This window comes from Patagioenas fasciata, chromosome 1 (genome assembly GCF_037038585.1).
Source record: "Patagioenas fasciata isolate bPatFas1 chromosome 1, bPatFas1.hap1, whole genome shotgun sequence".
NCBI classification, from domain to species: domain Eukaryota; kingdom Metazoa; phylum Chordata; class Aves; order Columbiformes; family Columbidae; genus Patagioenas; species Patagioenas fasciata.
Genome location: NC_092520.1, coordinates 149,426,764 through 149,552,934, shown reverse-complemented (window position 1 = coordinate 149,552,934; position 126,171 = coordinate 149,426,764). Strand labels below are relative to the sequence as shown.

Sequence of the window (126,171 nt, the reverse complement as noted above, 5' to 3'; positions counted from 1 at the left end):
GAAAATTTCAATCATAGTTCATCACAATTAATCTCAGCCAGTCACAGACGTGTCATCTTTCCTTGTCCTGTAATTGCAAGCACTAGTATGGCTGAACTTTTCTATTCCACTTTCACCTATATTTATAAACCAGGAGATAAAGGAAACCACTCCTTATATACATATATGTCCTTTGAGAGTGACATCTGTGTTGAAAGCAGATGTTAACTTCTGATCTTTGTGGCAATGACTTTACCAAAAACCTGCTTATGCCTGTGCACCCAGGTCACATAACCTCTCTCCCCTTAAACGCAGACTCAGAGTTGTGCAGGTGGGTGATGTGCAAAGAAGTCAGTTCTTGAGTGAGGCCTTAAAACCATGGGAGACACCAATCTTTTCAGCTTTATTGGGGCAGCTCAGGTCTGAGGTAGAGCAAATCAGCGTAGGGCAACAAAGATGATGAAGGGAGTGGAGCATCTCCTTATGAGGAAAGGCTGAGGGAGCTGGGTCTCTTTAGCTTGGAGAAGAGGAGACTTACGGGTGACCTCATTCATGTTTACAGATATATAAAGGGTGAGTGTCACGAGGATGGAGCCAGGCTCAGTGACAACCAATGATAGGACAAGGGGTAATGGGTACAAACTGGAACACAAAAGGTTCCACTTAAATTTGAGAAGAAACTTCTTCTCAGTGAGGGTGACAGAGCACTGGAACAGGCTGCCCAGGGGGGTTGTGGAGTCTCCTTCCCTGGAGACATTCAAAACCTGCCTGGACACATTCCTGTGTAACCTCATCTAGGTGTTCCTGCTCTGGCAGGGGCATTGGACTAGATTATCCTTCAAGGTCCCTTCCAATCCCTAACATTCTGTGATTCTGTGAAATCAGTGTCAAAAGTCATTTTTTTAAACTCTTGGCCAAAGAACTCAGTTGCTGGGAGAGCTGTTCAAAGGGTTGTACCGTCCAGGTCGTTCCTCCAGAGGAGTGGAAAAGGAAGGGTCCAGAAAACAAAGTCCCTTCCCTGGTGGCTGAGGAAATCCCTACATCTTCAATTCTTTTTTGCTGGGTTTTTAGTTGCAGCATATCTCTGGCTTTTGGCCTTGTCTGTGGCAGGTGCAGAACATCACTCCAGGTGTTGCAGCAGGGGCTACCCACACATGGGCTGCTCATAATAATAATATTTGATGAGATTTAACCATTTGCTCAGTTTTCTGCCAGTGACCTTCCCCTTAGCTTTCCTTCCTTCTCTGCTTCTTTCTGTTCTCTTACCTCACTGCTTTCCCACTACCATCTGTCCAGTGGAAATTATCTACCTCAGCTTGCTTCTCCCTGCTTTTTTTGCTTCCACTGCTGTCAAATTACAGCTCTCCCCACCTTCTCTTCTCCTTTCTATTCTTTCCTCATTTCTCCATGTCTATATTATTACCAGCCTCACTTCCCTGCTTCTCTCATGCATTCCACTTCCAGCCTTATTATTTATTCCTGCGTGCCCATGGCTCAGGAACTTGCTGGGCGCACTCTCAACCCTCTGCCTGCTGAAAGCTGGAGCTCAGGACCCCATGGAGGAGCTCAGATGTTTGCAGGATCTGGTCCCTAAAAACTATCTTCTGTCACAATATCAAAATTATAATGATGTTACAGCTATCTTCTCTTCTTTGCACCAGAAAGCACTGTGCCAAGCAATGCTCTTTCTTAGTATTACTAGAAGAGGCATTTCAAGCCATATTCCACAAGTCTCTGCAGTCTGTGCCTGTTCTGAAAGATTTTATGGCCTTTCCTAGCAGTTTTATTTCTGCCACAAATGTTTGGTTCTGCAAAGTCTGGTATTCATCAACTTGCAGGGAAGAATTTGCCCTTAGTCAACCTCTGCCTGTTTGACTGATCCCCTTCTCCAGCATTTAAAACTTGTTCTATCCAAGGAAGAACCTTCCCACCTCCATTGCATGTGGGATTTTCATCTAGTGAGAAGGGAGGGATGGGTATGGCCCCTTGAGCTCACCCCACACCTCAGCAATGTCACCATGGGCAGGTCCAGTGATGCAGCCATATCCGTGTGTCGACTTTGTGACTTTGGGCTTTGGCCACCAGCTGAAAGGCACGTGCTGTGCTCAGTACCAGTGACTCCTGTGTAAGAGCTGCTTTTGTTCTGCTCCTGTGGTGTGTCGCTTCTGGTGACCACCCTTCTGCTTCCCCACTCCTTTTGGCTCCCCCAGCAGAGAGGATACGTGTATGTCCAGGGGGTGGCATGGCCCCTCTCCCCTGTGCTGTGGTTCAGAAGGAGATTACATTCCCCTGTGCTCACCTACAGGGCTTCTGCCTTTTTTTCTGCCCCCAGTACCTGCCAGCATCTCCCTCCCACCACAGGCAGCCGCTTGAAATAATCCTCCTTGAAACCTCTTAATTCTAAGGAGCTATTTAGGGAGCTGTGCTCAAATCCCTCTGAAATCCTCTTTTTCCTGAGGGCTCCGAAAAATAAAATAAATGCCACTGCCCCCACCCTCTGCTGCAGCAGGGATGCAATGGGAAAGGCAGAATTGCCACTGCTGCTCAAGTGCTGCTTCCCCTGGAGATGCGGATGTGATCCTCTCCTGTGGGAGAGGGGAGCTCTTTCTGCTGCTGTTCTCCCAGATGTGCTCCAACAGCTGGCAGCTGGTCATACAAACACATGTGCAACGTCCACAACATGATTCCGATGCCGTGCAGCACCGTAAGGCTTCAGCTAGCCCACCACCGCTTGTAGTCTCTCCAAAACTCTATTAAATGATGTGTTGGGTGCATTTGTACTGTGTCTTGGGGGGTATACTGAAAGTCAGCATGATCCTGGGTGAGCAACTTGTCCTTATCCCTCTCCTATCCCAGGCAGATTCTCTCTGGATTGAGGGGCCCTAGTTGCACTTGGTGGTGATGGCCAAACGGAGGGGGGACCTGTGCCACTAAGGGGCATGTCCACAGTGGTTTGGCTTGTGTTGAGGGCTACCAGCCCATGCATGGTGATAGGGCTGGCACCAAGCACACTGCCAGCTTTCCTCAGGAGCTGAGCACATTGAACATGGTGCTCAGCTTTGGGTGCCAATAGTGGCACTGGAGGCCACATAGTGTGCCCATACAGCATGGTTTTCCTCTCCTGATGTCTGATCCTGTCTCTGTACAACTCCAGCTACTGGTCAGATTCTACATGAGGAACACAGGGGCAGGAAGAAGAAGCCTGGAAACTCTGAAACCTACCCATGACACCTGGGAGATAGCTCTTAAAAATGAGTGCAAAGACCATTCTGATCACTGACATCTAAGGGATGTATCAGATGTTTTCCTCTCCCCCACTGATAGTCCTCCACTGCCTTGATGGAGGGGAACAAGGGCACTGTGAAAGCAAAAGCCACAGCACTATACACCTCATGCATTTTCATAGCTTTCCTCCACTTTCTGCATCTTTAATAGTATGTTAAAGTGGTGCTTGTGGTCAGAGGTTCAGACAGGTGTTGGACCTGCTCAGAGCTGCGTGGTGGTAGGGACATTACCACCCTGGCCCTCACGGTTTGTTCACCCCGGCAGGAGGACTCCCTGGGTCTGGTGTCCCCCTCTGCAGCAAGTCAGGTGCCCTTTCCAGTGTAGGTCTCCATGTGTCCCTTCCTGTGCCCCAGTGGCAAGTATTTGGAGGGGTGCCTGGGGGAGTGTTGCAGACTTTCCCCCAGCTTTAGTACTTGCCCTGGCACATCCCAAGGGGGCTGGGAGCAGCTGTTAACCACTGGATAAAAGTTTTTGAGTGCCAGGGCTGTGCCCATTGGGGAGCCCAGATGATGGCCACTGGGACAGAGGCCCAGGGAGTGGCAGGGGACAGGGGTGGCACCCAGTGTCACCACAGCAGCACTGGTTGAGGTAGCACTGCCAAGGGCAGTGTGGGGCTCCTGCCAAGCATGCGTCCATCATCCCCAGGGTGCTGTCAGCCGGGAAGTGTCCATGTCTGGAGACGCTCAAGAGAGGTTAGTGCTGATACCTGATGGCTGTGACACTGATGGAGATGCTTCCTGACAGCCTGGCATGATGCTGCTGCACTGCCAAGAAAGCAGTGCCAAACTTCATCGGTGCCCCAGGGACCAGCCACAGCCCCTCAGCTCACTGCAGCCTGGCCACAGGGACAAAGCCATGGCCCCTTGCAGGGTGGCACCTGTCCCCACTGCAGCCCCTGGGGACCAGCAGCCCTCACTTCCATGGCTGCAGCCCTGTGTGGAGCAGATGTGCAGAGGTTCATGCTGGCCACATTCATGCACCACAGGAGATTCTTCCAGGGGACCCTGGGGTGGGTCTGGGTGTTTCTGCTTCCGGATGAGGAAACTCAGCCCAGCAGAAGGGGTATGTCCATGTCACTGCTGTAATGACAACAGAGGGGGGACCAGCCTCAGAGGGCCCCTTGGCCACAGCGCAGGGCAGGCAATCTGCCTGGGGGCACTCCTGCCCAGACGGCACATCTCTTGTGAGCCCAGGGAATGCCAGCAGAGAGGGCATGTCTACCCTGCTGGATGTTTTTCTCCCTTTGAAGGCTGCGTGGCTTAGAGAAGCCTCTTGGCTGGTTTGTGTTGAATCATGCTATTCAGGTAAACACAAATAATCCCTCAATGACCCCATAAAGAAAAGCACCCGTGAGTTTTGGGCTGACGCTGCTGACCTGGCCTTAGACAAAACCTCAAAAGTCCAGATATGAGGTTCTTCAGTGTAAACCCAGCTCTTGCTGTCACCCTGGAGCATGCTGCCTCCCGTCTGCTCAATAGCTCCAAGGCTGTGTGTGCTGTCTTGGAGGCACATCAGCCCCTGGGCTGGCCCTGGGGGACAAGGAACAGGACACAGGAGCATCCGTGCCTTGTGCCTCAGCACTCGGGCAATGCTAGAGCCTGCCATGCTCCCTGCCCATCCCCAAGAAGCCCATGTGCCTTTTGGCCATAGCTCACCCTTGTCTGCGGGTTGAACCCGGCTGCCTGCCACCCCCTTGTCTGCCTATCCCTCTCACACCAGAGCCGACTGACATGTCTGTAAAAATAACTCCTTGGTGGGAACGGAGAGAAGACACAGAGAGGGACCAGCGCTCTTGGTGGGAGGGGGACAACATCTCGCTCTGCCTCTCCCTGCCTTCTGATGGTGCCCTGATGTCCCAGCCACCAGAAGCTCTGGATTGCTGCCTGCCCGGCCCATGGCACGAACGCTTTGATCTGTTTCTGAAGCACATTTGGTCCTGCAAGAAGGAGACTAAGAGCACTGGCATATCTGTCCCCTCTCTGCACTTACTGCAGGAGAAGGGATTAGGAATTATAATCTAAGATTCTTATTTTAAAGCAGCTTTTCAGCTCTGTGAGGGGAACCTCAGTGTGATGCTCCGAGGGGAGGTGGGTGACAGAGCAGCAGTCACAGCCCCAGCCACAGTAGGCACTCGGGCAGCAGCAACCAAGGCTCAGCAATGCCCTCCAGGCTCCAGCAGCGGTTGTGTGAGGTGACACTTTGGCAGGGAGGAGGGTGGGAGGTGGTGGGGGGCTCTGCAGCCCAGGGTCATGTCCCATGGCTGGACACCTGCCTTGGCACCTTGGTGTGTGTCTGAGTGCTGGGTAGGTGCCACTGCTGGGCCGAGTCAATGGATTTTTAGGGGTTTCTGCACGCTTTGAGAAGGAAGAGGGGTCTCTTTGGGGATGGAGGGTGAGCCTGTATTAGCCATCACCGTTTAAATGGGAGTGAGCTGGGTGAGTGTCATAGCCGCAGTGAGAAGTGTGCAGCAGCACGGTCCCTTGGCAGTGTCCCAGGCACTGCCTGGTGGGGTATCACATGCATCCAGCCCCACAGGGGCTGCCCCCATCCCTGGCAGCACCACGACCCCCAGGACAATCTGCTAGCTCTGGGGAGCCCTCTGCAGAGCCCTGGCATCTGAGAGACATCAGCTGTCCGTCCCCCATGGCAGCATCTGCTCCTGGGATGCCATGTGCCAAATTGCACCAGCTCAAAGTGTCCTGTGGCCCCTTGCTGCCAGCAGCATCTGCCCTCGTGAGGCAACGTGATGTTTCTTACTTTGAACCTTTTCCCCCTGCTCCTTCCTCCCACTGCATTCATGGCAGACCTGTGTAAAATGTTAGCAAACTACTGTTTGGTTTTTTTTCCCTGGCATTTCTGGCACCTTTCCCTCTGTTAATTATTATAGCAGTGCCTCCTCTAGAGCAAGCTGACAGATGGCTGGGGTTTTATCTTGAACAAGCTATTTAATAAAGGTTCCCATTTTTCCTGTGCACTTTTTTTTTCCTGGCCGCTTGTTCTGAGCTGCTAGATGGGTTGTCCTTTTGACGGGAGATGCCAGAAGATGTGAGCTGAGGCTGAAGGCTGAGGTCACATCCCAGGGGATGGGTATTTTTCTTTCACTGTAGAAAGGGAAAATAATTCTGCCCAGGTTCATATGTCCCTAACTGAGCAATACTCTCCCTCTCTTCAAAAAGACATGATGGAGAACTGGTCCCCATGGGGAGGTGAGAGGGGCTGAGTCCAATGCTGGCTCCTATGAGGCGGATCCTAAGTGCACAGAAAGCCGATCTAAGTGCTGAAACCAGCATGCTGCCCGCTCTCTGGCTCACGCTGCCATCAGCTGCATGGCTTTGCTGTGGTCCACTGGGTACAAAGCAGGTAATTCCTTCTGCAGGCAGAGAGTCACAGGCTGTGACTGGGAAGATGAGGGAGAACTAAGGTGGCAGGGACTGACCAGCCAGTAAATGGGACTGAAAGCTCAGATTCAGAAAGCTCAGTCTGGGATTTCCCCCCACTGTTGCTGACTCCTGGGCCCTGATGGGGATGTACAAGGTTCTAAACCCTTCTGGACATGCTCCAGGAGCAAGGAGAAAGCTTCCGTTTGCACAATAGCAAAGACCAGGGAAATGAAAGGAGGCCTTGGGCACCAGTAGCTTTATGGCAATGCATCAGTGGAGACAGGAGCACCGGGCAGCTGGTGTGGCCAGGCTCACTTCAGTGACTATCTTCCCTGTTTTTAGCAGCCTTTCTCTGTACTTTGGTATTCCTAAAGAGTTTTCAAAGCCAAGTGTCCTGGGGAGTCAGTACCCTTAGCACTGATCTGTTTGGCAATGCCTGCTCCAGGAAGAGGGTTCACGGGTGTCTGGGTTCCCTGCACGGCAGGGCTGCGGCACCACTCACTGTTTTGTTTTCCCACACCTTTATTTCCCCCTGCCTAGGAAGCTGAAGAGGGTTTTGGCGGCTTTTCTTGCCTTTTGCTTGGATAGTTACAGCAGTTGTAACATCAGCTACCCCAGGTCACTCCTGTTTCTGCCAGGGTTGCTTGTCCTGGCAGTGAAAAAGCCCCGCTCGAAGCATCACAGGAGGGCTGATGTCCAACTAGCTGCTGTCAGAGCCCGGCTGGCAGCCCCCTGCACTACACTCATTGTTGGCATGGTCTGCCTGCATGGGGCTCAGCTGTTTCAGGCTGATCCAGAGCCAGCACAGAGATATCTACTGAGAATATATGGATTTGTGTTTTCCTACAGGGAACATTTTGTCCTCCTTCTCCTGTGCTGCCCAAATACTTTGCTCCAAGTTTTTTTTAGGGAATACAATGAACAGCTCTTTTCAAAAAAGGGAGGATGGGGGAAGTGTCACAGGCAGTGGTGGGATGCAGGAGGGTGCAGAGGCAGCTGTGGCAGGCAGAGGGTACTGGCAGCAAGAGGTGGCCATGACAGGGGTGAGCATCCCTGTAGGGGTGAGCATCCCCCTAGGGATAAAAGAAGATCCTACCCTACATTCTTGAGAACAATCCCAGTTCATGGACTGTACAGATCAAGGCAGAAAACACAGCTCCTCAGCCAGCTTTTAACCTCAGTTGCACTTATTAGCTGCAGGAAAGATGCTTCAAGACCAGCCAGGTGTGACAGAGCTCCTAAACTGGTTAAATCCCACAGCCCTGCTCACCCATGATCCTCATCCTTGTGACACCTTGTGACACACTTTTATTAGGTGCACTATGTGCACAACTCCGGGTTGCCAGACTCAGGGTCTGGGCAGTGTCTTGCAGAGGGACACATCTCCCCCAGCAGCTGGTGATGACGGGAAAGCTGAACCTGTAGGGGACAGTGGAGCCCATTTCTGTGATCAGCTGTGCCCCAGGCACCCCTGAGGCACCAACACAATTTTTACAGAGTCCTCCAGTTGAGGTGGAAAGGGGTACATCACACCCTGCACACAACAGTGACATTGCAGGCACTGCCCCCTTGCTGTCCCCCATCAGGGACAGTGACATGTCAGCTTCAGGTTTGCAATAACCTTGCTGCCACCACACTGCTCCTCAGGGACTTTACTCTTTATTTTGGTTTTGGGATGCGTATCTGACCCCAAGGACAAGGCCCATGAAGTGGGAGACAGCAGGAGGTGTAGTGCTGAGTTCTGCAGCAAGTCTTCCGCATCATGCTTGACAGGGGGAGGGTGGAACCCACTTCCAGCAAAGCACTTGAGAGATGTGCTTAATCTAAAGTCCATCTTAAAAGTTTCAGAGAAAAACTGGATCTCAAAAACTTTCTGTGGAAAAGAGCAGCATATTTTGATCAACTCTGAATGCACTATATATATGTTATTGCACATTATGCATACTGTATAGATATAACAGTTTACAAATGCAAGACAGTGGTGGTATATGCTTTTTGGATTATCATCTCTTTGTACCAGCATTAGCTTTATGTGTCTACATAGTATTCATCCCGAAGGGACCTGCCATCTTCCAATTAACAATATTATCTGCACATCGGAGCAAGTTAGGAGTATTTCACATGTAGACAATCTGTTTTTATTGCTTTCATCTTTACAGCCATGTGCGTGATCTAAACATCAGGCAGAAACTTCTCCAATAACCTCCTATTTCAAAACATCTTAGAAAATGACTGTTTGGGATGGGCTGATTTATAATATATCTGTGGCACACAAAAACATGAACGCAAGCCTCTGATTCCCTGGGAAACTTCCTGTCTGTGTCTCAGAGGGATTTCTGTCCTCCCAAGTGTTTCAGCGTGAGCCTGGGGACTTAAGGGGCTCTTTGAAGCCAGCAAAGAATTTGCAACCTATAGACAGGGCTTTTTAGCAGGTGCAATCTGAACACAGCATCTGTTTGGCTCAGCTGCAAAGATGCAGGTTGCCTTCCCCCACCCATCCCAGGGCAGAGCTACTCTGTGTGCACGTGTGTCTCTGATTGTCTTTCTCATCCCTGTGCATAACTTCGCAAAGGTCAGTTTCATTAACCTTAGGGTTATGGTTTGTGTAAATATGTGTGTGTAGGGTTATGGTTTGTGTAAATATGTGTATCTGATTTGCATGGGAAATGTCTTTTTCCTTACGTGTCTCCTGTCCAAATTTAACCAAGCCTGGGCCTATGTAGTTTGCGATATGTGCTGCAATGGCAAGTGCAGCCAGCACAGCTGTGCTGCTCAGGCAGTGCGTGGCTGCATAGGCCTTTTTGCACAGCATGTTCAGCTGGGTGGACAGTCGAGGTGCCTACATATTATCTGCCATATAGCCCTATACGTTGGCAGATGGTGTGTGCATTAACACACGGTATGTGCTGATGTCTCTGAGTGCATGAGTTTCTCCCTGGCCAGCTGGCGCCCAACACATGCGTTGGCACATGCGGTTTGCGGAGCTGCTCTCCTTGCCGCAGGGCGCACACGCGGCAGCGTGCGCTTTGCGTGGATGTGTGACCTCCTTCCCAGGGGCGCAGAGCTACACGGACGTGAGCAGAGGGCTCGGGGCTGGCTCTGCTGTGTGCCAGCAAGATGTAAAGCAAGGAGCTGCAGTGCAGAAGGGCTTTGCCTCCCCCCACCCGCTCCATCCCCCTTTTCCTCTCTGCCTCACTGCAGGGGTGAATTTCACATTGAGTTGCCATCTCTTGGACAAGATTATTTCTTCCTGGTTTCCTCTGGATTTGTCCTCAGAGAGTCTGAGCCCTGAGCTGCCTCCTGCTGCATCTGATGAAGAATCAGTGGCAGCGGCAGCGGCAGCTGTCCCCGAGGCCAGCGGGAAGCCAGGATGCTCCGCGGTTTCTGGGAGCCAACCCTTGGTGTGTGTCCCTGTGTCTGCACACACCGATGGAGCCCAGGGGACATGGGGATGAGGGGAAAGCTGAGGCAAAGAAGACATTAGCGCACAAGTGACATATCTCAATATAATTTCTAAAACTCTATTAATCGAACAGATAAAATACCTCTGGTCTATTTTTTGTTATTTTGTTACAAAATATTAGCCATTTGGACTCTTCGCTAGGTGTGACCACACCGCTTTTCCCCACTGAAGCTTTTCTTGGTGATATTTACAGCAGGAAACAAGTACAGACAGACAGGTGCTTTCAAAAGCCTACACACAGGTAACATTTCTGTTGTTAGGTTGTTTGTTTGTTTGTTTGCAAAAGACACATTCAGATGGGGTTGTGAGTAGTGCTGAAGAGGTGGGTGACTTCAAAGCTGCTGTCCCAGGCATGGCTGGGAAAGAGAGGGCAGGACAAGGACAGTTCTAGCTCACAAAACACGGCCGGCAATCCCTGGAGCCTACACTAGCACAGTGAGGCGGCTGGTGGAGCGGGAGACGGGGGAGCTTGCTCAGCAACTCGCATTTCAAAGCAGAGACTGTGCCAAACAGCAGCTTCCTTGATTTAGGGCTTGTATTCATTTTGGAAACCTCACAAACACATGCAGATAGCTGCAGGTTGAGCCTTCTGAAAAACATGTAACAACACTCAAACTCTTATAGCTCAGAGGCCCTCAAATACTTCCAAATCTGGTGGTATATTCTTCTTGAAGAAGTGTGAGTATTGATGAAATTCTGGTTGTGGACCATACTCACACCTTTCAACTACAGGGAGGAAAGGAAACATGAACAGTTGGATGATTTGAAGAACTAAGTGTTGCCACCACAGTGGCCCAGATTATGGCATTAAAAGTACTACAGCAGCGAACAAACACTGCATTAAACACGAGCTGTTTGCCCGAAGCTTGATTCTCCCGTCATATTTTTCCATCCCTTTGCTACTGGTATAAACAGATTAATCTCACTGGACCTGCACCAGAATGAGCAAGAGAGAATCAGGCCAGAGCTTGACAGTTTGTGTGATGCAGCTCTCAGGAACACCTTGCTCTCTGCCACCTTCCAGCAGAGCCACCTTTTGTTTGGCCACTGAGTACCTAATACTCACTGCAGAATGCTCTTTACTGGGTTTCTCTTTTCTCTCTCCCCCTTATCCTTTTTTAATATAGAAAGATACGAATTTGGCAGCAAAAACTCACTGGTTTATTTGGGTCAGTCTAACCTTTGCAGCAGCTTCCTGCCTGATCCCACCACCTGGAAAATTGTGCTAGGTTCACAATCAGAATCACCGCTGCAAGAGCTGGTGATGTTTCTTTGGGCTGGTCCCTCTGGGCCAGTTGTGGTACAGATTTTATCCTTCATTAAAGTTGTCGCTGACACACTCCTTCTAGCCTGCACCTTGTCAGCCGTCAGTCTGTGTGCAAGGGTGTCTGTTCACAGTACTACTGCTACACTGAGTCTGTGTGTCTTGCTTGCATGAGGGAGGGCTGCGGAAGCAGACAACACAATAGATCAGATGAGGTGTAGACATGCTTTAAAGTGCTTGTCATCCTTCGAGACCAACCTTCAAAGGAAAAAAAACCAAAACCAACCCAACATATTTTGAAGTGAAGTCTGAAGGGTTCAGCTACACAGTAGAATTTAGAGCAACTTGTTCCACGACAACCTGGAATAGAGTGTTTAGGTGTCTCTCCAGCTAAACCTGACAGAAGATGTTGCGGCCATCAGGTCAGAAGACAGCAAGGGTTGTCTATGTTTGCTTCTCTGTCCAAAGCTCAAGGCCAGCAGTAGCCTTTGCAATGTCAGGTAAAAGGAGCCAACTTGCCCTGAGAGACTGCTGCAGGTACCCTGGCACTTCAGATAACGTGCTTCCATCCTTCATCCAGCAAGAAGAAGGAAGCTTCCTTATTTCTTCTTTATATTCTTGTAAATCTCCCAATCAATTATTAAAGCAGCAAACCTCTCTTGTAGGAACTTCATAGACATTGTTATAAATATTTTATCTAAAAAATTATTTCATCAAGTACCTTAAGGTTTTCGTTGTTGTCACTTTGTGTTAAATGTCAAGTAAAATCTAATTTATTTATTTTAACACACACACAGAGACTTTCAGCAGCTCACTGCACTCTGGGAAAAAAACACAAACAAGGACTGCCATTCCTCTCAGACACTGAAGTAACAGCTGAGACAGGAGAGCAGTGCCAGTGCCTCCTGGATACCATCACTCTTACTGCAGCAGTGAGTGCAAATAAAATGGCAGCCACTTGCTACATTGGTTGGACAATGGCAGATGCCACACAAATGCCATCTCAGGAAGCTATGGGCAGGTTGGATGAGAGCCCAGCTGCTGTGAGCCAGTGGGGTGTCACCTTGGAGGGAGATAGCAGCAGATCAGGCCAGCTGTGCCTCACAGCTGGCTGGAGGGTGAGCCCTGGCTGGGGGTGAGGACCTCTCCCCAGGCCCAGCTTTGAGGTGTGCAGCATCCTCACTGCCCTGGGGGGCTGGCTAGAAGAAAGCTTCTCTGGTCTGGAGGGAGTCTGGGCTTCCCTTGAGGGCTTTCTAGCAATCCTTTCTGTCTTCCACAGTCCTCTCTGAGGCTGTGCCTGTTGGCTCATGGTCAGTACATCTCCATTGCGTATAAAAGTGGCAGCCTAGTGCCCTGCTCCAGAGAGATAAGCAAACAATTTAGACCTGTTGGCACACCTGGGTACTTGGGTCAGGCTCAGAAATAAGGGGACCTGGAAGTGAGCAGGCTCCAGCCCTGGAGGGTTTCACCCCAGCCCCTGCCTGCTTCCCTAACCCCAGCTAGGCTTATGCCCAGGGCAAATCTGTGAACTCTTTCATCTGAACACTTCAGCAGAGCCAGCAGACATCCCAAAAGCACCGAGGGGAGCTAGTCCCTGATGCACTGTGGGTTTTGTCACTGGCAACAGCCCCCAGAGATGAGCATACTAGCATAATCTCTAAGGAAATTGCTCTGTGGCTTTTACCTCACAAGGTAAAAACGAGTTTCCTGCATCTTCCTTCACTGCCTCTTTCCCTGACATTTTCCACATCCCCACAACTGCCAACAGCTTCTGCCACTCCTCATCCAACAGCTGTGTCATCAGCACCCAGTGCTCATGTCTCAGTCTTGTACGGGAAGATAATTTCTTTCCCTCTTAAAATAAAATAAAAATAAAGACCCTAAAAGGCATTCTGTCCTATTTTAAAATCCTAAAGTTGATCTTCTTAAGCCTCGAAGAGAGATAGAGCGAGACCAAAGCCTTTAAGCTAATTAATACCTTCCCCTCCCTACTGCTCAAAGAGATTTTTTTTTCTAAAAATACATCCATAGTCCATTTTTAATGCTGTCTTCCTTCACATCAATGTCCCCAATAAAGCAGAGGAGCTGAGCTGTCTTCTCTATCTCAGGATCTTCCCCTCCCCTCACTTTGAAGCTGGGACAGGGAGGGAGAGAAGAGGCCCTGGAGTCTGGGATCTGGGCAGCTGTTCTATAGGAAGGGCTGATGGAGATAACAGTATAGCAAGGCAAGAGATACAGATGGGACACAGACTTCACATGGGTGGTCTCCAAAAAGCCCCTTCTGTCTAACACAGGAGGAAGAGCCCAAGTGAAGGGATCATCCATGCCAGAAGGTGAACATAACACTTGGTTTTGCTTTCAGAATATAAAAAACAGGTGGGCAGGAAACACAAAACCAGCTTGAAGGAGGACAGCAGAGGTGCATTTGTTTTTATGCTAGAGAAGACAATCTTTGTGTGTGTGTGTGTGTGTGTGTGTGTTGAGGTGGGAGGGCACTTCTTGGTGCCATCTCTTTGGAAAAGTACTTATTCCAGGAAGATTCCTGTGCTCAATCCTTCCCTTCTGCTCCCTCAGAACTGCTTGGTGTTTCCTTTAGTAAGCATGCGCCGTACATACGCTACCATACAGGTGTATTTACATGTGATGAGGTCTGCCAGATCTCAGCAGAGGTCTCTGGTACAACGCTCCAATATAACAACAGAAAGAGTTTTGGTGTTCAGAGTGAGGCCATCTTTGCATTGCAGTGCAGCTCAGGACAGTCTCTCCTTCTCTTGAGCTCTCTTCCACTCATGCACTCCTTCACTTGGAACTGGCTGCTGCAAGGAGATAGTATCTGAAGAGCGATGAGGAGAAAGCATGGCCCGCAGCACAAGTTCTCAGCTCTAGCTTAGCAGGCAGCAGCAGCGGTGGGAGGGAGAACTCCACCCCCGGGAGTGCCCCAAGGTCGGTCCTTGGCACGGGTGAGTCTGTTTCTCTCCAAGGCTGGCGAAGTTTTGAGGTGGGTACAAACCTATGGCCAGGTAAATGCAAGGCAGGGAAGGAGGCTGAGGAGTAGCAAACGGAAGACACGGTGCCTATAAGCAGCAGGTCATCAAGCCTCTCAGGAACAGGGCAGCGAAGTGCTACACGGGGATGGCACGAGCACAGGAGGCCAGCAGGGCTGGCAGGGTGTGAGGATGTGTGAGCATGTAGGCTGGCGGTTTCTACAGATGGCTCCTCACAATTAGCATCATCTTGAGGGGAGACAGGGTAAGAGTTAGGTCTGTCAGCTTTTTTTTTTCTTTTCTTCTTCTTTTACTAAAAAATAATTCACAAACTAGATCTCTGTAGGCAGAAAGGGTCCCCGGGAGGTCGTGGGGAAGGGAAGCAGGGAAGTCTGTGCTGTTTTGGTGCTGGTGGTGTGGCTACACGAGGCTGCGTGAGCCACTGGAGTACCTGCGCCTCTGAAGCAGGGAGCTGGGGGGACAATACTGGTGGGGGTGGTTGTAGGGGGGTGGTGGAGGTGGGAGGGGAGGCTGATGGACCAGCTTCATGGGGGTCCCGGAGAGCCCACTGCCCACACCGCGCCAGGGCGTGGAGGTGCAGGAATCGGAGGTGACGTAGCGTGTCAGAGTCTGGTTGAGGGCCGGCTCCATTCGAGCGAGGCACGGCTTGTCCAAGACAATGACTTTGACAATCTGCTGGCACTGTACAAGTGTCCCCGCCGAGGCGGGGTGCGAGGGCACCAGTGCTGTCTCCAGCCGCTCCCGTGGCATGTTAAGACGCATGCTGGGCTGCATTCCACTCTCGGGCCCCAGGGCGGAGTTGTGCTGGTACGTTTGAAGCCTGTTGTGAATTGACACCTAGTTTAGAAACAGTCAAAGAAGCATTAAATGTTACAAGACTTTTCCCATCTGCTGCTACTGGCTGCCCTGAACCCGCGCCACCAGCCGGCCTCATGTGCATTAAACCCACACCCCCCCAAAAAAAAAAAACAGAAAGGGAACAACCCCTGGCTGCACAGTCCCCCATAATGGTCCCATCATCCCCATCTAGGCCTAAGTGCCCCTGTCCTTTCCATCATGTAAAAGGTAACAGGGCCGGTGTCCCCAAATGCAGAGCAACTTTGATTATCCAAATGGCACAGAGAACGCAAGTCAACTCTACAAGTGGAGGCATCCGTGAATTCTCATGGTAATGAACAGACCTGGGAGGTCATGCCCTTGTCCCCACCAGCAAAAAGGAGAGGGGAACCAGACAGCAAGGTTTCAGATAATCGAGGTTGTATGTTTCAGCAAAATGACAGTAGCTGAATCTGAGATAGAGAGAGACAGAGAGACTCAAGCCTTTCCCAGCTCCCTGCCTCTCTGAGTAGGAAGGAAAAACAGTACAAAGGAAAAACCAGAAATCTGATATACTCTAGCAAAAGGCAGCTCCCTCTGATCCGTTTGATGGTTTGTCAGTGAAAGGCAATGATTTAAAAAAAAAAAAAAAAAAAAAAAAAAGAAAGAAAAAATGCTTGTCTAGCTCATACAATGATAAAAGAAATTCGTGATGAAATGGCAGCAGATTAGATAATCTCAAAGAAATGGAAATGCTCCTCTGCTGGCAGAATATTACTTGGGCAGCTGAAAGGGGGAAGGGAAGCAGGAGGTCATCAGGGTCCCCACAGAGAGATGCTGATAATGGAGTCAAATAAGGGAGCTCACTGAGTCCAGTTTGAAAAGGAGGAGCTGGCCTGGACTGGAGGTCCCTAGTGGGGAAGCACAGCAGGAAAATGGTGCTTCCCAAATGGTGGATGAAGTTACAGCTCCTCCCGGCATGGACATGAGCTGATGGAGACCCCAAAGTTGCCAGCTCAAAACAGAATGTCGGTCAAGTGACGAACCCTGGGTAGGAAACAAATGCTTGCGGACTGGCATGGTGCTTCCAGATAAGCAGGGGTACAGATGGGCAGATGGGATAGTGGGGGTGCCCTGATGGTCTGGCATGTTGGGCAGCAGTGCCAGCAAGTGGGAAGGAGGAGCGGTGGAGTGGCCAAGCTTCCCACCATGCTGGAACAAGGACGAGCTGTCTGCCCCTGCTCAAGCATGGAGGTTGCTCAGGCTCACTGCACAGCAGGACGTAGTATTGTGTCGATATTTATTCAGGCAGTGGGACATCCCCTAGGAAAAACTGGTTGCTGGGCCTCAAAGCGCTAATGGTGTTAGGATACATGGAAGCCATTCTCTCCTCCCAACAAGAATAGCAAATTGGCTGGGAGAGGCACCTTCCCCAGGAAAAGGGTGTCTGTAGGGAAGTGGGGTGCTCTTCAGGGAAAAGAAGCAGTACCCACTTCCCACAGAGAAGATGAACTCTTCAAAGTAAATATACTATGACAAGAGGGGAAGGAACTATCCTGAAAAAGGGCAAATTCAGGGCAATGGAGATATTCCAGACAGGGAGAGAGTAGGAAGTAGTAGATAAGATTTTCAGTGTGAAGATCACATTTTCCTGTTTCCCCACAGGCAGTGGGAGTATGGGTGTCTGTGAAGAAACAGGCAACCCACTGGATGCTAGACATCCCTGCAAAGACAGATGTATACGGGACAGCCAAGCTCCCTACCTAGGAAGGTGAAGCTCCAGGGAAAATCTCTGGTATAGAAAGGCCATGCTCAATCCCCTTCAAGGGGAGATGGAGAGACAGAGCTGCAGAGATTTTGCAGGAAAGCTGGGCTGCAGAGAACTTGCATGTGATGCTGCATGGAGTTAGCATGTCAGGAAAGTCTATAGTGGGGTTCTCAGTCTCCCCGTAAGCAGTGGCGTGGGTTAGTCTACAGCGTTTGGGAGCTTGGTCCATGAGGGATGTTACAGTTATAAAAACGGATTGAAAATGCTTTGAAGTTTAGTTTGGATTTGAAAGTTGTATTACCCGTCCTAGCAGTAACTTTTAATTGTATCTCTGGAAATTGGTAAAATTGTCAGTCTGGCTGGGGAGGCATTGATTAAAACCTGAGAAAAGAAACAACAGAGAATGTGAGAAGAGCTGAAGTGAGAGAAAATTACTTACCTCAGCTGCTCTGCACTCTACTTACCTCCACTGTGCTGTCTGAGACTTTCTCTCCCAAATCCTTCTTGCCTTTGAAACAAAAAAAAAGATCTCACTTAGGAGGTCTGTACCTCTAGTCAAGAGCTGGCCCTCATATTGTGGACTGGAAAGCTAAAGGGAGAGGCACAGGGCCAAACAAGACTCTCGACTGCAAGAAGAAATTCAGGCCCTCTTGAAACCTGAGAGCTGCTTAGTGGGGTAGAGGGAGGCCCCTTTGAGGTCCTATCCTTAGGTCCTGATGTCAGTGCCATTCTAGTGAGTTGGTAGTCACTCACCGCTGTACTTGATTTTTGCTGGCATGCAAGCCAAGGCATGAATGGACACAAAGCCTTTCATGCAAAGAGGCTGGTCCAAAGTATTGGTGAAGAGGCTGGAGGAAGGTGATAGTACAGTTACTGTTTTGTGTCAGTTCAGGGAATTAAAATTGGGACAGGTTCTCTAGCAGTTACCTGTACTCTACCAGTAATGTCTCTTTGCTAGACGTTACAGCTACAGACTGGGTAATGAGATTTTAACGGCTCTTCTAGGGTATTTGGAGAGTGCATATGTTCTCATATTTCCACTATTTGCCCAAGGCTAAAGGATACAAAACTGATCATTTCTTTTCGCAGTTATTCTCACAGGAATCAGTGAGAACACATTTGAAAAGGCAGCACTCCAACAGGCAAGAGAGGTTGGGTGTCCTCTTACCTGTTGGAGAACCTTGCTTAGACTGCAGTTCCATCTGGGCTCCGTTGGTCCTTAATGAGAGAGTCTTTGCCCCTTGCTGTTTCTCCAGCTCCCCTGCAAGACAAACATACAGAAGTGAATGAGGGATGGAGGGAAGGACACCAGTGTATTGAAGGAGCAACACAGGAAGTCAGCATGGAGAATTAATGCAAGAAAATGACAAGAGAGTGACAAGAAGGGAGGGAGAGAGGAACAGCCATGAAAAAAACGACAACAAAAACAGAAAATGGAGAGGACATGTGGAGAAACTTGTATATCTCCATACAACCTTCTGTGTATGACCTGCATTTATACAGAATAGGTTATTGCTGCGCAAGAGGGGACCACTGATGCTGAGCTACTTGGGCTCATCAGTTTATACGTAAAAGGCCACCAAAGGCTACAAGGACATCTAATCTGTGTAAGACAGGTCACAGAGGGACACAGTACAGACTGCTTGTTCCCTAGACATTCCTGGTGTGAAGGACAACTCTTCTAAGACTACCAGACCTGTCCTGTACTTCCCAGATATCTACAGATCGTATCTGTATAGCTAAAAGAGTATAAGATGGAGAAGAGTCTTCTGGTTTCACTATTCCAGGCCACTGTATAATACATTCTGTTTCATAAGCATCATAAGTAGTTAAGTTCTTCCATTTCTCCTGCTAGCAGGTGGTGACAGAGCCTGACTGTTTTTTCTGCCCTATCAATGAACACAAGAACAACTCTGTGCAGACTTGTGCTACTCATTCTCTTTACCGCTGTTCCTGAAGAACCCATTTCCTTTACCCTTTCTCCCTTGTAGACAAAAGCAGTGTGATGGCATTGGAGTGTGAATTGTATTAGAGGCCCTTACATTCAATTCGTATCTGCTCCAGCTCTGTCACTTCTGCTATTGATTCTTTCAGATCTTCCACAAACTTCTGCATTTCCTCAGCACCCAGAGCACAGAAGTGTAGTACCTGCTTCTTCTCTGAGCCTGAAACTGGAGTCACCAGTGTGATACCATGGGGGTAATCTGTAAAGAAGATGTTTCAAAAAAATAAAGAGGCGTTAGGCATTCTTGCTGGAGTAGTTGGCTGCTTTGGTACCTCTGCAGGATAGAGAGTTTCCAACATGAGTCCGAAGGAATGGCACACCTAGAGTTTGTCACACTGCAAACTGTGGGAACCTGCAGCCTTGCAGTCCTCCAAGGCAACAGAAGATACGCCAAGCTGCAGCAGCAAGGCAAGTGCCACCAGCACCACAGCACTGCAAAAACCAGAAAACTCCAGCACAGGTACACTTAGTGCAACATTGGCTCTGGGAACCTGAGAAAAGAGGTAGGACTGCAAAGCTCTTCTGAATAGTATATATGAGGCCAATACCACTTCTTCTGTGGGAGATACAGCAGGAGAGGCTGGCTCCTGGAGTCAAAGCCAGAAGAGCCAATAAAATCCACAGTGGCAGGACTTCTCCCCAGTCTCTATGTTCATCAGCAGAGAACATGGCAGGGGTGTTAGCACAGCATGGGTGGGGAGATGTGCTGTGCAGAGAGAATGGTAGAGAAAGATGTGGGTTGGACTCCATAATCCTTGTGGGTCCCTTTCAATCCAGGACATTTTATGATTCTATGGTTTGTAGGTCTCCACTTAGTACTGCCCAACTGGCAAAACACATGGGGATGTAAATAAAAAGGACATTTCCAGAGAGTGGAAATATCACAGCAAAAGGCCTTATGTTTTAAAGGTCAGGTTGGAGATTCAGCCAACGGAAGCAGGAGAACAAGGGTGTGCAGAAAACTTGCTATGCTTGCAACTGGACTTTCTCTACCTTTTGCTCAACGGCCAGTGGTTTCAATCACTTTTCTTTTTCCCTCTCACCTTTACCTGCATTTAATGTTTCCCCATCCTGCTTTTTCCTTCACTGCTCCTGCATCTGCCTGCCTTCCCCACCATTACCAGTCTTTACTGCTATTTGCTGCCAGCCCTCAGCTCGCCCTGTTTGTGTCCCATTCCCCTTTTCCCACCCTGTGTCTGCCTCATCTGTTCAGATCACAAGCTCTTTAGGACATCTGCTTTTCTGTTTTTGCAGGGGATACACAACAGGATGCCTTTGCCAGAAGATCTTTGGGCACTCCCAGGATAGTCACGATATCCCTGAAAGCTGATCCCAGCTCTGATGGTGCCTCCTGGGGATGCTCAGTTGTGAATGACTCTTTTGTACATACAGGGATGTGAAAGCCTCTGCCTGCTGCAGAGGGTCAGGTGTTGAGAGACTGACTCATGCTGCCCATAGGGCAGAGGGAGGATGTCAAAAACTTAGTATAGCCACAGTACTGCTACAGTCTTCTTTCCTTGCAGCATGTTGTGCAGGTGCTGACAAAAACGCCAGTGGCATCAGTCATGCTTGCCTAGGACTGCTGTGCAGCCCCTCTCCCTGTGCCAGCAGGAAGCCTGCCTGTTTCTGGAACTTCTGCACCGCACAACCAGCCTCAATCATGACACATCATGGCTCTATTCCCAGACCATCAAGGTCAGGTTGACTAGGGCTGGCCTCTCGCCATGCTTTGGTGGATGCTGTTCCAAGGGCTCTGCTTCTGTCTTGGGAAGCATTCAGCACAGCCTGGCACAGTGCAGGGAGGCAGCAGCAGCACCCGAGCCTTTATCAATGTCAAAGGTAGAGGTGGGAATTGTGACTTTAGGCATGAGGGGAGAAGGGCTAAAGCTGGCAGCACCAGTTTTGTCACCGAGGTTCTCCACACGCAGTTGGTTCCTGAGAGCTCAGTGAGATTTATCTGGGGATTGATTCCCTCATTCCTCCTCACTAGTGTTCTTTCTGCCACCATGACAAGCCAGATCCTTCAATGAACTTAAATTGGAGCTCAGACTTAGTGAGAGGTACCGGGGACCTCTTCTCAACACACTGTACCTGCACAGTCATGTCCTCAGCACCAAGCCTCAGTTTTCTCCCCTCCACTTTTAACCCTGATGGAATCCTCTTCTGATGCACACTCACACTGGGTGACACAGCCCCCTCCCTTCTTCTCTTCTTTCCTGCCAAACCCCTCCAGGCAATCAAGGAGCAATGGACTTACATTCATTCTCAAAGAGATGAAACTGCATCCCTAGCAGGCCAACTGACTTGCAAAATGTGTACGTTGAGGAGCTTTTCTTCTTGGGGCAAAGCTTGAGGATCTGTTGGAAGGAGAGAGGAATCATTGGGCAGGGTGCTGGGGAACAGTAAGGAAAGAAAAATGCGAACTGCTCAAAGCAAAAAAGCTTTCTGGAAGCTCTGTTACTTGTACATGGGAGTAACACTTAATGACTGACAGGCTCTTCTACCAGAAAGCAGCCTGGCATGCTGCACTTGTGAAATTCTCTATGCATAGCCCTGGAGCCCACTCAGCCCTCTGTCCCCCAGGGGTGCTGGCTTTTTGATGCCCACATGTCTGACTTTGCAATGGTGATTCTGTTCACCAACAGCCAGATCAAAAGGCAAAGGAAAGCCTGTCAGAAATACCTTAGAGCTGGGAACAAGAGCATATATGAATGCTATGCTGTCCTTGCTCCCTCAGCACTGATTCTCATGGACCGGATTTATCCCATGGAGTAGAGGGATAGCAAGGACCAGAACCTTTCCTCAGGTTCACAATTGTACAAATGGCTGCAGAGGAATAGGTGGGGAAAGCTTTCTTGTCCTCTGCTCCTACAAAAGGGTTTGGTTTTAGCCTTACATTTTCAACATCCACAGTTTCATTTTGCTATTAAATTCAGTAGAACTTCCATCTTGTTTGGCATCCTTGCAGTCTCAGCGTACCTTTGCTCACTCTGGTGCAAGTTTCCTGGGGCAGTACACTTTTAAAAGTACTATGTACATTTAGGGCTCCAGTAATACCTACTCTCCTACAGCCATTGCAATGTTAGAAGGCAGTGGTTTAAAAGAGTCTAGCAGGAAAGATTTAAAGTGCATGGGAGGGCTCTGTCTACTATAGTACAAACAGACAAAGAAATGAACCTCCCTTTCATGAAATGAACCTCCCTGCTGGCAAAGGCATGAGAGAGAGCAGTGACATTGCTTGAATGGCTGCGTGATGTGACAGCTTGTTTTTTCAAGGGTTAGAGGAGTTTTAGATTTGGTAGGTTTTTAACAGTGAAGGATCCAGAGATCTGTCTTACAATATTGATGGACCAGGAAATGGCCTGTCCTTAGCACAGTGGGGAAATGGATCTTGTGGACTGTTTTAGATTTCTTCATAGAAATCAGGGCAAGTTTTATCACTGCAGTGCCTAATTACCAGAACACACTCACCACCAGCAGGTCATTGAAGAGAAAAACTTCCCTCTGGTGAGCTGCCTGCTTCTGCACTTTGTTCACATCAGTCACTTCGTACAAGCGGCTGCAGCAGACCAGTCGGCGATGGGGCACAGACAGAACCTGCAAGACCCACAAGAGCATGCAGGGGCTGAGGGAGGTGCCTATGTGGGTCTACCCCACCCTCAGCCAGCACAACCCTGCTGGGTGACAGTACCACAAGTCAATTCTGCCCACTCTGCCCACTCAAATCATCTTCTCACCAGCAGTCCCCAGCATCACTTTTCCTGTTGGTGCAATAGTAGAGAGAGCTATGTCTTTGTGATCTGGATAAATCAGAGGAGCATGACAGGCTATAGGCAACCCTCTTGCTCACACATCCTCTCTTCATATACCTCTGGCTTTCAGTCACTGCTGGATATCTGCAGGTATCCTAGGCCTTGAGAAATTATTCTGCTGATTTTGGGTGAACAGTATGTATATTTTTCCCTTACAGATTGGTTACTGCTAAAGAAGCTGTCTCTGCATTTGAGGGTCTCTTAACCACACCAGTCCTTAGGGAACTCATTAGAGATAGATGGGTTAAACTGTCTTCTATCAGTTTGCCTTCTGCTTCCTACACCCTCACAAGGCCTGAAAGTTTGAAACACTGCAGGGCTACTGCTGGAGCATTTGCAGGCAGGACCTGCATGGTAGGCAGGACCTGCAAAGAGGTTCTGGGGCAAACAATTACCATGCCAGATACTGTAAACTCTGGCCAAGGACACCACCCAAAATTAGGAAAGAATGAGACAGCAAGGAAAAAGGTGTTTCAAGAAAAAGGAGTCAATTCATCAAGACAAGCAAGGAAAGTATTACAGAAGAGGAGTAGGTGCACAGAGGAGGAAGGCAGAAAAGAGGGCCAGTGAGGGAGGTGGGGGTAGGAGGGGTGAATGTGTGCCCGCGGGGTTATGGGTGCTCACCGTTTTCATTCCAACTATGGACTTCTCCACTTTAGTGACATAAGTCACGTGGTCCTCATTGGATTTTAGCTCTTTCTGCTGAATCCTCTCGTAGATCCCCACCACCAGCTCCCGTGGGATGTCAGCACCATCATCCACCCCTGACAAACACAGAAAATGTTGGGCAGGCTGGGCAGGGAGAAAAGGAAAGTGAAGAACTGGTGGTCCCTGACAGGTAACTACTGCCTCCGCACAATGCAGTGATGGGAAGACTGAAGGGAAAGAGCAATAGTTTGCTTTAGGCTGTTTCCTTTCTTGCTCTGAAACACCTAATGCACCAGCGAGAGAGACTGACATCTCTAAGGCCAATGCAGAAGATTTCATTATTTCTTTGCTCTGCATGGTGGCTCCTTTCCATGTGTTCCTTAAGGTTTTATAGCCACAATTTCACACTCATATATCTTGGGCCACTTAGCAGCAACCCCTGCATTGATTTCATATCATCAAAAGTGCTAGATGTGGAGTAGATCTATGGTGAGATCCAGCTGCTCCTCCTGCCAATGCAAGCATCAGCTCTCCTGTTTGCTTGGTGGCCTCCATAATTTTCCTTCTGTCAGGTCTCCTAGGAGTAATACTTTCCTGTTACTCTGTCTGTGATATCTCTGTCTTGGCCCCGTCCCTTTCGTCTTTTACATCTCCTTAGATAACTCTCCAAATTTTGCTTTCTGACCCTTGCAGAGCCTGACAGAAAAGTTTTCTTTCACCCTTCCCTGAGCCAAACACCACAAATTAAACTGCCAGTCTTTCCTCTGAACTGAATTCCTTCAGTCATTTTATCTTCTCTGCTTTCCCTCCAGCTCCCTAGTCTGAAATGTACTACCCCGAGTGATGCAGGTGAGGAACTGCTGAGGAATGGGGAGGCATTGTTATCTCATGGCTCCCTCATCCATGCCCTTACAAATGTAGCCTGAATGCTCCATCTTTTTTCAAACACGGGTTGGTGAAGATGCTGACATGGGCATTGTCCTGCAGGTGAATCTGGAATGAACTCCCTCCCCTTGTCTGTAATGTCGTGACATTCACTTGCTCTAGTGAGTTGTGGTGTGTTACACACTGTAGGTGAGCGATCCTCATGTTCGCTGAATTCATTGTGACGTGAACTGGCAGATTTTCAGGTACCCCTAAGTGTAAGTTAACATAAAAAAGCCTTTTGATTTAGTGCTCTCAGCTGTGATACCAAAGGGGATGATGGCAGTTATCAGCCCCATTCAGTATCCCAGGAAATAACTTGAAAGAGGGTCTCAGTGTCACATCATACCAGTCTGAAGTGGATGACAAATTGGGGAAGGTGTGGGAGGCTGAGATGAAACTTTCTGAACAGTAGTCAGGACAAAGAAACCAGTCAAAGGAATCACAGAAGTTCAAAATCTAGACAGGGATTTACACTGGCAAAAATTGAGGGAGCTCCACTTAAACAGTAGATCTCCAGTAAGAGACACTTGGAAGATGGCTGACTTAGGATGACCTAGAAGTGAACATGGCTGGGAAATTAGAAAATAATTTGTCTAGACATGATGTCAAAAAGGCCAAACAATACTAAGCTGCATTAACAGATCTGAAAATAAGGAGGCGGCAGTGGTTCTATATAAGAGTATGTTGTGATCACATTTGAAAAAGTGCTTTTAGCAACCTATTACGAAGATGGGAAGGACTGACCTTGAAAAACACAAGAAAATGGATTTGGGGAACTGATGTATCAGAAATTGTGAAGAGGTAATGTATGCATGAACTCTGTCAGGCTTACAGTCACTATAAGTAATTGCAAGCAATTAAGAAGGGGAAGATTCAGCCTGAGTAGAAGGAAAATGTGTTCATATATTCAAAGCAGCAAGGAGGGGAAGGGCTTGTTTAGCACAATCCAGCAGGGTCAAAGAAGGATGGAGCTGAACAATAGGAAAATGTAATACAATGGACTGCTTCCAAGCAGTGAGATCTATTAAAAGATGAAACCATCTCTCAAGGAAAATGGCTGGTTTCTGAGAAGGCTGGACAGCTTTCTGCAGAAGACAAAGCTTAGATTTTCCCCTTCCCCAGTATCCTAGAAGACAGCTCAAAGGAACATCCATGTCTGGCTCATAGGGAGCAGCAGCAGCCCTGGAAAAAAAGCAGCTCCACTAGATTTTTGCTGCCTTTGCTTAGGTAGAATTTAGAGCAGCAAGAGGGCAAAAAAAAAATCAAAGCAGGACCCTCACCTCTCAGATTGCGAATGAAGTCCTCCAGCATCATCTTCCTGTCAGGTTTGATGTTGGGGCTGTACATGTCCGTGTTGAGGAGGATGATTGCAAAGGCCAAGATGAAGATGGTGTCTGGGTTGTGAAACTGCTGGACCACATCTGGGTTACACATGCAGTATCTCTGGCTGCAGCAGAAGGGATGCACACACTTAACATGGAACATGGGAGTCCTTTGCTCCAGGGTGGCAATGACTTTGTCACAAGTGGATCTAATTCTTCCTTTCCCTCCACTTCTCATACAAAAGAGAAGGAACTGACTGCTCTCTGAAGGCAAATTTCCCCACCAATGGCTGAAGCGGGCCACTGAAACTTCAGCCTTCTTGTCCTCGGGAACCAAAAGAGCAAGTGAGACTAGAGACGACTACTCAGGCTGGTAATGCAGGAGATGCCTACTCCAGCCTGCCTTGCGAAGGGCAAAGCACTTCTCTGGATGCACCAAGGGAGCAACCCAGCACACCTGCAAGCCCCAGTGCTACTCTTCCTGTGAGTCACCAATGAACAGGGAGTCCCTTGCTGGCAGACATGTCAGGACTGGCCTCAGTCTGTCCCTTTGTGCCCTTCATGCCAGTGAACATCTGACAAGGTCATGGCTCTGCTGTAGCAGTGGCACAGAGGACTCCGTGCTTCAGTAGCCTCTTCATGATCACTTTCTTTGGAAGGGAGGTCCCTGGCCATTCAGTTCACGGCTGCTCCATCTTTTCTGCCTTGGGCATGCTCTCTGCTTCCACCTGGTTGCAGTAGTGGGGCTGCAGGGCTCATTTTCTTACCTGAAAGCCTCAATTAGCCGCTCCACCTTCTGTGCCTCCCCCTGCACGCGGATGTGAGCCTGGAATTTCCGCAGGGCTTCGTCCAGCTCCATGCCTGAGAAGTCCATCTCGTCTACCACGCAGCTGTGGGAGGGGAGAGAGCCTTCATCAGCACGTTCTCCCGCAGATGACACCAGGCAGGCTTCTTCGCTGTGGTGCCAAGGCTCTGTCCCCACGGGAAATACCATGGGAGAGCCCCTGAGACACCACTACAGCTGCCCAGATTGTATTTAAAATGGGTGGTAATTTCAGACAAGTGATTCCTGCATTCTACAGCAGGTGAGCAATTCTTGTGCCTAGCCATATATACATATACACACCTAAATACGTGCATATGTGTATATACACCACTATATATGTATCATATAATATCATATCCATAAAATATCATACCATATACAGCATATACATTTACACATACATGTACAGAGAAAGTGTATATATATATGTATTGATATTTATCTGTATCTATATAGATACAGATATCTAGACATCTATATTGATATAGATATTTAGACACCTATATCAATACCAACATTGATATAGATCCATCTATTTCTGCCTTTCCTATCATGCAGTAATCCTTAATACATCTTCCATTCCTCCCTCTCAGCACATGCACTTGCTCACTACCCACTTGTCCATCCTCCTCTTATCTCTGTTCACTTGGCTGTTCCTGCACTTGTCCTCTCCTCACCTTCCATTCTGTCCAGTTTACATCCTCATTTGCAACCCCTGCCTTCTTCACCACTCTTCATTCCCACTCAACCACAACATTCATTATGTCTTTAAAGACCAGAGCCAACTCAGAGAAAATAGGAAATGGAAGCTGTTGCACAGAAATAACATTGCAACATCAGCTGGCTTGTAATATCACAGCTGGGTAAAACTCTGCCCATGTAATCAAACACCACAAGTCCCCAACAATTAATTCTGCCCAAAACTCTATTCATTGTGTACATTTCTACCCATTCCACACAATCTTTTCCATTTGCACCATACTTCAGTGACATGCTTCCCTGTTATCTGCTGGAAATCCTTTACCTCCTACATCTGGTTTCACTTCCCCTTTCACAGTGATGCATTGCACACTGGTAATTCCTAGCTGATTGAAATACCCAAAGAAGGGATGCCACCTCTCTTGTTTCCCAGTTTATGAAAGTCTGACCATTAGTCTCCAAAACCTATGACTGCAGGTCTTGCTGTCTGTATTGTCAAATAATCTAGTTGCTTTTAGTCTTGCTGCATTACATTTTGGTCATTTGAAATCACAACATCTTCCCCATGTGGCCTCACCATATTTGATTAGCATATTCCTACCTTTTGTGTCCAGGTCATTACTGCAAGCATTAACCAAAAGACTAGACTCAGAAAACTCTGCTCATAACCTCCCTTAGACCAGACTTCCTATTTCAGCAGAGTATGTAGGAACTAATGTCTGCATCAGCCAACTGTTTCCACCATTTATGATTCCTCTGCTAATTATCTCTCTTCCACTCTCAACTAATAATTTCTCATGTCAAATGCTTTGTTGAAGTCTAGAATTACCTTCTGTATGTCCCTTGTCTAGAAAACCAGTTATTTTAACAAAGAAAGGCATTGAATTAATCTGCTCTCCACTGGCTTTGGTATGTACCATTTACCTTCCTATCTGTCATTCTTTCCCATAAATAAATTCTCAAAGTTGACATTCTGACAGACCGAGAAATTCACGGGTGCCAAAATCACATTTTCTTTAAGCCTTCCTTTAATACAAAGTTACTAATTTGATAATCTTCAGTCATATGGTACCACCTTTACATTACAAGTGTATTAAAAATGCAAAGACTTCATATTTTCTGCTTCTATATACCTTGGATGCTAACTCTATCACCCTGTCTCCTCCAAACCTCCCCCTTTGTTTGACCCTCTGTATTGTGTTTGGTTTGCTTTCTCATATTGTAAAGGATAAACTGACCCCAAATTTAAGGTTAGGAGGAAATTTTCCCCAAGACAGGCTGTTTGGTACTGTTTGAGCAGTGGTACAGGGAAAATGGGGTGGGGGGGATTAGCTCTCTTCTGAATCCTTCAGTTTCCTAGGATTATCTGGAAATTTTAGCTCTGCTAATAAAGGGATGTACTGTCATCAGTTTCTTCTTCTTCCTTTCTACGATAAACTGGAGATGTGTCTGTAGGTCACATTTATAGTGCTGCAGTTTGCTGTAGGCTATTGAGAAGTGTTTTGTGAGCCAGGCTGTTGCATACCATATGCAGCACTCCTGGAATAAAAGTCTACTGCAAATGGGTGAGGGACAGGGTTCAAATGCTCAGCGATGTCTCTCCATTCCTCCATTCCCCTATTGATTCAAGAGTTGAGATATCATTGTTCAATTGGAGAGACACCCACAGAAGAGCTTACCAAGAGCCTTGGCTGAACACAGGGTATTCAGTATCTTCTAAGGCTGGAGTCATTACGACTACAAAATGTGGGCTCTTTCCCTGCACAAACTCCATATAATCAATATGTAGGAACAACTGGTGAGGAGCAAGGCCAGAGGATCAATGGGGCTGCTCTCATAGGAAATCTTACACGAAATCTATTTTTACTCTCCAAGAGGAAGGTTGCAGAAACACATATTGTTTCTGGCAACAGCAAAAACTTCCTCTACTGCTTCTTTCCTTTGTTATTTTTATTTTTCTCATACTTACACTCACATGTCCCTTGGGTTGACATGAAGGCATTCTGCTACTTGGAATTTATCTTTGATAGAAATAGAAGTTTTTCTCTGGTTAGTCATTATTGTGTTCACAGCTGCAACCACCTCTGCAGTTGAACTTTTGCTATTATTTTTTAATCCTTTCCAATGCGTGATGTTTCTCAGTATTGACCCCAACGATTTTGCTGTTATTGTCTGCTTCCAGACGTGTGAAAGCAGAATCCTTACACACATCAGTGAGATCTGCTAAGGTCACCCTAGTAACCCCAATCCACCAGCATTAAATCCTCTATCTTTCACTCCCTCCCTCGCGGATCAATCCTTCCCTCACACACACAGGCTGCTCTAACACATCCTCCCCTTTGTGTACAAATCGCAAATAATAAAGTCAATTCCCTTGATACAGAAATCAACAAGCCTTTATTAGGACAAGTAGGACAAGGCAGCTCTTTATAGCTCTTTTCAAACTCAAACAGGCATTGCTACATCAGTTATGCTCAGCATCTCCTTTGAGAGTTGCTTTCACAGACTGACAGATGCAGGCTTACTTTGTAAATTCTAAGACGAACTCCTGGGAGTCCCTTCCGTTCGTCTCTCAGCCCAAAGAAGGGTATCCCCATCCTGCTTCCTGAGAAAAGTTGATCGGGCAGAAAGGATGGGTTAGGAAGAAAGTTTGACTCAAGCAATGTCAGCCTGAGCTGGCATTTGATTTATCTGGCAAAGCCTGTGCCAAAGGCTTGAGGAACAGCTCCTAAAGGAGCCATCAGGAAAGGCTGCTACTTTCTGCTGCTAGACGTACAGAAAGAATAGCGGATCACAGTTGTCTGGCTTTTTGGTGAGCAAATTCGATAGAGAAAAATCAATTCAAAGAGCCTTGTACCACAGAGCTGCCATACATCTGCTCCTTTTCTAGGTGGCTACAAGTTTTGCTGCCTCACCTGACCTCAGACTCCTTTACAGATTCTGGTTAGCTTTCCAAATGCACTGTGGTACCCTGCAACACAACGTAACTTTTCTTTGTGAAACCAGAGCAAGGTATTTTCTTTCCAAGGTAGAGACCCTGGAAGATGACATAAGATATTTTGGCAAGTGTACTGTGAGAAGTACATTGATCTTGTCACCCTCCAGAGCAGCAAAGTAAAAGGCAGTGTAACCACACACGAGGGGAGAGTCTCTCCCCAGAACTGGATTTGCCAGTGGAGGAGACAAAGGTTGAGCTGAGGGCAGATAACTCTCTGCATCCAAGCAATAAACCAGCAGCTTGTGTGCATGTGCCAAAACCAGTGCTGAGTTCATTTTCCCACAAACAGCAGAATGCCTACGAGGTGCCTATTCCCGGACCACCAGGAGGCCTGACGGATAATGAAGCAGAAGCAGAGTAATCACCTTATAAAATCTCCTCCTGTTTCAACTCCTTGCTCCCCATGGATTTGCAGCAAGCCACGTTCACGGTGCATTTAGAGATGCCCAGTACCCGCAGAGATAGGACTTTGGATGTTTGGATCATGTTGCTGAAGTGAGTAGGGAAAGTGCTGACACCATGTCTCATAAATGAGATGGTGGAGTTCGAGGGCTCTTGTGCCACCTGTATACATGAGGAGCTTGGTCTGTCCTGAGGCACTTGGCAGACAGGTGAGGGGACCAAAGAGTGGGCTCCTAGTCAGATCGTTCTGCTCATCTCTTACCTCTGTGGCAGCCATGCTGCCTCTTAGGCTGCGGGGCATAGATACCCCCAAAATGGGGTGGGCATAGTGGCATCAGAGCTGCAAGGATTTAGTACAGGGCTAAGCATGGCAAAAAAAGCCTTGTGGCAAAAGGGTTGAGTGAAGGCAGGAAGCAGCTGTATCGTGTGGGGCTGGCATCTGCTTGCCCAAGCGTAATGACCTATTTTCCAGCTTTTCCACTCAGGTGACAATGCAGCAGGAGCTGGGCTGCAACTAAAAGCATCTGTAATGAACCTGCAGCCCACGCTCAGGGGGGGTGCAAGGGGGAAGGCAGCCAGGTGGAAAGTTTAAAACCACAAGGCACAACAATACTAATAAATAACATCCCTGTTCTCAGCTTCTCTAACCCTACAAGCTTTCTGAAGATGAACAAGGCTTAGGGTGGACTGCAAAGGAAGAGCTCAGCTCCTTGGGAGGAGGCTGCCCTGCATGTGTTAACTGAGGCTCACAGAAAGAAAAGCGAGTAGGACTCACTGATTCCTTGCACTGGTGGGTATGGGTGTGTGTCCCAATGCTGCCCTCCATGCCCTCCTTGTGTGAGAGTGGTCTTTACAAGAGAGACCATGGCCCATACCAGTCTTCCCTTTCTGCGGGATGCTGCCTTACATGTATTACCTGGGTTTTTTTCTGGGGCTGAGTTGCTCCTACTTGCCCTCTCAGGGCTGTTGGTAGCTCACATGGCTACTCACTTGGGCATCCATTTCTTCCTAAGCAAGAAACTGCCTAGTATACCATGCCTTGCACCAGAGCTGCTGTACAATGGGCAGAGCTGTTCCCACTCCAGGCACGTTGGCCATGGCAGGGAGGGTTCTGCCCAGCCTTCATCTTCCCCTCCAAGGAGCACTGGGAATGCTTGCCCCTCAAGGGAATATGGAAACTACCATTTCCCTGGATATCTAGGCAGGTTCAAGCTTCAGCTTTTGCAAGCCTAGCACGGGAGAGCTGCTCTTGTTCACAAGTTTGGTCTGTACCACAGCTCTGCTTGCAGCAGGAGGTCAGAACTGCCTAATACTTTCTTCCCTCTGTCCTGTTTCCATAAAATCATTATCTGTTTCTCCACAGCACAAGCTGCAGCACTGTGCTGCTCAAACTCTCCTGTAACACAAATCCCCTATTGATCCTCCTTAATGTCCTCAGTGAGCAGAGGAAAGGAGGCTAGTTTGGGATAACCTGTCAAGTTTGTTCTGCCAGTTCAAGAGGAATCTAACACTTCTTTGAGAGACAGTCTCTTTGCTGGGCTCTCAGCTCTGCGCTTACACTCCTAAGAGCAGTTTTTCTCTCCTTGACTTCCCACGAGAGAAAGAGAAGACAATACATGCTTGACAGACAGGAGAGCTGCTCACCCACAGGGAGAGTGTGTCTAACAGCAACTTACAACCTAACACTAACCAGCCCCTTATGCAGTACAATGTCTCCTCTGCATTAATCCCTGCCCCTTTCTCCCCCAACAGCATGTGCACCAGGACAGCCACTTCTGCACCTCCAAATCCCATGACCTGAACAAAAACCATCCAGTACCAGCAGCACAGCTGGCTCCATTCATTGCATCGCTCACATTATCCTGTTCATGAATGAACTATTAATGGAAGTAATTCCTGAGTCAGAAACAGGTGGAGGGGAAGAACGAACTAAAGTGAAGGGAGGTATGAATGAAGGAGAACAAAAGCAACAAATAAACACAGCATGAAGAGTGCACAAAAATAAACAATAAATCTGAGCATGTAATACAAAAGAAAGGAATGAAAAAAGGATGCAAGTATGATGATGTGTCTCATATTAAAAATATGCACTAATACGTTGGGCCTGACTTTTTCAAAGTAACAAAGTTATTTTCCTGCAGTACTTGCCAAGAATATTTGATAAAAACTACCCAGTACCAGACCAGCACTTTAATGGCCCAGGCTACCTTTTTACAGTTGTATTCCCTGGGAACATAGGACGTTCCACTTAAATATGAGAAGAAACTTCTCAGTGAGGGTAAGAGAACACTGGAACAGGCTGCCCAGGAAGGTTGTGGAGTCTCCTACTCTGGAGACATTCAAAACCCGCCTGGACACATTCCTGTGTAACCTCATCTAGGTGTTCCTGCTCCGGCAGGGGGATTGGACTAGATGATCTTTTGAGGTCCCTTCCAATCCCTAACATTCTGTGATTCTGTGACTTGTAGACATTGAAATCCTGGGGTAGGTCCCCAGCGACTCCTCCCAGCTGGCTGCATGGCAGGTTGTGGAAACAGATTCCCAGGAGAAGAGGCTGGATCTTGCTGTGGGATGCTGGATCACAGTGAGTGGTTGTTACTGTGGTAAGCTCAAAATTGATTACAGATGGGATTTATCCCCTGTAACAAAATACCTAAAAGCTAGACGTCCAGCCTAAACTAGCACATTGAGAAAAACAACACTCTTGAGGGACCTATGTCTCTTCATTGACTAAAGGAATTCATAAATTGATAGAAGACACTAAACTCAGTGGTGGTTAACAATAGATGAGATAAATCCTACTTTTAAAGATTGAAGCCTTTTCTGCTAGAGAAAATGACATACTGCATCTGCCTAAACAGACAGGCTTGAGCAGTTTAGTGTTATCAAAGCATGTGTGCCAATTATAGCCAGATAGTGTTGAAAATCCCCTGCTCCCTCCCTTGTTCCTCTGGATAGTGTGTATTATATAATTACTTGTGAGTTATCCACAAACCTTTTCCGGGTTCCAAGAAAATCAGTTAAAGGTTGAAAGATGGGGTAGAAAGATGGAAGGCAGAATCCAATTTCAGGGAATTTAGGTGCTGGGCATTCAAGTGTGGGAAGGCAAAATAGCACCCCAAACTGCTCAAGCCTCATACTGTGCCTACCCGCACTCAGCCCCCTGCACATGTACATAAGAGGCTTTCCAGCCAGAGTGTCACTTCTCTGGAGTTTTGCATTTACTAGGTGGGCAGCAAAGAGAGATCATTTTCATAGCACCAAATGCCACTGTGCCCTCCTGAGAGCTGTTGCCTGACTCCAGGAACAGGTAGTGCTTGGCTTATTAGCCAGGACAGCTCTAATACCTGTGGAAGCCAAAAGAAGTTTATGAAGTATAGACTTAGGGCTGGACTTAGAGCTGAGTCTGGAGTTTGTGACCTCGGCAGCTCTGCCCTGCCTCCAAATGCACAAGGGAGGCTGACACTTTTGCAGATGTTTTAAAAGCTGTCCTATTATTTATTCATGCAGTTGGGTTAATTCAGCCTGGCTGCAATAGAAACAATGCTTACAATACACTATTCTAACACAAGTTTTCACATCAAGCAAAAGCTAAACTAACACAGCAAGTGGCATCAATAATTGAAATGGTTTTTGGGAGGGAGAGGATGGGCCAGGAAAGCTCCAGGGCCAGGTCTGCGATGTGAAAGAGCAGAGACATCTCTCCCTGCATGCAGGCTTGCTCGCTACAGGTGGTCAGAGCCTGTCCAAGAACTACTGCCTGCTCACAGCCACCCTGCCTGGGCATTTGAGCTTGCCAAAACTAGCAGTGCTTGTTCTTCTGCCCACTTGGGCCACAAAAATGGCTGTGACATTGGGCAAACTGTGCAGAAACTACTGTAGGAGCCATCCTGTCTGTCTTGTGTTCTCCAGGGAATATCACGTACACTAACACTGGCTTGCTAAGTGTGGTAGATGTGGGGACTGTGAGACAGCCCTTGCAAAGTCCATTCTTCCAACCTGTGCCAGTGTTCCTGAGCTACCTTGATAGGAGCTGGATGGTGAATGAGAACCAGACGAGGTCTTACACAGTTCTAAAACACCAAAAGGTCTTTGAGCTGCCTCTTGCTCCCACACAAACATCTAAGAAGTTGTGACTAGCCCTTGGGCTATACTCGACTGGAAATGCCAGCACACTACACTACACTGCACTGCCAGCCGTGGGCCAGAATTTCTTCTGGAAATCCCTCATTTCCATGCATGTCACACCGCTGGGTGTGCAGCCATTGTGGAGCCAGCTCTCACAAGCAGCTGATTAAAGTTTACTTCCAAAAACCACCAACCATTACTATCCCCAAGATCAGAACTGACACATGAAGAAAGTATCTGCAGACAGTACAGCTACAACCAGTTGAACACATGTGTTTTTTCCTTCTTGTTTTAGAACATTTTGTGTATATTTTATGTCTACTTTTATCTTTGTCTTTAAGGATGACAAATCAGCAATATATTGTGAAGAGGAGATGGCAGCACGAATTGTTAGTGCAAGAACATCATCTCTTGCATGGAGAGATAAGACACAGGTTTGAACCCTGAAGACTCAATTGCTTGATACGTGTCTATGTACACACAGTCCATGCCCAAGATATGTCTATATACACACAGCCTCAACAGCTCAGTTCCCATCTTTGAGCCTTGTTTTCTACATCTGTAAACAGGATGGCAGGATCGCTCTTTCATCGGACATTTGGAGTGTTCCATTGACAGGTGCAGCGGAAATTGAGAGTAGTGAGCATGCTGGAGTAGGGCCACCTGCTTTTATGGCCCTCCTGCAACATGCAGAGACAAAAACAGGCAACCACAACATAGCAACTCCTGAGCATTGAGGCTTGGAGAAAGACACCAAGCTTTGCAATAGGAACTGTTCCCAGAAGCTGCTGACACACTTTGTGGTCACATGTGAGGCAGAAGAACAGGGTCATTTGAAGGGATGATGCCAAATTTAGGATGACAAGGAATTGCCAGCCTATTGCTATTGCAATATTTCCCTGTCTGAGCAGAGGCTATGTTTGGACTTCAGCAGAGTATCTGTCAGGGGAAGCAGTCCACACATTGCTTGCTGGAGAAAGAGGCAATTACATTTAATTGCAGCTCTCAGCATGAAGAGACTGGAGAGAACATATGTCTTGTTGCTGGCCAAATCAATATCCATACAGTATATTAAAAAAAAGAGCTGGAACAAAGGTCAGATACCAGCAACAATAAGCAGCAGCTATTGCAGCAGGAAAGAATTTTGAAATCAGGGCCCAGATTTGGCTCTTGAACTGGCATACTCCAGTCTTTCCCTAGAGTAGAAGTGGTGTGATTATTGGATTTAGGGTTTCCGTTTGGCTTGGTTCAAGAGAAACCACTGCAAAATTCAGGGGAGGTAGAGAACATTTCGGAGAGAATATAATAAAGGATACAGTGCAAAGGACTTTTTGCCTAATGGAAAGACAGCTCTCACTAAGGACTGTGCTTCTGCCCAGTAAAAGAAAGACACAGTTAAGTGCTGGTCATCCCTTGATACAGGTATCTGAATGAGCTTGTTGCCCCCTGACTGCACAGGTCACATCACCCTGCATGGCAGCCCTCGCTTTCACACTCTGGTGCAAACTCATTCTGCTTCCTCTGTTGCAGTTCTCAGAGTGAGAGAGGTGCTGTCCTGTGGTCCTGACGTCCCCTGTTTATCATACAGAGAGCTGTGTCTTCTCCTTTTCTCTCACCTGAAGTAGATCAGGACCAAGCAGGAAACAAAGGTTCATCTCAGTTCCTCAGGCCTATCTTTGCAGAAAGCCTGTCATCTTGGACAATGCTCAAAACAACAATAAGATGCTTTTCTTCCCAGCACTTCAGACCCTGCTCCTCTGACACCGGAGGCTGACAAGTTAGCAATGGTTACAACGTGGAAGGCAGAGCAACAATCAGGTGCTGAGGTACTATATGTCTCAAGTGTTCACAGGATTTTGCAGCCTTAACTGCAAGACTTGAAAGAGGAGAGAGATGTAGGCTGAGAGATGCATGGCTTGTGTGACTTGGAGAGGGTCATGGTGAAACAATTGAAGGGAAGAACCCAGCAAAGGCAGCCACTGAACAGAAGCAGGGAAGAAACCCGAGATCTTGTTCAGAAAAGGGACAGCTCAGCCCATTGGAGTTTTTTTAGTGGGGATGTTCCCCAGTGCTCTGTGACTACAGTGGTAATGAGAAACCCTTACTTAGCATGCTTCCTCACACTGGCCTCTTCATTACCACAAACAGGACCACCAGTTCCCCTCTCACTATCCCCATAGTCCAGGTGGACAATCTGAAAAGGTCACCCATCTCAAAACTGGACAGAAAGAGAAGCAGGTGTGGAGTCAGCATTCGCTGCTCCCTGCTGGTCTCACAGCAAGGAGTAAATTTTTTTCCTCCTCTGACTCTCTGTACTTCCCAGAAAGCATCAGAGGTGCTTTATCTGGATGGGGTGAGATCCCAGTCACTGAGTTTCCCAGTCACAAAACCTCCTAGCATCACTAATTTTATCACCCAATGGTGCTGAGCTCCTGTTAGATGATTTCAGGCCCTCTGAGGAGAGACTGAAGTGAAAGGGCTGCTGATATTAAGGGTGAAGCACACTGCTGGGAAATGCATTGAGAGGTGCCAGGTAGGGAGGGGGAATGGTGAAGTTCCTGCAGAATGGGGGTGGAGGGGCATGGAGGATGGGGTGCATGCTCGTACAACCAGGGATGGAGTGGGCTGGCAACTCCTTTACAATGCAAGGAGGAGGAGAAGAGGTTTCCACACTTACTCCAGGACGTCCCTGTTGAACTGCTTCTTGCTGTTGCCCAGGAACTCCCCAATCATCTGGCGGCTGAGGCCCTTCCGCTGGAGCAAGAAGTGTGCCACCCCAATGGGGGTGTCCGGGATGAAGCCTCGGGAGATCAGGAACTGGATCCCTTTGTCTGGGTTTCTGAAAGGGAAGGACAGAGACATGGTGAGTTTGCATGTGATGTCTTTGAGGCATTATTGCCTCTGGGTCACTTCACAGTTTGCAGCAATGCAGTTCTCAGTATGTGCCTGGGCTCCTAGGAGTTCATGTGTTTGGCAAGGATGGGACTTGGTGAGAGCAGGGAAAAGTGACTTGGAGGAGTGCCGCCAGTTGCTGTTGAAGACAAAAGGATGCCATGGGACCTGCTGTGTCATTTGAACAGCAGCTGCTGTCACCTGGCCATCACAAGTGTCATCCCACTGCCATGAGGGATCCTGCTGTACAGTACCAGTCTCATCAGTGACTCTCTTCTGGTATCCATCTCCTCCAGAGTCAAACACTCTTGTATTCTCTCTGTCCCAGCTTGGTTTGCTTAGGGGCCCTATGAGGACACGATTGGACTGTATGTCCCATGCAGACAGCACAGGAAATGTAAGTAGGTTCAGCTGCTCCAAATGCAACCCAAAGCCCCCCAAAGACCAAGGGTGAGGGCTGGGTACATGACTCTTTGCTTTAGGAAAGCTGGGGTTGCAGCTCCTGTAGAGAAAAACAAAGATAAAAACACGACTGTGAAAAGAGTTTGCTGCCACAGTGCATGGGCAAATGAGGCTCAAGACAGAAAGGGGGATAAACAAAGGTGGGCACTTTTTCTGTTAAAAAAACAGAAACAAAAAAAAAAAATCCAAAACAAACCAAACAAACAAAAAAAAAAATCTCTTTTTCATATATTTTTTAGTGCTCAGTGTTGAGCGACACTTTCTGCCTTCCTCACCTGAGCCTGGTGCTGGCTGCCTGAACAGAAATCCCATGCTCAGATTTGCTTATCTCTTCCTCCAGTTCCCCCACTTCCCCTACCCTTAACTGTGTTGTTCTTCCTTTCTCTATTGATTTACCTCCTCAGGCAGAAATTTCTGTGTGTGGGTGGATGAGAGCACGCACCTGGAGAATGCCTTGTCAGAGCTGGGAAAGAGCTGCGTGCTGCTCCCAGACAGAGGATTTTTCTCCCTCTGTGGCTCTGAGTCCTCTCTGAGAACAGGCATGGTGCTGAGTGGGCCTGACTGCACGGTTGTGGGAGTGATTTTCTTCAGTGTCTGTGCCTGCATACGCAGCTCTTTGGGGGGTAGTGCATGTGTCTCAACAAGCACACGTTTGTGTTTGTCTATGTCCTGTACATGCAGATTTCTCTCATGCCATATGTGTTCACCAGAGCCCGTGTGTCTGCATATTTTTTAGCAGGGTCTGTCGTGATAGGACAAGGGGTTTTAAACTAAGGGAGCGCAGATTCAGGCTAGACATGAGGAAGAATTTTTTTACATTGAGGTTGGTGAAACACTGGCCCAGGTTGCCCAGAGAGGTGGTAGATGCCCCATTCCTGGAGACATTAAAGGTCAGGCTGGACGGGGCTCTGAGCAACCTGATCTAGTTGCAGATGTCCCTGCTCATGGCAGGGGGTTGGACTAGATGACCTTTGAAGGTCCCTTCCAACCCAAACTATTCTATGATTTTAAATATTTTGGCTTTCTCCTTATGTCTCATACAAGCACACATGCTTCTATGCATCCTGGGAGTAGCTGTGAGCCTGTGTGGTGCCTGCCCCACCATACAGACAGGAATGTGCGTGTATGTGTGTGTTGTGCAGGAGGTTTTCTTCCTATATTTCAGTCTGCACCACTGAAGGGGGTCTGTCATGATGCACTGCTGCTGAGCAAATTAATGCAATGCCAGGAAGATTTTCACATTCTTTGGTTCTCTGAACTGGTGAGTGGGGAGAGGTAAAGGGGTAGCTTCTTCGTGACAGGATGCCATATTCCCATCATTAACCCAAATTCAAGGATCTTTGTCAAGGCTTAAGGAGTTAGCTTGCTTGGGCAGTTTCCTGGGGTGAGGAAAGGATAGGATGAAATCTCAGAGCACGTGAAAGCATGATATGCACAGGCACAGACTGTGACACTGTCAGGTGGTGAAGGATGTGGGTGAGCAACATATGTCTAGCTATAAGGGGATCAGCATTCAGGAGAATGGCCTGCTCCTTACAGGGGCCTCAGGCATATACAAAAAGTAGACAGGCTTGAAATAGTTCTGCTTACTCTGTAATGTCACAAAGAAAATATACTAGGCAGTGTGGCATCCCTGGGGAGAGTGGCTGGGAGAAAAACTCAGTCCATTAAATTCATGACCAGGAGAGCTTCAAGATCTGGTATTGAAAAACCCAGGCCTTCTTCAAGGAAAAGAGACAGTGCACCTTCTGTATTATCACACGGATCTCTTGGTTCACCTTTAAAGAGCACAGGCAAAGTGCTCTGCTAAGTAAAAGGTCATATGGTCAGGGCCAAAGTCAAGCTAAGCAACAGAGATTCACAAAATGCACCTCCATCTGCATACTTTGGTATTTGGCAAGGGACAGTATGGTGTTTACAGTACAAGGATGATCTCAGCTACACTGGTGTGACCCCAAAGCCACTGTACTGATTTTAGATTCCAGAGGACCTGGAAGTTGAATATGGCCAGAGCAATGCACCTCATACAGTGGCGTGGATGTGCAGATTTCAATAGAGGTGGCACATACAATGCAAGAGGATGTAGGATAAAACAGTCCAGCTGTGACAGCCCTTCTGCACTGCACAGACAAACATCCTGGCACACACTGTTCTTTCAATAACAGCAACCTTTCCTGATTTTTTCCCAGGATTCAATTTGCTCCCCACAAAATCCTGATAGCAATATAGCATCTCTGCCACTGAACACCTGCAGATGTACCCCATGTACTGCAGCATGTGGCTTTTACCCAGATGTGCAGCAGACAACTCCGCTTCCATCTCTCCTGAGCCTGGTTCCTCCTCTTTTCTTTAGTGTTGCAGGGTTGTTAAGCACAGCCAGCAAATGCTGTGGGATTCCTCACGTCCTGCTGGCTTTCCCTCTGCCCACACAGCCAGCTGCCCACACACATGGAGTTATTACAGCAGCGCTGCATAATGATGCACTCTCCGTTCCAAGGATGCCACCCCCTCACTGTGGAGCAGGGATGAGGAAAGTGCCACAGCAGCACAGCATCGACATGTTCCCAGGGGCCTGCTCAGAGCTGGAGCGCTGCTTTCTGAAAAGGCAACGCAAGGCTGACTAGAGTATGGCAGATGCTGCTGGCAACTGGAGGTTTTCAGTTCTTGGTCCAGGGAAGCGGTCAGCAAAAGAAATGTGCGCCCATGCATGCACGGCCTCAGTTCCGTGCCCTGTGGGTTGGTGCCCACACCACAAACCCCACAATGGTAAACTGGCTCCTTGTTAGAAATTGACAGGGAAACCACCAAGCAAGCAACTGCAGAAATCTGAAGGGCCTTCCCAGCCCCTTGGACGGAAGTGCACTGCAGTGTCACAAGGGGAGCCATGTGTCCCTTAGATCCCACTCAGAGAATAAAATAAAGACATCACTTCCCCAGAGCTAACAGGTCAGTTCCCTCCCTCCCTGTCCTTCAACATTTTGTCAAAAAAACAGCCTTACAGGCTACCACACATTATTTCAGCAGGTAGTTTCAAGGGAGCAGGGAAGGCCTGGCTAGGAAGTTGTGTTTCAGAGCTCCACGGTAAATCTATTCCACAGGGACCTGCAAGATGCAGTGAACTCGGGTCACTGAATGAAGGAGCATGGCAGAGCTGCTTCCTCAAAATGGTCCTGGTGCTGCTAATCTGTCACATGAATGTGTGCCAGGCAGATCGGGCGAAGAGGAGAGGCTGGGAAAAAGCATTTTCACTCCTGCTTTATCTCTGCATCAGTGCTCATGTCAACTGTGCAGGAATCAAAGGAAAACACACTTGGTGGAGGGACTCCTGCTGAGCACAGCTGAGAATACTGAAACACAGAGCAGCAGAGATGTGAGCCCCACATCCCCCTCCAGAAGTACACCTATCCCAACACAAACACCAGAACATCTGTGTGGACCTGGAACTATATCACAATCAACCTCCTCTGTGTCTGGTGCCTACCTTTGCTGGCTTGTGTTCACCAGGCAAATCACAGTGCACCCAGAGCCTGACTTTGATATATATACATGGACCCACCTGTTCACAACGTGATCTCAGAGCTTGTAAAATGTGCTCCTCAGTTCTGTAAGAGTGTCAAATTTATCTGCTTTAACATCACTTCTGTTCTGGATGTGCTCTGAGCTCAGCTCTAAGAACTTCTCGTCCAGGTTCCTGCCTCTTACAGTCCACATCCTCCATACTACCTGTATATAAATCCTGTGCATTGTCTTGTCTGTGCAAAACTTCTGCCTAGGACTGCCTAACCTTTAGTCCTTACTCTCACCAAAAGGCCCACGCTAATGTGCGACAAAACATACTTGTAGTATGGGTGTGTTAAATCCTCAGCATCTTCATCAGGGGACTCAAATGGAAACCAAGACAGCATAAGATTGGGAGTGTGATGATGGAGCAAAACCCAATACTTCTTATGGCTTGCTTTGATGAGAAAATTCTCATCAAAAGGCAATGAGAAAATCTAAAGCTCTTTATAGGAGCTCAGCTGCTTTCTGTCAATCCAAAATAGACTATACATGACCCCTCGAGTTAACCTCTTCTGACGGTAATCTCTGGACTGCCCTGCTTTTGCTTTCACACCTGCAAATTTTTCATAGAATATCAGACTCAGATGCATGAGAGACTAAGATGACTAACCCTGGTCTGTCAGGTGAAAATCTACCCAAATACCAGAAGGAAAATGACAGTCAGAGCAGTCGTATCAGGCTAGCTAAGCTCAGCTCTACCCTTGTCTCTCTCTCTTTACTTGGAAATGCTCCACATTAAGTAACCACGGCTGGGCTGTCACAGTTTAGCCCCAGCTATCAATCAAGACCACAGCAGAAGTTTGCTCACTCTCAAATGGGGGACAGAATTGAAAGGGAAGGGAGAAACTTATGGACTGAGATAAACACAGCTTAATAAAATAACGAAATAATATTTAAAAACCACTTCTACTACTAATATATATAAAATGGAAAACAGAATATAAAATGAAAGATACTCCATGCAATTCCTCACAAACTCTGTCCGCACCAAGCAGACAGACCCAGGGAGAGAGTACCCTGGTCCCAAACAGCTGATCCCAGGGGAAGAGAGAAAAAGCCAAAAATGCAGAAAGGCCCAAAGACCCACTGCAACAGCAGAACAGCAAAAGGCCAAACTAAGCAATTCCAGAACCAAACTCAACTGAAACGGAGCAGAATTTAAATGGATCTCTATCTCCCTAGCTGGAAAACCCTACTCTCCTTAAATGTGAACCATGATGTTAATGGCATGTAATATTCTCATTGATCAGTCTGGATGTCAGTCAAGGTCTGTCCCATCCATGTCCCCCTTCCCAGCTGCCTCATACCTGCAGACAGAGTGCTGAAAGAGACCTTGGCTCCCAGACAACAACTAAGATAACAGTACGTTCTTACATTCTCTTTGTTCCAGTTCCAAAACAGGGGAAAGTTACTTGAAGAAAAACATTAATTCTGTCCCAGGGTGTTATCTTCTTGTTCTCAAACTGCATCCAAACGACAGTGCTAGCTATGCAAAGAAAAGTTTCTAACTGCATGAAGAAAATTACCTCGTTTTCAATCAAACCAGCACATGGGTTTACATACCCAGCTACACTTGTTCCTTTACAACAAAGTGGAGCAGGAGCCCAGATCCCAGGCTTAGCTGGTGGATGCCAAATGGACAGCAACTGAGACTGAAGGTTTAGAATTCAGGAGACCATGTGCACTACTCATCGGGCACTTGGCTTGTTCCTCTGTTGGGCAGAAGATCATGACAGCACTTGGGGAACTTCAAGGAAAAGGCTTCTGGGCAGCCAGCCTGTGGTCTGCATTGCATACCCAGATAGTCATGCCCTTGAATATGAAAGAACTTCCCTGGAGATGGATCCGGATCAAGAGCCTACCATCACCTGTTCATGTGAGGTATGAAATAGGCTGGGAAACCCAAAAGAGGAAGAATCACTTACATATTAAAGAGGTTCAGCCCAATGCGGTAAAGACGCTTCCTCATGGTGTCTGTGGAAAGTGTGGGGGACTTGCAGCTAGCTGGGTTCTCGCAGTGGTACCTTGGGAGGCTGAGGATCATGGCCTGTAGTGCTTCTTTTGAGGACACCTCAGAGGCTGACTTGGCTGAAGTAGAAGTGCTGCTGCTGCTCAGCTGCTCTGAGTTGTCTGCATTCTCAGACTCAGAGCCTTTGCTTTGCCCTGTCTCATTGCTGGCATCAAACTGGAGCTTCTGCACTGTCATCTGCCCAGGCTCAGCACTGCTCTCTCCTGTGCCATTAGTACTGACATTCACCTCGGTGAAAGTGTGGCTGTTCTGGAGAGTGCTGGACTCAGGTAGGCTCTCTGGGGCAGCTTGTTGTTCACTGGCTTCTCCCTCCCCTTCTCCTGGGCTTTCTTCAGCCTTGCTAGCTTGAGAGAGCTCAGCCTGGGCATTGCTGCTGAGGCAGTTTGCCATGGACACCGAGGTAGACGATGAGACAGAGATGTTCTGGTTGTCAATCTGGACTGTGACATCTCGAAAAGCCATCATGAGAGTGCTGCTGCTCTTGGGTAGGGTATCTGGCAGGAGCCCTTCCTCCTTCTCCTTGTCCTGCAGCTCAGCTTCTAAGTCTTGGTTTGGCTGCATTGAGCTGGCACTGAAGGTCTCCCTTATCTGGTACGAGCCCCCATCTTGCAGGGAGCACATGGTCTTCAGGCTCCAGGTGCTGAGGGCATCATCAATAGACTTGGCCAGGGACTGAACTTGTTCTGTGAAGGAGTCCTCCAGCTCGGTCAGTGCCCCACTGATGGTGGCTGGCAAAGATGGGGACCTTACCAATGGGATGCCCACAAAGTTGTACCCCTCCACCAGGGCTTTCTCAGTGGAGAAGCTCTCTGAGTTCTGGACCCGAACTTTCCTCAGAGAGATGCGGCGTGGCATGCGGCTCTCCAGCAGTGAGTTGCGGATCTTCTCAAAGTTCTTGCTGAGCTGGTACTGCCGGAAAGCAGTCTGGATGGTGCAGGCTGCCCTGCGAGATACCAGGTGACCTCCATATTTGTGCTCTAGCATTTCAATCTGAAAGACAGACAGGAGAGGTTCATTTTTGTTAACTGACTTCTGATGGCTGTTACACCAGTTCCTACACTGATTAGTTTGCAATCATTGTCAGAAGAACTTTTAACACTGAATTAGCTTTTGCCTGCACTGATGCGCCCTTGATTTCAACAGCTGGCCCAAATCTGGGCATGGCTAGCTAAAGCACCAGCACTGTGAGTTTCCTCATAGCTGTAACATGATCATGCCCCTTCCTAGAGCAGCAGCCATACAAGCTGGAGCACGGAGGTGCCCTTCCCTTGCAGAATCACTTCTGATGGCCTTTAGGGCAAGCTCATCACTGCAAATACAGTGTTCCTGCTTGGCAGTGTTCTGGTAATGTCAAGCACCATCCCTTGTCTCAAAGTGTTACTAATGCTCCTCCCCTCTTCGGTCACCTTAGGAAATACTTTCAGGGAAAGGAGAAACCAGTCAGAAAAAGGAAAGAACAGTTAAATTTTAAATGCGTGAAATGTTGGCTTGATCATAGGAGCTAGTGATACGTATCAGCTTCCATAGAAGTTAGTGGAGGCCAGGTTTGTTCAGTATCTTCTAAAGAGAACTCTGAATCCCAAAGTGTCTTCCTTTCTGATATCTGAGTTTTTCAGGTGTCAGCCAGCAGTGAAATGAAAACTACCCAAGAAAAGAAAGACTCTCATTTTTGAAAGGTAAAAAATTCAGATTTTAAATGTTGAGACAAGATATTAAGAACAAGGAGAAGGAGGATTTACTCCTCCTTGAGCTGCTAACAACAAACACACATGTAAATACATACACACACAGCTAGGCTGTATCTCAACACGCTTCAACAAAGCAAGTATGTACGGTAATTTCTCTTCTGTAGTCTAGTATTTATACTTCCTGGTAATCCCCTCACTCTTCCTCTGCAACTGGACCTTCACTAACGTGCTACAAGAGAATGTTAGATGACTTGGTTCCAGTGAGTAACTGATGGAGGACAAGGGGGACAGTGCGAAGTTGATGGTGGATGATGTTATTGAAGAAAAATGAAGGTTGAACTCGAATTACCTTCACTGAGATTTGGGCTGAGCTATGAGCTAAACTCTACATTGTCAGCACTTCACAGGACAGACTGCAAGTGCAGACTGAAGTGTTTATATGCATCTGTGCACACATGGAAAAGCCAAAAAAAAAGGTGGAGTGCAGGACTGGGAGTGTGGGTAAAATCAGTCCTGAATTAACAGAGAATTCACTACATCATTCATGTGGTATGAGCTCATTAGCAGATCCAAAGGATGAGTTTCACTGACCGCATCCTTATCTCCAGACAGATACCACCTGCCCCTCAACATGCCTTGCTGGCCCAGTACTCACAGGATGAAGGACTGAGTTCACAGAAGATCTGAATTTAAGTGCAAACTGCCTTTTGTAGTCAAACTGAGACTAAGGCATGAGCCTCAGCTTGCAAAGTCATGTCATGTCATGCACTTCCTTCTTTTCCTTTTTTATAACATTACACAAGTTGCAGATAAAACTATCAGTAAGTGATCTAGGTACAAGTGAAAGCCTGGAATGACAGCTGTGAGAGGTGTAAATCATCCCTGGCATCTTTCCAATACTAACTTCCCTGGAAGTGGGAGAAGATGCTGTGACCTTGGGAGATGACAGAAAGAGAGGAACAACATGACCTCAGCCAGCCAGTCCCTGCACTGGTCTCCTGGCTGCGGAAATGAATACTGAAGGCCTTGCCCACTGGCACCCCGCCACATCAGGGAGCAAGAGGTCTGAGGATCCTGCTGCCTTGGGTGGGAGGCTGCCATTTCTGGAAGAGGGACACATCCTTTCATGTTTCCATTGCTGGAAAAGAAGCAAGGACCCTTTGCCTTGTGCTCAAACATAAGGTAGGCTTCTGTTTTCTGCTTGTCTAATTTAAAAAAACATTGGCCTAATTCTCGCTCTGCTGCCCTCCCAGAAAGGGTCTGCAGAACTGGTGCTGAAAATCACCCACACAATTATAATGGATTCAGGCTCATTTACCACACAACCTGACAGTAGGCTTTTGGATAAAAAAGGTGTCTGCTTATCCCCAGAGTTTGATGTGGCAGGAAAGAGGAATACAGGGACAAAAAGAGATGCTGAGTAGCAAGCAGAAGAGTTTTGCTGGGGTTCTTTGTCCTTTCTGAAATGACCATCTGAAATCTCACCATAAAATCAGCACTCCTGCCACATCACTTCAAAGTTGGCCTCCCTGGAAAGAGACTGAGTTATCCCTTGGCCCTTCCCTTCAGAAGAAAGGTTCCTACAGATAAACAAAAATTAAACAAATAACCTGCAAAAGTCCCACTCAGGCAGTTATTATCGACAACTGACCGTGTGCACTTAATGGTCTGGTTAATCAAAGTGTGGAGCTGATTGTGTTGGGAGGGAAAGAGGAACAAATGGGTGTGCCAGATACAGCTATTTGAGGGACATGATAATAGCAAAATGCAAAATAAAGCAGAAGCAAGAGCCTTATAATTATCTGAGGTTTTCAAGAAGGTGACAGCCATTCTGAAAACATGAAATTCTTAAGCTCTGATCTTATTAGAGGCCAAGACAAGATGTCATTGCTGATCTGAAGTAAAAGGCCAGTTATCTCACGCAAGGACAGTTCCCAAAAAGGCAAACGTTAATAACTACTAAGAGGAGAGATCCTTCTAAAAGTCTAAAGGAAAGATGCAAGCTGCCAGTACCTTGCAAAATCATCACCAGCTTTTTGCAGGCCATTATCTCAGTCCTCCCAAAGGGCTAAAGCATTAAGGAGCAGAATAAGATATGAAGTGAGAGTAGTCCCAACCCAGTCTGTGCTCCAGCTCATACCAGGTGTGCAGGGATGGGTTCTGCATGTGGCCCAGGGCCATCCAGCCCTGTCCAAAGCAAGGGGAGTCCTACAGTGTCTTGTGGCTGGGGTAATATGGACCAAGGACTGGTCCAAAGGATGCTTGAGAACGCTAGGAAAGGCAGAAGCAGCATTCCCATAGAGAAGTGCCCTTCCCCACTCTTGCTTGGTAGCACTGGGTCTCCGTCTCTCTCTCCTTGATGTAACCCAGCCATTTAGTGTTTGCTGATGTCTGAGACATTCACATTTGCTATCAGGTCGAGCTAACTGGCACTCCAGAGGAATTAAGGATTTCACACAGCTGTTGACCTGTTTTCTTCCCCTCGAGAAGAGGAAAGGGCATCCATTAGCACCACAGCAGTCACAGGTAATGGAGATGTATGTCTGGCTTGCCGGAGGAAACTTCTCTTCCCATTTGAGAGGCAAGAAAGGCCAGACATGGTTGGCCTTCTCTCACTCCTAATAAACCCTATGAATCACAAGTAATTGCCTACTTAAAGCTGCACTTCTCTGGGGAATGATCTGACGGCCGGTGCCAAAGGAAGGGAAAAGCAGGAGGGGGTCGGGGGGATTTCAAAGAATAATTAGCTTAATACATTTCTGGGCCTCAATATGAACACTCAATTTGAGCAATTCAGGCCTTGTGGCTGAATTAGAAATGGCTGGGAAATATCCATTGCCATGAGGGATTGCACATGAAGGGAGCTTTAACAAGGTCAGTCTAAGGCAAGCCAAAGTGCCAGGCCTGGGTATGGCCAAACATTTGAGGTGCACACCTCATGGCTTTGTTGCCCATAGGCATAAATTCACAAATCTGCCGGGAGAGAATGGGCCTAATGTTATTCTCAGTTAGTACTGTTTTTTCCCCCAAGCTGCCACTGAGCATGGTGACATGCCACCATGTTAGCAAGAAAAGAATCAGGCTCAGTGACAGAATCTGAGTCACTCAAGTCAATGCATGCATTGTAAAAAAAAAAAATTAAAAAGACATACAGAACATACATGTTCTGTGTCACTCATTCTTAATGCCTCTCGCTCCCACCAACCTTTCATAATTGAAGGACATTGCTATAGGGGTCATGTGTTAATAGGACATTTTCCTTCACACATGGGACATCTGTCGCTCTTCAGCACAGCAGAAGAGTACATACGCCTGAAAGCATGCTTCTCTCTTCTGTGATCCGCTCTGTTTTCCCAACATTATCATAGAGTCTAAACATAGGGGAACTTTGGCACTTGAGTTTCCTTTCCAGCTTTCCAGCATAGTGTACTTCTGCTCTGCGCACTGTCATCATGCTGTGTTTCATGGGACAGAGAGCAAAGTGAGCCATGACTCCCCTCACCAACCCCCTAGTATGACACTGAGCGGCAATGGCTGGTGGATGACCTGCACATCCAAGCCCTGTATCGGAGGCTGTATTATACCCTCCTTCATTACCAGCACTCAGTCCTCTCCCAAAAGCTAAATGTGACTTCACTGTGAGACTAAAAATGTCTCCTTCAACCTGTTTTTTCTTACTGTAAGTTCTACTAATGTAATATAATTTGTGCTGTGACAAGGGAACCACTGGGACAGTCTTTTGAAGGTTCTATCACCCTTATTCCTGTTTCAAGAGAACTACCTGACAAGCAAATTGACAGGAATACCTATGAAAACACATACTACAGGGCAAGACTGGAAGAATTAATACTCTTCACTCCCTGAAAATCTCCCCTTCCAGAGCTGGAGGCAATCCACTGAGGACATCCATCGGGCTGGATGAGCACACATACTTTAAGTCCCCTTTGCTGTGAGAAAAGCGGTTTCACCTATGAGATAGGCTAGGTCCCTGCAAGGTCAGTACTGCAAGGCATCAGAATTTAATGAATGAGCAGCTAACATGTCCCTCTGTCTCACATGCATCCAGGGCAGGTCTGACCTCTCCTGCAAGAACAGTGATAGGACAACATGACCTTAAAGCTTAAATAACACAGGACAGACACTCCCCTGGACAAATCAGAGCAGATCTAGGACACTGAGGAGGCTAAACACATACATAGCAGCAAGATCTGGCCCACCCTGAAGATATGCCACATTAGTTTGTGAAGCCAGTTAATTAGTATCTCTTGTTTTTTTTTTTTCCTGGTGTGAAGCAAGAATTCTGTCTGAGTTGTGTATGTAGTATTTTGAGAAAGATGGAGCTAAAGAGTCAAGGTCTCTTTTCTGCTCAGGAATTTAGTGGGCCATTGATCTGACATGTATGTTTAGGGACAGCAGTGATGCCTTGAGGGAAGTGGTAGAGAGGTGTCCCAGAAGCAGCAGCTTCTTTTGTGGGAACCTCATTAGCTAAGACCTTTCATCTGCAATAGCACAGCTCTCACTGAATTCTCCCACTGAAAGTAATCTGGACGTTTGTGCTCCTCATCTCACATACTGCAGGGTCTGCGTATCAAACAGCCTCTGGATGAGCTGCCATCCCAGGGAAAAGTCAGAAACGATTCTTTAGGTTTTGCTTTGCACATCAGCTCTCCTGGGCTGCAATCTGCAGAGATACAGGGTTGGGGTGGGGGCGCATTCCACCTCATTGCCTTTGAGTGAGGAGGCCAGCTGCTATTAGTCCCTGTCCCACTATCCCCTGCTGGTAGCCCATCAGGAGGTGCAGCTAGAGGTTGGTATGCTTCTGCTCTGGTGCTAGGCTGTAGCCTCAGGCACAGGAGGCAAGGCTTGCAAATTCAAGAACTGAATAATTTTCTCTCAGCCTGGTAAACCTGCCTGTCTCTTAGGCATCCATCACTGGATTGAAGGCAGTGATGGTAGCAATACACAAACATCACTACAGACACCACACAGGACACTCACTGAACAAACCTCACTTCCCCTGAAAGCTCATGCTTTGAAGAGGCTAATGTGGAAGTGGGCTGGGGGCCTTTCCAGTGTGATCCAAGAAAGCAAGATGGCTCTTGGAGACTTCTCCCATGAGGGAGATCTTTTGGGACAATCAGATGCTGGGAGCCCTTCAGGCACTGCACATTTGTCAGCAAGACAGCACCTCTGGATGTCACAGCTCTTGGCTGTTCACAACCCATCTCTAAGCCTATAGTCACAACTAAGTATCTGGGTCCATTTTGGACCACAGAACCCAGGCAATGAGGAGCTGAGCCCAGCAGGTTTGAGTGAAAGGGTATAGCAGTCAGAGGTGGGGAAGCTACTTCCTCCATCAGCCCCACATAGCCTGTTCAGGCAGGGCAAAAGCTCAGGGTGCACAAAAGGCTAAAGTACTTGTTGAAAGATGACCCACCGCAGTGTGAATGCAGTCCCACCCGCCCCATCCCCTTTTCCCACAGCCTGAGGAGGAAGCCTCTGTACCTGTTTATTCTTTAGGTCAAGGGAGAGCTCATAATCGGAGGCAGCTGCATGGGAACACGAGGCCGTCCCTTTGCTGCGCTGCACTCTCACTGGGGAGCCCGTGTGGTGGAGGCTCGCCTTCTGCACCAGAGGGGAACACCCCGCTGCCTGCTCTTCTTGGAGCTCCGCATGCTGGGCTTTTAGCGTCTGGGTGTCGGACCTGCCTTCCTGGCCACTCTGTCTGCCGGCCTCCTTCGGATCCTCCGTTTCACACCCGGCTTTCTTGCTTGTGGAACCGCTGGGATCGTCACTGTGAACAAAACGCAATGTTTCGCTTTTTTTATTTGTTTTTTTAATTATATTTTATTTACGATTACGTTTATTGTTGTTCACTATACTCATTCACTGAGCTGCATTTTAAATGTTTAGGTAGCCTGTGCTGTGAGGGGCGGGTCTCTCTCAGTGATGGATCAGGACTTCAGGTTGATGCAGCCAAAGCTCTGATCCCTCCCTCCCTGAGATCAGGCACCTGCGCTGCACACACTGTATGAACCAGTCCTGTGACTGCTGGAGCTGCCCAGCTGCCTCTGCTCGTGGTGCTGCAGCTGGACATGAAGGGCCAAAGAAGGTGTCAAGGCCCACAGACACCTCTCCTGCTCCCTGGAGCAGCTAGCAGCAGGCAGTCACCCCTGTGCCCTTGCTGCCTATTGCTCAGCATGTGTACCCCAGAGCCCCATCTGGCAGGAAGCCCGGATCCCAAGGATCCAGTTTCCCCTGGAGTTTCCGTCAGTCACAGCAGTAAGCGTGTGAAACCAGGGCCTGACAACAGTGCACTCTAAAACAGGTGACATGTTGCTCTGGACAGGATGGTATTAGCATGTGTCTGATTCACTGAAGTGTTGAGGAAGTCTGTCGTTAACCTCTCTTGTCAAATATTTTCAAAACCCATCTAATTTCAAAAAAGATTTTGGTATTCTGGGGGACTGTTTGAATGATGAGAGCGTTTGCTTGTTGTTACATTAGTCTCCTTCCTGTTGCTACAGCGGAATAACTTATGATTTCCAATAGCGTACAGGCCAGTCCTCGTGGACCTTGGGTTCTACTGCACTGTGTACATCAGATACAGCTTCACTGGTTTCCAGGGAATGAGCATTTAGCTCAGAGCAACATCTAGTTTGGAAATAATTACTACAGAAACAGTGCACTTAATTCCATTGAAACCATGGATGTGTACTGCCTCCCACATTTAAACACCATTAAATTATTTAATTCACTTCTGAATCATATTTCTTTCTCTTGGATTTGCTCCACATACAACCAGTTCTGCTGTCATCTAGATAACAAACCATTTTATGATTGGTGTTCATGTCAGAGCAAAATCAGGGAAATTAGATATGATTTTGTGTAGTGCCCAAATTACTTTGAAGCATTTAAGTCTCATTTTCAAAAGTGCTGTAAGCACTTAAGAGCCCAAGTCTTCTAACTGTAAATAGACTTCGCCTCCTAAGCCTCGGAGCACTTTTGCGTACTTACTAGTACTTTAAAAGGAAGTTTATTCTCTCCAATGGCAGCTTGTCTGTTCAGTAGATTTAACAATCAAATTTAGAAATATTCCCACAGTTTCTAAAAGGGCTCCACACTTGGTGAGCCAAAGACAGTACCACAACTGCAGAACTAAGAAAGACGAAGGATTTAAAGGAAGAAAGCTTCTTCTTTTATACACATGCATGTAGTCACCAGTTAGACTCAAAAAATAAATTCACAGAAGAAACCAGTCTCTTACATAAACACTATGTCACCAACTTTGTCAAAGCATTTTAAAATAATATATCTGTATCCTCATCAATCAGGAAATGCCACCATTAAAATTAGGCGTAAAACTGTCCCTTTAGGTTGTACACCTTACAAAATTTTTATGTGTTCTCTCCCTGTTGCTATATAATTGAATACTCCTTTTTCTACACCTGAAGATGTACATCTTAAGTATGTACGCATTTTTAACTCCTTCTGTTCTACATCCATACATATTTCATGAAGTATTAATAAAAGACTTTCGCCTTACAGCTCTCGCTATAGCATTTTTATTGGCAGCCTCTGTTCTACCCATTCTCATTTTAACCAGCAGAGCAGTAATTTCTATCCTCAGCTCAAGGGATGACCAGATGAACATAGATTTGATCACGTTTTCTTCGGAGTGCGTTCCGAAACCCTCACAAGTATTTCAGTGGGAACCAGACTGTGCCCTAGAAAGCAATTTCAGCTAGATGCATAAGCTGTGATTCAGCACACCACATATCCCACATTGCTCTGCTGAGTCAAGCCCACAGTGCAGTGTGCTACACAGAGTTTCTTTAGGGCAGATCAGGGCCCGAGGCAGTAGACTAGAGAGCCAGTTGACTTCCCTTGGAGCATGAATGGACTCTAAATGCCACAGCAAACATTCCCTGACATGATGCTCTTGCACATATGCACAACTCTGTTTTTCTGAGGGCCTCCACTGACTGCTCATGATAGAACGTGAAGTGTGTGCATAAGAGTTTGCAGCACGGGGGCCTGTTGTCCTGCAAGGCTGTACACCACCTCCAGTGTATGCTACCTATTTGGTTTTTTATAGCACACAGTTTAGAGTCTGAGTTGGAAATATTCATAGTGACAGGATATCCTGCATGCACTGCTCATACAGAAGAAAAAAACGCACGCTTTGTAGAATCACAGAATAACCTAGGCTGTGAGGGAAGGTTGGAGCTCTCTATTCCAAGTCCCTGCTCAAAGCAGAGCCATTTTCAAAGACAGGTAAGTTTGATTTGGGCTTCCTCCGGTCTGCTCTTGAACACCTGCAGACATGAAGATTTCTTGTTCTCTCTGGAAAGTCTTGTCAGGGTCCTTAGTGCACTAATAGACCTTAATGGCCTAAGCAGTCCCTCCAAACATCCTGCACAGTTCCCCCTTTTCAGTCCAGCCTGGAGCAGTCACTCCCTGCCCCAAGGAGACTGTAAGAGTGCTGGTCTCCAGCTCTGCCACAGCCTTTCCCTTTCCATGGCCATGGACCCACTTGATCTGGACTCTGACCTGCAGACTGACTCTCCAGCTTGACCTTGGACCTACCCACTGATGATTAGGTTGTGTCTGACCCTAGGTGCTCTCACTGGACGTGATTCTTACCCTGGCCGACGAAGCACACGGTGTTGAACCAACACAAAATGCTCAGAAGCTCAATTTAACCTCATCAGCCATCTAGGATATTCCTCAAGACAATCTTAGGCTCAAGAAGAGCCCTAAGATTGCAAGCACTAAGTGCACACATTCAGTCACAGACGTGTGAGAAGCACCACCAAGCTGAACGCTCCCACTCACAGTGCATAACTGAAGCCTCTAAAGACACTGTGCTAGGACAAGGATGCAAGCTCACCTCACGTACACGTATAACTTTGCCTTCCTCCTCCATGCATGCTCTTAGCCCAGTGGATACACCCATTCAGAATGTATTGTGCTGATGCATGGGATTTTCTGAGGATCAAAACTCGGTCAAACCAAAATCAGATTCCACTGAAGCACTCAAAAGCATTTTTTAGCTGGATGTTTTTATGCCAAATATAAACTTTGTAACCCCCTGCTGCTTTGGCTGTTGTGCTGTTCAGAAAACAACAGCAAATATTCTTGCTGAAGTGGGAATAGTTTCCACATTCTCTTTTGTAAATAAATAAATAAATTAAATATGGCTGAACCACTTTTACTTAGTGGGGAAAAAAATCTCTCTCAAAAAAGAGACAAACCTACTTCACCTTTGGGCAAAAGATCAAACCCAGGAAATTTCAGCGTCAGATGGTAAAATTCAGAGACTACAATCCATGGAAAAAAGGGGTAAAGACACAGTTTGCTTAATAGTCTGAGTGTTAACATTGCAGCCCTATGGTTCCATTTACCACCCTGTATTCACCCAGGTTTACTCCCATGTTGAACCTGTTTCTGAGGAAATGTCATGAACAGGTCTATTCTCTGTTGTCCAACAGCAGCAATGGATGAAAGCTCCATATGAGAGACAAAACACACTGCTAAAGATCAAAACTGATGCTCCAGTGAACTATTGGCTAAAGCCTTAACAATCCTGATTTTTTCACTCTGTCCTGAGTGATACAGTTGATTGGCACAGGCTTTGCTACTAAGTGAGAGCTCGGGAGCTACTGTAATCATAGCAACAAAAAACACAACAGTAAGAAAAGTAAGTAGGGCAAGCATAGACACTACAGCATGGAAGATCTCTGGAAAAAAAAGTGTTATGAAGTAAATTGTCAGGATTCACTTGGTTTCCCTCGGCCTGTGAGCAATCAGCCTCCCTGGCTATGGGATGAAGGAAGGGAATGGAACTATTGTATGTTCTGTTTCTTGGATGAGAAAATTTTTCTAACCACTTGTAATGATTAAAAGTCCCATGCAGAGTCTAAGGTGTGAATCCCAATGTCCTGGCCAAACTCCGACTAGGTTAATTTAATTCTGTATCCCAGCTTCAGCCCTCCAGTTTCAACTGTAATCAGTGTTCTTTACTTGTTGTCCTAAAGTATCATATACCACCATCTTTCACAGTCTTCACAGCTACTGTCACATGATAAATGAAGCAATTTTCTGCTCATCATGCAATCAGGTAGGGAAGGTTTGTAATGTCTTTGAATTCTGTTTGATTGGAAGTTGTAATATTAATGTAAATCGCTTGCAATCAGATAAAAAAGAAAGACTACAAATTCAGCTGTTCTGCTCTTTTTAGATGTCCCTGTGTGACTTTTATGACCCATAGCAAGTAGCTTAGTCATTATTACAAATAGATTCCATCTGCTGTAGAAAACATCTCTCATGCTTCAGGTGTCTCCTGCTACTTTTGCACAGCTGACTTGTACATGCCTGCTGCAGACAGAGACCAGTTTTGTTAGCAAAGATGATGGCTACAGACAATCTGACTCAGGGCTTATATGAAATACTATAGCTAGTCTAGCATTTCAAACCAGAAATAACAGGGTTCTGGGCTGAATCCTAGTGCTTCAAGAAAGCATGATGGTGAAAAAGCCCTTGCTGAGACAATTCAGCTGGACATTCTTAAATATTTTTGTCTAGCACAGGTAAAAGAGGTTTCTGATATTTAGCTTCTGTGTGCAGATTTCTCACAAAGGTTTTCTATAAGGAGTACTCTGAGGGAAGGATGTAGGAAGATGACACGGGAAAAATGGTATTAGGTAGAGGATTTTTTATTACTTCCTTTTCTCTCCCTTCCTGGTATTTTGGAAACCAAAAGCCCAAATCAGTGATACTAAATTGTCAAAACAGAGAATTCCATCCACCCATTCCTAGCAGTACCAACTCCCCACGTCTGTACAGAGCTGTTGTACCGTACTCTGTCCTGGGAGAGATTTGACAGCTTTTCATTTCCTACAGCATCAGGATAGTGCCCTTCCTTGCATAAGCCTCACCAGCCTCCTTGCTGCTGGAAACATAATGTTTCCAGCTTGGCAAGAATCTGCGATTTGAACTACCAGCTGTGGAGCTGAATCATGGTCATCTGTTGAACCTTGACTGTCAGGCTTAAACATTCCCATATCTGATGACTTAAGAAAGAACATGCAGCCCCTTCCCCCCAGATATTTCAAGACAGTTTCAAGCTAGACACAACACAGGACTTGGATGCTCCAGACATTACATTCCATTGCCTCACTGTCAAACACCAGAATCAGTTCACGGTCTGCGAGTAATTTTCAGAGCTCTCACAAAGATGTTTACAGGGTGGCTGAGTGACTAAATAGGACTCTAGGACCCAGAGAGCTACTCTTGTCAAGGACAGTAATGTTAGTCCTGCAAGAAATTAGAACTGAGGTTTCTCACTGACCACTCCACAGCTACACAGCTCCCATGAGGTCCAGACACAAAACTCATCTCTTTGTTCCTTCTCTCCTACGAGAAGAAAAATTATTGCAGATAAATAAGAGCAATAACAGAGTAGCAAAAATAGCAATGGCTCTTCTGGACTTAGCAGTGTAAGAAACGAGTCACTCAAGCAGAAGATGCTCAGATGCTCTGTTGACAGGTATAGTGGTTATTCTAGCTAATTGAAAAGGAGGAAGCTAAGTGTTACAAAACTAGCACAGAGGCAGATCTCACCTCCTGTTTGTGTCCTTGTGTCACTCCAGAAGAACAGCACATTGCTGTTTCCCATGTACAACTTACCAAACGCCTTCTTCATGGTATTCAAGGTCAGTGTGCAGGATTGCGACCTGTAACTAAGGTAAAGACTACGGGAACTAGTTATGAAGGACCACAAAAGTTTATTAATCCATTTCACAGAGATCCTTATGAGGATCAGTTGGTTATTGTATATATGCTGCTTTAAAGTACTGTAAGTGATTAGCATTATCATTACCATGGCCTGAGAGCCTTATGAGACTTCAAAGCTTCAGAGATGTCAGAATAAAAAACCCTTTGAAAGTAGCATATGGAGAATTAGAAGGTCACTGGCTAATGCCAAGAAAATGGAGTCCAGATCCCAAGTCTGCAAGAAGCTGTATTCCCTCTGTCTTAAGACATTCCAGGATTTTTGCTGTCCTCACTCATCTCTCTGCTCAGAAAAAAAAAATAAAAATCAATTGCTGAGTTAGCGGGGTCCAAAGTGCCTTTTCAGTTTATTTCATTTCAGTGTTCCCTGAGGACACCCAAAACATATGGTGAACGGGTTGATCAGAATTCAGTGTAAAAAAATGGCTGAGAGAAGCTTGGTAATATGGGATCTTTTCAAAGTTCCAAGATTTCTGACATACTGGGGGTCTGAGTGCAGAAGAATTGCTTCTGATTTGCTTTTGAGTTCAGGTTTTAGGGTGGCTTGGAGGCAATGCTCTCTGGGAGCATGCTGAAAATGATGGAAGGCAAAAGTCTCTCCTGCCAGAGAGGCAGGAAAACTTGGAACTTGATCTTGGCAAATCATCCTCTGCCAGCCGAGCTGCAGCTTTCACAGACAGTCTCCCCCAACACAGACAAATATAGGAACAAGATTCTGATTTTGTCTACATTCACCTAACACCTTGCAAAGCAGTGGCATCAAGCCATCTTCTCACACTAGTTTTACCCAAGAGGAATTAATGATAATTAGGCAAGCTCATTACTCATCCCAGAATATATTACTTATTTCATAAAAAGGCTGGCACATACACCTGTAAAATAGTTTTGACAGTACGGGATGGTAAATATATTGGAAATCAATTAAATTTAACATCCTTTAGCACAGACTGAACAAGGTAACATCTTTTCAACATTGCTTAAAGTGGTTTCAGTGAGTATTATTACAAAAGATATAATAATACTAGCAAATGCCTCATGTCCCACAGGGTCCAGCATGTCAAAGTCAGGGCCTCCATTTTGGATTTGGTATTTAAACATGATCCCTGCATGCTGTGTAATTTCCATATTGTTGTGTTCTTTTGCTGCAGAACAGGAGCTAAACTTTTCTGATGGGCCTCATGCCTTCCTAGTGCAAAAATGATTGTCCAGGTGTCAGTCTGGGCTGGCTGCCTGTCTGACAGCCAAGCTCTCTGTGACTAACTTCAGCCACTTGAGGACTAGGACCTCTGCTTTTTTCATGGAAACAAACAGGCTCCTTCGGAGGGTGACTTGGAACAGCAAAGGCAGCTGCCACTGAATGAGAAGTCTTTCTGGTGCAAGGCTGGCTGTGCTGGGTCACGTGGTTGTCACACAGGGGGTTTCTCCTTACAGTTCCCGGGTGACACGTCAGAATGACACTTGGACCACCTCCCCAGCCATGCTGCAGAAGCACAGGGCTCCGCTTAGGAAGGACAGCCCCTTTCTCAGCTGCCCATCACACCTTGGTGCTTGATGCCCCAAGCTGGTTCCTGTGCTGTCTCTGCTGTTTAGACTAGGAGGAGGTCCCAGAGCCTGTCACTGCAGAGGGGGTTACTTGCATCTGCGTCAAACAGGGCACCTGTGTTTATCACTGAGGTGTGAAAAGCACCAACTGGACAGTGGAGGCACAGGGGAGTCCCACTCTACAGGGTTTAATTACTTTTACTTTAACCCCAGACCTCTCTTGCCTCTGCAATGTTTAGTAAACACGACCTTTTAGAGAAGGAAAAAACAGATGGCATCCTGCATTAGTGTAACTGCCCGCTCAGCACCCCAGGAAAGAGAAACTTGGCTTCTCAGCAGCAGTCTTTCTGCCACTTCGACTCAAATCTCTTGGCTCCTCACCCCTGAGGCAGGTTTGAGCATCACCAAATTCGCTGACAAAAGCCTGCCGGTGCAATCATGCAGAAGATAGAATTTCACTGCTAAAACGAGATGAATTCAGGGCTTGGAGGCAGCAGAGCCTCTAAAAGGCAAGGAAACCTTGCATATCCCCTCAGCCCATTGCTCTTCCATTCCAGCTGCCTGTTAGCTGAGTGAGGGACACAACTCCTGGCATTTATAGACCTAGGCAAGGGCTTCTGTAGTCTTCTTTTTCCACCTGTTGTGACAGACCCTGGGTTGGACTGCACCTCTGGGTTCCTTCCTAAGGCATCAGTGTAATTGACTACCGAAGGCAGTGAGTGAGCAGCTTCACAGGAAGATCTTCTTATAACCCAGACAAATTTTGTTTCTGTTCTCAAGTGTGTCAGCTATTTCATCTCTTGTGACCCCTGAAGCCCAGTAGAAGGCCACTGCTTGTGTCAAATCAAGGAGGAGGAAGCCCTGTCCTCTTCAACATAAAGAGTAACACAGCCTTACACTACCACCCTCAATACAGACAGTCCTAATACCATTCATCAGCTTTAGGAAAGCAGATATGATCCAGATTTTAACTTTGCCAGTGTGTTCAGATCTAGAGTTTTGGGGTGGCCTATGGCTGAAGACCAAGACAGAAACAGCATGGTTTGCATTCCTTCCTCCTTTCCCCAATCCAGTGAACATCCCCACAGCCTTGTGCAGCAGGCACAAAGCTCTACTTTTCCAAGTTCTAACCTATTTTTTCACTGCTGCTTCACTCACACTCTGATCCAATTCATGTCACTTCTCTTCCCTGAGGCCTTATTCCCTTTTCTATCTTTCTTCATTCCCATGTGGAAAACAGGATGACTTAGCAGCTTACGCATTCAGTTGTGCAAGCTGAGATTACCCTAGGGCCACTTAAAATTTCTTCCCTATGAGGAATGAAAATTATTCCCATCCCTATACTTTGTACTCAGACATGGAACTTCTGAGGCAAGATCATTAAGAGAAGCAGGAGTTTGCCTTGACACAACTAACCCTATTGCATTGTTGAGCAGAATGATGGCTGGTGCTAAATGGCATTATGCCATTGAACTGCACCAAAGTTAGTGGAGGATCTAGCCCAATATGCTACATTTTAAGACAACCTGTAATATGCTTACCAGATCCAGTTGTTTTGTAACAGTACGGCACTACTTTTCGCAATACAACCTGCACTATCTATTTTTGTGCCTCTTGACCTATCACTCTCGCATTAAGTGTATTCCAGGAAATTACAGGCATTTGTTATATTTTGCCAGTCACTCCAGCAGACGTGCAAAAGAGTACCAGCAATGTGTACATGGGGTAGCCTATCCCCACCTTCCCTCTTTTCCCAAAGGATGGAGTGAGAGAGACTGAAGTCAACCCAGATACACAGGCAAAAACAGCATTTACAGGAGAGCAGCAACCTACCAGTGTGGGACATGACAAAGGTGACAAATGGCTCTAATCACTAAGCAAATACAGTTTCCCATGCGATGATGGTACAATCTATGTATGGAAAAGAACCAAGGTCCTAACCAGAGATGGTTAAAAGTTACTAGAACACACTTCCAAATGGTGTGGCCACAGTTAGGTTCCTCAGTCTCAAAAGAAAAATCACATGGAACTCAGCTCCTGTCTATGTCTTGATGTTCTTCTTCAGGATCATGTTTCCTCACAGAAGATGGTGTGGCCTCCAGCTCTTCTGCAGTTTTTGAACAGTTCAAAAATCTCCCAACTTTTTCACACTCCCCGCCCCCCTCAGCTATCTCACTGTTTGCAGAGCCCAAATACAACGGTCTGAGCTGCTGTACAGTGTGCTTCAGCCTCTCAGATTCTTCAGTTCTTCCTGAAGCATATAAAAGCCTGGCAGAGATACATGTAGAAGAATTAACACTGGAGCACAGACATGTCTTTCCAAAAGGAGAGCTTATTGTATTTGAACACAGAGCCTGCCCCATGGGGATGATCAGAAGATGAAACTACATATGAGTGAGTTAGCGTCACAGAGAACAGAAAAGACAAAAGGCCTTTGGATTGACATCATACTGCAAGAAAATCTGTAATAAAATGCCACAGCCTCATTGCTGTCACTGCCAAAGAATGCTGGCATGAACAGGATTATTCCAGCCAAGGGACCTGCTCATTTGTCTCCTGTTCATATATTCTTGCTCCCTCCAGTTTCTTCTTTTGTTTACACTATTTTTTTTACTTCCTGCATTTCCTGCTCCTTCTCTTGTGTCGTTTTCCTTCTCTGTACAGCATGTTTGTCATCCATTTTCCTTGCAGTAGAACTGTTACCTTTGTGGGGGTGAATCTGTCTGTCTTTCTTTCTCCTTGTCTCTTTTTCCATCTCTTTGCCTTATCTCTCTCTGCCTTGTAAGCCACGAACAAATGAGTGGACAGAGGGTCCACAGAAACCACCTGTCAAATTCAACAGAACACACCGTAGCATATAAAAGATCTGGAATGGCCCAGTTTTGAGGGTGGGTGCATCTTGACTGATGCAGATCTGGTCAGATGATATCAGTAGAGTATTAGAATGAATGGCAGGAGCTCCACCACAGTCCATCTGCTATTACTTTAGGAACCGTCTGTGCCCATTTTCCAGTGCTAGACATAGGCCTCTTTCCAAAGCTGTCACAACCTCTTCTTATGCATCTCTGTGGTGTTATCAGACAGAAAACACAGGATACACCAGGTGTTTATGTTGCATTCCACTGGTACCAAGAAGCTGCCATACTAGAGGCAGGGAATTCTTCACAGTGCAGGAGAGAGAACATGAGGATCATCTGCAAGCCATGAGTGAATCACTTAGTGTTAAAGCAACTAGCTTATCTCAATAGCTGTTGAAAGTGGCTCCCACAAATGTAAGGTTGTCTATGATTAATTCTCTTTCACTGACATTACCTCTCCTGTGGCCCAAGAAATGGCAAGCACTGTCACATGTGGGAGAAGAATACTCGAATCCAAGGCTGAATTCCCCACATAAGCAAGAAAAGCAACAGAGGAAAATGAAGGACTAGAAGAACACGTGGCCAGGCAATGGGTGGATACAGCTTCCCAAAAAACATTTATCTGATGGGTATCTTTGCACTTTCAAAAGAGGATACTACAGATGGGTTTTCTTTGGCCTCTGTCTCCTGCCATCTTCCTCCTTCCTGAAGAAAGGTGTTGATAGAGGCAAACACAGCAACCCATGTGACAGGGAGACTCCAGTTTCTGTCAGAGATTTTTTTGCTGTTGAAGAGCCCACCTACTCCACACCTTAATTCCCCACCCTCGTGTTCTTGAGACTTGCCTGAAAGTGGTTACACCAGCCATTAGAGAGAAGGAGCAGAGAAATGCCTGTGTGGGAGAATGTGCCAACATGTCCTGGTGGATCTTCTTTACAGGACTGGGATGCTGCATCTGAAACTCACCTCCTGTTTCTTTGGATGCTTCTAGAAAGAGCCATTCTTCCCAGGTCATAGTACCAGAAGAATTGCCAACTATACCTCCCTGCAAGAGATTCCCAAGGTTGTTGGTAACTATGATGTTAAGGATGTTCTCTAAAGCATTTTTTTTAATATAATTGTGTTTCCACATTTCCATTAAATCTACATGCACTAAATACCTTTGTGGTTCTGGGCCTAGGCTCCTGCAAAGCAATTAAAACTGCTAGTCCTGACTGCACAAAACAACCATAAAAAAGCAAGGAATCTAGTCACTCCCAAGTTTAGGAAGAGCTCAAATTTGGGTCTAGACATTACTCCTTGCCCACATCTCTGTGTCAGACTGAAATCAAAACTCTGACAACTCTGAGCCTCAGGAATATTTATGTGAACTTTGCTGACCCATCCCTGCCTGTTTGCTGCATCCCCACAACCTCCAATTGTAATATCTTGAATGGGATTATTAAGTCTACAGGGAGAAAATAATAAGAAGTAGATGAGCTGTTAAGAAGCAGAAAAAATCCTCTCTTCATGCCTGTGACCTCAATAAGAAATACGAAAATAAGCACAAACAGTATATGCTAACAGAGCAGAAAAGTTGCTCAAACTTCTCCCGTGTGTTCTCAAAAACAGTGCTGTGGAAAACTTTAGCATGAATGAAAGAAGTAAGATTGAAGAGCTTTGTTTAAGAAGTCATTTATCGTCAGAGCACACAAGGCACAGACAATGGGCACAGAGGCTTGCTTTGCACTGGCATATCCAGGTACTGAAAGCCTGACCTGAAGTGTTCTCCGCTAAGAATCAGAGGAGAATTCAGCCTCCATGGTCCACTAAATGTAGGAGCTTGCACTTGGCGCTGCCAGCTGGGGGCCAATTAGTTAGAGTTATTATGCTGTTTTGTGTGGTAGGTTATAGATCTGATTTGATACAGACTAGAATCATTATCATGTTTCACACCTGAGCCAGAGCCACTTAATACCTCTGAGCTGAAAGGAAGCACTGACCTCCAGATTATATATCCAATATCCCGCCAGCGATTCTAAGACAGAAAAGCTAATTTCCCATTTCATGAACAGGATTTGCATTCTTTCTGTCAGGCAAGGTCAATCTTTTACAAGTTCAGACACAATATTAGGTAGCTCAGTTGTTTTTCTGTAACACTTAAAGAGTGCTGGATACTGATGGAAAATCATCATTCCTCACCTGTTTTTTACTAAGATGCTTCAGTGGTATCTAAAAGGAGAATCGACTTGTAGAGTGGTTCCATTCTTATCAACTTCATGGGCCTCAACCATAAGAGGTATTGTACTCACAATCCAAACAAAGTCTTGTGGATTTCTCAGGAGGATCTAACCATTAGAGGAAATAGAGTGACCCAAGGGCAAAGCGAGAGCTGTACTGGGAGGAGAGATGCTCCCAGGCTACAGCAGTGGGCAGCCAAAGAGGGACATGATGTTGTGTGCAGTGGATAATATTCATGGGTCTTTTGTGCCAATGTCTTCCGACTTCATTTCATGGGACAAAGAATAAAAGCACATTCAGTGGAAACAGAGAATACAGGTGATGAGACATGAAGAGACATCAGACCTCCAGAAGTAAATTACATCAGATTTTGGTTTTTCAATCATGTGCTGCTTAGGGTGTAGTATATTCTTATGCAGCTTAGAGAGCTGAGCAAAGATCTTTGAAGGTTTGATTTCAAAGAATTGTCCAAAATCTGTCCATCCACTTTTCACCCTCCCACATACAAAAATGGAGCAGTAAGTACAAAGGACCTCTTCCACCAAGAATGCATCTTTCTGTTTGAGTACTTGGTAAGTCAGAAGTGGGTCAGGAATTCTTTCACCAGAACTGCAAGGAAGGCTGGCTTGGTGATGTAGCCAATGGCTTACATGTCTTCTTACCACTAATTGGTGCTGTGATGCCAGGCAGTAACCAATCTGCAACAGTGACTAATCCAGTAGGCACATTAGAAACAAGCACACAGCTGTTTGAAATCTAAATTATATTGAGTTACAATTTAATCGGTCTGTAATCATGAAGTAAACACTTGCCAGTTGCACCAATCATGTTTTAACCCTTATCTAAGCAGCAGCCTCCCTACTGGAAAGTGAGGAAATATTATGGGAGAATATGAGCAGAACTTGCCCAACTTTTCCATAGATGTTTCTGTAGATGTTTCAGACCCTAGCCCTTCTCCTCAGTACACATCCAAGCCCATCCAGAAGACTCTATTGAGATCCCCAACCTTTCCTCTTCCTGGGAGGGCTCTGTTGCCTTCGCCTTAAAAGCAGGTCAAGTCTCATCTGCACTTCTTCCGGGTGGGAAGGACCTTGTCTCTGCCACAAATGCAGATAGAACATTCTCCCTTCCCAAAGAGCTATCTGGAATCTGATCCTGCCCTTCACACAAATGTATCCAGATGCCATTCAGTCTCCTTTGTGACATGACCCTTCAGCATTCCAGTGCTACCCCCATGTTCATTGCCAAAGCAGACCTGCCCCAAGCGCTCAAAGTTTTATGTAAAACTTTTCCCATCACTGGACCAGAGGTGATTTTCTACTGATTTCCTATTCAGCACCGCAGGCGAGCCAGAGGCAGGCTCTGAAAAGCCTGTGAAAGGCAACTGAATGAATATACTGTTCCCTCCAATTGTGACTCCATCATTTCCTCTCATTACTCTAATAGAAACAAATCTTTCTCATCTCAGCCCTATTACCTCACACAAAGGAAAATGGTATGTAATCCTGTTAGAGCTGGGCTGCTGCTGGACACATTTTAAGGTCATTGTTCTGGGATGCCAGTCTCCACTATGTGAGACTGGAAGAAGTGGAAAATGCAATTACTAGGCTATTCAAATCCCTAGAATGAAACCCTGCCGTTAACAGGCAGAAGCCAGCAAGAAAAAGAGCAGTTGCTTTATGAAATTATAGGGTTTGGCTAAATCAGAGTCTAATCAGCACTTCAGTAAAGGGGCACGGTTAGCTCCTACTGCCATCCATGGAGTCTCCTCATTCCCCTCAACCTGATCTTTGGCATTCCCAGTGGAAGCCCAACCTCCAGGATGGGTTATGGTCAGGAAGTCAGTGGTGTGCAAGTCCAATGGAGACAACAGCGGTCCACATCCAAGGTTTACACTGTACTTTGAAATGGGGAAGCCCTAAGAGTTCAGCAATAGGAATCTGCCTGCTGCTGGCATCACCTCATACTGTAATTTGGCTTTGAGCTTCTTGGAGACAGATTCTGGGATCAAATTTGTCTCCTAACGTTCATGGCCTACAACACCAGTCTTGCTAGTGCAATGCAGCTAAGCTAGGTGGGAAATTTGCATTGCTAAACCCATAGAGCTGTAACCCCCCCGACAATGAATTCACATGCTGGAGGAGAGAAGGGGCTAGCACTGCTTGTTGGCAGGCAGTGAAGCAAAGTAGAACAATACAAGTGGGAAAGATTGCAACTGCCTCATTGAGTTGGCTTCTATTGAGTGGTTAGACACTGATATCTTCCTAATCATTCCCACCCAGGTGCAGCCAAGGTGTTTTTAGCTGGATGAGTAGCAAAGAAAGAGTCAGAAATCCTGCAGGACAAGCATTAGGGAAGACCACACAAGAACAACAATGACCATCAAAAAGCACGAGTAGAGACAGACTTCCGTCGCAGACTGTTCCTGATAGCCAAGCTCCTACTGTTATGCCCTGTGTTTTCTTCTCCTCCTGCTCCACACTTGAGCTGGTCTCTCCTGCTAATACTGGTCCCTCCTGCAGTCAGGCAATCACTCTTATTCCTGCCTTGATGCTCCTCTTTATCTTCACCTTACCTGCTGTTTTACCCTCCTGCTGCCTATGTTCCTTCACTCTCCCAAAGGATTTCTGTCCCACAAGAGAAGGCTGGGTTCCTGCTGAAAGTGGGACCATTCTTGCAGGTCCCAGAGGGCAGTAATGGGGGCTCAGGTAAGGTTCCTGGTAGGGGAGGAGAAGCAGGCAATCTCCACTGGAGTCTCCAAGTCCCTTGAAGAGACAAGAGTCGCTTCTCTGTTTATGCTCTTTATTAGTCCCTATTCTCTTTAATCGGCTTAGACTGATGAGCCAAGGCAGCGGTAGGGATCAGCCGGGCTGTTTAATTAAAGGATTGCAGCTCAGCCCTGCAGTTTGGGGGTTTGTATAAATGAGCTGCAAGTACATTATTTAATCTGCTGCACAGAGAGGAGTTGAGGCATTAATGAAGCAAACTCTAATTAAAACTAGACGGCTGATGGTTATTAGTGGCATCAGTTCTGACAGGATTTATCTCATTTAGGGAAACGCCTGATCATGGAGGGGGAAAAGAAAGAATAAACCCAAGCTGGTTTATCAAATTCACCACAGCATCACTTGTGACTGGCTGTCCATTCAGCAAGGCTCAGGAAAGCTGCACAGGGAGCTCCCATGTCCCAGGGTTTCCCATCAGGAGCCCTGATGAGCTTATTTAGGCATATGCCTGGCTCACCCAGAAACTGATTGCCTATTCAGGGTATCTGACCCACATATTTCAGTCTTGATTGACTTTTGTTCTGCCTTGGTTCAATGGGGAGCCTGTTCATGATTTGAGCAAGGTGACAGGCTCTGTAATTGATATGATGAGCTTCTCCCAGCAGTGTATTGAGCTGCTCCAGAGCAGCATAGCTATCAGCTACAGGCATCGGCTCCACGGTGACTCTGTGTTTTTCCCTCTCTGCCATTTTTTTTCTCTTCTCACTGCATTGTATATGTAACTTCAGATATGAAGAAAGCCCACGGCTGACTGCAGGACCTGTCAGAGGTTAGGAGGTGTTTTCTGGCCAGCATAAAGCTGATCGGTAAGTTTAATAGTCCTCCATGTGCTCTGTCTTTCTTCTGGCACAGTGGAAGTAGGGACATTGTTCTCTCCTAAGACAGTCACATACAAAGATTGCATAAAAAAGCTGCTCTGTTTCAAAAAGCAGAAATTATGTATGCCTGTTTCTCACCTTCAAATAGCCATGGTGGCTTCAACCATCTTTATCTCTACATTGAATATTGTGTCACACACAGATTCACAGGACTGATATTGGGACAAGTGGAGAGGACGAGAGAAAGCCTTGGGAAAAAAAGTAAGCAAAGAAAGCAGGAAGTCTGCAGAGTGGGACAAGCTACAAAATACATAAAATCGACAGGCATAGATGAGTATGAGAAGCCCTTTAACTGAAGGCCCAGGTGCAACATGCTGCAGGGGTCCCTGACATTCATCCCTGCTTCTGAATTTCGTGGCTCAGACTCTTCTTTGGATGCAACTTGCCAAAGTTGTCAAATTACTGAAACAAATGATTGGTTCCTCTTCAGTTTACCTGTCAAACCCCAGATAAGAAATTTGGTGGTTCCCAGCACGAGGGCGGGCAAACTCAGGCTCAAAGGATGGGTAGGGCCTTTGGGAGTCACTGGGACAAAATGAAGGCCTGAAGCATGAACATGACAAAAAAGACCCTAGAGCTTAAGATGCTGTTGGAGTGACAGCCTTGTAGGATCAAGAAAATGATAGAAACTAAGGGAACTATGGCAAAATTAAGCCTTGGTTCAGATAAAATACAGCACATACATAACCAAAACTTTATCTCTCCAGAAATGCAAGGGAGAGGTGCCTGGAAGGACATGAGAAACCACAGTCTGCTCCAGTGAGCAGAACAGACAAGAGAAATACCATTTAAAAAATGCTCTAGCCTCACTATTGCAATTCAGCTGCCCAGTTCTGTCCAGAGCCCTCCCTAGTAACCCAGGCTTCTTATACAGATGCCAAAGTTCAGATGTAAAAGTCTGGCAGTGTGATGAGGGAAATCTTTAGAGAGAAACCTGTTTGCTGTTGACAGAAGGGTCGTGAGGCATGAGAAAAAGGAGTAGGTCTGTGAGATGTAGGTGTAAGAAGTTGTGAGAGGAGAAGGAGATGGCAAGGATAGAGGGACAAGGCCAAACATGGAAGCTATATGAGTGTGTGCAACTCAAGTATTTTTGAAGCTCCTTGGACCTTGGCATTGATGTCGTTCACTGTTGAGGGAGACCTATGGCAATTGCAGGTGTACTCACACCCGGCCACACTAGATACAAGTTGGTTAGAGTTAATAGTAGCTGCCTATAACTGTCCTTCACTGGCAAGCTCAAACAATTTCAACACATGTCAAACTGTGCCCCTACCTTGTCTCAGGGTGTGAGACAGAACCCTGAGTTTGTTTGGTGACTTTTGCTGTAGCTTAAAGGTTGTGGGTCTATACTGGTGTGTGTCCAGGCACCTTATAATGTGGGATAACTAATTCAAAGAAGAGTGAAGTATGTGTATGTGGGTGCCAAAGTGATGCAGAAGGGTAAGAAAAGTTACAAGTGTGGATGTGTATTGATAGAAGTAAATGTTTGAAGAGACACTGAAAGTATGTTTTTGGAGGTGCACGGGTGTGTCTGAAGGGAGAACAGAGGGGGTTTGTGAGCAATTACACAACATTACAAACAGTAATCTCTGAGAGGGAAAAGAGAGGGAAAGCAGTGCTGCAGACATGGGACATAGGGAGCGATGAAGGAGGATGGGCATGTATAGTATGTGAGTTTTGTCTGGGACAGGAAGATTAGTGACGGATGATAAGGAAGTAGGGGATGGAAAAGAAAAGATCTTGCTGGCAGCAATTTCCCACCTTGGTGAGGAGTCCGGAGATGAAGGCTTCTGCTCTGCATCAGCTGCTGGGCAACAGAACTGATGTAAAACAGTTTCATTCCTGTAAGAAAAAAACAAACAGTGTTCAGCTCACTCAGCAGAAAACTCAAAGGACAATGCCTTTTCCGGGGCTGTTCCAAGGGGACGGTAACTCGCAGTGATGCTGAAAGAGAAATCTGATTATTACATGAATGTTTTGCAGTTCAAGGTGGTGGGGAGCAGGAGAGAAGGGGGCTGACAATTCTGTTCCCCTACATTATCTGTCCTGCCACTGATGTCAAGCTGTAGAGAATGGGGCAAAAACACTCTAATAAAAAGTTTTCCTTGTATCAGTAGCTGTCTTGTGATCCCATACATCTCATGAAAAACAGTCTTGCCTGTCTCTAACTTTTATTTCTTTTGGGACAGAAACATCTCTTTAGGTGTGTTTCCTTAGATATGTTTCCTATACATTAAAACACAAAGAAGTTGGTCTTTTGTTGAGAGTGGCCAAACTATGTCTGCAAACATCTTTTCCTGAAACCTCTCTAGATCACAGAAATGGCCTCAGCACATCAGCACTTGGCATTACCAGAAACACTAGTGGAAAACTGACAGGACAAGCACAAAAGGCTGAGATAAAAGGAAGACATCGCAGCAAAGAAAAGCAAACCACAAGTAGGAACAATCTTAGCAAAACAGGAAAATAAGAGGCTAAAAATGTGTTTATTAGATAAGACAGGCAAAAGAATTAATCCAAAGGAAGAAATACTAGACAAAACTTCCAAAACTGCCCACTAATCTTGAGTGACTTGTTCTTGGGTCCCTTGCCTGGAAACATGTGTAAGGAGCCTGGTTTTCAGCGGTGTTGGGCACTTATCACGGCATTGGAACGCAGTAAGAGCTGCTCAGCACCTCTGAAAATAAGATCCTTTTAAGATACCTTCAGGAAGGTTCTCGAGGTGTCATATGCAGCACAAATCAACAGCCAGTTTTGAACACACTGACCTTCACAATGAAAAGGAGTCACTAAAACCAGACAGTGTCAAAGGGGGAAAGTACTATGGGAATGAAAAAGAAAATGAAGAGAAGAAAATCAGGGGAAATAAAGCAGCCTGAATCCTCAGATGGCATAAAATCACCCTGTCTCTGAGTCAGTGGAACAGCACTTAAAGCACAGGGCTCAAATGGGGTCATCTCCTTTTAAAAATATTTTTGCAGCTTCTAACCCAGATACAAGCAGTAAAGCTTAGTCTCCTGGCTTGTCATGGGGTCTCACATTCTTTCAAAGGCCCTGCCACACTTTACATCACTCTGAAGTGTGAAGCTTATCACCTTTGTCTTTCTCAAAATCTGACAGATATGGCCACAAAGATACCTAAATTACAGTTATTATACTGTTACCGGCCACCTCCTCCTGGCCTCCCAGCTAGCTTAATATAACAAACTGCTTAGTTCTTCTGCGTCCTTGGCTTCCAATGCATTCTCAGAAGGAATCTTTCCTTAGAAACAACAGTACTGGCAAGGAGCAACACAGCAGGGGGAAGATGAAAGCGTTAGCTCCGACCATGCCCTCAGTCCCTGCCTGTGACATGCAACCTGCTGCAAAAGAGAGGACATGATTGCATGACATACCAATTCCATTTCTGTAACTACCCAGCTCACTTCCCTTCTCTCCTGCTAGCCTGGTTATTGCTGGTTCTCGCTATGTTGTTTCTAATTTAAACTTCTCAGGTGGCAAATATGTACCTGACTGGTGTGTCCATTACTTGTGTTATCTTTTTACTGAAGCAAGTGGTGCGATCACATTTAGGCCTAGGTTCAAGCAGGCTCACACAAATACTCCAGCTCCTACATCTTGTCATTTTGCTTCCAGCTAGAATCCATCAAGAATTTTCTGATAAAATTGTGGTTTTGCATAAAAACACTGATTCATCAAATTTAAACTATCTGGTGAATACATCTTGGGATTCTTCAAATTACAGGGCTTTACTGGAATTTCCTGGCAGGCTGCTGGAGGGCGATGCCTCCATATCTCACATCTCTGGTGCAGCCGTGCCATACAGGTACCCATCGGAAAGAGGCCATCAGGTTTTCCACCCAATCCTTTGTTCTGCCCATCTCCTAGAGCAGCAATGCTGGGAGCTGGCTAGCACAAGAGGTGAGGAGCATCTGCGCCCAGGCAGTCGGCTCTGCAGAGCAGCCCTGGAATCACATACACCATCAGCTGCAGTGTGGAAATGCACAGGCTCTCAGCTGATTCAGCGACAGCCGGCAATTCATTCTGAGGAACATGTTTGGTTTCAGGAATATTACATATTCGCATTTCCTACTGAATTTCATCTCTACAGAAACCCCTGGTGGGGAGGGGGGAAGTGTATTTTCAGATGAAAGTAACAATACATTTTGAAATCATAGAATCATTTTGGTTGGAAAAGACCTTTACGATCATTGAGTCCAACCATAAACCTAACACTGTCAAGTCCATCTCTAAACCATGTCCCTAAGCACCACATCTAGAATCACAGAATCATAGAATCATTTAAGTTGGAAGAGACCCTCAGGGTCATCGTGTCCAACCATAACCTAACTCTGGCACTAAACCATGTCCCTAAGAAGCCTCATCTAAACACAGGGATGGTGACTCCACCACTTCCCTAAGCAACCTGTTCCAATGCCTGACTAACCTTTCCATGAAGAACGTTTTCCTAATATCCAACCTGAACCTCCCCTGGCACAACTTGAAGCCATTTCCTCTCGTCCTATCACTTGCTACCTGGGAGAAGAGATCAACACCCTCCATGCTACAACCTCATTTCAGGTAGTTGTAGACAGCAACAAGGTCTCCCCTCAGCCTCCTTTTCTCCAGGTTAAACAGCCCCAGTTCCCTCAGCCACTCCTCATCAGACATGTTCTCTAGACCCTTCACCAGCTCATAAATGCAATCTTCCAAAAAACTCATGCCCCAAATTTCAGCCATTTCTCATTTCAACACTTCCCTAAATGAACTACACTGTTCTCTGCTTTTATTCAAACAGTAGATGCACAACTCCAGTTCCTCATTGCACATGAAGAAAGCACACAACAGGGAGGGAAAATATGGGGAAAAAGAGGAAGGAACAAGGACAGAAAAAACGGAGAAACAGAAACCTGTCTATAGATGAAATGCCTTGCTAGTTAATTATCAGCACGGAAACACAGGGAAAAGTAAAGGGGAAACAGGGAAAGGAAGAGTGTTGTGAAGTTACAGGACTTTAGGCTCAGTCTACTGTGGGCGTTTTAAGAAAAAGCATCTCACAGGTACTCTTCAGAGAATCGGTATGCTCTGAGCACTGCAGCAACACAATCAGCTGTTGACTCCTGTTCTCATGATTTCTCATGTGTTTAACACTAACCTTGGGTATTTTCTGCCCAAACTGGAGTCCTCTTGAACCTCTGAGATTCCAAGATCTCTGGAGTAGTTGTTCACCTTGCATACCACTATCAGATGTTGATCATGCCCACCGGCAGAAATCTGCCTCCAGGCCATTTGGCATCTTTAAGTGCCCTTCCAGGGATCAGGACTCCTACGCAGAAGCTACCAGGCAGGTGGTGAAGAGCAGGCACTGCCTGATAAATATATGAGGTATAAATTGGTATTCCAAGACTGTGCTGAAAGCTCTTGCCTTGATTGGGGTTGGGGATGGATACCTTATCACTCCTATTAAATCTGAGTTCCCCAAATGTCCAATAAGAAGTTTGAGCTCTGAGTCTATTTAATTTCTCCTTTTACAGCTTGCTTCTCTTCCTCTTTCATGCTATCCAGGCATACACCATAGAAACTGGGTTCCACCTTGTAGACTATCCCTGTTCATTATCCTTTTTCTTTCCATCTCTTGATCCTGCATAGATCTGATATTTTGCAAACCCATGCCCTCACCTTTGCAGCACAGCATGCATAGCCCAGACAGGAGCTGGAAGATGAAGGTCTGACTTGATATGGAAGAAGTGGACCTGTTCCCACCTTGACGAGGCTGTATTAATTGTTACCTGGACAAAGCAGTTCTCATCTGGGTGTAAAAGGCAAGTGTCCCAGGGCCTTACTATCACTTCTAAGCCTAAAATAAATGTCCTAGTAAAGCAGCTATCTTCTTAACTGTGTAAGTCTTCATATAAGATGTTATTTTTGCTGCTGCAAATAGCAAGTGGCTATCTGGATTTCATTCCTTTGTGGCGGTGTCAACCTTTGCAGTTTTAAAGTGAGTCTTGAGATATTTAGTATCTGTCTTAAGTCAGACGTGTAAGACTTTCGGTGGTGTTTTGTTTTGTTTTGTTTTCTGTGCTTTCTTTTTATTTTCTTTTTAAACACATCTTACTTCATAAGTCAGAAAGGCTACACGAAACTTGAATGTGCAGTCTCTGAAGAATTAAACATCAGAAAGCATAAGGTTTGTTTTGCCTTTGAAAAACAAGGAGGAAGGCAATGTGTCTTCGATCCAGTGACAGTGGATTCAGACTCATTACTTTGGAGTGCTGATCTGTAATTTTATTTTTCTTTTTAAATACTTCAGGTAGGTGGCAGTGGTCTACCCATTGAAAGGGCAGGTCCAGGGCTTGCTTTTTTGCCTTTCTGTCTCTTCCTCTATGTCCTCTGTCTTGCCTTCCTCAGACTTGCAAACCACCACAGAGACTGCAGTTAAACACACGCTGTTGTGAGCAGGTTAGGCAGGTGATTGGGAAGACAAATTATTTCTTCCATCTGTCAGGATACTGTTGAACTGTTTATTGCTTTAAAATCAAACAAATTATTATCTCTTGGGCTACATCCCAATGAAAGCTTGGAAAGGAAAAGCCAGCAAGAAGAAAAGGTGTTCTGGGTGAGTGGAGTTGGGTAGTAGAAAACAGAAAGAGGCTAACAGGGATGGGAACGATACCAAAGGGCCTATTCAGGTAAATCTTGCCAGCACTATGTGAGTTGTGTGTCAAGAAGCAACAGAGGACAAAGGCAAGCACAGACGCAAAAGGAGGACTGGAAACAGCCTGAGCCTGTCAGTGCCTTGCTCTGTCTAGCTGAGAGGCATGCTCCAGAGGCAAGGATCTGACCGTCCAGACCTATCTTAAATGCAGAGAAAGTCATGCTTGGCCCAGTAGTAACGCGTGCTGTCAATTGAAACATTAGCCTCCTCTCCTCTTAGAGAAAACAACTGTCTGTATTTTATTCAGTTGTCTTTGGCATTGCTCCTGACAAGAGGTATCCTCCAGATAGCTGCCTGCAGCCTCAGTCGGGGTATCTATGAATGAACTGTCTGGCCACAGCAATTTCTGCTCTGTGATGAACTTTAGAGAGGCTTGTGCCAAACCTCCTGGCTAGCACAAGCTGTCTAGTCAGCTCAGGAGCTAGCTCTACCTTTCTGGTTTCTTAGAAAGTTAAGACTGTGCTGCAAAAGACTCTCTGATTCATGGTGCCTTGGTCTTTACAGCTATGGATCCCAAAGAGCCAAGCGTCTTTCCTCTTAAAAATGGGTACAAGAGTTGAGCTCCAAAAACTGGAAGTCTCTGTGGCTATCTAGATTGCATATCACAGCGGAAAGGGAGTGCAAACTTACCTAAAATTGCCTTAATGCTCTATCTTTCCTTAAGACAAGTGTCTGGGTCTTTATGTTCATTTAGTGTTGTTACCAATCCTAAGTACCAGTGCTTACTAATTTGGCACTGATGATAGGTGTCCTGAAACAGAGATGCCTGTGTGCTGAGAGCTGTATTACTGTGAACAAGTCTAACCACTTTTTCTTCTTCTCCTGCCCCACGCAAAAGCAACCCCCCCCACCCAGATAGCATATGGAAAACAGTGGTGCTCCCTGCTCTTCATCAGTCAGCTTTAATTAAACAAATATCCAGGGTGGCCTGCTCCCATAGATAAAGAGCAGCCCTGTGATTTTCTGCATTAATGATTTTAGGCTACAAGAAATGCTAAAGCAAGAAAGAGTGAAAATTCCTCTCACTACAAGTACACAAAGCTCCCTTCTCTCTAACATGCTTGCACCCCATCATGACTGCTGCCTTGGCCTTGGCCGGTTATGTAGGACAGCTGACATGGCCTCAACTGCAAGAACAATGAAGACCAGTGTGTTCTCCAGCTGCCCATACTTGCCTAACCTCTGTAGCCTGGTACTTGGGCCCTACTGGCCTGCATATTCAATAGCCTCGCCCGTGGCCCAAGCGCACATCAGTTCTTAGAAATCCGACAATGCTGAAAGGCAAATGGTGCTCTCTCAAGAAATGTTCTATCAGAAAATAATGAATCCAACTCACGTAGCCTTTCTGGTTTCTCTCTAAAACTACACCTTTTGAAGAAATGCTAGAGGCTTTGACCAGAAGTAATTGTTTGTAGTGCTAGATATCTCAGCTTTCCTGGAGTCTTTTGCTACTTGTCTCTTCTCTGGCATTTTTTCAGATAGCTACCAAGAGAACAGATGGACTCACAGAAAATCATGGCCTAGAACAGGAAGATTAAAGGCAGAAGGAGTCAAAGGAGAGCCGAACATCTCAAATGAAGTTTTACTGGCTGTTATGAGGACTGGAGAATCACAAACAGGAGATGTTTAGCAATGCTAAGTTTATGAAAGGCCTGTTGCATGATCTCCCTCAAAATGTATAGCTCAAGGCTACCCCTACCAAATGACAGAGCTGTGACACAACGTAGCTAAGATTAGCTGCAGGCCTTACTCCTTCTATCATCTCCCTCCTGTGCTAGATCTATTTCTGACTCCAGTCAACCTGGAGCTGAGAGTTGAAGTGAGACCTGAAAGAGGCAGTGTTTCCAAAAGAGTATTTTTTAGCAGCTAGCTGTTTCTCCCCTGGTTCTTCACTTTTCACTCCAAAATGCCTTCACTAAAACTTCCTATCTGTCTTAATTACTCATCTCTATTATAGGTCATCAGACTGGTATTTAGGAGGGAGCTGAGTAGGAGCAGAGTTTATGTTGTAGGGAAACCATACACAATTTAGAATAAATTCAAGGTGATTTCTGGAACTGAAGTTCTTTAACTCCTTGTAAGTCTGATGACCTGCTCATTTGTTATGAGATACTGTTGATGGCAAGAATTTGACAAGATTCAGAGAGGAACTGGACATTTTAAAGACTATCTGATGAGAACACTTGATGCAGATTCTTCCCAAGGCCAATGTATAGGACTCAAACTTTTCAGCATTAAAAGAAAGCTTTTATGGGTTTCCCATGGCTCTCCACTATCTCTGAAAAACAGCTACACAAACCAGATTCACAAATCTGACTGAGAAATCCTGTGTTAAAGGGTAAAGGGCTTAGAAGCCAAGATATTGAAATGTCAGAGCACAACAAGACTGAAAGTGTCATTTTATTTTACATTCCCAGTAACCTCAACAATCCAAATCTAAGTGTCCCTGGGGTGCATTTTAGGAATGGATTGATTTGGTAATCTTCTCTAAATTCTCAAAGACTTCTGGATTAAGTAAAAAAATGCCCCAGTATTAATCCCTAAAGAGGAGAACGAGACTGAAGCAGTCTGGAGTCCATTTGCATGGCAGATTGCTGAGGATGAAACTACAACTAAGTAGAAGGAAAAATTTAGCAAATTATAATAGGAAGATGACTTGGAATTCGTGTGTGTTGACCCAGCAAGCTCTTAGGGACACCCTTAGGGTCCTTTGGTTTTATTTCCCCTTCCCTAACTTCTTAGACTGTGCCTCTCCCTACATTCCACAACTTTTGGTTTTATGGCTATAGCTTTACTTTGCTCTGCAAGTCATCACTGCCTTAACTCCTCCATGAGAACCAACCTCTCAAGTGGCAGTGACTGTTCTTAGTCATTTAACTATCTGGAAGGTCAGTGCCATATTTGTAAAGGGCTTGCATATGCCAGTGTAGTCTATGCAGAACCACTTTATATCTGTTCCATGTCCTTGTCATTGACTCTCTGGTCTGTTGCCTACAGGGATAGACGTTCATGATGTTTCTATGTGCAGAGTGCCTGTTACATCATCCAGATTTAGGATTTTCTTAATTTATTTCAGATCAAAGATTGTCTAACTCTGTAACCCTTCACAGGCTTAAATATCTAATTAATTGTATGAAAAAAATGAAGATGTGTGTAGAGGACGTCTAGATGCCAGCACATAACTACTGTCTACAAAAACAAATTACTGAAGAAACCACCTGGCAGTGTCGGCATGATCAACAAAAGTATAACACAGATGTCCAACCTTGCCAGGATGCATGGTAGCCTGTCTTTCAGTTCACTTGAGTGCCTAGCATTCCACAGCTCTTTCTTTAGCCTTATTAAAGCTGTTCTTCCTTCTTCCCTCCTCCATCCCCCAAAGTTGTGCTGGGAGGGGTGAAGAGGGAGGAACTTAACTGGAGCATCTATTCTCTCGACTTGGTTGCCAAAAATGAAAAATCACATAGGCTTCATAGTCTGGCAATTGGCCTGGCTAGAACATCTCCTGAGTGTTGGAGTGAATGTTTTCTTCCATGTTTCTCTAGCAATTCGATGACCAAAAGATCAGAGGTCATCTTCTAAAACCTCCTTAGCACCTGCTTAATCACCATATTGTTTCTTGGTACAGATTTGTTTTAAGTCATACATCCTTTGTATAGCATTACTATAAATTTGTTTTTCTAATGCTAGGGAATGGGATGAAGACAGGATTCCAATTGACAGAGTGTTTCCAGTTTCTCACTAGAATATGTTGATTTTAGAGATCCTACAAAATATCTTAAGCCAAATTCACCTCTATAGTATAAAATACCATATGCATACACTACTGTTTGGAAAGTGAAAATTCAATGTGACATGCTGACGCAAATGTGTGTCTTTGAGCTATTGTTGGTTCTTCAGAACAGCACAGCTTGGAAGGATAAGCACAAGGCACCGCACTGAGGAAACGGAATTTCCTGTGCTGGAGGAAGAAAATCTGAGCCAATGCTGCTGTGATCTGATCTTTTTTTGGTTAACTAGCTGGGTTACTATAACAGATATGTCAAATATGCCATTCATTTATCACCATCTGCTTCTAGGAATAGAGATACTAATGCCATATCTTCCTGAACAGTTGGTTTCTCAGCTTACTTTAGTCCATATATGTGCCAGGCATTTCTCCTGTATCTACTCACTCTTAACTTCAAGAAATTCTTGGGAAAAAGTGTGAGCATGACTGGCAGATGAGTGCATGGACTTCAGAAAGACTTCAGGGTGTTTTGCACCATCTCCAGTGTGAAGAACATGACCGGTGGACAAAAGTGTGTGGATGTGTATTAAAGAGAGTCTGAGCATGTAGTGTAGAGTTCATGGGTTTGGGGTCAGAGTCTGACATGTGTCTGGGAGATGGTGAAAATGAGCTGTGGCCTCTTGTGTGCAGGCTCAGTGGGGTCTGCTCCTCTTCCATTGACCTAGACACTCCCTTTTCTCTTGTTGGTGACATGCTACTTGGCAGAAAATTCCTTACTCAAGGATCTAGGCTGCAGATGTCACTAGCAAGACAGAGGAAGATTAGAAAGATGTCACCTGTGGATTCACTGTATTCAGTGAAAATTGTTGCTGACAACTCCATTTTGTTACCCAGAAACACTTGAAGGAAATCTAATCCATTTGTTAAGCCCATAAGGAATGGTTGGGCTAACTGCCAGCTTTTTCCTACGTGCTAGAAATGGGTGAGAGCAGAAAAAGGCGTGGAAGGAGCAGCTGGTATTCACACATACCCCAGGAATCAACTGGAGGGGGAGAGTCCACACTGCCTTCTGGGTCCAGTCTGCCAGATAATCTCCTTGTGACAGCCAGAAGCAAAGTCTGGGGGTGGCTTTTGGACCCACTTTTCATGCTACATGGTGCATTACTCTGTGCAGTTCTGTGGCTCTTGATGTTTCAGCTACAGTGGGGTGAAATAACTTACTTAAGGTGAACTAAGTATGATACACTCACTCTCAGTTATCTGTGGACTAAAGTAATTATAACCAGGATCAGTCTAGGTGACAGAAATTGTCCACAGGAGGAAACTTAAGGTCAAGTATCTACTGTACAAAGGAAGTCTGATCCTTAAAGAAGTAAACATAATGTATTGCATACACGTGCAGTACCTTAATAAAAGGCAGCAGCTTGAAGAGATTTGGAAACAATACTCAGCTTGGACCAAACAAAACATTCAGATTTGGGGAAACGTGTTTTGCCTGGGAAAAGCTAGCATTGCTGAAAGCTTTCTGCAGAGGAGTACTTGTATCTGTGATGTAGCTGTGTTGGTCTCTCTTATAAAACTACAAGTTGAGGAAATACTCATTAGGTTTATGGAGGATAGTTCTCATGCTCTCCTATTTGCTCAGTGGAAGTGATTCACTCAGAAGCTTCTCTCCTTACTATTACTTTCTTTCCTAAGGCACAGTAGGAACAGAAATGAGGGAAATTATTGTACTTGCTAAGTAATTCCCAGGAAGTTTCTTCCTGGGAGGAAGAGAGTTTGTCATCAGCTGCTAGAGAGGTTGGGGGGTTCTGCCTCTCCTGAAATGTCTTTGAATCACATGTCAATGCTCCCCATTCACTCAATTTAAATTGGATTTTTCTCTTCCAGAGGAACATCAGCCACACAGAGCATGGCGGCTGTCTGCTAATTGGATTGGCCCTTTGTGACCATAAGAGGAAGAAGGCAAAGAGGCCATGAGGGGAGGAACTGCTGTATGTTGGACTATGTAACAGCCCAGTATGCACCATCAGTCTTGTTTAGTTCCTCTTTCAATGGTGGAAACAGTGGATAACTTACTGTGATAGACAAGTTATAACAACATTTGCTCTAACTTGCTAGCAGGGTAAATAGTGGTACTCAGGAAAAAGAGCTACTCTAAAAGAGCAATCTGATATTCTAAGTGTATGTGCACAGCTAATCATGTGGAGGAGATCCTCTAGTGACACATGCAACACTCACTGGGAGTGAGCAAAGGCTTAATAAGTCATAGCCAAAACCATACTTCAGATATCACAACTAGGAGGCTGCTATGTAAATCTGAAGCATTTGTGAGGGGGAGTTTGTGTATGTGCCTGAAATAATTTCAATTAAATAATTACCATAAACAAAACTTCTATTGATTAATTTCTTAATAGAAAGAGGGTATATTCATACAAAACTACTTTTCCAAGACAACATGTGCCTTTTTCCAAGACAACATCCCTTATTTTCAACTATCTTCAATATGATCACTTCTTTTAAAGGTTATATATGTAATGGAATAATTACATGTCTGCAAATGCATGCTGATAGCAACCTTCTGTAGCTTTGAAACATCTTTTCATACCTCTTCTGTTTTGTAGTATACAAAGGCCCTTTCTTCTTTGTTCAAATAATAGATTTATAATTACATAAAATGGAAATATCTGGCAAAAGCTCACTCTTAATTATGCCGATGAGCATTCTCCGTATCCCCTCTAGTTCTTCATTGGTGTCAGCCTCACACCAATGAGTATGTTGTCCTCCTAAAGAGATCCAAAACTAGCACTCTGCCCGAATGCCCTGCAAGCAGAATAAACACCTTTTTTCTCATCTCCTATTTTGGGCTGATATGTATGAACACTATAAAAAAACCTAAGGCTTCTGTTAGTGGAGCTGGCAACCCTTTTCATAATTACCAGGACTGTGAGATATAAACGGAATTTAGGTCTCTTCCTCAGTTAGAAGAAATTATTTTTACTTCTTGAATAGGTGTCAGAATTGGACTCAGTTAAAGGATTTTTGTTATGACTGAGTATTATATCTGTTTTTAATCGGGCTTAGACTTCTTACTGGCTTTACACTCATGTGGCTCATGTTTAACCCCTTAGCACAGGAAGAAAACCCTGGAATTTTCCAGAGTCTAAATTCAAATTGTCCCTCAGGACTGGAGAATGACAAAAAGCTGTATGAAGGAGTGCTGTTTGATAATTTAAAAACCCATAAGCATGCAAATTAGCTGCATACACAGAAATGGCTCACCACTGAGCTCTTCATGCACCTTAGCAACACTGTCTTCTGTAGACTTGCTCCTGTATGGACATGCAGGGCAAGATTTGCAGCCTGTATCAAGGCAGTTCTGTGTCCTTGCAGGCAGCTCTGTATTCAGTGCAGGATACCAGAGTAGCATGACAGTGAATTGCACCAGCCGTAAAAGACAAGCTTAAAAGCTTGTTACTACGACATCAGGCTGAGGCACTAAATTTAAGTAGTGGTTTTATTCTGTGTACTCACCAAAGATTACCAAGATTGTTCTGTGGGGTAAATTCTGGGTACCTAGTACTGAACTGCTCAGACTCTCCTGCATGTTGAGGTTTGCCACAAAACATTATAACAAGGCGAATGTAGTGAGAAACATCATGGCTTGGCTTGGCTTGACTTTGCTTGGCTTCTCTTGTCTTGCAGAAGGATGCTTCAGGCCCTTGGTTTGGGGCCTTGGCTATGGAAACCCAGTTAGTACCAGACTTGCAGGTATCTGGGGCTGTTGCATCAATGGCACCTACAATTGAAAGTGGAGTGGCAAGGACAACAAGTAGTACTAGAAATGTAAAACTGGACATAGGCTGCTTGGTAACATATACAAGCCTAAATTTTGCTGTTCTCTGATCCCTCAGAGCTGAGCTGCTTCTGCTGTGAAAGACTGAAGAGCAGAGGAAAAGTGCAAGACCAGTTGCAGAGCTGACTCCAATGCCTTAGATGACAGACAGGAATAGTTACCATTGATTCTGGGGCAATTTCCTCATTTCCCTTTCACACATATCCACGTGCTTCCACCAGAGCCTTGACATATGGAAAGTAGAAAGTGTTCAAGGCTCCTTGTGGACACAGCAGCTGGTTGACACCAAGGACAGCTGAATTTGCATATGTAATTGTCCTGGAAGGAAAATATCATTTGGCACTAACGCAACTGGGGAGAGGATGCAACTTTTCTGCTCAGCACTTGACCCTCACTTGTACTTTGTTTTTTTGGTTAAGAGATTTCACAGTTTCTTGAGGCTTCATAAACTCCTGACCTTGCTAAGGTAGCAGAAGAGCAGGTAGAATTAATGAGGTATCCTAAGATTTGGAAAAGCTATGAAAGTTGTTACCTTTTCCCATCTTAACTGACCAATTCTTGGGATTTAAAACCAGTAGGATATACAACATGCTGTCAAGTCAGTTTATCAAGATGATGACAGTTTAGGTTAGTCTTAGTCCCAGGAGCTGGATTATTTTATACTCCCTCTCTGATGCAGCAGCACTGGGAAAAAATCACCACAAAAATGGAGAAGGCATCACTTTTTAACCTGGTGCCTTGCATACACTAATTGCTCATCAGAACTGAGAAACAAAAGTTAGCTTACACTCATATACCTGGCCAAAAGAGCAGTGCTACAGTCAGTGATGACTATAGGAACCTATATAGCCTGTATCTGCAACCAAATGTACATCTCATCTTTAATTAAATGAATACCACAGGATCTCTCTGCAGTGCCTTATTGGAGCTAGTTTGTGCCTTGTGGGAAGTCTTACCTTGCTAAAGCATCTGAATTACAAATCCATTACTGTTCTCTATTTAATAAAGCTTTGAGCTTCCCACCATGTGCTGGAGTCCTTTGTTTCCTTTATTTGGAAAAAAATATACATAGATAAGGCGTGGTTCTGGAAACATAAACACAAGAGATTTTCTTGTACTACAGGAGCCTGATTTCTGCAGAGATATTTCGAGAAAGTTGCAAAGAACAATTACTAGAAATCAGAGTGAGGAGCTGTGGGAACAATTATGGCTCTGCTCCTGAAACAAGCTGGCTGATGCGGACTTTCTGACCCTTGTGGTACTTACAGCTAGGCAATCTCCTCCAACAACTGAGACTTAACAAGTTTGCTCAGTCCCCTGGTGCCAACAGGGCTGTAGCATAAGCTGACACCATGTGGCTCAGCATAAGCTGGCAGTGCTATTTGTGTTTTCACACTTCAGCTACATCAGTGATGGTTCCAGACCCTAGATGCTGGGATGTGACAATACTTCCCATCTTGGGAAGAGGCGACAGCAGTGCCAGTATCTGCATCTGAGGTTACTTTAGCAGTAGGAGCTGTTGAAGTCTTGATTCTTGTGATGGATGGATTCTGCCCAGACTCTAGTTTAGCCTTGGAAGCCATGTGGTGGGGGAAATTCCACTTTTGGCAGCTGCTGTTTGGTATAAAAAGTCTGTAGCACATGAAGACATCCCAAAGCTGTAGAAAAGGTGTTGGGAAGACACAAGGAAGCCTCTCATAGGAAAAACAACCTAGTAAAAACAGGATTTTAATCAAAGAAGTGTCAAACAATGGGAAGCAGAGAGGTAAAACTCTGGATTAGAAAGAAGAGCTGTCTTCCTTCCTATTCTCTAAGCATAGGTATGAATTGGTGAGAGCAATTATCGCATTCCTAGGCTAGGAGGGCCAGCCTTGCTTGTAGCTGGGACACAGCCCCCTGCATCCAGGGAGTAGCTACACATAGTTGCTCTCAGGGTGACTCCAGAGCAAACAAATTGTGACAGAGATTCATTAGTCAGGGGATTTCTTTCATGGTGATGAAACAGAGCTTACTCAATGTGCCATGGAGACTAGATACTCTCCTTCCTGTGCTAGGAGGGGTACTCCGTCTCCAGGGTCACCTAGTTCTATGCTGTTTACATGCGGTTGTGCTGCACCATCCCAGTCCTACCCTACAGGCAGATACAATTCTTCGTGCCTTGTGTCTTGATTCTGGATTGTCAGAATTCCAGTCTTCCCACGGCTGCTACTTGCTCTTCTAAAGGACTAGTACATGATTGCCTACACAGTTAGCAGACACCAGCATATTAGCACAGCAGAAATACTCTTGAAATGTAGGAAGAAGCCAGAATGCTGTCCTGGCCTCCTGCTTGTGTGCCCTTGAGAAAGACAGAATTTGAGTTGCAGCTGCAGACCACTAATTAGTCTTTACAGGCCAAGGCCTCCAAGGTCATTTTGGACAGTGGTCTGGAGACCATCTGTAAAGTGAAATTCTTGCTAGACAGTCAACAGTCACCTGATTAGCAAAAAGAAAAAAAAAAAACAAATCAAAAGTGATTAATAGCAGAAGGCAAGTAATACTGAATAATATCCATCCTTGCAGCAAACTGACATAAAACATCTAAATGGGGTGAGAAAGGGGCATCCTCCTTATTTTTTAAATAAAAATTGTTATGCCTTGCTTGCAAAACCAACAAGTAAATAACATTGAGGGGCAAATCTACCTTTTATACACTTGTCTTCTATTTTAACTACAAAGGCATCTCCTCAGGACTTTCCTTATCCCTGCCTCCTCCCTGGTCATGATTATTTCAATACAATGGCCAACATCATATCTGGACTAGGTGAAAATAGTTGTATGGATAGCTCCATGTTCCTAAACTGACCTCTCCATCAAGTAGCAGATCTCCCAGATCAGACAAAACGTAACTCTCATTGCATTTTATTCCCCTTCTCTTTGTACCTCTCCCTAACAGTTGTTTCTCAGCTGAATGTTGACTGCTTTCACCATCACACTAGTCAGTGCTTACTCAAGCCATACAAACTCATACTTCATTGATGTGTTTGTTTCTCCTGCAACTCACCATATTTCAAATAAAGCTTGATGCTAACAGATAATCTCACAGGTCTGCATGGCAGCAGTTACGTCCCCAGTACAGCTCGGATGAAGCTCAGTACAGTGGCCCTTGCTGTGATCTGAATCATCATAAGCAAGAGATACTATGGCAAAAGGACAATAACAGTAGTCACTAGAGATTATGTGGTAAGGTGCTCTGATAGGCAGTTTCTATCAGGAGTAATTTGGCTTTTGCAAGCAAGGATGGATTATGTGACATCTACAAAATGACCAAAGAGATGTCATTAAAAGTACTGATGTATGTCTATATGTGGTAGAAAGAAGCACTATATTGCAGTCCTGAGATACGGGCCTTTTGTGTAAAGCTGAATATCTAAAAAACAAAAAGGCTAAGCTGATTCTTGCAAGTCAGCATTTTCTCTCTTTGCTTGCATTTTTAAATTGTGCTGGTGTAGAATTCTCTCTGCTGATGCCAGGCTCTCTCCTCTAAGGAAGCATGGCAGAGTGTGAGGGCTTGGGGCAGCAGGTACATAAAAAGATTTAGGTTTGTCTCTTTAAATGGCAGATTCTAAAGCCTTTTCTCTTCCTCCTGCAAAATTATCCTTCTCTGGTTAACTGTGGTATCGACTGCTTTGCTACTTCACTCCATGACTCTGTGTCTGTAAAGGACAATGTCATACTTGGCTGTGTTTTATTTATTCTCTTTCTGCTTTGCTCCATTATTTGAAGCATATCTTCCAGATTCCCAAGCTTGAGGTAATTGATGCCACTGTGAGTTTCAGGGCATTTGCTTGGGTTTTGCACCTTTATGCAGAAAAATCGAATTCTTACACTCTTTTAGGCATGTTGAAGACCATCATTTCTTTTTCCCAAACTAAATTAATGGAATAACTAGAATACATAAGATATTTCAAACCCTGTTTCTATGTCCTGAGTTACTAGGTGCTTTAATTCCTGTATCTCTAGGAACAACCATTGCCTTAACAATTTTCTTGTAGTGTACCATTTTTCTCTGCACTATACAGTACTAAGACAGTGAAGATCATATTGTCGGTGTTTTGACCCAGCACAGACAAGGTTCACTGGAAGAGTATGTTGGGATGTTCCAGAGGGATGTTATTTAGGAACGTGAAAGGTCTTAGATAGCAAGAAATTATATTTTCTTGCCAAGGTAATGCTCGTTGAACAACTTCAGTGGAAGAGACTTTCTCTTTAGTTCTTATGATGATAGGACTTGGAAGCTATTCCCACATTCACTTTCAAACAGTGACCCATTCTTTGTTGGATGGGGTCAGAATTTCTCATGTTGAAAAACAGGTTGCATTACAGATCGGAGTCTCATGGTTAGGCTGCATTTGGAATGGACCACACTTTGCTAGCATTTATTGAGATTTCATAGTGATGACTGTCATAAGACAGCTTGAGCCTCTTTGCAAAACAGTGCTGAATTGTATAAAAGGCATCAATTGAGAAAAAATAGGGGGATTTTGCTGCTTCAGTCATGGAGTGTAGACATATGCCATGATTCAATTGCATGTTTAAGGTACCGTTGTTAAGATGCTGTCTGGAGTAGTCAGCTTTCACTGCTTACATGGCTGAAAATGACTAGTTGGTTTGTGTGTTTCAAGATAGGAGGCTATTTAAGAAAAAATCAATAGTCAAACCCACAGCGAATTTGTGTTACAGTGAAACTAAAGTACCAGTGGGAGACTGGATTTTGTGGAAAAGAATCATCTAAAATGACACTTAAAGCAAAATACAACCATACCATAAATTTATTGGCATCAATGGCATTGACATAGTCTCTGCACAGATGTATCTGGTTTTGAGACTTGTAGCTCCAATCTAATCAACAAGTTTAATGGGAATGTCAGCCTTTGATATCAGGAGAAGCAGGATTCTTCTCTTATACAGTAGTTAGGCAAATGACATTGAGTCATTTTATAATTTGTTCTTATTTACTTGATAGCTGCATGCATAAAGTGAAAATCAATGAATAATATATTCAGTGAACTTTGTGATATTTCTTACTCTAGGATCAGTTTGTCCATCTCTATTGGAGAATTTCACAGATGCCATGTAATGTTTCCATGTAATCCACTTATCAACAGTTCTAAGACATGACCAGAGATTCTGGTAAGGTTAACCATATTGGAAGACATCCCATTAAAAACAAAACCAAACCAAACCAAAAACAAACAAACAAAAAACAAACAACAAACCAAAAAACACATAAGCAAAATATAAATGTACTAGGAGATTCCCCATAAGCAAAAAGACTGGAAGGATTCCAGAAGACCAAAAGATTTCCAATGATGCACAGGGAGACCTCTATATAGATTCTGAAGTACAGAACATAAGGGAAGAGTTTGGAGGTCTCCACGCAATTCTTACTCTTTTCAGAGGAAACATATAATGCTATCAATATACTAGCCAGAAAAAGATAAATAGAGCTTGTAATGTCTTGGGCCACCTATTTGCTTGTGTAGGCATCAATTCTACACCTAATCATCCTTTGTCCTTGAAGTTTTCTCCAGGCAGAATGGGTTTGGTGGAAAAACAATGTACCCTGGCAGGCTATATGCAGTCCTTTAATATCACACTCTTAAAGTGCAGCCCTGGTCTTATTAAACTGTTAGCACTTCTGGTACAGTGAGAGAGACAGATAAAGCCCCAGAATTGTGATAAGGCGACACATGAATACTGTTTCCAAACTTTTTAATCTTTCCCAGCACATACAAAAGAAGCAGCTGGCCAAGAGTAAGGGTTGAAATGGAATCTGATTGTTATTCATCTGGGATCTCCTCCAACTCCCACTAAAACAGTATTTCCACTGAGTTTGTATATGATCTGATTTCAATTCCCATGCAGTGTATCTCAGCCAATTCAGCTCTTAAGGGTTGTCCTGACTCAAATGCTAACTATCTGCATTCAAATGAAAGCTCTTCCTACTTATGAACAGATCTCATTCTTGTGTCTGTTGCATGAGAAATGTCATTTATTGCCATTTCAAGCAGGAGAATGAGTAAACAATATGGCTTCTCACTCAGCAGCCTCCTCTAGCAATGCCTATGTTGTCTTCTCTGTCTTTAATCTTTTTACATTTGTAACACTTTCAAATGGGAATATTTTTTGAAGGGTAGCAGAATCAATAACCTGATCTTAAGAGCCCCTAATGATTCCATGCCGGATACTTTTTGAACATGGCCTTAGAGACAGATTATGTGTGCAGGCATGTTCTGAAAAACCTCTGGCTCATGTATAATCCACAACGTATGATCCAGCACGAGCCACAAAAAGACTGAAGCAACAGCAAGAGAGGTGTGAACTGTCCCACTTATCTGTACAGAGTCTGTGTGCCAGTATTACGAAGTTGTACATGACTTACTGTGTCCCACTAAGCTGATGCTGAGAGCAGGCACAGCTTGCAGTAGAAGCCAGTACGTGCTTCGCTTCCAAGAGAAAGCAGCAGTTCTTACCTGCCTCATCTCCTCACTGAGATCAGTGACCTCTTGTGGGTGCTAGGAACATCATTTAGGAAAGTCTGCAAAAACCTTTGATCCTTGGACTGAAGACACTTTTAAAGAGTGAAGTGGTGGTGGTGGTGGCTGCAAGAATACTTACCCCTGCACTCCTTTGGCATGTCCCTTTGGGTGAGGGGTGATGATGATTTGTCGAGGCACTCCATGGAAACCTGAGCTACCACAGCCTGTGCTGTGCTTGTTCTCTTAGGTAAACAGGAAATTTCAGACCTTACTAACGTCAATTCTGAACTTCTCAGCAGGGCTAAATTCCATTTGAAGGGAAAGGAGCAGTAGGAATGATCTCTATGTTTAGTTATCTCTTCTCGTCTAACATCATCCTCTCATGAGTGTGCCAGAAGGCCAAAAGGAGACCTCCAATTGTCATGTCCAACCTGCATAATGGGATTTTCTGGTTGTTGATATGGCATGTGGAAGACTCAGTGAACTGTGTTCCTTTTCTACCTAATTCAGAGCAACTGGAGAGACAAACCTTTGCCCTGAATCTGCAGGTCTGTGAACCTATCTGTCTCTCCCTTCCCAAAAGAGCTCTGAATCCAGAAAATTTACCTGCAAAAATACTAAGCTGGATCTGCATTTCAGCCTCCACATTTTTTTCTTAGTCTTCTCACTGGCAAATTTTACTAATACATTTGGAATGCCATACCCATCTACAGATTTAATAGGCAAAACATATTTAAATACCAAAATCTATATTAATCTCTGTTGGAGACTAACAGAACGCTTTCACTGCTTTTTGTTTCCTTGAGCTTTCCCAGGTGGCTCTAGCCTTTTTTCAGGGTCCATCTTCCACCTATTGGGATAGGAAATTGTGTTGTCACGCGTATGTCTTAATCACTATGCTTGCTTTGAGGTGCTAGAAAAATAGGAATGTGGGTAAACGATTTAAAACTGCCATCCTGAGAACTCTCTCACCAGACAGTGTTTGTACCCCAAAATGTTCCACCTAACCTAACTCAAAGAGAAAATGGAGTTGTTAAGCATAGCATGGGATTCTCTTCAGCTGAGGCTCTCAAGATCCAAAGCTCAGTGCTAGCTTCGGGGCAGCACTAGGAATATTTCAGTATGGCTGCCTGATTCATCCTCTATTCTAATTTTTGAAGTTGTGGTGCCTTGTATTTTGTCTAAATTAAAATATATTCTCGAATTAAGATGATATCTAGAATTCAACTTCAAAAGCTGTCTCAGAAACTGTCTCCCCTTTGTGACAACAATGCAGTCCCACTCATTTCTTTGTGCCACAAAGTGCTGTCAAACACGTCCAGTCATCCAGGGCTCACTGGAACAAAACTGTTCATCTTTCAAAGGCAGCCTTCTCAAAGCTCTTCACAAACCCCACTGGCAGACACCTCGTGCTACACCCTGCAAGGGAAATGAGTAACAGTCCTCTAGTCACACTGGGGGATGCTAAAGTAAAGCAAGGCAATACAATTTGCCCACTGTCACATAGCAAGCTTGTCTGTAGCTCCTACCTTTCTAACACCTTAGTCCTGGTTTCTAAGCAATAGCCCAAGCTTCCTCTCTATTCAGCAGCTGAAACTACTGCAAAAGATTAAGTGGGTACTTGACACCATACTGAACAGGAGCCAAAAGAATTAATTTCACAGGAAAGGAAGGAACCAGCACAAAGAATTCAACAAGTTGAGGGGTGAAGAATGTGTGTACTGATTAAGAGACAGAAACAACCTACACTTAACTGCTAAAGCTTGTAGCTGTCGAATCTAAGCCTTCCCATACTTCTTCTCCCTGCCTTGATTTGTGATAACTTGCAGAGGAAAAGGTCTCCTTAAATGAGTGAGAACCTTTCTAAAGAACAGAGTGCAAGTCACTTCTACCCAATAGCTCACCTGACCAGGTGTTCCCCTAAGGGTCACTGTAAGTTCCTTTACTAGATAGTGGCCTCAAGGAACAAAACTAGGCTCCTCTTTGAAAAGAATGGCATCTGCATCCTAGTGCTCTTCTACATAGCCTAAACTGTGATCCTGAAAGAGTGTGTCTGTCTCAGAAGCACTATGCTGTGCCTACCTGAATTAAGTATTATCCTTGCTTTGATAGGACTGCAGATGCTATGGAACCTGTCATTGGAACAGCAAATGAGATCACATAACCAGAAAAAGACCTTGAACCTGAGCAGTACCAACCTGGTCCCTCCAGGCTGAGGAAACCAATCCATACAGTACAAGTGGAGAAGGTAACACAAAATGAACTGGAATTAAATGGTTCAGATCACTAATAAACCACGGGAACAGGAATGAAGCTGACCTGTACTGCTCAACTGTTACTAATAGGTTAGCTTTACAGCTATTTCAACCAGTCTCCTCCCCTCCGGAAGAGAACATATAGCCTCAATAACACAGGGAGAACCTCCAGTTATTGGTCAGCACACCAAGTGAGCAACGCATTTCTGTTGAAACCACCACCAAAGCTCATAAAAGTCTTGCATCAGCATACAAATGGGCACAGCAGCATCGGGCTAAACATCTGCTTGTACATTCAGAGTAGAAAAATGGAGCCCTGATGTCTTCTTATGGAGAAAGAACACTCTCCTGCTTGAGCTAAAAGAGCATCTCTGTGAGAATGCATAGGTGTCATTGGGATTATTTTCTCCAGTCTCCACGCTTACTGAAAGCACACATTCTCCATCTCTCCTGGTACACCACAAAAATCAGATGCACATATGCACAAAGAAAACTAGAGATAAGGATATATCTAGAAATTGAGTCTATTTCATGGGATCATTAAAAATGTTAACTTTCCCCAAGGCACACATTGACAATCTACTTGACTCCTCATCCCTTTCCTGCTTCCATTCAGGCAGAAGGTATATCAGGAGGTGGGAAGTACAGCGTAAGCAAGATACTTAATTTAGGTTGATACAATAAAATAATCTGCCTGAAAAATTGCAACATTCCCTAACAGGCAACAATAAATGTATTTTACTAACTGATTGTCACTAATAGCTACTGCAAGCAAAGGAAAAAATAAAATGGAGAGCCAGTAAAATGGAAGTCTCAGCCAGCCAAGAGGAACAAACAGCAACAAACTTTCATATAAGCATGAGACATTCTGTCCTCACAAAACAATGTAGACATAAAAAATGGAGCCCCCACATAATGAGGTTTTTTCCCTACTGTGCTTGATCCCAGCGCATATTCCTTTATGTGGGATTTCCAGTATGAGGGAAGAACATGAAAGCAATGGGCCACATAGTGCACACAGAATGGAAAGTAGCCTTTCCCTTCCTCCCCTTCCATGTTGTCTTAGCATTGTGCCTTGTCTTTGGTTTTAGGTTCGAGAAGGTTGTTAACCTTTGCAGATTCCCACAGGTGTGAGTTCTTCTGCTGAGCCTGTCAGAAGGAAGTCCATCTTGCTGTAACTGTGCTTAGTCATATGGAATAGCCAGGAGTTTACATCACATTGCAACTCATGTCATCGAGCCTGAACACCACACCACTGCTGTGCAGGATCCCCCCTCCCGCACACTAATCTCGCTGCTTGGCGTCAGTGGAAGAGCTTTCAGAGTTGAGAAGTACTGGCACACTTGAAATTTCAGCTAATCCCCTTTCAAATGGCATTGTTGCTATTCTGGGAATAATGAGTAGGAAGTTTCCTTGCTGTTAATGGGTACAATTAGAGGTAAAATTGTTGAGTTGTTTTCTGACAGCTCACTCCAAAGATGTCATGACCCATACCACTTCTGGTGGAACCAAAAGAAGTCAAGGCATTGAAGTTTTTGTCTGGATGACGATTCATTAAATGACAACTGGTCAAAAATTGCTGGAGTCCAAACATTCTCCTGACAAGAAGTGGTTTTTTGGCCCAGAAGGAACACTTAAGCATTTTTAAATGTTAGTTAACTTCTTCTAATGACCTTCCAGTGGAAAATTTAGGAACAAAAAACAGTTTGCTGATTCTTAAGTGTCATATTTTATTCAAAGATACAGGTTCTCATGAGACCTTATCATACACTGAAAATGTGTGGGTGGTTTCTTAGCCAGTTTTAAGTGTGCATAAATATTCTCAAATGGTGCCAGAGAGAGATTACAAGAACTCCTTATGCTTGTGCTCAATGGAAAGGGCTTCTGAATTCCAGCAAATCTGTGTTACTCCTTAACACAAAGAACCTATCCTCTTGGAGACTAGCCACTAGATGCTGTTATTCTGTTAGCACAATTCCATCATCATGGACTAAGTGCAGTGTTTTCTCACTCATTTGGTAGCATGATCCATCTCAGCTTAGGGTGGTTGAACTTCACCTGAGAAGTGAAGTTTACCTCCTTGTAAAATGGTGTCAGAACAGTTCCAAACTACCTTGAAGACATGCCAGCCTCCTCTCCCTCACCCACCACATCTACTAGCACTAGGATGTCTGCTTTCATGCTGCAGCTGTGAGAAAGACATTACATTGATCTGGGACGTACCGTGTGCTCCTTCTCATGCAGTAGTGGTGCTCATGGATACATATGTGATTGCATTCGAATTGGGGGAGGGAAAATGTTAGAAGTCTGATTGCTGGAGAAGATGTGCAAGAGGTAAAAATTAATGTCTTGATGCTAATCTGAAGTGTCTTGAGTCCTCAACCTGTGTGAGGGGATAGCAGGGAAAAGAAAACAGTGAAGATACTCTGTGGCACTACTAATATCTTTTGTAAAATTAAGGTAGAGCATCTGTTCTGAATAAAAACAGTAAGTGACTTTTTCAATACTCCTGTTAATCCCCTAAATGTTTTATAAGGGTAGCAGGAGGCACACAGAAACAGAGAGAGTGCCATTGATGTCTAGCCATCTCTAGGTGGGATTTGGCAGTCAACATGCTGCACAGCTGTGTTAAGGAGGAGCTTTGAGCCAGGGATATCTAAATAAAACATTTATCTTGCAAAATATACTAGAAGATCATTTAGCAATTCAAGTCGGTCGAGGAGGATCTAACTGCTCATTTTCCATGAGTGTTAACGGAAACTAAACACCTGAAATCTCTTGGTGACTTTGGAAGGCTCAGCCTGTTTTAACTCATTCACAGCAGACGGAAATGCTGCCATTCAGATTTCAAATCTGAGATTTGCTGCTCCACTGTGAGTTCCTGAGAAACCAGTTTCTTCTCCATTGAACGGAAGCTCATTTGAAAACAAATGCTCAGATCACTAGGCCATTTTGGGTAGGAACTAAGAGCTGTCCTGTTTGACTATAGATTGCAGGTAAGCTGAGAATCCTACATACAGCTGCAGCATCTCCTCAGAAATCAACATTCACCAGCAAACAGGTAACTGGTTTCCTTAAGCTTATTCTGCTGTTCTAGAGCAAGTGTACAGGCTGGATTATGCAAGTTCCCACAAGAGTATGTCATTCTACTGCTTTCAGACCTGTTGTAAGCTTTTGTGTGATTCTTCATCACTTTGCACTAGTCTTTCTGCACTTCTGACTGAATCGTTGCAGTTGATTGAATTACAAAGAGGGAAATTATCCTTTCACTTGTGTTTGATACCTTCATTTCCTCTTACCAGTAGAAAACGCAGCATGAGGAACCTTTATGTAAGAAAAAATGTGAAAATACTGAGAACATGCACAAATTGAGGCTCATCTAGCTCAAGACCGGCAGTTAGAAATGTTTTAGGAATAAGACTGGCTATTGCTTGTGTCATATTCTTGCCACCTGCAAAAGTATGCTTCCCTCCTTTAAAAAGAACTGGAGTGAGATCCTTGTGTTTAGAATGACAAAATCCATAGCAAAGTCAGATTGAGAACGACTCCAAAGCAGACAGACTGTGACAAGTTTTCACTGCAGTTGCTAGACCTCCTTCACCGAGTTGAAAAAGTCTGTTAGCAACGCTCAGTGGCCTAGAGCCACACTTCCTCAGGCTGCACTCCTGTCAGCTCTTATAAGCTGACTCAATCTAGGTGTGCAGTCGGATTTAAGACTTCCAATATAAAAACAAAGGAGGAGCTGCAGGAAGCGGTTGTCTTCCTCCTGACTCACCACTGCACCAGTGCCATGGCACGGTGCTATGTTGTTCAGTGTCTCTAGCAAGATGTAATGCTGAAGTCACCCAAACTTCTAGTAAGACAAAATGGATTTGTTGTTGTTCCATGCTTGCACGTCTGAACTTGGAGTCTTCTGTCAAACTTCCTTTGGTTAACAGAAATCACTGGGGTTATGGTCATATGCACCAGCTAACAGCCTGGTCCTGGTTAGCCTAACATCTTGCACAACAGATTTTGTGGAAGAAATGGCAATTCTGATCACAAACGACTGCTGCCTTCTGTTCCAGAGGCAGCTGTGTCTCAGCGGCAGGTAATGGTCAGTTTGAGTGCTCAGAAAGGTTTCTGTCAATGGAAATTAATATTCTTCTGGCTTGGAAACAAAGTACAATGTCCCTAGGGGCAAGAAGGGAATTCCAGTCTACAGCCATTATTTGATGGAACTGTTTCCAATTACATATCCTCTGAACTCCTTAATTCACAAACTCTTTTTCTAAGGGGAATAATGCTTCTGAAAAGCCTCGTTAAGGCTGCATATGGAGGGAGAGAATTTCTTAACTGCTTCAGCTAGTGCTTCAGTGCAGGGTATGAATGCCAAAAACCCCTCTAAAGTTCATGCATCTATGAGAAACTAATAGAAATTTAATTGCACTGCTGTGTAAGAGCTCCTGTAAAGTGCACAACAAAGCCTCTAGCAGACCATAGAACTGGGATCATAGAGCAGAAGTGGAATCCATTGGAATGCTCATGGGCACCTTGAGAGCGTGCTTGGAAGAGAGAGTATAGCATGGTTGTGTCAAAGGGATGCTCTGTGGATGATTTGTGGGGCTGGGCACTGCTAAGGACCATGCACAGAAAGGAAGTGCATGCCAGACTTTCCTTAGGAAAACTACATAGCAAAGAGACTAAGGGCTAAGCTGCACTTTCACACTTGTACAGTTCTGCATTACACTGATTCTGGAAAACTAACAGTGGCAAGCTGGAATGGACGACATATTAGAGATTGGCAGGACACTCCTCAATATCCCTTACTCAACAGTTCAGTGTCATAGCCTTACATTTTCCTTCATGATCCTTAAAATGTGAAACACAATTCTTTGTGTCCTCCCTTATCACCTTCTTCTCTATAACCCAGAGCTGCGCTCTTAAATCTCTGAAATGTCTATAGCTAGACTGGCTCCTCAACTTTTAGAAGCTAAAACACAGCTGAGGGCAGGAAGTGCTAAGGAGATGCTAGCAAGCAGAGGAGTGATGGTGTTTTGAATCTCTACAAGGTTGTGTTTTTTCTCCTTTATAAAGTACCCAAAGTTTTGTAGTCTCTATGTAGACATGAAAGATGAAAGACACCTTAGTCCAACACAAGAGATTGGTCTTTTCATATGCTAAGTGCTCTGAACAAAATTCTATAAATGCCTGGAAACAGACTTAGGTTCTTCAGTCATGGGCTCCTGAGGTGTTATGGATGGGGAGGGAGGAGTTTGATTATGTGTATGTAAGTCCGTGCCACTTTTTTTTTTTTCCTGGGAAATCATAAACCCAAAGTATTTGTCATATTACTTCATGCCATTTCTCTGCCTGTCTTATTTTCTAATCATCCATCTCTCTTTCTGAGGTCATTGAGTTTGACTAGCCACACCTTACTTCTACAGTAATGAAGACACTTGTGCAGTATTCTTTATTTCCTTTGCTCCTTTTCAGGGACATTTTCTGCTTCTGGCTTTTGTCCTTTTGCTCTTTTGACAGAGGCTGCAAGTTTGTTGGAAAGTGTTTTTCTGCCTGCAGTGCACGTAGAATAAAAGTGCTGTGGATTTTTGTTACTAGGTGTCTACTGCATGGCTGCTTTTGTCTCCAAGGAACTAGAATTTCTAACAGCTGGTACTGAGAGCTCCAAGTGTCAGGATGAAATTAGGAGATGCCTGCACTTCATTCCCCTTTCTCAGCCTTTCTCTTGCTCATAATGGCTCAGAAAGACTGTGGCAGCCTCAGCATCTCAAAAAGATCCAGGCAAAGGCACTTACATTTATTGTTAGACCTCAGACAAAATAAAAATCCTCTGTCATTCTGGTTATGTTATGTTTTTGACCAATGGGAGATTCTTGGGAAGAAAAACCTACAAGGTACAAGACAACCAAAGGAAAGGAACAGAGCATGATGGAAGTACAAGAGGTAGATGTGGAGTGTAATAATGGGGTTTGGGCATCCTAATTCTGCCTTGGAAACTAATTAAACTAGGGGTTTTACATCAGTCCAAGGAGTGCTCCAATGAAAGATGAGGAATTGTTAATAATGGAAGGAGATGAACAAGACAATCAGGAAGAAAGAAAAAAGGGAATTGTACAACCTTATAGAATTGAAATTCATATGCATCTGGAGGCTGGTCTTCAAAGAAGAATTTGGAGGCTCATCCACTAATGAGCTCCATATGAAATAAAGCTGTGAAGTGATTGTGAATCTCCAGGATTGGGCATACTAGCACATTTGAGAATGGGAAACTTGCCACATGACCCTTGGTTCTCTGCAAATCAACAATGCTGGCATCTGAGAATGGACTGCTCAACATGCAACAGTAATAAGGCCATCTGGCCCAAAAGAAGAAACTTTTGATGACAAAATGCCATCCTGCAGAATGTGCTGAGGCTTTGTGACTCCTGGTTGGCATGCACCTCTGAAATGTAGCAGGTCTTATCAGTTGATAGCATTAGCTATTAAGTCATCTTCTCCTTACAACTGTTCGTTGTTTTGCTTTGTTTTGTTTAATCAACCCAGCCTTCTGAAGGAGAGGCCTATGCAGAATTCACTCCTGTGTTGAGCTTCCTTCATAAAAACAGCTGCTGTCAGACAGTGTTGGGGCTGGAGTGATTACAAGATCCTTTACATAAATTACTCTCCTGAAACTCATTGGTATTAACGAGTTCTTGTATCAATGTTCTCTTTATTATCTCCCCTTTGGAAGGCTTGCAGTCTGTTTCAAGACCCTCAGTCTGTTAAAGGATGAGGCAAAATGAAGGCAACTAAGCATGCTAAAAATGATGCATGTGTTACAACAAACTGACTGTTGAATTTGTGTGGCCCTGTAAATGTTTTCTGGGGAAATGCAAGGCAAAATAAAGTGTTTTGCTTTTTGTACCTTTAGCATTTATAAAGGCTGACTTCAAATGACACTGTATTTTTAATTTCATACCCTCCTTTCTTCTCACAGCTGTTATTCAAACTTACCTCTATTTTCTTTTGTGTCACATCCTTACTGAAAGGAATATGGGCATTTTGGTCTTCACAGTGCATGCCAGGGAAGAAATAGGGGATGAGAGATAAGGGTAACTTTTATTCCATTTTGGGAATATTTTGATGATGATAATTTTATTTGAGTGCTTTTGTAGTTGAATACTGGAGTGTGGAAGGAAAGCAGTGTTCATGTGGCACTCCTACTTGTGATACTCCAGTATCCCTGACCAAATCCAACAAAAAGGAGGAAATAGGGGAACGAAGACTTCATGTTTTGAGTGTCTGGAAAACAAAAATCTGTTGGGACTAAAAATGACAAGTTAAAGGATAAAAATGTTTCTTAACACACCTGTGTTTCACTTATGATACAACTAAGATGGGCATGAACTTTGAGATATGCAGATGTGCACGGAACTGCTGCTGTGGCATTGAGACCTATGCTATGTTCACTATACTATAGCCAGTTGTTCTCTTACAGGCAACAGCCGCTGTTGACTGTCAGCACTACCCTTCTTCTTGTTTGCTTATTCAAGACATTTTTTTTAGTTAGCAATGCAGCCTGTATTTCTACCAAGGTTGAAATAGCCTTCTCTATTAACTGTTCAATCCAGCTACTAAAAGTTTAATTAAATCTGCATCTGTTGCCTGTGGGCCCATTAGAACTCCAAGGGCCTCTGCTCTCTCCTCCCTTAATGTCTGTGGCTTTCACTGAATTGGTTTCATTGCCTTTGATAGTTACTCTCCACTTGTGCCAAGGTAAACAAAACAGGAATTATACGCTAAGCATCTAGAAGACATTGAGAACAGACAAAATTTGTGAGCAATTTTCTTGTTTAGATCTATAGTTCATTTTGTAGAAAATCTGGTTTGGAGACTGGTTTGAATGCTGCTTGGGAGATAGCTTGATCTATCTTTTCTTGAAAACCTATTCTTATGTAATTAATAATTAAAACAACAACATGAAAAGCCTGATTGAGAAAAATGGTTCAGATTCTTCATTGTCAAATCCCCAAACAGCTAGTGAACACATACCCAGAAATCCTGTGCCATGAAAATTCAGCCAGTCTTCCTACCCAGGAGATTTTCAGCTACCTATGGATTTGTTATGCACTCTCCACCATCATAGTTACGGTTTGGTGAGTGACATGGGGCATAAGACTGTGTGCAATATGCAGCTACATAAATAAGTGCAAGTATTCCCACTTGTGTGCCAGCGTTGTGCCATTAAAAAAATATTCCAGTCTTTCAAAGCAGGCCAGAAATATCCTCGGTGGATGGATTTGCTATTATTAACTAGAATACCTATTAGCAAATTAGGTGATTTCTGGCTTGGTGCTAGTGGAAATCACGAGGCTGAAAGGACAAAGAACAGCCTGAACTACTCAGTGAGGAGGAGTTCCCTGAGAAACAGAACTTTACAAAGGATGAGGTGAAAGGAGGGGTCAGTAGCAGGTAATCAACTCGCACTCATCATCATGATGGACAGGATAAAATTGAGATGTCACTTTTCTAGATTCATATCTAGTTCTCTTTTATCTAAGTTCATAAATATGAAGCTAAAGAGCCTTTTCTGCTGCATTTGAGGAACTTCTTTTTTTCTTCATAATTCGTATGAATATCAGTGCTTGGGGAAGTGAAAGATTAATAGCAGCTGCTTGGTGCCAAGAGGAGTGCAGGCAGGCTTCCTTTGTGCAGCTCTGCAGCTTCTCCTCACCTGCAGCACCTCCACTCAATTCTGAGCACGCATGCAACTGCCAGTACACACAAACCCTGCTAGCCCAGACCCGTTCATCCACACAGCTCTGCTGCTGATGCAGAAAGCTGCCTACATTATCAGTTGTTTTCCCAGTGTGGACTGTTCACGCAGCTCTGCTGATGCATTAGAATCCTGTCTTCCTCCTTCCCATGCTATTCCAGTCTTGCTTCATCACCCAACTCACCATGTGCAGCATTTGTTAATCCTTTCCACAACACTCTGTCTCACACCTGCAGCATTGCCTCCTCCAGTTCTCCATGTCTCTTCCTCAAGTTGCAGACCTCTCGCATTCATCTTAATTCTGCCCAGCAATTCCTACCTTACAAATGCAGTTCTGGACTTGCATAGTGCCTCTGCTGAGCCAACTTGGGTTTGCCACCTGGGGAAGTACTCCCATAAAGAGTACACAAATGTCACTAATCTCACTCTAGTATATCTTAAGGTAGACCCATGGTGGCCTACTGGCATGATAGACACTCCATGGACTTCTTGCCATCAGAGCTCTCCCCATGTAGCAGAGGGCAGGGTTTGGAGACAAAATGTACTGGTTCAGTTTAAATAGGAGCATCTCATATAATGTTGTTAGTAGCAATAAGCACACCTCCAAAAGTTGTGTCAAAACAAAGCCATGACTGCTGATGATCTTACAGCACCTGCCACACTATCTGGTACAACAGCTGAGAAATGGAGTGGCAAGAAAGGTTGATACATCTTTTATTAATAGCTCCATTGTGGGTCTGATGGTTGATACTGACAAAGGCTACACTTGATTTAAGTAGTACATGTAACTACGGCTCTTTGTTTCAGTGTGTAGCAGGAACTGGGTAACAGGTAGACAGTCAGCATTTTGCTTGCCTCAGTCAGCACTTTCCTTGCCCTCTGAGCACTCCCACCTGTGTTTTTTTGTGCACTATCACAAGTTTCCCAAGCTCAACTTCCTTTTGCTTAGAAGCCTCTACTTAGTTTTTCCTTCTTATAGCATGACTTCTTTTTTGCTTACTCAGAGCTTCTTCTAAGCTGTCTCTGGAGCCTTCTTAGTCCCAGGATCAGAATGTGGTCACTTATTCTTTGAAGCACAAAACATGGGAGCTGATTTTTTTGATGTGGTCATCACCACACCACTAAACAAAACAATTAAATGTAAGTTATTTAAAAAAAAACATAGGCCAAATCTTCTCTTCCATCTTTCCTATTGATGCTTTTGTTAATTCAGTGGGTTTCTGAAACACATATAGGTCACCAGATATAAAAACTGGATATATGTGACATAAAACACATCTCACTTGGACTGTTCACCCAGCCAGTTTTGAGTGAATGTATATGTTTGTATACTTTTGAATCCTTCATTACTTCACTTCTTCACAGAGATGTATATCTAGAGGGAAAGGAAGACATATTCTCATGGGTATACAGGTGTAGAATTCACATGCCACTTCACCATACCTATTCACTGTTCAGTACATGCAAACATGCCATGTTCCTCATCGTCCAGACAACTCCCTGGGAATCCAGCAGCAGAAATCTTCATCACAGCCTTGTTCTCAGCAGTGCTGTATTCATATGCTGCCATTATGGTGTAGCTGCCACCTACACTATGCTCGCAGCAGAGATGTAGAATGGAGGTTTTGGGGAGAAGAGAGGGTGTAACTTAATAAGAAAGAGGAACAATGGTGAGCTAAATAAGGATGAACAAGAGATGCTGTCTGGAAGGAGCTAGTGAAGTTTGGAAAAGGGCTCCAAGCTCTTTTCCTGAAGGCCAGTTTCATTCTTGCTGACATCTTCACAAAGCCTGATGTGCTACCAGGAACCACTCGGGTCCTAACTTTTCTTCATTACTTCAATAAAAGGAGTAGTAACAGAGAAATGTCATTAAATCAGTCATATTTTAGCTATTTTTTGTGACATGTCTCCAACTAGTGCCATACTGGATCCCAAGGGAATAGTTACTAATTGTGCCTCTGGTTAGTGTTCATCTCAGGGAATTCAAAACAGCAGCAAATAAAACCAGAATGGAGAAATTAAAAATAGAGCTGGAAGATAAAGGAGAGAGAATGAGGTCCTGATCCTCTGAGGTGCTGAGTCCTTTCAAATTGAGGAAATCGGTATACTCCTACAGTATAAGCTGAGAGGAAAAAGTAACCAACATAAATAGCTTCTTGCTGGTCAGAGAAGGGAATTCCAGGAATATCCAAGACACATTCATGTCCTGAAGGCATTCCTGCCCTTGTTCTAGATCTTCCTTGCCATCTCTGCCATAACCAGATGCAGCCTAGGTCTACACTGAATGCATGCCTTGATTATGGAAAATGCATAAGAATTCCCAGGGTGTGACCCCCTCTCATACCTGCATGAGAGTGTGCCAGAGAGCACCCTTTGGGTTTGGAAAACACTGGAGCCTGCTCTTTTACTAAATGAAAAACCAGGCAGGATGCAGGAACCCTATCAAAGTGATGTCCCCAGGTACAGCTAATCAGACTGAGCTAATGAAACATTGCTAACACCAATCTCAGTACCACAAGCAAGAGGCATGGGGGAATGCAAATGCTCCTCTTATTGAAAATTAAAACCTCAGCCCAGAATCCATTAAGCCACACGTATCAGTCATGCAAGAGTTCTCCTTGGGTGAGGCAGGAAAAATCTGACAGAGTAAGACTTTGAGACTGTCTGCATGACTTGGTGATTGCATGTACTGCTGTGATTGTGTCAGGAGAGGAGGGGATGGAAGCAGCACACCCCAGTATGACTCTGTATTTAATAGAAAAACAGGGGAGGGAAAAATATAGCTGTGAGAAGAAGAAACTGTGTCTTGCTAGGCAGTTGTTTTTGAAGAAGGTACTCTGTCAACTTATTCACATGCACAGATGTGATAATTACTTTCTGCTTCCCTAGCTCACATGCAGAGCCTACCTCTGTGGGAGGCTTTTCCTTTTGCTCCCACGAGAGGAATATTTTTGGTGTCTTCCATGTGCTTGCTGAGCTTTCTTCCATCAAACCAGACTGAAACAGCAGAGACTACAGACTCTTAACCTACCTTCTCCCACTACCGCCTCCCTTCATCATTCTGTGCAACACGTAACTGGTTCATTGTTGTGAGAAACAAAACATGCTCCAGCATGTGTGTGTGGTTTCTCACACTGTTTTTACTCTGCCACATTTACACCACTTTTTTACTCCAACACATTTTCTTGCTGAAGCAGCTGCTTTTGTAAACCTTGCTGGAATTGCATGCAATACACATTCATAGCCCTGCCAACCTGAAAACACGTGTCTCAGTTCCTTCTCAAATTCAGTATTACCTCCAGCCTCCATTGCCATTTCTTTCTAGTGTGCATAACATAACATCGTGAATGGCCCTGAAGGATTTTTGGCCAAGTTATAGATCTTCAATTGGCCAAAACTCTTCCTGATATCAAGCTGCCCAGGGAGTGAATCAGATGACAGGATTTAGAGCAATGTTATTTATGCCACAGAAGTACCCTTGTAACATTTAACACTTCTTGTCCTGTTCATCTCCCTCTTTCAATACACTGTAACCTACTTGACAGATCAGAGCCCTGGGACACAACAGGTTTTACTCTCAGCTCTGACTAGCTGAGTGAACTCAAGCAAAACATTTTCAATGTGTTCATCCCCTTCCGTAAAATGAAGACTACCTTTGTCAGAACTGAAGGGTCTACTGGTTGAGTCATGTAGAAGAGACAGTATTATTGTTGTTATCATTCTTATTCTTATTCTTATTCTTATTATTATTATTGCCTGCTTTTGCATGATATTACTATCATTCCTCCTGCAGCAAGATCTTGCTATGGTTAGAGGTGTACTAGAGGAAAAGCTTGCATACTTCCTACTTGCTGCACTTTTAGGTATTGGTAGGGACATCCACTAACAATGTTCCACCTGTGAATAAGTGCATTACTTCCCGAAGCACTTTAGAAGATGTAACATTACTGTCTATATGTGCTCATCTCTGAAATGCAGCTGTTTCTGGTGTGAGATATGAGAGTTGGCCACAGCAGCCTGCAATGAAGCCTTGTGAAAAAAAGACAGCAGAAGAATGGCCCTGATTCTTTATGCTTTATAAGTCACATTGTCATTTGTGCTTGAGGTAGTGGGATGTAAATTGCCCAGTGAGGATGTTATAGCATCTCAAACCCATGTCACACAAGAGAAAATAACTTCACAAGGACAACAATGGAGAATGAGGCCTGTTGTCCATTAAGCAAAACAGTGAGAGGAACGTGATGACAAATTTACACCAGCAAGTGAACTGAGATAACACCTTTGCTCTCTGTGTGTGTATATCCTGTGAAAGGACATAGGTGGTCAAGGTGCCCAATATCTAATTTGAAAAAAGAGGTGCTAATGCCAGGCAGAGACATCCTCAATATGATATCTGCGGTCATACTCTACTGTCTTCTCCTAGCACTCTGGGTATTTATTGGAGATCTCCCACATACTGCCTGACCAGGTTAAACTGCATTGCTTTATGAGATCTGACAAACCTTCCAACCCCCAGTGATGAGAACTAGTCACACACACTCTGGGCATACAGTAGTGGGCTCTTTCCTAAAGCCCAGGAGTTGCCTACTGGGGAGGTGCCTTCAACCAGTCATTATCTGTTAAGGTTAATGTTCAGTGTGTGCTGTTTATTATTAATTTGTACAGAGTAAGAGGCTTCATAACAATAGAACTCAAAACCCTGTCATTCCTTCCCTCCCACCAGCTACACCAAAGCATCATTACAGTCACACACGTAAATGAACTGGGCATTCAAAAACTTCACAGACTCTGCAGCATAAGATCATGGGGCTCTTGGCCCTCCTGCACTCTACAGTTTCCACTGGGGCCTTTACCCTTCCCCTTGTAACTCCTCCCCACTGCTGTCCACTCTTCCACCAGCTTGTATCTCCCTGCACAGACAACCTCTGCAGAACCCAGAAGTGTGGTATATCCTATCTTATGACTGCTGCAGAGGCTTTAGAGAGCATGCAGATATGCACACCACTGGGAGGTAGTCCTGAGGCAATGCTCCAGCCATTCTTTCAGGCTTGGCATTTGAAGAGTAGGTTAATATAGACTTAAAACAAGCCTGAAGGCTTGCCCTTAGCAGACAGTAGAGACACACCGTAGATGTCTCTCATACTCTTCTTCCCCTCTTCCCCTGTCACCAGTCTGATCCCTCCCTTGAAAATGAGTAGATTCTTTTTTCCACCTTTGGGAGGCTGAATACCTGTAAATATCTGAGACTGAAACTCTTTGTCAACACTTTTCATCCATCAAGGATACAATTCTGGTATTCCCTATCTGCTTGGCTGTGTAAGAGCTACAGTAATTAAGGTGATGAAGGTGGTATAATAGTTCCAGTCAGAGCATGTCTAGTGAAGTCAATATTTATGTATTCATCATGACAAAGATGAGAAACTCACTCGTTTCTTGGCAGAAACAAGGGACCAGCAGCGGATGTTGCTGCAGCTAACATGGAGATCAGTATTTTCCCAAATGAGTAATAAAGAATTATTGGGGGAAATATTACAGCAGTTGGCTGTGTCATCACAAATTATTGCCATGGCAAGTGTGCACAAAATCTAATAGGCAAATAGCTAATTCAAACTAACTAGCTCCAGTGCTGGGACAGAAGTCAGTTCAAGAAGATCTGTCACATGAGAAGTTATGTATGAGTGTTATCTCACATCTCTTCAAATTTTAAGTCACTTAGTTAGGTGAGTTCAGCCACTCAGATTTACAGTCAAGTGGTAACAGAATCTGGCTCTTAGACTTACTGATCAGAGCCATGTAGTCTACCTACATCAGGAGTTTAACTGGATATAGATTTATTGGCACAAGACATTATAGAAGAAAACTGCTTGAAGAGAGGTCTGTGGCATGAGAACCAAGGAGAAAAGAGAAGAGATTCCTCAGATTCTTCGCTATTTCGGATGAAGGTTGGTGGTCCAGTGTGCATGGACATCAGCATGGGCCCTCAGGACAAATCTGGATACTCGGTTACTATGGTGAAGAGGGCCGTGTGAGTACCTAGACAGAGACACACAATTTACTGGTGTCCTACTGGGAATGGATTTGCAAATTAAAAACCCACAAATGAAAGACAAGGACATTTGTGAGAATTTTGAACTGACTGCAGAGCTAGAACTTTTCCTGGAACAGCCCAAGGGAGGCAGAAAAAGTATCCCTCACAGACAAGCAAAAGTAATGAAAGACAGATCTGAGCTTGGTTTCATAACTGAAGTAGAAAGGCAATCTCTATATCCTCTCTTTTGGTAAACGCTATCATGTATATAGTCCATTAAGAATGTCAGAGGCAAAACCACACAGTTCTGGGAAGCAGATCCAAGAATGTTCCACAGTGGCAGTGCCCACCCAGACACACCAACACCAAGGTGCTGGACACTGAGGCTGAAGGACGTGCTGTCAGACCAATTCTCCCACTGGAGACGGATACTGTGAACCACTTTGGAGGACTGCCTGGAAATTGACATCACAAAGAGATTGACAGCAAGGTTCTGAATTTTAATAGGAAGGTCAGAATTTGAACAATCATCTGAAGTACAGCAAAAACTGGAGAAAATCACAAGCCTCCTTAATTTCAGTATCAATTTTCTACTGCTCTTGAGAATGACATAGATGCTTTAGTGTGTTTCAGCAAATATAAATGAATCTCTCTAGTAGTAATTGTCTCAGTAGCAGCAGCCCATGCCCACACCAATGTTGGCAGGTGGATTAAGATGATCCACCAACTTCTTATGCAAAGCCAGGAGGAGCAACAGACTCAATTTCCCAGTGGTAAACCTCCACCTAGGTAGCCCCTAAATTCCTATTGTAATTTCCCAATTCTTTATAACTTCAATATTCCAAGACTTCTAAGAGACTGTTGCACACAGAACACCAGCTCCAAAAAAGGGTCACAGATTTGGAGTGGACTGTTCAGCCAGTAAGCTAAAGCAAAAAACTATCCATGACTTGGTCTTTATTACCTGGGTTCCTAAGCAAAATATGTTTTCTGTGACCATATCATCTTTTCATTTTACCTTCTATGCATGTATGTCCCTCTTTCCTTGTGTGGGTTTTTGTTTCTGTGTTGGTTCCCACTTTCTAAACACAGATCCCACTGTGAGCTTCAACCAGGTCTGAGTAAGTAACAGTGATCTCAGGGATCTCTCCATGAAACTAGCTGGTGGGGTGTAACAGAGAGAACTTTGTAGGTTCTCCAGTGGGGGAAAGGCTGGCAAGTGAACTGAAGCCAGTACTCCACACAGAAGTCTACATGTTGGAGAGAAATGTTATGAAAGGCTCAACACCAAGAGAAGCTTAGAGCTTCATCTTGTTAGGCATTAGAAAATGTAACTGTGACACCAATATTCTGGAAGATGAGTTTCCTTAGCTCTGCAGTTCACAGACTCCCTTGTTTTCAGCTAGAAGAGAGCAGGAAGGATAAGGTTTGCCATTCTTAACTTCTTTTTCAAAATCACTTCAATTTCACCAAAATGTCCCCTCTTAGATGTGACTAATTATGGAAAATATTTATCCCCTTCTACCTTTCTCAAAAAGTGCAGCTTCAGAGCACATGAAAATAAGAGCTGATCAATGAGCATAATCTTAGCAAAAGCAATAAAAAGAATACCTGTGAGAAGCAGACTGAGGGTGCCTGCACAGGGTAGAGAAAAAACATTATCAGAGTAAATATATCTTTATAACTCTGCAGCAACAAAACTCCTACCACCCTATATTAAAATACCATAAGAAAACATTACAAACCTATTATACAAAGAATCAGAATGTTGCTTAATGGTTTTCTCATTGTTCACTTATTTCTGTCATGAGTTCCTATGCCTTGCTATTGTCAACACTCATTTACAGTAGTGGATGTATGCGTATTTGTGTGTGAAGACAGATACACAAAATCTGGTACAGATCCTCAGGTGATGTAAATTGTCGTGGCTGTACTGACGTCAGTAAAGACACACTGATTTCCTCCAGCAGATGATTTGCTTTTCTGTATGTAAAAAACACAGAAACTAGGTGCGGTTCCAACTTTGCTGTCAGATGCTTACTGTAGACAAATGGTCATGCAAATAAATTCATTCCTCTACATGCAAATACACATATTGCCTTGCATTATACATTGCAAGTAATGACAAGAGTTTTATGCTGCTTCCTATGCTGAAATTTATAAAAAGGACGATTCCTGGTCTACCTGCCCACTCTTATCTGTAACAATAGATCTCAAACTGCCTCGCTACAGATCTTAAAATACACAGAGATGAAAGACTGTCCAGCATCACAAGTCTGTTAAAAACACATTTAGGAGGAATTAAACTTTGATCTTCAGACTTTCAGTTGAATGCTCTAAGAGATCATAAACAGAGAGCCCTGGGCAGAACAAATCCAATAGTCAAGACTCTCATTTTAACACCTACAGCTGGCTAAATGAAATGACAAACTCCAGAACAGATTAATACAAGAATATCATCAGTTTGTTTCAAGACACACCTATTTGAGGGAAAAAAGTATATATTTTTTTTTTTTTTTTAAAAAAAAGTATGAAAAGGGAAAACGGTCACATTTCAGGCTCTGTCTTCATAAATGACTCTTTTCTTTCTTCCTCATTTGCTTTCATATGGTTCCATGAAATGTGGACCAAGTAATGATCACAGGCTACAGGTAATTTTATAAAAAATGAAATATTTTCCATCCGTTAAACAGAGGAATATTTCTGGCTTTCGATAATGTTTTCCTAGGGGAGAAACAACAAAAGGTTTCATAACCGAGAATGGAAAAAGATAAATATACCACTGCTGAACTAGGAAAGAAAGGAGAAAACAAGCAACCTATCAAGGCATTTATAGGGAAAATAACAGGAAAGCAGAAGATGAATAAACCCTATGTACAGCAAGATTAAGGTAGAGAGACAGCAGCTCTTTTTTAATGTTTCTACTTGGATTCCAAGGCAGAAGAAAAAAAAAAAAAACTGGGAAATTTCTACAATCTAATACATCTGTTTGTCTAGAGGTATTTTTGCTTGCAGAAGTGTACTTCATTTTATCACACAAACACTCTTTTTGAATGAGTAGGTAGAAGCCATAATTAATAGAGGACCAGACTTCTACATGACAGGCTCTGGTCTGGTACCATCTAAGGACTGGAAGAGCATCCCTAAGCTAGATTTCTCTGTCTTACTCTGTGTAAAAGTGCAAATAACTTCAAGTACAGTGTAGGTGGGGATGTGTACAGTCTATGCCTTATTTAAGTAGCCACTTGCTGCATAAACTGTATGAACCATGCCTAAATTGTATATTCCTGTGTGCACATCATTTTATGAAGGACATGGAAGTATCGGTTACTTGTTGCAATCTCAGAACAAGAGGTGTCCTTCCACACCGTACGTGCTGCAAAAAATTGGACATCCAGCCCAAGAGTCACCTGGGACTGAGTCCCTGGCAGGAATTCTCACGGGCATGGTTAATACCCATTCCTTTGGACATTTTCCCATGTGTACCTCTTCCAAACAGCCATGCGTGAATCCTTCCAAATGCTCTCAGTGTTGCCATGTGAACCCACTGCTCCCAAAGTCCTCTCATAGAGCCTTACTTTGGATCTGCCTGGGAAGTGACACCAAATGGGCTAATACAAAGCGTATGGAAGAAAGGTATCCTTGCCACCAGAGAGGAGCAGCCTGGCTGCAACAGAACATAGCTGAGTGATATAAAAATATTGCGAACTTACCAGAAAAACAAAATAATGCATTTGCATCCCTCTTCATTTAAGCATTAAAGAATTCACCTTTTTTTGCTGTTGCTTTCAGCCCTTGATTTCTCTTGATAAATGATTAGTAAGAGTCTTCGCTCCTTCAGGTACTGCTCTAACTGGCTCAGGACACAGATACATGGGTGGTATCTGTCCAAAGCACCACTGGGCAGTATTTCACATAGTTTCCTTCCTTGTTATTACTTCCTGAAGCTCCCATCCCAGCAGTGAGCTTTCCCACAATAGTATTTTCAGCCTTGATGCTGTGTTGCTCTGGCTGGGACTTTATACAGCATCATACTGAGGTGCTACCGCTGCAGGTGAAATTCCTCATGCTGCCTTTACTCAGTAATTTTCTGGCTAAAACTTCATCCTGAACCCTTCCTAAGATGAGACTTTTTCTTTCCCTCACTTCATTGCTGTGAATCATTAATTCTGTATTCCTCCAGTTGGGATTTTATGGGGCCTAATGTAGGTATAACATAGGTGTGTTCATGCCATAAAATATGTCTCAGGATGTTTACCATGTGAATGCAACCAGTATGGATATATCTTTAAATGGGACATAGTTAGAGAGAGCCTGCTTTCTCTTTTCCTCTTATTATGCTCCTTATTTGAAAATCATCTAAGCAGGACTTTAGCATCAGTGTAGCTGTGCCAATGCAGACCTCTATCATTCGAAACCAGCTTACAGCACTCTACTCCAAACAACTTTTGACGTTGAAACGAAACATTCCTGGCAGGGAACTGCAGAACCCAGGGTAGCACCAATGCAACTCCTTCTGTTGCATGGAAGCTCAAGGGAGTTAAATCCTGAAATAAGTTGGGGTAAATTCAAAGAATGAACGTGGAGCGCAAAAATAGCATTCCTTGTGCATCCAGAGTGAAAGAAATGGGTATTTGGGGTACACAAGCCATCCAGAGTTGTTCTGGTCTTCTTTTTCTTTTCTTTTCTTTTTTTTTTTTTTTGTGCTGGTGCAATGCGCAAATATAGCAAAATATGTTAATAGTAAGCCATAATATTTACAGTTATTGTTAGTATCCATTGAAATCAGTGGGATTTTGTGTAATGCCTTTACCCTGGAGATAATCCATAGAATAGAACATTAATGCATAGTTAAAAAGAAAATTATGGAAAACAGCACCTCTGCATATGCAATATCTTCATTTTAAAGTTACATAATTGAGCTTTTGAAATTAAACAAAAAAATAGCAAACAGCCTCAGACCACAACAGCAACTAAGTGGCTCTAAAATTGTTTTTTTTAAACTTGCCTCTTTATTAAGACAAAAAATACTAAGATTAAAAAAAAAAAAAAAAAAAAAGTTTTCAGTCCAGTGCAAACTCAGATGAGCTTTAAGACCTCTGGGAAAATGTGATTTTAGGAAATTTCTTCCAAGAGTTCTAAGAGTTTGTTTTGCATGAGGAGGTATCTTGTAGAGCAAATACAGACTAAAGATTTAAAGGCAGTGCTTGGATTCTCTATGTCATGCTACACAAATACTATTTCTATGTCTTGTTTTCACTGTTGATGACATGGTTAAGATGGCTTTAATGCCACTTCAGTGCAGAATGTTTGTAAATTGCACCCATGTCTCTTGATGGAAGGAACTATAATTTATTATTAGCTATTATTCTAGTTGTATTTATCGAAGTGAGTTTTCCAGATAATGCATAGGCTCAAAATCTGAAGTCCTTCCATAGGCAGTGCTCCTACTGAGAGTTTCACTGATAAAAACCAGCAGGATTAGGGCCATTTAGGCATAATCTGCTAAATTCAACTCGGTGGCATTTCCCTGATACTCAATGAAAGTACTAGGGATTGAGAAAGAAGGTGGTATTCCAATAAAGAAGTGAAGAAAAATTTCTACTCACAGAATTTGACAATACTTTGGGATGGTCCCTTAAGACAAGAGGCTGCCTAGTAAGGGTGATCTAAGCTATGCTAATTTGGCAACCTGTATTTTTGAAGCAAAACATTCCATGACGAATGACCTTATTTTTTGTTTTTAAAGCTGTGAGGCGCTTATGCAATAGAGTCCTAAGGTAGAAAGAGACAGATGCCGCGGAATAATAATCAGCCTAATTCTTGCTGACAATCTCTGCAAAAATATTTTTCCTTGCATCTCCTTTCATAGGTAAGCTCAGTGCTACCTTTCTTACACAATGACATGCAGCAACAATTAGTGGGCCTCTGCATAACTCAGGAATTCTTCCCTTTCTAGACATGTTCTTTCAAAATCTGAGGAAAAAGGGGGGGGGGGGCTGTAAAAAAAAGAAAACTTACTAGGTGTTTTTAAAGTGACAAAAATAAGACTGAACTTTTATTTAAAATAATAGAGATGCTTCACGCTTTTTTCTTCTGAGCCCCTTAAAGAAGCCTGCTCCAGCTGACATGAGTAGTCACACGCATCCAAAAGCTCAGGTCTTCACTTCTATCCAGAGCTTGAGGTGAGCTGGGCTGCAAAAAACCCTCAGTTGTGACTCAAAATGACCAAAATCCCTGGGCTGTGTCTGAGGTGAGAAAGGCCAGCACAAGTACATTTAAACATACTGCCAGAACCTCCTGTTTTGTGAGAGGCAGAGGAAATTCCATTACTGGGCAGTGACAGCCAGGCACTGCCTGAGCGCTGCTTTAACCCTTGCTTTCAGCCGCCGCATCCTAACATGCTAAAATATAATTTCTGTTCTGTTTACAGTGGCCATTTTCTGTAGTGAACAGTCAGTTCCTATGCTCTTGACTAAGAGAAAAACATTTAGATAACATTAAATTTCGGGGTTTATAATAGATGGGAAGAGATGTTTGGATGTGGGGAGGAAGGAAGAGAGTACAGATACTTAATCTTTGTGGGTGTTAAAGTTTCTGTCCCCTGCTGTCACACAAAAGCAAAAACACAACTCTCAGGCTGGCCAGCTGGATCACAACAGATATTGGGCATGCTTTCAGTAGGTGGTGAAAGATACCCCCCCACTCCATCCAAGTTGCCTTTAAGTTATATTTTGCAGTCTTTGATTTCCTTCTAACAGTCAGAGTTGAGAGAGGATGACATCCGGTGCATACAATGAATGGGGGCAAAAAAAGAACCTGCAGGAGTGAAAAATGTAGACTGTTTTGCATCTCTGATATTTCCTTTTCTATACAAAGATTTTGGTTTGCCTAAGCTATAGAAGGAAACAGAAGCAGTCTATTTTAATCTTCCTGAGGGAAGAGCGCTGCAGGGATTGCTCTGTTATCCCCAGCAGCAGCCCTGACTTTCCACAAAAAGGCTACATCCATCCGTCCATCCACCTATCTATCTGTCTGAAATATCAAGATTATCATATGATATACCAGCAATCAGCTGTGTTCTTAGTGCACTTCTCTTTGTGTATTTTCATATAAAGAAAAAAAACTACAATTCTTCCCCCAGTCAAACCCAATTGCAAAAAAGAAACACTCAGATAAGAAAGAGGTATTTAGACTTATGCTTAGAAATTGATTCTTCAATCTGTGTAATGACAGATGTTAAAAACTCTGTTCAGAAGAAAGGAAAGCCTTTGCTAATACAATATTTCTAACAGAGCCCTCACTGCAGGAATTCACTATTGAAAAAACAATGAGGTTTCTTAGTGTTTTGACTTCAGTGATTTAAACTATGCTATTCTGGATTTACATCAATCAGCATGAGTTGAGGATCTAGCCCTATGTATTTTTAAAACTCTATCTATTGCATAATGAATAAAGGCCAGATTCTGCAAATGCTTACTACAGGTATTAATACTCTGAGTAGCCCACTCACTTCCTTTAAGTTGTGATTACAAAATTGAGTCTTACAGCACACTATTTTAGAAGTATGGATCTGCCTTCTGGGATTGAAGCATGCCTTGACTGTACATATTCCTTTAATAGTATTTCTTTCAATAGTAATTTCTCTACTGATTTTCATAGAATCACATAATGGATGCTTAGCTGTTACGAAGTGGTGTAACTCTACCTACACCAGCTGAAAATCCAGCTCCATGTTGTAGCTATACTTGTGTATTCAAAGCAAAAATGAGAGAGAAGGGTGCCTTTTATTTAAAGTGTCAAAAGAGACAAGGAAGACGTTTTGGGCTATACACTCTGCTGTGTACTCCATTCGTTTTGACATTATTATAGCCAAAACAAGAGTTTGTTCTGCAAAAGAAATTCCAATCTAGTTTTACTACTTACATTAGCGTCTTTCTTACATAAAAGAAGCCACATCAGAAACTATGCTCCTTCTCTTCCTAACTTCACTAACTCTGGCTTTCAACCAGAAAACATTCCCCTGCTTTCAAAGTGCCTAAACAAAGCAAATTACAATACTGAGTGCAGTTGTAATTACCAGCTGGTGAACTGATGGCATATACTGGATACATAATCAAAGAAAATGTGGCTTTTCAATAGTAGCCTCTTCCACCACCTATAGTGCTGGAATGCTCATCCTTGTTTACTATGCATGCACATAGATCATTATTAGTATTCAGTACTAGTAGTCATGCTTTTTTCACTGAAGAGGAGAGATCAGCAGAAAATACTGTCCTTTTGAAGATCTGGATCAGTGTCAGGTGCCACTCACCAAAAAGGAAAAAAAAAAAAAAAAAAGACAACCCACACACAAGTGTGATAAGCATCCTAAATGTCAAACATATGTACAGCATCTGAACATATATGCATCATGTGCAATATAGCGTATATCCTAGACCCCTTACATCAGTTAGCGCAGGAAAATCCCAGCTCATCCCAGGGATGATGGGGGTTTTTTGACAGATACCAGGGACTTAAGGCAAACAGAAGCTGCCACAATACTGCTGTCCTTTGCAAAGCTTCCCCCTGTCTGGGCTAAACCGCACTCATCTTTGACCAAAGACTTATTTATTTGTGACAGACGAGGAGGGCACGGTGCTGTGTCAGCAGCCCGAGTGGGTTCAAACGGGCCACGGCCACTTGCACATAAAAATAGAAGCGGTGAACTAGGAGGCAAACGCCTCTTGGAAGCAGCAGCATCCTGGCTCCTCGTTGCACTCTGCCTGCTCTCCCCGGGAACGCAGCGAGGGAGGGATTCCCCACCCACCCACACACTGCCTCTCTCCGTGCAAGGCTGCAGGGGGGGTAACCCAGTTCCCTCTTGGAGCCGGGCCCGGTAAGAGCCCGTTACGCTCCCGTTCCCCAACTACCACCCCTGCCCGCCCCCTTCTCCCGCTCCTCACTTACTCCGGTCTCCTGCTCAGGACGCCTTTGCCGATGGCCTGGGGGGTCTTGTGCTGGAGCAAAGCGGGGCAGCAGCCCTTCTCCCTGCCGTCCTTCTCCGCGGGGTGCTGGTGGGGCTGGAGCGGGGGGTGCTGGTGGCCGGGAGCCCGGCCGCTGCCGCCGGGCCCCGCCGGTGCCTGCTTGCCCGGCGGCGGCTGCGGCGCCGGGAGCTGTTGGTGGTGCTGGAGCGAGTCGGGCTGGCCCGGCGGCGGCGGGGGCTGCTCGGGCGGGGGCCCCTGGGGCGGCGCGGGGGCGGCCGGCGGCTCGGCGGAGGCCGGCTGCTGCCCACGGAGGTTGCGGTTCTCGGTGCTCAGCTCGTCCAGCCGCCGCTCCAGCTCGTCGATGCGCTGGCGCTGGGTGTGGATGAGGCTCTGCTGGTTCTGCACGATGGCGGTGAGCTCCTTCAGGTAGAGCACAGCGCGCACCGGGTTCTCCAGCAGGCTCTCCATGCCCCGGCCGCCGGCCCGGGCCCCCCTGCCCGGCCGCCGGCGCTCCGGCGAGAGCGGCGCGGGCTGCGGGGAGGCGCCTCGCCGCCCCACGCGCACACACACACACACACACACGCGCGCGCGCGCGCGCACGCAGCCGCGCGACCGACGGCCGCTCGCTCGCTCACTCGCTCGCTCACTCACGCGCTCACACACCGCGCGCGCGCTCGCGAGGGGAGGAGAGGCGGTCCGCGCGCCTGCCCCCACGCGCCCCGCGCGCCACGCACGGCGAGGCAGTGGGCACGGGAGCGGGCAGGGGCGGGACCCGCCGTACAGACCCCGCCCCTCTCTCTGCCCCCCTCCCCCCGGCCGGCCTGCGCAGGCGCAAGAGGGGCCAGGGCAGAGGGTCGGAGGGTCGTGTCCCGGTGCCGGTGTCGCCGAGAGGACTCCGGGCGCCGCGGTGCCCCCGCCGCCGACACAGCCCCCACACCTCCCGCCGGCCCTCAGCGGGGCGGCGCTTCGGCCACGTCTGGGTGGCGCTGACACGCTCCGCTGCGGAGCGGACCCGCGGCGGGAGCGGGCAGCGGCTGTGGGGCCCGGCCGTGCCCCCACGCCCAGCCCTTCACAGCCGCGCCTGCAGCCGCGCTTCGCTCCTCCCTGGACGGCATCTCTGAAGTGCTCCTAGTCCTTTTTTTTTTTTCTTCCAGGATGACTTAGTGATTTCTTTTTTTTTCTTCTTTTTTTTTTTTTTTTCCAAAGTGTCTCGAATTACTGTGGCTGGAATAACTGTGCCTCTGGAATATTGTGTCCAGTTTTGGGCCCCTCGATGCAAGAAGGACAGGGAACTGCTTGAAAGTCCAGCGAAGGGCAACAAAGATGACAAATGGATTGAAACATCTCCCTTATAAGGGAGCTGGGCCTCTTTAGCTTAGAGGAGTCTGAGGGGTGACCTCGTTAATGTTTATAAATACATAAAGGGCAAGTGTCATGAGGATGGAGCCAGGCTCTTCTTGGTGACAATCAATGGAAGGACAAGGGGCAATGGGTACAAACTGGAACACAGGAGGTTCCACTTAAATATGAGAGGAAACGTTTTCTCAGTGAAGGTAACAGAGCACTGGAACAGGCTGCCCAGGGAGATTGCGGAGTCTCCTTCTCTGAAGACATTCAAAACCTGCCTGGACACATTCCTGTGTAACCTCACCTAGGTGTTCCTGCTCCGGCAGGAGGATTGGACTAGATGATCTTTTGAGGTCCCTCCCAATCCCTAACATTCTGTGATTCTGTGTTTTTGGCTGCCTTGTGGATAACAGTCGCATTTTTCGCTTACCTTATTAGCACACAGAAGGCAGGGCTGAATCTGAACCTGAGGGAAGGAGTTACGGAGGAAAATGGATGTTAGAGGAATCTGCTGCTGCCCTGCAAGTTTGTCACCCCTTTGAGTCTTTGGTGTCCTTTAGATTCTTGAGAAGAAAACTAAGACTTAATTGTTGAGTTTTACTGGGAGGTGTGGGGGCTATGGGTGTTAATACCAGAGAAGTGACAGGCAAGGCCTTTGCTGTTAGACTTTGTGCGGGTTTTATTTGTTTCTCAGGAAATACCTTCCCTTACCCTTCCTCATCTACAGCCTTACAAGTCTGCAAACTTAGAACATTGGTTCTCTGAAACTATCTGTGCACTTCCTATTATATTCATCAATAAGTAACCTGACTAAGGCAAATAAACTTCCTTTGCAGGCACTCCTTTATAAATCTATGGACAATTTTTGTTGATTTCTGTAAAGGGCAAAAAAAGTCATGTCCTTTCCAATCACTGTGGGTGCTGAAGGCCCAGGACGTGTAATGAACAGTCAGACCTGGTTTTAGGCAAGCATGTCAGTAGGTTAGACTGAGCATAAAAAAGGTGCAAGGCCACAGAACAAAAAACAACCTTTTTTAAAGTAAGTGATGGTAAATGTAGAACTACTCTGGTTTTGCCATTTCAGATCAGCAAAACCTGCACTGTAGCAAGGATTTCCTGAAGTGAGGAACCAAGAAATGTAAAGGAGAATCTCTGTTTCAGATGAGCTGAAAGGTGTTTTGCCAGTCTTTTCTGTTCACAGATAGCCCTGGGAATGTAAACTGATGCAAACAGGTTCACCAGAACTAGAAGCTGTTCACAGACTTCTCCTAAAAAAGAACTGCTATTCAGAGTTCCCTTGCAAACACTTAGAGGTGGCTCTGGGGATGATGAAACATCGCCATATGCCCCTGTGTGTTGGGGGAAGACCCCGGAGTGAACTCTGAGGAGTAAGAGGATTCAAATCCCGCACACTTGTGATTTTACTGGAAAGTTTAAGGGCAGACCTTCCTCCATCTCATTGCTTAGTGTGTCATTAGTGTCTCATGACAGGGGATTGACTGAGCAGGAACTGGCATTGTTTAGCAACAGGAAAGATGGTTATAGGTGAATGTGAAAAAAGGCACACAGAGAAAGATAGGGGAGGTGAAAACACCTAAGCTATATTTGGGGAAGAGTGAAAGTGATCGTTTGGGAAACTGTACTGGTGTGCTCTCTCCTTTCAGCACCATTTCAGTCTTGCCTCACAGGAGCGGAGTCCAGGGACACCAAGGGGAATAACATGTTTTTGGCATTAGTATGTTCTGGGAAACAACCGGGGATGGCTATGGGTACGTTCACATATGTACATACACACACTCACAGAGCTATTTTGTCCTGGTCAGGAGGGGCTTCAGGCAGAGATTATTTATCCTGCAGAATAGAGACAGCTGTTTTAACTCCTCAGGCAAGTCCTGTGCAGAGTTCTGTCTTCACAGTGGACATCATGTTCCTTTGCAGCTCAGCTGGATAAAAGCGATGAAGAAATAAGGGTCATTGACATCGTACTGGCCTACCCAGATATAGTCAGCCAAGTTGTAGCATGCATTCCTAAGGGAATATGAATTAAAAATAAAACATCTTCCTGTTTTGGATGATTGAGGATGGGGCAAAAGAGCTTGGAAGTCTTTTGTCATGGTACTTGAATGCCTATCAGAAGATATGACTTTTACTGCACGGAGTGGACCCAATGTATTTGTTCACTTTTTCTGCACCTTTCATTTGCTTGACCAGCCTCATTAGCCTAGTTTCTACTAATAAATCTTTGTCGTAAATTAAACAGAGACCTACAGCCATGGAGTATTAAGCTAAGAACAAGCAGGCTGGGAGAATCTGAAAGGAACCTGTATTCTGTGTGGGTATGATGACAGATGGACAAAACCAGTTTAAGACCAGCCTTGACCTTCCAGGTTTCTACAGACAGCACGTGCCAAAGGAAAATGCAGCAGAATGCTTTTGTGCCTACCATGAAAGACTATGCAGGGATCTCCTTGCAAAACCTGAAGAGGTAATAGAGTTGCATAATCCTCCGTAATAAGAAAATTCAATGAAGACAGTGTATTCATTCAGGAGGAATCTGCAAGGGTATCAGAAGAAGCTGAATGTCTTCTTTTACTTGGTAAGCAAGAATCCTGTATAGCGAGGAAACGCCTCCTCTTTTATCCAGCCATCATTGTGTCCCTTTGATTCTGCTGCCACAATAACTAGCATACATCATTTGCAAAGCTCTGCACATTACTGAAGTAAGCTTTACTGTGCCGCAGAAGGTGAATGGTAGGATTGCAACCATCGGAAATAGGGAAATAAGGACACGGAGTGGTTAAATGATTTGTCCAAGGCCATGCAGAAAGCTGAGGGGACAGATCTCTGATTTCAAACATCTTTGGCATTATAGCCCAATCTTTAGGTCATTAAGTGCTGTCACTTCTCTCTTTAGGAGAGATGATAGCTAGAGGAAAACAATGGTGAAGATAAGGAAAGTGTGAATTCTGTTAAAATTATTTTTGCCATAGATAATTTGTTGCTATTGTGTTTTTCAAAGTCCTGATTCTTTTCAGCCCAGAAAAAATAATAATGAATAATAATGGCTTGATTATTTTATTATGGAATAAAGTGCTTCCCTTATCCACTTAGCAAGGTATTTGGGCATTGCACAGACAATTACAAATAAAGTGCAGCAGTAGTAATTAAAATAAGCATGCATTATAAAAACAAAACAAAATGCAAATGAGTCAAGCCCCAGGATTCAATGGAAAGGCCTAATATTATATGATTTAATTTTATATTTATTAAGCTATTTAATTCAGTCAGAGGAGAGTTAATCCATAAATAAGGGTATACTAATAAGCATACACGATAAGGAAGGCAGTAACATCTTCAGGTATTTCATCTGCAGAAAAATTTTTACTCCAGAGGATTCTTGGAACATTTTCTGAGAGGTCCTAATCCCACTTTAATTTGCAACAGCTCACTGAAACTTGATGCGCAAAAATCACTCCAGCCTTTCGACAGGTAGAGACTTCTTGTGTTTTTCTGTTTGAAATTCTGTTCAAGGTATTTTCCTTGTCTCAATATCAGGAGCTCCTCACAGCAAATCCAGGCAGTTTTCTCCCCATTTCTTGCATTTGACCCCGTTCCCCTCCAGCTTCCATGCCTAGGCCTTGCAAGGTAACAACTTTCTGCTGGTAGTTCAGTATCCAAAGTGCTACCAGTTTGTGATGGAGGACATATAGCTTAGGTTTCCAGCTATGATTTTACGGTCTTATTCTCATAAGCTCATGAGCTTATGGTAAGGTTTTTTGTATTTTTATAAGACATGCATTTCTGTTGTTTTTCTTTAAGGAGAATTATGTACAAGCGCATCGGAATGCTACAAAGATTATTGGTGTTCAAGGTCAAGTCCTTAGTCTTCAACTAAAGGCAGATTTACTGTTGGCCAACCCACCTTACTTAACCAAATGTTTTCTCCCCTTCCTCCTGTCTTTCTCAAAACCATGGCAGAAGCTTGAGTGAAATACCCACGGCCAGCGTCTCCCAGCAAATCCCTTCTCATCCAGTTCTTAAGAAGTACACACAAGGGAGCGTAACACAAGCCATATTAAAAAAAAAAAAAAAGAAAGAGACAGAATTAAAGATAGGAGGGAAGAGACTCAAGATTATCACAGTCTTGTGTTGCCACCTTCCATTCTGATTTCTGGGGGAAGATGGGGTGTTTTCAGCCCCACCTGGAAGTTAGCAGCTGCTTGTGTAGAGGTTCTCAGAGCTGCTTGCAAAGAGCCTACAGACAAAAAAAAAAAAATCTACAGGAATTAGATGAATAACTTCAAAATAGAAGATAGAATCAAGACAATCACAATGTACTCATGTATAATTCATGGTGGGGAAAAAAAAAGTCTGCGTCTCCTGAATGCTTCTTTCATGCAGGCTTCTTTCACTTGAGTCCTTATCTGAAACCATTCAGATCAATGAGAGATGTTTCACCATACTGAGTCTAAGCCAAGTCACTGTCTGCTTACACCTGTTAAGCAGATGGGAAAAATGAAGCTTAAGACCAAGTAAAGTGGGCTGGCCCCAATCACATAGGATGTCACGGAGGGTATGTAATTAGAAAGCATTGGAGCCAACAGCAGTGCTTCCTCTGCTTCTGATGAGGATTTAGTCAAGGCAGGAGGAGTCCTCTGGCATCTTCTGCCTCAGTCCAGCACTTAGAAGGCAGGTGGCACAGTCTGCAGTCCTACCTACGTTCTTTAAACTGAAATCTGCAGCAAGGTAGATTGTCGCTCACATTGGAGCTGTCCAATTGTTAATTCATACTGATATCACAAAATCAGAAGCAAAGGGAAACTATCATGTTCTATAAATCAAACATAAAGAGCTGAGGTGTGGTAAGGACAAATACTTCAGATTCTTTCAATGTTGGTTTGTTGTTTTTTTGGTTTTGTTGTTGTTTTGGGGTTTTTTTTTCTCTCTTCAGTGGAGTACAGCTAAGCTGACATTTAAATATTTTAAACAGCTGCTCATCAGGAAAAAGGTACAAATTCTGTATTGTTGCCTTAACTGAGATGTGTAGTTTTGACACATTTAAAAATCTTTACTGCATTTGAACTGTGCTATTGCAGCTTTGTATTATTTACTGCAAATTAAAAATAATCAAGATCCCTTTTCAGAATGCCCTTTCCCTTTTAATCATAGAATCATTTTGGTTGAAAGAGACTCTTAAGATTGTCAAGTCCAACCATAACCTAAATCTAGCACTAAACCATTTCCCTAAGAGCCTCATCTGTACATCTTTTAAACACCTCCAGGGATGTTGCTAAATGTTACATTATCTCCTGTCTTTTTCCTGAAATTAAGCTTTGACCACTTAATTGATTAATTCTAGAGAGCAAAAGCTATTCATAGACATTTTCTTCAGAGTCAGTCAGGTTTTTGTTTGAACTGACAGTTGTTCAGTCTGTTGTAAATACTGCAGTAAAATGAAAAATTGAATATGAGCTTGATTCTCCAAATCTTATCTGACTAGTCTCACTGAATTACATGGAGATTTTCAGATGGGACAAGTTTGTCTGATCTGACCTTGCGTAAGACACACAGAAAAGAAGAAAAAGAAAAGAAAAAAAAAAGAAGAAATGGAAAAATGTTAAGTCTAAGCTCGTACTCCAACTAGAAGCTTCTTCTGCAGTGGCAGAGATCAAATACTGTCAGGAAAACAAAAAACAGGCATGAACAGTATATATTTCAGATAAGGCTACAATATACCATTTTCCTGATGAGCGGCTGTTTAAAATATTTACATGTCAGCTTAGCTGTACTCCACTGAAGAAGGAAAAAAAAAACTGAAAGAGTCTGAAGTATTTGTCCTTACCACATCTCAGCTCTGTATGTTTGATTTATAGAACAAGATGTTCTCCCTTTTTTTTCCTGATTTTGTGGTATCAGTACGAATTAACAATTCAACAGCCCCAACATGAGAGAGTTCACCTTCCTGCAGATTTCGGTTTAAAGAACAGAGGTAGGACTGCAGACTGTGCCACCTACCTTTTAGGTGCTGGACTGAGGTAGAAGATACCTGAGGACTCCTCCTGCCTTGACTCGATGCTCATCTGAAGCAGAGGGAGCACTTTCTGATTGCAGACCTTCCATGGTGTCCTATGTTTCACCTTGAGAGCTGTGGTTTGTTTGGTCTGTGCTCCTGTTCTGTAACAGAGGTGAGCAGATGCTGACTTCTGAGGGAAATTAAGGCCAGGACAGATCAATAACATCTGGCCTGATGTGCTACACACCATATGATCTCATGCAGCTACTGAACATGAGTTTAAGAAAAGTGTATCTCCAGAAATGTCTCTGGTAACACTGTGAAGGTAGTACAAGACAGAGCATTTCTCTCATTCCTTGATATTTTGTCACTATAGTCCTCTGTCCTTGTTGACAAGTTGTAATATTTTTTCATTCGAATTTATCCTTTCTGCTTTCCAACCGTGAGTATTTATGCCATTCTCCACTAGGGTAAAGAGCTCTTTAGTCCTAAAGCTTTTCTCTCCTTGAAGGTGACTGATCAGATCAACTGATGATATTATTTTTAGCAACCTAAACGGACTGAATTCTTTAAATGATGCAGGTTTTTTTTTTAAATTGAGTCTTTTTTTTTTTTTTTGGCTTTTGAGGTAATCATTCAGACTTGCTGATACACAGTGCAGTCCAAATAGATGCAGGCCAAATACTTGCTGAAGAGGTCGCTGCTCAGACGTGTCCCTGTCTCTTGTTGCTCATTATTTATGGGGTCAGGCTTCTGCTCAGGTTAAGCTTTGCCTTCAAATCTGCTAACAGACAGGATCCCTTGTGCTCAGACATGCTGACTTTTGATAAATATTTCTGTGTTCTGTTTTGATTTCTGAAAGAATTTTGAGGAGCAAATGAAGAGACAAAAAGGATCCTGTGACTCAAAAGCAAAAGAACTTGCTCCAGGCTCTTCTTTGAGCAACGCAGCAGAATTGCTTCAGCCACATTCCTGCAACTGACTCCATATGGTAGGACCCCTGTCTACCCAGCCTCTGCAAAGGACACAAAAGATCACTCTGTTTCGGGAGGCCCAGGTGTATAGAGATGGAGATAGGTCAAGCAGTGGGAGATCACAGGTCTCATTTTTGTGTTGCATACATTAGCCTAACATAAGGTTAAGCTCTAGGTGCAAGCCATGCTGTCTTGCAGATTTCTTCACAACTGATGGGATTTTGGCAATGGTTGAAGCCAATCTAGTGACAAGGCAAGCATCTGAAACCTTACAACGTCTAACTTGGCCAGAGAGAAATTTCCTACCGATTTTCTTGCTACTATATTTGCCCATCTCCCAAGTAAAAGCAGCCTAGCAGACTTTCAGATAGTGAACAAAAGTATCTTCTCAACACAACACTCATTTTTAAAGGAAGGAAACAAGAAAAAAAAATCCCAAAATCTCGCAGCACCACTTTTTCTTCTTTCTATCCCATGCACAGATGACAGTTCAGCTACTCCTTCCCTCTGCAGCACTCTCTGCAGCACTCATCTTGGGAAGGTGGAGAGAGAAATGCCGAAGGCTAATGGGTCTTGTCCCTGGAAGGATTTAGGAGCCAGAAGCAGTAAGAGTGGCTGGATGGTTGGCAGAGAAAACCCACGTGTGAATTGGGAAGTGTGATACATAGGGAGACCATTGAGAATTGTCAGGGGACTGAGCATGCAGAGGGTGTTAGACGTTGGGGTGGGCAGAACTGGGGTGGGAGGAAGGCTGATGTTTGGTCTGAAGGCCAGGCTGACATGGGAGTTGTGGAAGAGAAATGAATGTGCAGCGGGAGGCAGAAAGGCATGAGGGCAGGAGATATGTGAAGTGCCTTTCAGTAAACTGAAGAGAATGGCTGAATATTTATTATAAAGACATGCTGAGACTCAAAACATGAAAGTTAGGTTAAAGTGCACTGTGTAAGACTTTAAGATGATAATAATAATATCAGATGCCTAGGAAAGACAATTACAGTGGGAGCAGCACAAAGTGATTCTTTTCCAAAATATGCTTCCAACCAGACTTCCTGAGCAGAGGTGATATCCTTGCATTAAAAAAGAAACCTTCAGTAGTTTTCTTTCAGTTTGGCGGGTCTCACCTGGAATCTGTCTGAATTTTTAGCATTCACATCATCCCATAGAAGGGAGCATCAGACCTTTGCTCTAGCTGTGTTTACCTGACACTCTTCCTATGCACTACTGAGGAACAAGGACACCATACCTGAACGAGGGATCAAGGCCGCATGAGCAAACAGAAGCCTCTCTCCAAAGACATCACCACACAGGAGCATGCAGGTACCTGGAGCTTGGTCAAAAGACAACACCAGTCTTTCTATTGACTGTCTCCTAGTTTCAGGTCTGGATCCTAAAGCAGACAGTTATTTGCTGATGTCTTAAGTTATTATTTGTTTAAAAGCTTCCCATCTGGTCAGGTTCGTACTCTGTTTCATACACATTTAAATTACTGCTGGATGGATGTGGTAGAGTGATGATTTTGGAAACATTCTCATTGTTTTTTTAATTTCTTATGTGCTGTGATTTTTTACAGAGATCAGCACAAAAAGGCAAAACACAACCAACTGTGACAGAATATATAAAACAGCATGAGCTGCCTACGGATAAATGAAAACAGTCCAAAATAATAGAGACTGATGTGAATCATGACCAATAAGCATATTTGTAATAACAAACATGTCATCTGTGTCAGATAAACAATTTACAAATATTTATTAAGATATCAAACAGATTATTAATAGAGAGACATCCCAAATTCAGATCATGTATTTTGGTTCTCGGAGGTATAAATTAGCAGCCAAATCTGCCAAAATAAATCTGGCACTCTCACAGAGGTCATCATACCTAACAAATTGGAAAAAAAAAAAAAGAGAGTACAAAGGAGAGAGCAGACAAGTATTTCTTTCCTCCTACTAGTATAACATAGAGAGATCAGGCTGCATTAGTGCTACTAAAGATGATATAAGCATGATGATGATAAGAAAAAACTGGAGGCAGGGTTGAGGGAGAGTCTTCCCCTGGTAGGTGCAGTTCTGACCCCAATCCTATAAGCTGCTCCAGGCAAGCAGGTGCATGAGGCCTCATTTTGATATCAGTGGGTTCAAGCCAAGCACAAAAATCTGTCCCGCCAGAGCATCAGCCTGCAGTTACCATTTACTTGTTTTTGCCAGTCTTTCGTATAAGAGATAACACTTTGCTGATATGGCATGAGTTCTGAAGTCATGAAATGATGTGACGGAGTATTTATTCTTTGACTCTGGTGGTTGCAGGATGACACCAGTCAGTTTAAAAAGTGAACCAAATTTAATTGGGGAGGGGGAGGCACTAAATAAAAACAGCTGTTTCTTAATGCAAACCTGGCACTAGTGCATCACACAGGTGGTGGATGTACAGTCCTAGGCTTCTGGGAATGTAGAGGCTGACGTTGTAGCAGCATTGAGAATTCTTCCATAACATACGCTCTGTATGTTTCACAGCATAAACTTCAGGACATAAACAGTATTATACCAAACTGAACAAAACAGGCTTATAAAATACCAAATGTGACTGAGACAATATTGGTGTTTGACATTATTTTTTTTTTTATTTCCTTCTCTCCTAACAAGGTAATGGTGCATACTCCAGGCAAAGCTCCTGCTGCTTCCACACAGATATATTCGAAGACAGAAAGGAGTAACTCATAACATGACAGTCTGCCTGTCCTGACTGGGTCTCCAAAGAGGAGCAGGAGCAAAAACTACATCACTGATAGTACTATAGTACTGGTTCAGATAAACTCAGGGAGTTACTGTGATGGGAGACCAAGTAGAGATGATGATCTGCGAACTTTTTACCACACACCATGCTAATTGACCCTCTTCATCCTCGCTGGCACTTCCAGCGGTGTCACTGCTGCTTCAGCTGAACTGGTAGGTAGCCCTGATTGGAACTTGTCCTGCTTAAACAGCTATGCTGTAGCCAGCAGACTGTTTGTTCACTGGGTTCCTGGAAAATTAAAACCTCTCCTATGAGTAAGAGTTGAGCTATCTAGAGCTGAGAACAAGGGTTCACTACATGCTTTCAAAGTCAGGGAGTAAAACCCCCATCGACTTCATCAGCACACAAGATTTGACCCTGTGTGATGTCTGCATTGCTTTCCTAGTTGTTCTGGGACAGTGGTGAACATGAAGTATTTTGTAGAGGCAGAGACAAGGTAGAGAATATTGTGCCACAGTTTGCATGACCATAGGGAATAAAACCTAAAATTAGGAGCTCTCAGCTCTGAATACCAGTCAGCACAATAAGAGGTAGATGCTGCCCCTACTCCCCATTGCAATTAGTGCCATCACTGCCAGGCCAGTCTGAATTTTAAGGAATATTCTTGTAGCTGGTTTATATTTTCATTTGCCTTCTTGTAAGTCCTACTTAATCATTTTGAGGTACCCAAAAAACTTTCTACTCTTCCTTTACGTTTACATATTTGGATCCTCTCAGATACTCTTTCCCACCCACAGCAGTTGTTTTGTGAAGGTCCCCAAGTCCTTTGACTCTTCCTT

The 126,171-nt window shown here is 44.7% G+C and overlaps 1 protein-coding gene and 1 long non-coding RNA gene across 6 annotated transcripts in view; one reads left to right on the top strand and one right to left on the bottom strand.

Annotated features, from left to right (window-relative positions):
* Positions 1-10,136: 10,136 nt before the first annotated feature.
* Positions 10,137-114,796, bottom strand: IQSEC3 (IQ motif and Sec7 domain ArfGEF 3). Of its 5 annotated transcripts, none has more exons than XM_065841633.2 (15): positions 114,249-114,796; positions 69,201-69,281; positions 50,865-51,153; positions 43,568-44,661; positions 37,405-37,566; positions 26,442-26,564; positions 25,633-25,799; positions 23,402-23,541; positions 22,437-22,562; positions 21,223-21,322; positions 19,003-19,164; positions 18,129-18,221; positions 17,425-17,468; positions 17,262-17,341; positions 15,068-15,196 (listed from the first exon to the last, which is right to left on the bottom strand). In XM_065841633.2, exons 1-14 carry the CDS (start codon positions 114,731-114,733, stop codon positions 17,267-17,269), a joined length of 3,141 nt encoding a protein of 1,046 aa, XP_065697705.1. In that variant the 5' UTR covers positions 114,734-114,796; the 3' UTR covers positions 15,068-15,196; positions 17,262-17,266. The 5 variants fall into 5 exon arrangements, with proteins under 5 accessions (XP_065697703.1, XP_071673501.1, XP_065697706.1 ...); XM_065841632.2 differs by having other exon boundaries at positions 15,111-15,213; XM_065841631.2 differs by lacking the exon at positions 17,262-17,341 and having other exon boundaries at positions 10,137-15,213.
* An 8,939-nt stretch (positions 114,797-123,735) lies between these two features.
* Positions 123,736-126,171, top strand: part of LOC139829514 (uncharacterized) — a 9,105-nt gene continuing 6,669 nt past the window's right edge. The window contains exons 1-2 of the long non-coding RNA XR_011742018.1: positions 123,736-123,916; positions 125,242-125,544. This is a non-coding gene — a long non-coding RNA (uncharacterized lncRNA). The remainder of the gene's footprint in view (positions 123,917-125,241; positions 125,545-126,171) is intronic.

Excerpts from the sequence above, each read along its gene's own strand:
- IQSEC3 (XM_065841631.2), bottom strand. The coding sequence starts at position 114,733 with ATGGAGAGCCTGCTGGAGAACCCGGTGCGCGCTGTGCTCTACCTGAAG. Across the intron at positions 51,154-69,200 it reads TCTCCGGACTCCTCACCAAG|TGACGATCCCAGCGGTTCCA; the intron begins GTGGGAAATTGC and ends TTTTGTTCACAG. Across the intron at positions 44,662-50,864 it reads TTGACCTAAAGAATAAACAG|ATTGAAATGCTAGAGCACAA; the intron begins GTACAGAGGCTT and ends TCTGTCTTTCAG.